Source organism: Xyrauchen texanus, chromosome 7 (genome assembly GCF_025860055.1).
Source record: "Xyrauchen texanus isolate HMW12.3.18 chromosome 7, RBS_HiC_50CHRs, whole genome shotgun sequence".
Lineage (NCBI taxonomy): Eukaryota > Metazoa > Chordata > Actinopteri > Cypriniformes > Catostomidae > Xyrauchen > Xyrauchen texanus.
This window is the reverse complement of record NC_068282.1, coordinates 6841630-6985808: the sequence shown is the minus strand read 5'-3', so window position 1 is coordinate 6985808 and position 144179 is coordinate 6841630. Positions and strand designations below refer to the sequence as shown.

The 144179-nt window shown below is 37.7% G+C and overlaps 2 protein-coding genes across 4 annotated transcripts; both read right to left on the bottom strand.

The window, feature by feature from the left end:
* Positions 1 to 41133: 41133 nt before the first annotated feature.
* mtss1 (MTSS I-BAR domain containing 1) lies at positions 41134 to 126615 on the bottom strand. 2 transcript variants are annotated; one of them, XM_052130583.1, is made up of 15 exons: positions 125946 to 126615; positions 105617 to 105678; positions 100133 to 100206; positions 68280 to 68364; positions 68069 to 68160; positions 66095 to 66169; positions 57013 to 57170; positions 56530 to 56637; positions 56343 to 56440; positions 56127 to 56217; positions 51007 to 51144; positions 50416 to 50572; positions 49062 to 49088; positions 48194 to 48465; positions 41134 to 46889 (listed from the first exon to the last, which is right to left on the bottom strand). In XM_052130583.1, exons 1-15 carry the CDS (start codon positions 126015 to 126017, stop codon positions 46164 to 46166), a joined length of 2235 nt encoding a protein of 744 aa, XP_051986543.1. In that variant the 5' UTR covers positions 126018 to 126615; the 3' UTR covers positions 41134 to 46163. The 2 variants fall into 2 exon arrangements, with proteins under 2 accessions (XP_051986543.1, XP_051986544.1); XM_052130584.1 differs by lacking the exon at positions 49062 to 49088 and having other exon boundaries at positions 41139 to 46889.
* Positions 126616 to 129491: 2876 nt separating this feature from the next.
* LOC127646734 (oxidative stress-induced growth inhibitor 1-like) lies at positions 129492 to 139269 on the bottom strand. 2 transcript variants are annotated; one of them, XM_052130587.1, is made up of 7 exons: positions 139126 to 139269; positions 137943 to 138056; positions 137301 to 137368; positions 136392 to 136528; positions 135809 to 136000; positions 134615 to 134706; positions 129492 to 132810 (listed from the first exon to the last, which is right to left on the bottom strand). In XM_052130587.1, the coding sequence occupies exons 3-7, from the start codon at positions 137356 to 137358 to the stop codon at positions 131775 to 131777; spliced, it is 1515 nt and encodes a 504-aa protein (XP_051986547.1). In that variant the 5' UTR covers positions 137359 to 137368; positions 137943 to 138056; positions 139126 to 139269; the 3' UTR covers positions 129492 to 131774. The 2 variants fall into 2 exon arrangements, with proteins under 2 accessions (XP_051986547.1, XP_051986546.1); XM_052130586.1 differs by lacking the exon at positions 137943 to 138056.
* Between the last annotated feature and the right edge of the window lie 4910 nt (positions 139270 to 144179).

Genomic DNA, 144179 nt, shown 5'->3' with positions numbered 1-144179 from the left:
TCTGCATATCGCAGCACCGTTTTGTGGTCCGGTTTGCATAACGCAGCGGCTCATTTTAGCTTAACGCCTCGTTTCTCCCGATGGCCAGTCCTCCCCTGATTGGAGACAAAGTACGTCGGCCCACCAGGAAAATGCCCGGTATGCCAGATTACCAGTCCAGACCTGATTACAAGCAACTAACCCTAACACGAAACCTATATTAAGTGCATGTTGTTAACTTCTGTAATTACAGAGTAACAAGGACAGTGTAAAATAAAGTGTAACCCCACTTTCCAAAAGAGCAAAAATATATATAATTATTTTAATTAATTCCAGAGTAATGTAGAAGAAAGTTTCATGTTGAATAATAAGCTGGAAATGTGTCATTACAAGCCAGAAAAGAGGTTCATTGTGACCAACAGCTTCGCCTGATCTCATAAAAATTACGTGGCTGTGGTGTCATTTTTGCTAAATGTTATTGCGCATCATATTCGAGGTGAAATGTTCACTGTGTGCCGCTAAAAGGGAGTTCAATTTTCTCCCAAACAGATTCGATTTTAAAGCAATATTCTGGGTTTATTACAAGTTAAGCAATATTGACAGAATTTGTGGCATAATGTTGATTACTACAAAAACTTATTTAGGCTTGTCCTCCTTTAAGAAACAAATGAGCAAAAATTTAGGTTACAGTGAAGCACTGACGACATTTTTAACATTATGCCACAAATGCTGTCGATTAAGCTAAACATGCATCGATCCTGTAATATTCCTTTAAGGTTAATTATTTATCAAGTTTTAAATCAATAAAAACTCACCTCCTTACCCTAAACCCAACCGATAGTGTCATAAAAAGCAAATGTGACATAAAAAACAACCACATCATTTTGTTGTGCTTCTATGACACTTTCGACACGCGTCGACTCGCCTGCTCTTCGGGACTCGTACCCCGGTCCTTGGCATCACAAGTGCTCTATCAGTTGAGAATACAGCACCATTTGGTCATGGTGAAACAAGCTTGTAAATGTAGTTGATTATGTAATGCAAATGTTACAATATATGCCTAGTAAAAGTGTTTATATATCATAAATAAGTGTTTATGAACTTAAAACGTACTATTGTACTCATGATTGAAGTGAAAGGGAATGCAAGTCATTGTTGTTTGAGTGCCTCTAGTGTTAATTTCACCAGGATGCAACGATGCATACAACAAGCCAGGTAAAAGTCACAAAAATGTATACATTTTTGGGACTTTAGGTATGGTAACATGGTTTTATGAGACCAGATTGGATCAAGCTATTGAAGTCCTATAGGAAAGGAGAATCCCAAATGGGATCGCTTTAATAATTAAATAATTTCTCCTAGACAGGAATAAGATTATATGGAATTGAGACATCTCCTGAACCATCCTGCTGTTCAGAAATGTCCTCCTTTGTAATTTTACATGTCTCCTCAGAGTTTCAGAAGAGATCTCAACTAATGTACAATGTGCACAGATTTTCCAAAACATTAAAGTCTGCAATTAAAAGACCAAGATTTCAATATGAATTCGAACAATTCTCATCAAATTATTCTAGGACCAAATGATCAGAGCTATGTCAGCCACATTAATTTAATAGTTTTATGCTCTTACTGCAAATCAACAATTGTCTCATTTGAGTCTGATTTAGTTTCTCTTAAGGAATTGTAGGAGATTTGAGATAAAGTTCTTGAGAACTCTCTTAAGTCTCATGAGTTATGAAAGAGCAAACCCTATGCAATAAAATGTTTCCTCAGGGTTTGCTCAATTAAGACATCTTGAAAGGAGGTCAATTCGTTCCGTCTACCAACACAACAGTCACTGTGTCCTTGCCGCTCCTTGTCTAAACAGAAAGGAGATTTTCAAAGTGCTTTGGTTTATCTATTATGTTTGCACATTGAGTCATACTAATCATGGTTCTTTATGAGTCAGTGGGGCAAAGGCATATGATTTCCATTCAAGCGTTCGATCAATAAAATTAGATCCTGTTCAAAACTTCCATAGGCCGGCTGTTCTGTATTGGGCTTCTCTCCTGGGGAATTCACTCTAACCGTACCAAAGATATCTGTGTTATTACTGAAATTGACTGCCTTGGGAATGGATATCTTTCTCCATTGTTTGTTACAGTGCTTTTGTTCAGGCTAATTTTCTAAGAAATTACTTTAATCACTTTTTACAGTTTTTTTGCTCACATCTTTAACTGTCAGTCTTTTTAAATAACATTTTACAAACTTGTGCTCTTGTTCTAAGAACAATGAGTCATCCACTTTACCTTCCATATGCTTGTTGTTTCTGTTGTCCTTATCTTGCTCTAAATTGTTGTTTATCCTGTATTGTAAACGAATACAACGGATGTCATATCACTGTCTCTATGTTCACCTGATAGTGTAACAGCTGCCTGTAGCTGTGGAAGTTTTAGATAACCAAAAACCTTTGTCCCTAACTGAATGCTTAAAGCTGAAGAGTGTAATATTTTCAGTGTTAAAATACTTACTCCTATTCCAGTTAAATATGCAGAGACAACTATAAGTAAGTGTAACAGGTAAAGGTGGGCAAGGAGGAGGCGGGAACCAGCTGAGCAGTCAAAATAACTTTTAATCTCAAACATAAACTTAAAACAAAACGTGCAGCGTAGCCGCATGTGTCTCTCTCTCCCGGACTGCCGTCTCTGGCTCCCCTTTATCTCTCTCTCCCACTGATCATCTGATTCAGTGTCAGCTGTGCACTCTCATGGCCTGGCCGCACCCTCCACCTCGTCACTCTCCTTCTCCGCCCGATTCAGGCTGGGGCACCACCGGACTGGCCATGAGACACTACCCTTCTGGCTGTTCCATCAGCCACCTGGGGGAGAGATGTGGAGAGGCGTGGGGAGAGGGAAAGGGCGAGCAGGAGACACACACACATGAGAGAGAGAGAGGCATTTCCCGCCGGTTCCCGGACACACTTTCGTCCGATCCTCAACTGTTCCTCCGCCTTATGGCAGATGGAACTGCTCCTCGCTTTCGCCGGATGGCAGCAGTTCCTCCAGCTCTCGGCAGCTGGCAGTGACCCCTCTGTCTCCAGATAGGCGGCCGCGGCTGCTCCCCTGGAAGTGTCACCACTGTAATAGGTAAAAATGGGCACAGCGGAGGTGTGAACCAGCTGAACAGTCAACATAACTTTTAATCTCAAACATAAACCTCGCTCTCCTGCTGATCTGATTCAGCGCCGGGCATGCACCGCACGGACCGGCCACACCCTCCTCCTCATCACTGTAAGCTAATAATAGGTTGATTCCCATGAAAAGTCTAAACACTGTGGCACTATCAAAACATTGATCTGTTTGAGCATCACAACCAGCCTGACACAGCAAAACCGATGCCACCAACAGATGCAACATTTGGGATGCGGAAGTAAAAATCCCATCAATTTTCTCCACAGACTAATTGATTTTTAATTATAGGTAATAAACATTCAAAGACAGGCTTACAGTTCAGACCTACATATTCTTTTTTTAATCCTGTTTAATAGCATAAATCCTAGTGAAGAATTACATTACCCATGATCCTGAAGAGAAATGCTGCACCAATCGGAGAATTGCGTCAAACAAAGCGTACAAAACAGCTCAGCAGCAACAACCCACTTCCAAGACACAAGCTACTTCTAAACTGATGAGCCAAAACATTATGCCTAATATGCTGTTGGTCCTCTGCATGCCACCAAAACAGTGCAGACTCACCGAGGAATGGACTCTACAAGACCCCTGAGGGTGTCCTGTGGTATCTGGCACCAAGACATTAGTAGCAGATCCTTCATGTCCTTTAAGTTGCGAGGTGGACAGCTGTGGATTGGACTTGTTGGTCCAGTCCATCCAACAGATGCTCAATCACACCTATCATATCACATCAGAAGACTTGGATTTAACCACTGGCGTCTTATGGACTACTTTTATGCTGCCTTTATATGATTTTTGGAGCTTCAAAGTTCTGGCCACTATTCACTTGCATTGTATGGATCTAGGAGCTGATATATTCTTCTAAATATCTTTGTTTGTGTTCAGCAGAAGAAGGCAAGTCATACGCATCTGCGATGGCATGAGGGTGAGTAAATGATGAGAGGTTTTACATTTTTGGGGGAACTATCCCTTTAAATTTTGGTTTGTTTGTCACAATAAGCTGTAGTATCACTATCCTTGTAGCTTTACAGCAGCTGGTCATTGGTCATTATATTTTTCAACATTTTTCCAAAATAGAAAAAATAAGTCCTACAGTTTTGGAATATGATGATGGAATTTGCATATTTGGGTGTCCCTTAACAATAAAGATATTTTTGAATCTGATCTAGAATATTTGCACGGCTCCTGCAGACAAAGGAGTGGATTATTAGAGCTCTATAGCTGCAGGTGGTTTCAAGTGAGGTTGACAGTGGAAAAACAGACACATGATGTGCTTGTAAACACCACAGCAAGTGTGACTAGGGACACGAGAGCATCATAGATGACTTTAACCACCTACCTGCGATTGTAAATGCGACAATAACGCATATTAAAAGGACCAAATGAGAGTCAATAGAGATAGGAAACTGCACCACACACAAACACTCACTCATTTGAGTGCCAGCAAACTAAAACTAAGGTGTGACCTGGCTGGCTTTGTAGTTTATTGACAGGAAACAGGTAAGAGATAGCACACTTATAATGAAAGTGTAAGTAGAGTTAGGGTTTGGGTTAGTATTTACTCATAATTAGCTTCATATAAAAACAATAGAAGTCTGTATTATGTCCCCATTCATACAGATAAGTGAATGTGTGTGTGTGTGTGTGTGTGTGTGTGTGTGTGTGTGTGTGTGTGTGTGTGTGTGTACTTAGCTATAGTTTGGGGACTAAATTGTTTAATAAGAGCAAATTAATTAAGTTATTTATTAAAAATAAAAAGCGAACCGGTTTTGGGGTAGGGTTAATCCACAGTAAATGTATTTAGCTATACATAAAAACAATAGAAGTCTAATGTTTGTCCTCGTTTATATACCTGAGTAAATGTGTTTTTGTGTGCAGCTGTGGCCTTATAGGTGGACAGGATGTGTGGGTGTGAATGAGAAAAGAATATTTTTCATTTAAATAAAACAGTAAACACCTGTCAAACAAACTCACACTAGTTTTATTCTGATTTTGCAATATTACATCTTGTTGTGTGACACTGAGTTCAGTTATTCAAATCGTGCATTTCACAACAGTTGTGGAACATTGAAAATTGTTGTCAACAAAAACATCCTGCAAGATAATCAGCAGTGATATTGAATCAAACATCCATTCCATCAAGAAATTAACTGTACAGTTTTTTCTAGCACCACAGTTCGAAAAAATAACGAAAGTGAAAAATAATTCAAATACAAATGTCTCTTTTAATATGTGCCGATCACTGCTGCTGTAATCCAAGTAACCAAAAAAGTATATTATATATATATATATGCCTCCTACAATCTACACGACTTTCAAAGACGTCAGATCGTGGTACCGTTCATATTACCAGAAGTCATAGCATTTTCAAATTACACGACAAATCAGCAACAGGGGTGAACACATTACAAAATATTTCACTATTGATGAATCTTCGACGACTCTGCCTAGACTCAATTACGTTTCACACACGAAAACAAATACATGATCATATGTTATGCATTTCAGAATATGATGTTTTTAATCGCCTAAAGGCATCAGATATTTTATTGGTTACAATGTGAAAAAGTACCTCCTACTGAAAAATCTAACTATTTGCTAACCTGAGAATTGGCAATTTCTCTCCAACTCTTCTCTTTCTCCACCCGGTTGTGGCACAGTTCAGATGAAACATCAAACCTGCCAATGTTCCACTAATTTTTCCTCCATTTCTTTGGCCCATTGAGACTTTCTTGATACCTCAGCCATGCTAGTTGATGTTCTGTTGCAGGTACATCAGGACTCCTCCCTTTTTCTTTCTCTCTCATTGGGCGTAGGTCAACGTAGCAGTTGTATTCAGTCAAAACTTATTTCACATTGCACGATTTGGAATCACAGACAGGTCCGTACATTTAAAATCCTAGATATCTCGCTCCATGTGGGACAACGACTTCCTTGTTGCACCGCATTTCATGCTTTTTCCACGGAGCTCCGCCGAGTTTTTGATTGCTCTGCTCAAGGTCGGTAGGTAGCGAGGGTCTTATCGAGATGCTATAAGACTGTGATCAAATTTTGCACAATGGCTGCTGCTTGTGAGTGGAATGACCACCCACTTGGGACCAGTTTCTGCATGGGCTTTCCGATGACATCCAGCATGAAATCTATCCATTGGATCTGCCCCCATGTTTCAACGATTTGGAGGATCTGGCTATCCGATTTGATCAACGCCTGGCCCTATGCTGTTGCCATCAGTGACGCCACTCTCCACCTCTTCAGGCAGCTGGCCATTACTTCCATCCCACTACTTCAGCCAGGTCACTCGACACTGATCCCATGCAAGTCGGGAGAACTCAGATTGCACATAAGGAGAAGCAGCGATGGCTCATTAATGGACTATGCTTTCATTGTGCCCAGTCTGGCCACCAATCTGCTTCCTGTTCGGCAAAAGACACCGCTCGTCAGTAGAAAGTAGGTTACTGGCGAGAGCAACACCTTTGGACAAAGCCCCCAGACTTTGTACACTTCTCCTGGCCTGGCTGCAGTATGGATCTACCTGTCATACAGTCTCAGCCCTGGTGGATTCCGGAGTCAAAGGGAACTTTTTGGATATCGAATTGGCTGCCAAATAACGGCTTCCCTTGGTCCAGTTGGATGAACCTATCACTGCCCGTCATTGCTGTCATCACCCCGTCCACCAAGCCAGCTACTTTTGTCTCATATGGAGTAGTTGTCCTTTTACCTTTCACCAAAAAAAAAAAAAGTCTCCATCCTTGGTTGGTAACACACAACCCACACATAAACTGGTCAAGCAACACTGTTCTTGCTTGGAGTCCATACTGTTTTTCTCAATTCTACTGTCTTCCCTGTTCAGTCTTGTGTTTTGTTGCAGGATGAACCGCCAGATTCATCTGGAGTACTGTTGACATACCATGACTTGGGGCAGTGTTCAGAGGGTCCTGTGCCACGACCCTTTCTCCTCATCGCCTGTACGACTGTGCTATTGAATTGCTTCCTGGCACCTCGCCTCCTCAGGGATGGCTGTATTCACTCTCAGCTCCCGAAAGGGAAGCCATGAACAGGTATATCAATGATTCTCTGGCAGCCGGTCTCATCCGCCCTACCTCGTCGCTGGCAGGGGGGAGGGGGAGGGGGTTCTTCTTCATCGAGAAGGATGGCTTGCTTAGACCCTGTATAGTTTATCGGGAACTGAATGACATCACAGTGATTAATTACTATCTTTTGCCGTTGATGTCCTCAGCTGTCGAACTCTTGCAGGGAGTGTCCGTCTTTACGAAGTTGGACCTATGTAATGCTTATCACCTTGTCCGAATTAGGAAGGGAGATGAGTGGAAGAGAGCTTTTAACACCCATAGGGGACACTTTGAATATTTGTTTATGCCTTTCACGTTGGTAACAGAGAATGTCTGGCTGGCTGTCTGGTTGGCCTTGGGCGAGTGGTATCATTGGATGGAGGGTTCGGGGGTACATTTCGTGATCTGCACTGATCATAAGAACCTAGAGTACATCCATAGGGCCAAACGCTTCAGCTGTTGACAGGCTCGCTCTGCTGACCTAATACTGACCTTAAGACATACCAGTCTATTGCATACTGTGGCAAGTCAAAAACAAACACAAAGACAAAGTTAAGCTTCATTTAACAAACCAAATAGCTTTAAACTGTGTTTGATGTAATGGCAAGGGATTTTCTAGTACCAAATTAGCAATTTTGCACGATTACTCAAGGATTAGGTGTTGGAGAGATGGCTGCTGAAAATGTGGCCTGTCTAGATTTGATCAAAAATGAATTTTTTCAAATAGTGATGGTGCTGTTTTTTACATCAGTAATGTCCTGACTATACTTTGTGATCAGTTGAATGCCACTTTGGTGAATTAAAGCATCAATTTCCAAATTATTCCAATCTTTTGGCTGCCAATGTTCTGTATGTGTAAGCATACTTGGCATTAAAGCTCATACTGATTCTAAACATAAACAATATAGTGTGAATAGTGAACTTTTAAATTAGAGTATAAAATGGTATATGTAATGTCCACGGAGAATGTTTAAGGAGAATTTTTCTGACAAAAAACATAATTTTGGCAATATTTTAATGTAAAACTATATGTACTGTCCCGTTAAAGATAGAAATTTTCACTGTAAACTATAAAGTAATTAATACTTTACAGTAAATTTATGTATTGCATTAACACACACACACACACACATATATATATATATATATATATATATATATATATATATGTTATCAGTTCATGCATCTAGGAATTGAAACCCTGACCTTGGCTTTGCAAGCATCATGATCCAACCCTTGGGCTACAAAACATGATCACACTGGAAGTCAACATTTTGTCACCGAATGTTTCTGTACTCTGACATCAACCACATTTTGCAGAGTTAAATAAGTGCCATCTTATTTCAGACATTTTTGTCTCAATTCAAAAAGTGTTTATTTTTTCCTGTGGTGCTTCTGAGAGCGTGAGCAGCCGCAGAGACACAGGGTCTGGTCCTGTGGACACCAGTAAGTAATCTTAATACCTAATGAGATCAGTCTGAGCTAAACACATTTTTTTAATAAATGTATATTTTAAGGTATATTACAACCTAAATTGTAAGATAAATCCAGCTAACCAATCCACATATTTTTACCATAGCATTTTGCCTTGTTTTTCTATAAAAACGAACTTACTAATTACTAACATTACTTTTTTGAGGTAGGCTGAATGAATTATAGCATGCAAGTTAGTACTGCTTGCACCAACAAAACACACTCCTACACAGCCCAGAATGCCTGGCAATGGATTCAGATTGGTGCAAAGCCAAAAAAATCATCAGCATTCTGTTTGTACATGTTTCCCCACAGATTTTAATGCCTACAAGTCCAATTTTCTTCATTTTTTTCATTCTCACACTTTCTTTTGTATGATTAGAGGGTCTGAATGATTCATAGTTTCGATGAGAACTTCCTGTGAACTATTCATGACGTTCATTCACATCACAAAAAAACATAAGATGGAAGTGTGCCATCTTATATTTTTCAGGGATATTTTTTAAAAAACAAGAATCTATGTTTAGGTGGAAGTTGTTTCAAATGACTGGCATTGAGGACTCTCTGTTTACAGAGTAGCCACTGTGTGATCAAATATATTTGCCCTGACTCTTGTTTCAAGTAATTTGACCTTAATGTACAACATATTATTTATCATCATGATTGGGCATTACAATGCAAATTATGCTTAATGTTCTGTTTATTAACATACTTTATGATATTTCATATTCAGGCTTTGTAAGTCTATGTTCAATTAGTGCAATGCAAATTTTGTCATCAGCACTGTACATGCAGACTGTTGTGCATAGACTGTGTAAAAAGAGTATCAAAAATAAGTCATAATGTCAATGTGTCAAACGCACCTGTGTGAGTTTATGGTCATCTATAAAAAGTAATCTTTAAAAGTCTGAGAGTTTGACCATGCATGAGATGTAACTGAGTGCTGAAAAATAACGTATATCCAGTCCTTAAGGAATTTTCCGGGTTCAATACAAGTTGCGGTCAATCAACAGCATTTGTGGCATAATTTTAATAACTACAATTTATTTCAACTTATGCCTCCTTTTCTTTAAAAAAAGAAAACAGTCTGGTTTACAGTGAGTCATTTACTATGTAAGTGAATGGGGCCAATCTGTAAATGTTAAAATACACATTGTTTCAAAAGTATAGCCACAAGACGTAAACAATATGCATGCTAACATGATTTTAGTGTGATAAAATCACCAACAAATCTTTTCTGTGTAAAGATAGATTCAATTTTACAACTTCGTTGCCATTATGACATAACATTGTAATCACTGTAATCCTGCAGAAATGATCATTTAAACATTGGGAATTACCCAGCTAATAAACATTCACATTTCTGCATTTTAACCCTCCTAAAAACTTAAGGTCAAAATAATAATTAAAATAATAGTTTGTTGTGGTAATCAACATTATGCTGTCTGTTGTGCTTAACTTGTATTGAACCTTGTACTGAACCTCTTAAGGGATTGATTTGAAGAACTCTACATACAAGTACGCATTGCATTCTCAGCATTCTCAGCACTTCCAAAGGTTGCTATTGCTGATTTTGCATGAACTGTCTACTTCTAGGCAACTCTATCGCCCCTTTCAGTACTGAGGTTTGTTACCTTCACATAGCAATGCAAGAATGCACTTTGGGTTCCGGCAAGATAGCGGACTGAGCAGACAAACTTTTATTTGCGCTTTTCAATGTGTCTCGAGTTTGTTTAATTTGATAGTTTACATTCCATCTTTACTGATTACACGGTCAGTTATATATACAGTACCCTGAGTTGGCAGACCTTGTCTAAAAAGGAAATACTGTATTGTGACGTGAATATGATACTAAACTAACTAAAAACTAAAGATAGTAAAACTTCGAAAAAGTCGAGTGCGACAATTCTCAATGCGATCATAATGCTCGGAGCTAAGGTTGATGAACAACACGAAGAGTTGAGTTCACAGATTAAACATCACAGCGCCAACAATGCAAGGAAAAGATCAAAATGATGGACAAGCAAGTGGAGACGCTGATTAAAGAAAATTAAGAACTGAAGGATCGTATCTTGGATCAGGAAAGATACAAAAGGAGATGGTGTCTTCGCATAAAAGGTTGGAAAGAGAAGCCAGACTAGAGTATCAGAAATGGAAGTGCAGCATAGTTCTAGCGGGAAGACTAGCAGCTGTTCATCATCGCACCATTAGCTGGGTAACTCCTAGCCAATCGCATGTAAGCCATTGCTTTATAAGTCTGCTCACAATCTATCACATTGCTGTTTCAGTGTGCTAACACGGCAACCTCCACCACCCCACCACCACCAGTTGAGCCCTGTCCCGCACAGGGGTAGGCTCCTCGCCCCTGCCTCCTATCTCCGGCAGGACATGACGGTTCCGTGTACAACTACCTCAGACCGCCGGACGGAGCCTACGCCAAAGAGAAACATTACTTTCTGTTTTACATTTATCAAATAAATGGCATCTTAAACTTCACTCAAGCCTGCGTGTCTTCCCGATAGAAAATACGATTCATCTTTTGACCAAGATAACTTCGGACTATTCTATTGTCATGGGTGATGATGTGGATGTCGAACACTGAGTGGGAAGAAGGGAAAGCAATTATCCCAGGGAAGCGATTATTCACTTCACGTGCTGAGAAGTGCGAGACGAGGTGTGGAAAAGAACCAAGCCATCAGTGATGTGCGAAGATGTTGGCATCAGATTCGCTAAAATTTTACAAGGGAGGACAAACCAGCAAGACGTGATTTATGGCCTGAAATCGAGCAAGCCAGGAAAGAGGGTAAAACAGCCAGCTTTCGTTGGCCATTTGGATATATAGATGGAAAATTTATCACATAAATGGGTATTAAACGTTTTCATTTGATGACTGGTGAGATGGAGGATTGATGGAATGGGAGTCGGGGCACTGCTATCTCGTTTTCTTTTCTTGTGCTACATATTGTGCTTTGGTTAAGTGAACTTTTTATGACCCCTTCCGAATATTTGGATTGGCACCCATCTAAACCATCTAAGTTAATGGTGTCAATCAGAACTGTTGTATTCCAAACTCCTTTGTGGATATTTGTAGAGATCTAAACCCCAGTGTCAGACAATTTTCATGGATCAAACCAAATGCCAATTCTAGATCAAGAATTGATTATTGGTTAGTAACTGATGTAACATTCTACAGTAAGTGCACCTATAACTGATCATTGTGTTATTAATTTAATTTAAAAACAACAGGAATACAATTTTAGAACCATAGTCTATTGAAAATGTAATGCAGATTTGTTAAGTCAGAAAGACTATTGTAAATATACTAAAAGAATGATAGCTGAGATTGGAAACAAGCATATGCCCAGTGGCAGTATATGTGAATATCTAAAACGTATGTTAAGAGGATTCTCTATAATGTTTAGTAAGAACTAGATCAAAAGGAGTAGAGAAAAAGAATGTAAACTAATTCATAATATTAACTTATGTTGTTGCAAGCCTTTTTAACAGACACAGATAAGGAAATAATTATTTTTTCCAGGGGGAATATCTGTAAAGCCACGGTTCCCTCTCATTATCTGTAGTCACCATTGTGCCTGTACCAAAGCAATTCAAAATCACTTCCTTAAATGACTGGCATCCTGTTGCTCTGACCCCCATATAATTACCCCCATGAGGATAATTAAAGATCACATCTGCTCTGTGCTGCCTCCCTCACTGGACTCACTGCAGTTTTCTTACCACAACAACCGCTCCACTGATGATGCCATTGCATCTACACTACACACTGATCTCTCCCTCCTGGAAAAAGGAACACATATGTGAGAATGCTGTTTGTAGACTACAGCTCAGCATTCAACACCATAGTGCCCTCCAAGCTTGATGAGAAACTCCAGGCTCTAGGCTTAAATGGCTCGCTGTGCAGCTGGATCCTGGACTTCCAGCCAAGCACACACCAGGTGGTTAGATTGGGCAGCAACATCTCCTCATCACTGACCCTCAACACTGGAACCCCGCAGGGCTGTGAATGCAACAAATAGCTCCAATGGCATCATTAAGATTGCTGATGATATGACGGTGGTAGGTCTGATCACTGACAATGATGAAACAGCCTACAGAGAGGAGGTGCAACTCTGACACGCTGGTGTCAGGAGCACAACCTCTCCCTCAACGTCAGTAAGACCAAGGAGCTTGTGGTGGACTTCAGGAGGAAAGACAGAGAACACAGCCCCATCACCATTAATGGAGCACCGGTGGAGAGAGTCAGCAGCTTCAAGTTTATACAAGTTTATACTTATATGTCTTCAATTATACAGTACATAGATATTAAAAAGGTCTTCATTCACAGAATGCGACATCCACAACGGGCAATTACGCAAAGAAATGTGTGATGCAGCAGATTACTTCAGGATCAAAGCATATGTTTCATTTTTTTAGGGTAACATGAAGAGGTGTAGCTCCAAACATTTCAGTGATAAACTCTTTGGCTTTTGGTTTCATGAACAAATTATTGGAAAGAAAATTAACCATTTATAAAACTTTTCATTAGCGATTTGTTTCTTACACAAACCTATTGATTTCCTTCAGAAGACATTTATTAATTGAGTCGATTTGGATTTGGATTACTTTTATGCTCCCTAATTATGCCTTTGGGACCGTCAAACAGCCAGCAGCCTGATGGCACCCATTCACTTTCATTGAATGGACAAACAGAGCTGAAATGTGCTTAAAAAAATCTTCATTTTAGTTCTGCTGAAGAAGGAAAGATATACACATCTGGGATGGCTTAAAGGTGAGTAAATCATGAGGGAATTGTCCCTTTTGGGTGAACTAATCATTTAAGTATATTCAAAGGAACCGTGTCTTTGCAATGCGCTGGCCAAGCATTCACGTCTACTTTCGCATATTTGTGTGAAGTATGTTTCCGGCCTAGATTATATTTCAGCTTCAAATATTTGTACTTAATACCATGTTACTATAAAGTAACATGATATTACAACAAAGGACAGGAGACGTTACAGACCAACAGTTGTTAAACAAGAGGGTGAGATGGAAACAGAAGAAACACAAATTAAACACACAATAGGTCTCCATTGTGCATTTGAAGCAAACCAGAAGAAAAAGAGAAAAACATTGTTTTCAGAGCTTCACATGGACTAACGGAGTGGTAACAGGATGTAACGGCAGTTGTCAAAAGACAATAATACAGGTACTTAAGACAGTAATTACGTCATCTCAAGAGTTGCACCTCCACAGAAAATTACACTCATTCTATTCACTTTCAGCTGTGATGTTGACTCAGTGTAACCAAAAACACTTATTTTGCATCACACCATCCCCTTCTGCCCACTCATACCCAAAACTTTACATTTACTTCTCCTGGGACTGTGTATCTGTCAAAACCACTTATGCACAAACCTTTTAGCTCACTTCAACTCTCATACCATGAGTCACGTAGATTATAAAATGCTCTCCTCATTGTAGCTTTAAATCATAATAGCTTCTCTAATAGACAGTAATATGTCTAAACATATTCTGTAAAGCTGCTTTGAAATATTATGGTCCATGAGAAGCACTATAAATATAATTGACTTAACCTCTCTGTGTGGGTAACTACTAATACTAAGAGTTCTGGTCCTGGATACAGTTTTTTCAAACCAGCGTTCCGACTGTGCTAAAGTACACAATATAGTAATATCTATTACGCAAAACACTTAATAAACTAGCTACCGTGTCACTGCAGCAGCCCCAAAAGAGGGACTATACTTTCCAGTGAAAGGATGGCACTTAATGATTTTGCTTAATGAAATACATTTGTAATGAATATATCCATCCTTAATAATGTATTATTTAGTAACTGTTTTAAAAGCAATTTGAGGTTGTGCTATATTATGAATAGTCACAGACTGGTGGGTTGTGCCTAATAATGGTCTTTACCAGTGACCAGAGGTGGGTAGAGTAGCCAAAAACTGTACTTAAGTAAAAGTACAATTACTTAAAAAACATAATTACTCAAGAAGAAGTAAAAGTAGTAATATAAATAATTACTCGAGTAAGAGTAAGAAAGTATCCAATTAAAAGAGTACTCAAGTAGTGAGTAACTCGTTACTTTCACAAATGACATAATAGACGTTTACTCCCCTATATTCCAGTATATAATACGCATTGAACATGTACTACATAATTATTATTATTCGTGTAAATTCTGCCATCATTCACCATCATGCTGTTCCAAACCCGTATGACTTTCTTTCTACCATGCAACACAATAAGGAGATATTAGACAGAATGTTGCCTGAGTCACTATTTACTTTCAGTGAATGTTTATATAAATATATGATGATGAAATTAAAATTCTCTCATGATTTACTCACCCTCATGCCATCCCAGTTGTGAATGACATTCTTTCTTCTGCAGAGTAGAATATCTCAGCTCTGTAGGTCTATAAAATGCAAGTGAATGGTAGCCAGAACTTTGAAGCTCAAAATGCACATAATGGCACCTATCAAATCACTTCTGAAGACGTGGATTTAACCACTGGAGTTGTATTCATTACTTTTATGCTGCTGCCTTTATGTGCTTTTTGAGCTTCAAAGTTTTGAACTCCTGTTGACTTGCATTAGAGGCCTGCAGAGCAGAGATATTCTTCTAAAAATCTTAATTCGTGTCCTGCAGAAGAAAGAAAGTTATACACATCTGGGATGCATGAGGGTGAGAGAATTTTACATTTTTGTTAAAATATCGATTAATGGATTAGGTATCAAGAATTAACTCTGAACATTTTTTTTTTACAGCATCTTGGTTAATGTTAATTTATGAAAATACAATTGTTCATTTTTGTTTCATGTTAGTATATAATGCAAATATTTACATATAAATTTTTCAATAATGTGAACTAACATTACAACAGCTATAAAAGTATTGTTTGTCGTTTGTTCATGTTAACTAGTGCAGTTACACAATGTTAACGAATACAACCTAATTGCAAAGTTTTACCAGTGCACCGATAAAGCAGAGAGAAAATAAAAAAAAGGAAAAATTGAAAGAAGTTTTAAAGAGGGATGGATTAAAGTAAACAATGACTCCTTAAACATGTTAACCACTCCTTGGGAAATACAAATACTGCCCACCTTTTCTTCAGGGACCATTTCTCTCTCTCGAGTTTGGAAATCTAACATATCATCACCTTTTCACGCCCTCTTGCTTGACTTTCTTGTGGGAAAGAATGTGTTCATTCAAGTTTCACTCAGTTTTTCATTTAATTCAATTGACTGGAACCCTATCCGATCATTGGAGCGTTACAATTATCCAATATGAAACCGAGAGGAGCATAAATGTATTTGTTTACAAAGGCCTAAGGGGTTAGTTTTTCCATAAATGTCTTGAAATTACACAATTTGCAGTATGTGTGTGTGTGTGTGTGTGTGTGTGTGTGTGTGTGTGTGTGTGTGTGTGTGTGTGTGTGTGTGTGTGTGTGAAGCAGTACATTAATGGGTATGGCATGTGCAGGATTCTGCTGGTAAAACAAGCCCACACAGCACTCAGCTCTGAATCACACATTCTTAATAGTTCTTTATCAGTGAGAATAAACTTCTCGATTCCTCTCACTGTCTCTTTCAAAGTTGCTGAACACCCTCTACCCAACCTCTCCCTATTTTTAAGGGGAGTCATCGGGATGACAACGGTTTCGTAATATTTAAACACAAACAGGATTTACGGGTGTCAGAATGTTTACCACCTTTGAGAAACAAGCAGATACCCAGGCAAAGTCAGCGTGTTAATATTAAATTAGTAAAACTGAATACTTCATGGCTTTATTCCATTTCACTTCATAGAAATATATCTAAATAAATCCATTAGTAGCTCTTTAAAAAATTCTTCAGTGGTACTATGGCATAGTCATGGTACCATGGTACGTTCAAAATCAAAACCCAGTAATAGCATGGTACTTTTATGTTGCTAAGTGCTTCGTCGTATGTAAAAGTGTGCTGGTCTTTTAGAGGGAGTCAAATGCCAGGGACAGTTTATTCACAGCTGCTCTGTTTGAACCAGTGAACCATTTATGGGTGTGTTTGTGCTTATGAGAAGCTATATAAACAACCTGTTTATATAGTTAACACCAACGGCCTTTACGTTCTGTCTGAGGAGTAAAGCTCCATCATCCACACCTTTATATATTCATGTTACACCCTTATAATGCTTCTTAAACAGCCAGAAGCAACTCCCTGCAGAAACAATCTTGGATCCAACTCTCAGATCCAGAATTTCCATACGGTAATTTCCATTTCACCCAAATAACTAGTAAAACGGCAAATTAACAGTTCGTAACATGTACTTTTCAGCCTGTTCCTCACACAACGCTATATTATGACATCACTTTTAGTAGTATGACTTGTAATGCATTACATTTGAATGTTTGCATTAAATAACCAACTGCATTTGCAAGTTTGTGCGATCAAATTGTGTAGTAGCGCAACTCTTTCACATGCAAGTATCACTCTCATTTTCTAAAGAATCTTGTAAATATCTAGTAATTATTATGGTGATTCAAATGAAGTTTAGATCACATTTCCAGAGCCATTCATCCTGAACTTTATAATTAACCAATTTACTAATGACTGACATAACGCCCTCATAAAGCGTTTCACTCCCCACTAACAGAGGTCTAAACTTTAAAGCAGCCGCCTGCCAATCAACCACACAGGCAGTTCAGATACATAATCTACCATATCTCTCAACACAACTCAGAATAGCACCACTATTGTGGGAAAATATGTACTCGTACACATATGCAGAGAGAGACTCCATGTTTCTTGTCTAGCTTGAGTATGAAACAACAGTGTGTTATATACACCCAACGACCCTCTCCCAGCACAGATATATCTTATCTGCCAAGTTAAATTACTCTGTAGTTCCAGGAATTTAAGACCATGCTCATTAACTAGCACTCAAGTCTGCCTTAGGCCAATAAAACATGTTTAAAGGGATATGGAAGTACATGATAAATAGCAGAAAATTGTTCACAAAATCAACACGTGATAAAACATTGTTCACAAACTGTAATGATGCTGTTGAGTACAAAGCAATAACACAAATGTCCCCATTACATGGGCAATGGTAAAAGCGACAGTAAGATTTTTACCAGCTGTCTGACTTGACAACAGATAATGAAGGACTAGAACAAGATTGTGAGTGGGATCATTAGCTTATGTTTGGCATCGGCTGACATGACCAAATTGATAAGGGCTACAGATGCATTTTCTCACACAAGTTGGGAACCGGCCTCTGCATTCGTAAAAATTGCATCCTTCTGATTTAACAACTTTTTAAAGGTGGTGTTTTGGGTTTTTTTATGTAAAAAAAAAATCATATCTAAACCTAGCCCCGGGGCACAGTCGGATAGCCTTCATTGCCCTCGCACATCAATAAGCTTTGGGCACCAACCCCCTGTCACCAGTTTGTGGTTTGTCCCTCTTTGGACCACTGTCGGTAGGTACTCACCACTGCTGACCCCACAAACCTTGCCATTTCAGAGATGCTGTGACCCAGTCGTCTGGCCATAACAATTCGGCCCTTGTCAAAGTCACTCAGGTCTTTACTCCTGCCCATTTCTCCTGCATTCAACACGTCGACTACGAGAAATGATTGTTTGTTTACCATCTAATCTACCCAGACCTTGACATGTAGCCATGTTAGGAGATGATCAATTTTATTCGCTTCATCTGTGAGTGATTACAATGATTTGGCTCATCGGTGTATATTGGTCCTCAATGTAGCCTCAACCTCTTCACCATGATGATAACCCTCAAAACTACAACATAACAGAAATTATTCAAAATTTCAACATAAAAAATTAAACACTTGTACAACGAAACATAAAATATTAACTTTAACATTTACTTTCCCTGTCGAGTCCAATGCAAAGCATGCTGAGAACTAGAAATCCTCTGCCCAGTTTCAGTTAACCCAAAAAATATATACATGTTGTCCCAACACACATGGATTAAGTAAAACTGACAAGACACTTTTTTAGTAGAATGAACTCAGTTAATTTAAGTTCCCTTTGTTTGATACATTTTATATTATGTAATATGTAATATGAACATGGAAACTCCAACCCTAGAGGTAGGAGCAATAGTTTATGGGCTTATGTCTCTGACAAGTGAACAAACACTTTCCATTCTATCTGTATATATCTTACATTTCTAGGCATATACAGTGGGTACGGAAAGTATTCAGACCCCCTTAAATTTTTCACTCTTTGTTATATTGCAGCCATTTGCTAAAATCAATTAAGTTCATTTTTTTTCCTCATTATTGTACACACAGCACCCCATATTGACAGAAAAACACAGAATTGTTGACATTTTTGCACATTTATTAAAAAAGAAAAACTGAAATATCACATGGTCCTAAGTATTCAGACCCTTTGCTGTGACACTCATATATTTAACTCAGGTGCTGTCCATTTCTTCTGATCATCCTTGAGATGGTTCTACACCTTCAATTGAGTCCAGCTGTGTTTGATTATACTGATTGGACTTGATTAGGAAAGCCACACACCTGTCTATATAAGACCTTACAGCTCACAGTGCATGTCAGAGCAAATGAGAATCATGAGGTCAAAGGAACTGCCTGAAGAGCTCAGAGACAGAATTGTGGCAAGGCACAGATCTGGCCAAGGTTACAAAAAATTTCTGCTGCCCTTAAGGTTCATAAGAGCACAGTGGCCTCCATAATCCTTAAATGGAAGATGTTTGGGATGACCAGAACCCTTCCTAGAGCTGGCCGTCCGGCCAAACAGAGCTATCGGGGGAGAAGAGCCTTGGTGAGAGAGGTAAAGAAGAACCCAAAGATCACTGTGGCTGAGCTCCAGAGATGCAGTCGGGAGATGGGAGAAAGTTGTAGTAAGTCAACCATCACTGCAGCCATCCACCAGTCGGGGCTTTATGGCAGAGTGGCCCGACGGAAGCCTCTCCTCAGTGCAAGACACATGAAAGCCCGCATGGAGTTTGCTAAAAAACACCTGAAGGACTCCAAGATGGTGATAAATAAGATTCTCTGGTCTGATGAGACCAAGATAGAACTTTTGGCCTTAATTCTAAGCGGTATGTGTGGAGAAAACCAGGCACTGCTCATCACCTGTCCAATACAGTCTCAACAGTGAAGCATGGTGGTGGCAGCATCATGCTGTGGGGGTGTTTTTCAGCTGCAGGGACAGGACGACTGGTTGCAATCGAGGGAAAGGTGAATGCGGCCAAGTACAGGGATATCCTGTACGAAAACCTTCTCCAGAGTGCTCTGGACCTCAGACTGGGCCTAAGGTTCACCTTCCAACAAGACAATGACCCTAAGCACACCGCTAAAATAACAAAGGAGTGGCTTCACAACAACTCCGTGACTGTTCTTGAATGGCCCAGCCAGAGCCCTGACTTAAACCCAATTGAGCATCTCTGGAGAGACCTGAAAATGGCTGTCCACCAACGTTTACCATCCAACCTGACAGAACTGGAGAGGATCTGCAAGGAGGAATGGCAGAGGATACCCAAATCCAGATGTGAAAAACTTGTTGCATCTTTCCCAAAAAGACTCATGGCTGTATTAGATCAAAAGGGTGCTTCTACTAAATACTGAACAAAGGGTCTGAATACTTAGGACCATGTGATATTTCAGTTTTTCTTTTTTAATAAATGTGCAAAAATGTCAACAATTCTGTGTTTTTCTGTCAATATGGGGTGCTGTGTGTACAATAATGAGGAAAAAAAATGAACTTAAATGATTTTAGCAAATGGCTGCAATATAACAAAGAGTGAACAATTTAAGGGGGTCTGAATACTTTCCGTACCCACTGTAGGTTGCGTTTTAACTCCAAGACCATTTGTCCCTACTGTGACCAACAGTGTCACTGCAACACTAGCAACCTTGAGTCCATCATCCAGGTGTACCGATCCAGGGCGGCATGACCATAAAACATTGACCTACTGCCCTAACTCTTACACAAATGTGTGCTTGTTTAAACAAATATTTCAGGTTCAATACAAGTTGAGCCAAATCCAGTTGGCTCAACTGACGGAATTTGTGGCATGCTGTTCATTACCAATTAAAATCATTTTGACCTGTTCCTCAGTTTGTAAAACTATGTATATATTGGGTTTTCAGTACCAATGAAAGTCTATGGGGCAAGACGGAGGGTTGAATTCCATAAAAAGGAATGTCCTTCCATCTGATCAAATCAATCGTGAAGTATCACCTCCATGTTTTTGCATTTCATAGTCGGCAGGGGACAGTCAGCACAGCCTCGAGAGTGTGATCAAGGTTAAAACTTCTTTTAACATCCTAAAAACGTGGCACTGAAAAGCTGTTATTCATGACACAACCATGCTTTAAAAGCATCCTTTGAGAGATTGACTAGTTGCAAAATTGTTTGATCTAGACTATAGTAAAATAATAGGTATGCGTTCAATGATATTGAAATTCAACAAAAATATATAGAATTTTAAGCCATTTTCTCAGCAAATATTGATATGCAATTCATTTTATAAATATTTAGGCACATCCATGCAATTTATTCGATTAAAAATGTAGCGAATGACAGCCCTAATTTTAACATTTATTTCTTCCATTGTGAATGCATTAATGTAAATGCAATTTTTGTTTATTGTTTACAAACTGCGGATCGAGTCCTTCTGCAGTAATCGTTAGCATGTCATAGATACTGTTGATCGAGCCAAACTTGTGTTGAAACTTTAACATTCCTTATAGTATTATGTGGGACAAATTGTATACATAAGTTTGATGGGGCATATACTAGACATATACTCTAAATGTTATTTGAGGATTTTTCTAAATAAGGAACTCTTTCCACATCTTCAGAGAGATGTAACTACGATTACGAAGAAGCCAAAATGTAACATCCTTCACTTTGAACCTTGTGAAGAAGAAAGCAACCTCACTTTTCATTGAGTGCTGACAGGAAGAGTGCTGTTGTGGTTTTTAAAAACATTAGAAAGAGAAAAAAGAAAGAAAATGTGAAACCATCATCTTTTTTATTGCATAATGCCTCTATTTCTTTTTAAGACTGAAAAGTAAACCTAAGCTCATGATTCAGAACAGAAACCGCTGTGTGTACGCTATGGTCAAATACGCAGAGGACAAGGGTGTACAAAGCCTTTTAACCGCCCATAAATTTTTCACTGCCTTTGCTTTAAATTCCTGTGTGTGAGCGGGTCTGTGTGTGGCATGCATGTTAGTGTGGGACTGCTGTGTGGCCTGCAGAGCGACAGCTTTTCCATTCTTTCACCGAGTCTGGGAGGAGTTTGTGTCAGTGTGATTACAGACTGCGCAGTATTCTTCCTCCACCTCGGTGACTGTGTTCCATCACCACCCTTCGAGCCAGGATTTTCACAAGCTTGCACAAACACATGACAAACACACACTCATACATATGGGTATACTGCTATAGAGAAACATAAAGCAACAAATTATGTTGTCAAATTCTTAAGTTTAACCCCTAACCCAAACTTGACCATGATTTTAGTAGGAAACAATTTCAGTGTTCCATGGAATAAAACAAAACATTGGGGTTTTATATGCATACATTTTTGTTACTTATGCATTAAATATGGAATGAGTTACCAAATTACTCACTGCCGTTTCCTTTCTTAAAGGAATAGTGCACGCCAAAATGAAAATTCTCTTATTTATGATTATTTATGATGTGTTTGACTTTCTTTCTTCTGCTACACACAAAGATTTATAGAAGAATATCTCAGTTCTGTAGGTCCATACAATTCAAGTGAATTGTAGCCAGAAATCTGAAGGTCCAAAAAGCACATAAAAGCAGCATAAGATTAATCCATAAGACTTATAGTCTGTCAAATGGTTAAATTCATATCTTCAGAAGTGATATGATTCATTTCAATTTCACATCTGAAAGGGAAAGTTAAATTGGAAATATATAGTTAAAAAGGACTTAAAGGTGTTATAAGGGATTTTTGACATTCTAGCTTCCACGAGACTGAGCTGTTGATTTAGCCACACCCCCTCTTTCCAAAACACTGCACCGATCCCATTGAAAATGACACAAAACACAAAATGTTTCTACTTTTGTCAAACACAACAGTAGCGAAATAGCACTCTCAACTGACACACTAAAAATCAGAATATGGCATTGAGACTCAATAATTCCCAACGACAACAGTATGAGAATGCACAAAATGATTGACAGGCAGAGAGCGTCATTGACCATGGTCCACGGTTTGCTGTTTACAGAGTCTAGAGCTGTCACAGAGACCAGTTAGATATCTCAGGACACTTTTTCAGTAACATCTTTTAGGGAGTAGGAACATTTTTTTGCATACTTTCCAATGGACCATCCAAGTGTTAACAGAAAGTTATTCATATCTGGGATGAAAAAAGGCGAGTAAACGATGAAAGAATTTTCATTTTTATGGTGACCTGTCCCTTTAAAATAAAGTAATGGATAGGAGACTAGCTAAAATATTATGTATATATTATATCTATCTGAAATTCATTTTGTTGATTGGTTGGTCTAAAATTTTAACCAACTATTATGAGTTGTCATGAGACTATGTTTTAATTTCCGCTATAATTACCGCTATCAAAACATTGCTCTGTTTGTCTGAGCATCTAGACATAGATGATTGGCAGGACTATCTATTTGGACAGGCACTCACCACTTACATTTTCTTTGGAAATCGAGTTGTTATTATGGTTTATATAGGATAATCACATAAAGCAATGTAATGCACACTACCTCAATTTCCGTCCACCAAGATGTTCTTCAGTTATCATCACGCCATCACCATTTGCAACTCACCACAAAGCCCTTATACGGTGCTACGTGTCTCTCTAGGCCCTGGTAATGACAACTGTTAGAAAGATCTAATGTCACAGCCACATTGCATTAAATTGCCAGAGAATGAGATAGAGAACAGTGAAGATGGACATAGATTGGGAAATGAATGGTAGTCAAAGGGATTGCTCACCCAAAAATGACATTTCCACAGAGGAAACCTATATGACTTACTTTCTTATGTGGAACACAAAAGGAGATGTTAATCACAATGTCCAAGCTGCTCTTTTCCCTACAATGAAAGTGGTTGAGGACTAGGGAACAGCCGTAGTCACCATTTAATTTCATTGTATGGAAAAGAGCAGCTTGGACATACAACTAGAAATCTCATGGGTCTGGAACGGCATGAGGGTTAGTAAATGCTGACAAGATTATCAGTTCAGATGAACTATCCCTTTTAGGGTACCATAAAAAAAAATCTTCTTTTTTTTAAAGAGCTAGTGATGTTACTTAAGGGAATGGGAGGTCCATGTTGCCATAGTCCTGAAGGCAGATGTTGAAGACACACCTGGCAGTTCACACATGCTCTGCGCACACATAGAGCATGGTGGAAGTATTGATGGACCTGACAGTTATAAGTGGCTTGGAAAGTGGGAGTAAATGCAGCTTTCTACTTGCATATGTAATGTGAGAAGGGGAGGTGGAATAGAGGACTTTTCTGGGGAAGTGTAAAGGCTTCTTGAGTTCTTCCGTGGAAATGTGACACGTTGACTGTTGACAACGGTACCTCAGTGTGCTTCTGTTTGCTAAAGCTGATTGGCTTCAGAGATACAGCCAATGTTGCAGCTCCCTGGATTTACTACAGAGCGAGAGGCCCCTTCTCCTGGTACTTGGAATCAGTACAGAACATTTTCTAATTCTCATCCACAGCTTCAGGCATAGCTCTGAAGTGATTCTTTACACTCAGCTTTAAAGGAACAGTTCACCAAAAAAAAATAATATTTACTCTAGGAATACTCTAGGTTCAATACAAGTTAAACTCAATCATCATCATGTGTGGCATAATATTGAACAGTTGCTTTTTAACAGTGTTTAAACTCTGCTAGTGTTTGTGTAGCCTTTGTTAGTTCACCCAAACATGTTATAATTGAATCCCCCTCATCTCGTTCCAAACCAACATGACTTACTTTCTTCTGTGGAACACAAAATGAGATGTTAGGCAGAATGTCAGCCTCAGTCACCATTCACTTTCACTGTACGCAAAAAAGAGCAGCAAAAGCATATTTCTCCTTGTGCTCCATGGAAGAAAGAAAGTTATATGGGGTTAGAACCAAATGAGGGTGATTAAATGATGACAGAAGTTTAATTGTAGGGTGAACTAACCCTTTATGTTTTAAAAGGTCTGTGACATAACCAACCGCACAATTTACGAAATAATTATTTTTGAAGGGACAATGTCTAGGCAATACATAAAAGTTTTGTTACAGCAAAGATAACATTGCAAATGCCTCGACCCCAACTAATGTTCTGAGTGGATGTGCGGTAAACCACTGCTGACGAAACACTGAAATGTCCAACGGAGTACTAAAACGGAAAGGGAGAAAAAGGAGGACCAGCACAATGCAGACAATCTCTCTCTCTCTCTCTCTCTCTCTCACTCTCACTCTCTCATGCGGTCCTTTGAAGGAGTCTCACTGTGAGGAATGTGTTTGGAAGAGTGCCAGTGCTTTTGCTAACTGCGGGAACAGGCCCTCCCTTTGTCCGAATTGTACGCCATTGTAGTATCCTCTGCCAGCTGCCGCTCTGCGTTGTGATTGGCTGCTGTTTCGCGCCCTTTTCCTTCTCTCGTGGCAGAGTATGAGAGAACAAAAGGTCAAAGAGTGCGCTGTGCTAAGGGGAGGGTCCTCATGCTATACTCCATTTCCCTCTTTCTCTCACTCAATAAAACTGCTTCCAGAAGCATCTATCAATGAGAACACTTTGGAAAATTCTTATTTATTTTCCACTTTCTGTCACACAAAAACAATTTATAGAGGCTACTGTTTATGAAGAATAAAATACCTTAACTTTATTTAGAGATGGTAAAGACAGACAGATATATAATAACAGATTGACAGATATAGAAAGATAGAACAACTAAGCTTTATAGTGACAGATATAGGAAGCTAGAATTATAGAGAAATAGATACAACTTTTCATTTAGACAGACAGACAGATAAATAGAACTACAGACAGACAGATAGATTCGTTAAATTATAGACAGATTAGATAGAACAATAGACAGATAGAACAACAAAACAGACAGAGAGCAAAAGACAGACAGACAGACAGACAGATTAGACAGACAGATAAAATAGAATGACAGACAGACAGATTAGACAGACAGATAAAATAGAATGACAGACAGATTAGACAGACAGATAAAATAGAATGACAGACAGATTAGACAGACAGATAAAATAGAATGACAGACAGACAGATTACATAGAATGCATGGCAGACTGACAGATTAGACAGATCGACAGGCAAACAGACAGATTAGATTAGATAAATGGACAGACAGACAGACAGACTAGACAGACAGACAGACAGACAGATAGACTGACAGATAGATAGACAGACAGACAGGCAAACAGACAGATTAGATTAGATAAATGGACAGACAGACAGACAGAGACAGACAGACAGATAGACAGACAGATAGACTGACAGATAGACAGATTAGATAGAATGACATACAGACAGATTGGATACAACCCCAATTCTGAAAAAGTTGGGTGAGAATTAAAAATTAAAATATAATAAGAGTGATTTGTAAATTACATTCACCCTTTGCTATATTGACAGCACTACAACTACACATTACATGATGTTTAACCTTGTGAATGTAATAGTTTTTTTTTGTTTGCTTTTTTTTAAATGTACAGTAATTTAAAATCAGAAAATTGCAATACGGTCCAAAAAAGTTGGGACAGTCGATTGTTTACCACTGTGAAACATCACTATTTCTTCTAATAACACTTAAGCATTTGGGCACTGAAGACACCAGTTTGTTAAGTTTAGAAAGTGGAATTTCCCTCATGCATTAAGCAGGTCTTCAGCTGCACAATTGTACAGGGTCTTTGTTGCTGTATGGTGTGCTTCATAATACGCCACATATTGTTAATTGGAGATGGTCAGGACTGCAGGCAGGCCAACCTAGCACCCACACTCTCTGTTTACATAGCAATGCACATGTAATCCTGGCAGTATGTGGTTTGTAGTTGTCCTGCATGGAAAATGCAGGGATGTCCCTGGAAAAGACGGTGCTGGATGGCAGTATATGTTACTCCAAATTATTTTGGGTTTGGGTCAACACCCCTGACCCATACAGACACTGGCCTTTGGACCTGACTCTGATAACAGCTTGGATGGTCCTTTTCCTATTTGGCCCATAGAACACGATGGCTGTGCTTTTCAAAAGCTATTTGAAATGTGGACTCGTCGGACCACAAAACACGGTTCCACCGTTCTACTTTTCATCGGAGATGAGACCGAGCCAAGAAAAGTCAGCAGCTCATCTGGACAGTGTTGATGTATGGCTTCTGCTTTGCATAGTAAAGTCATAACTTTCATCTGTGGCGATTGGTGTTGACTAACAAAGGTTTACTAAAGTTATCCCAAGCCCATGTTCATGATATCCATTACAGATGTATGATATATTTTAAGACAGTGACGTCTGAGGGATCAGAGGTCACATGCATTCAGAAGTGGTTTTTGGCTTGCCCTTTACGCACCGAGACTTGACCAGATTCCTTGAACCTTTTAACTCTATTGTGCACTGTAGAGGGTGAAATGCCCAAAATCCTTCCGATTTGTATTTGGGGAACATTGATCTCAAAGTGCTGGATTATTTGCTGAAGATTAGATAGATTGACAGACAGACATAGATAGAATTACAGGCAGACAGACAGATTAGATAGAATGACAGACAGATAGATTAGATAGCAAGACAGATAGAAAGATAGATAGAACAAAAGACAGACAGACAGACAGACAGAACAGATAGATCGACAGAAAGACAGATTAGATAGAATGACAGACAGACAGATTAGATAGAATGACAGGCAGACAGACAGATTACACAGAACGACAGACAGACAGATTAGATAGAATGACAGGCAGACAGACAGATTAGAACGACAGACAGATTAGATAGAATGACAGACAGACAGACAGAACAGATATATCGACAGAAAGACAGATTAGATAGAATGACAAACAGACAGACAGACAGAACAGATATATCCACAGAAAGACAGATTAGATAGAATGACAAACAGACAGACAGACAGAACAGATATATCCACAGAAAGACAGATTAGATAGAATGACAGGCAGACAGACAGAATACATAGAATGGCAGACAGACAGATTAGATAGAATGACAGGCAGACAGACAGATTAGATAGAATTACAGACAGACAGACAGACAGACAGACAGAACAGATATATCGACAGAAAGACAGATTAGATAGAATGACAGACAGACAGACAGACAGAACAGATATATCGACAGAAAGACAGATTAGATAGAATGACAGGCAGACAGATTAGAACGACAGACAGATTAGAAAGCATGACAGACAAATAAATTAGAATGACAGACATAAAGATTAGATAAGAAGACAGACAGATTAGAAAGGTAGACAGACAGACATACAGATCTTTTTAATTGGGAATAAAAATGTGAATCTTAATCTGTGTCAGATGAGAGGGTTAAAAGGGAAGCCTGCCTGTCTTATGAATGAGAACTCAGCAAGATCAAACCAAACTACAGTCAACACTGTTGGACTTTCTACCTGCGTGGGTGTCTCAGTTTTATTATATAGACAACACAACACGTTTCTGACTAAAATTACAGGGGCATCTAGTGGTTAAGCAGAGTCATAACGACGCATGGCTATTATTTTACAGTACACTCATTGAGTGCCACTATCTATGAAAGACCTTTACATTTCAGCCTGCATTGTGAAGATATTATTTGTGTGCTGCTTGAGTTACATGTTCCCTCTCAAACTTCAGAGGTAGCGAGGGCTCCTGGGGATATGCCAAACTTCATTACCTCAGCATGACACACACACACACACACACACACACACACACACACACACACACATACACACACACACACACACACACACACACACAATGTGATACGGCTTTAAGAACAAAAACATCAGAGTGTGTGGCACAGTAATTGAACATACGGAATGGCCTCCTCACTCACGTGGCTCAGGATTGCAAGAGACTCTGGTTACCATGGTTACGGAGGACACTGGATACAAGGCCAGCTGCATTTTGGCGGGAAAATTCCCTCTGAAAAAAAAAGGCAGCTTTTGTGTACTTTCATATTCTTTATAGGGCAGAGGCACAGATCTCATTTCATCTTGAGAAGACAACAACCTATAGGCTACATTGTCTGTTCTATTTCCCAATATTCTATATTATTGTTTGTAACATTGACATTTTGATGTTTTCCATAAAGTCGGTCATTGCAAAAAAAGGTACTGTGATGATATCCGATGCTAATACCATAGTATTGTGAAACAATATGTTCCAGATTGTCTACCATATTCAAATACCAAGGCATTTAGATGGAACTCCAAGTTACTTCAAAAAAATATTCTGGTATTACTATAGTAGGCCTACATATTCAAATAACAAGGTAATCCCAGGAAACCATGTCCCAGGTACTGAGAAATAGCAAATGTTTTAATTATAATACAATTACGTATGAATTTACTGTAAAACAATTTAATGGAGTCATACAGTATTTGTCAATCTGATAATTTAATCAAAAATAATTTATGGACACATTGTGACACAACGACAAACAATCTTGAAACTCGTTAATCATTCAGGAGTTATCGCAGATTGAGGAATTGTTATTGCAATTTTAGGAAGAGCGGAATAATATTGAAAACACCATTGACAAACCGACAAACCGACTTCTTCATCAAACTGGGATGAAGTCCAAAAGTTGTTAGTCATGCGACACTGCATGCCCACAATGCCTGAAAGACATTTAACTGAACACACATCAAACATAAGTATGGCTACATATTAACACATTTATTACACAGTCAGTATAATAGGATTGCCGTGACTGCAGTTTGTGCTGAATACATTGGCAAACAATATACAGTACATGTGGAAGCTCAAAGAGTTAGTTAATCTAACAGTCAGGGTCGTAAAAGCCTTTTCTCCTACTAGGTGTGGATTGCAACAGATGCTTCAGGGGGGTCGGGATAAATTCTCATTCATACAGAGATAATTGTCAGTTTATGACTAGGGCCACATAACTGAGCCTTAAAGGGATTATGCGCCCGTTCCAAACCCGTATAACTTTCTTTTTTCCTTGTTATTTTCTGAGAAGTTGAGAAGAAACCAGTTCACATAAAAGGTCTTAATTGTGATAAACAATTGTGACGTGAGTATATCCCTGGCAACAAAAGCAAGTGTGAAATAGAAAATTGACCCACAAATTAGATTCAGACAACTCATGATGCCCTTACACTTACACGTACAAACATGGAAATGTTCGCAAAATCTAGGCCAAACATCAGCACTACAGTGACTCAAGTAATGTCAAAGAGCCCAACAGAAATAAGTATGCATAACTAACATGATTATGCATGGCAAAATTTGCCAAAATTAAAGACTTTCTTTAAATGGCTAACAAACATAGCGAACAAAAACAGTACCATGGTATTTCTATGTTTTTTTTTTTTGTTTGTTTTTTGGACATGGTACCATCCTAATACCATGTTTGTGGGCATGCCTAACAAACATAGAGAATAAAAATAAAGTTGCATGGTATTTCTATGTTTGTTTGGACATGGTACAATGGTAATACCATATTTTGGGCATGGCTAACAAACATGGGAAACTAAAAAAGTACCATGGTATTTCTCTGTTTTTTGGACATGGTACCATCCTAATACCATGTTTTTTGGGCATAGCTAACAAACATGGCAAACTAAAAAGTTCCATGGTATTTCTATGCTTTTTGGACATGGTACCATCCTAATACCATGTTTTTTGGGCATGGCTAACAGACATGGCGAACTAAAAAAGTACCATGGTATTTCTACGCTTTTTGGACATGGTAGCATCCTAATACCATGTTTTTGGGCATGGCTAACAAACACAGTGAACACAAATGAAGTACAATGGCATTTCCATGTTTATTGAACATAATAATACCATGGTATTTCCTTTTTTATTATATATTTTTTTTATATGTAAGTGGTGGTGGCGTAGTGGCTAAAGCACAGGGCTGTTAATCAGAAAGATCGCTGGTTTGAACCCCACGGCCACCACCATTGTGCCCTTAAGCAAGGCACTTAACTCCAGGTTGCTCCGGGGGGATTGTCCCTGTAATAATTGCACTGTAAGTCGCTTTGGATAAAAGCATCAGCCAAATGCATTAAATGTAAATATGGTACCATGGTAATACCATGTCTTTGGATATGTACCATAACAATAACATGGTATTCTTCGCAACAAAAAGTAACATTGTACCTTTATGTTTGGACACATATCATGGTAATACTATGGTATTCTTTGAATTACTTTGGGGTTCCATGTAAATGTCATGGTATTGTAACATACATGGTGCAGAATGAAAATCATTCAGTACTATCATATTATCAAAGAATCATGGTATTACCATCTGTGTAAAGTGTTTTACCATTTATATTATTATTTATTTATTTATTTTGTGGAGGTATACCAGAGTATACTCTGAAGTACTTTGGAGTATCATGTAAACATCATGGTCAATGAATATGATATAATTTAGCACCATATATTGAAGTACCATGTTGGTACATTTTTGTAAGGGTTTGTTATTTGCCATGTGCTCATTTTGGGAGGAGTGGTTTGGTAACAGCAAAAAAAAAAAACTACAAAATATATAATCCGTTGACGACAAAACTATCAGAGCTGTATTTTATAAAAATACTATTAACGTGAACATTAAAAGAGGAGTGTAGTCAATTCTGGGCCTAAAAATGCTATTGTTTTGTCTCCTCATCTGTTATGGGAAAGTGTGCTATAGAGCAGAATATTAATGGGTTATTATGAGAAAGCCAGATGCTGGCATGATGCAGCTATCAGGAGGAGATGAGAGTAGCATCATGCAGTGCATCAGAAATAACAGCCATGACAGATCAGAGATGCTGGCACAACTACTAAAGCCACAACCAGACGTGAGTTGATTCAGACCATCTTGGGAGGTAATGAAAGAATTTTTTTCTTTTTATAGAAAAAAAAGAGAGAGGGGAAAAAAAATACTTTGGCACAACTTTAAGTGATAGTTCACCCAGAAACAAAAATTCTGTCATCATTTACTCACCCTCATTGCAAACCAAATAAACCATTATGACTGACTGATTGTTTTGAAGAATTTCCAACATGCTCTTATAAAAAAATATTATAAAAGGCTCATTAGGCAATACAATAACTTTGTGTGTGGAACACATGTAGAATAACGACTTCAGTTTCAGTCTGTTCTTATAAAGCTATGGCATGGCTTCAGAGGACTTGGAATATAGCACACAATCATATGGAAACTATTTATATTGCTTTTTTATCCTTTTTAAAGCTTGACAATCACTATATGCTTGTATGGGGGGGGAAGAAGAGAACATTCTTCAAAATATCTATTTTTGCATTCCGCGGAAGAGTTGGTGTGTTTGGAACAACATGAAGGTGAGTAAATGATGACAGACTTTTCATTTTTGGGTAAACTAATCACCCCCGGTAGTGAATACTAATGAATATTATAGTGTAGAGTAACAAAACACAAAAGATTGGTATGAATGTGTCATAGTTCGACACACGGCTAGACCACAACACAAACACACACACGCACACTCACTGACAAGGTCACAGACAATTAATAAAGTGTCGGTGGGGATGCCAAGGGAAGTAATGCAGGTGTTTTTGGTTTGGTGTAAAACATAATAAACATTCAAAAAGAGATAAGGAAGGGGGATAACTAGGGTGAAGTTCAAGTTCAGGGTAGTCGGGGAATCAGCATGTGTGTGTGTGTGTGTGTGTGTGTGTGTGTGTGTGTGTGTGTGTGTGTGTGTGTGTGTGTGTGTGTGTGTGTGTGTGTGTGTGTGTGTTCTGTGGTTAAAGAAACGGTTGCTGCTGGAGTGGATAATATAACGTTCTGGAAGTGACTCACTGCACAAGCCACAGTAATAGGATGAAAATTCACTGAGTCACTCTCTCTTTTAAACACACACATGCACACTCACACCACAAAATGTACCTATACGTTTATTTACTTATCCCAAATGGGCAGCAAATACAGGAATACACAAAGGATAAATGGAGGGAGCTAGAAAAATTAACAAGGGATCATAAAAATATTGACTTCAGTAAGTTTTATATTTTCTTGCTTGTGACTCACTTTTATGTAGGTCAATTAACCCTACCTGGCAAAATAAAGCATATAATTTGAAAGATCAAATGTAACCATAAAATAATAAATACAGTCACCCCAAAGAGTGAGAAACCAATCACACTTTAAGTCCTTTTTTACTATAAATTCTCCTCTCTGCCAGTAGGTGGCAATATGCACAAAGAATGTGAATCGGCAAAAACAAAAAAATAGACAAATGTGGAAGGGAAAGTGGAGATTTATAGTAAAAAAAATACTTAAATATTGATCTGTTTCTCACTAACCTATCATACTGCTTCAGAAAACATGGAGTCTTATGGATTACTTTTATGCTTCCTTTATGTGCTTTTTGCATCTTCAAAGTTCTGGCCACCATTCACTTCACTGTATTGACCTACAGAGCTGAGATATTCTTCTAAAAATCTTTGTTTGTTTTCTAGGAAGTCATGAGGGTGAGTAAATAATGAGAGAATTTTCATTTTTGGGCAAACTACCCCTTTAAGCTACAATTAACATTTGAATGTAATTCAATTAAATAACAAAATATAAAACTAAGTGGCATCTGCAAACAAATGAGGCTAGTTCTTTTTCTGAGCCATTTTGTAGTTACTTATCCAACTCGTCTCAAGGTGAATTTTAGTGGAGGTATGAAGTCGGACTCAGCAGATAACCACGTGTTGTTCATCACATTAACTACACTGCATACTCTAATATTTCATAGGACCGCCTTTAGCTTTGATTGCGGTGCGCATTCGTCGTGGCATTGTTTTGACAAATTTATGTCACAACATTTATTTCCGCCTGCGTTGCATTAATATTTGCCCGATATCTTGTATTGCTGACGTGAGAGTCGAAGCACTCCATAAAGTCTTCTCCAGCACATCCCAAAGACTTTCAGTGGGGTTAAAGACAGGACTTTGTGGTGGCCAATTCATGTGTGAAAATGCTTCATCATTCTCGCTGAACCACTCTTTCACAATTGAATCCCGATGAATCTTGGCATTGTCGTCCTGGAATATGCCTGTGCCATCAAGGAAGAAAAAAATCCATTAATGGGATAACCTGGTCATTCAGTACATTCAAGTAGTCAGCTGACTTCATTTTATTGCTGCATAACGTTGCTGATCCTAGACCTGACCAATTGAAGCAACCCCAGATCATAACACTGCCTCCAAAGGTTTGTTCAGTGGGCACTATTCATGATGGGTGCGTCGCTTCATGCGCTTCCCTTCTTACCCTGATGCGCCCATCGCTTTGGAATAGGGTAAATCTGGACTCATCAGACCACATGACCTTTTTCCATTGCTCCACAGTCCAATCTTTATGCTCCCTACCCAATTGAAGTTGTTTTTTCCAATTAGCTTCACTAACAAGTGGCTCTCTTGAGGCCACACAGCTGATTAGTCCCAATCTTGTAAATTCTCATCACATTGTGCATGTGGAAATGCCCTTACTTTCACAATTAAACATAGCCGTGAGTTGTACGGTAGATTTTTTACTATTGGACTTAAAGCGTTTTAGTGATCTCCGAATCACAATCAATCAAGATTTTTTTCTAACCACATTTCTTCCACGAATCTGGTGGTTCACGACTATCCTTCCAGGTTTAAATAATGCATTGGACATTTCTTAACCCAATTCCAGTGATTTCAGCAATCTCCTTAGATGTTTTCTTTACTTGATGCAGGCCAATAATTTGCCCCTTCTGAAACACAGTAACATCTTTTCCACGACAGCGGGATACGTCTTCTGAAATGGTTGTTTAAGAAATGAGAAGCTACACACTGCATCAGTTAAGGTTAAAAGAATGGGATATTAGCATATCTATTGTTCTATCTTTACAAATGTAAACAAACTCTTTTGGTGAAATGTTTGGCTTGATATGTGAGCTTGTGCCATCTTATCCAACAATGGCACCAGGCCCGGATTACCCAATGGGCATTATGGGCACGGGCCCAGGGGCCCATGCGCACTTGGGGCCCAAGTGAGGGGAAGATTTATTTATTTTTTTTAATTTTTTTTTTTCATTTACGAAAACGGAGCGTATATTTTAGCAAAAAGACGCTCGACACAAAATAACTACTGTAGCGTAAGGCGTGAGGTGCATGATGGTAGCTTTTGACGCGTTCGGCCAGAGTTCGAATCCGCCTTTTGCCGAACTCGCTCTTCTCCCTTTTCCCAACACATGCAGGTACTTACTGCTGGTGGTGACACGTACGCGTGCATTTGAGCAACACTGGCAACAAAACTAGCACTAGTGTAATTGCTAAATAAGTTAATTTCCATTATGCAACGTTTTAGAAAAGTATGAATTAGCAGAATATCCAGTGTTATGAAAACAGTAGGTCAACATACAATGCATTCTTTAATTCCTTTAATTAAAGTCTTATTCTGCCCTCTGGCATATCGAAATTAATACAAACCTTAAAGAGACAGACAGTGTTATTAACAGACAGTAAAAATCATACTAATAATACTATGTAAAAAAAATCTGATGAGCCCAGAATATAAACTCAACGTGTTTAATTACACGTTAAAAGCATTGCCGAATACACTCAAATGAGATCGACTCAGAAAATACGTCAATAAATGCACGCGTCACCTGCTACATCCTCTTTGTTGCATGCGCAAATTATGATCACTAATACAAAATACAACATTTTATTCACAAAAATGTCTCTATTTGTAGAAATTGCTGCACATTTGTTGAATTCTGAATTTTGCACACATAAGTTGAAAGCAATTTGTTTGTGGATAGTAGGCACAGGCTATCCTAGAAGAACATATCTGCAACATTTATCAAGTTCACGGATAATTGTGCGTGCATCTGATCTATTAAATTAGTATTATTAATCATTATGATACTAAAATCATAATAAAGTATGTATACTACAAAAAATCAGATGAGTCCAGAATATGAGCGTAGCGTTTAATTTCACGTTAAGTATTTTCCTTCCATATAAAACATTATAAGAAAGCTAAATGTGGCTTTATGCATATTAGAATGTCCCCTTATTATGTCGAAATAACGACTTATTATTATATTGAAATAACGAGATAAGTTATTTTTCTTCCTCTTTTTTCACCTTAAAAATGAACTTAGAACAACACAAACACAAAAGCGCCTCAGTGCACTGTCACTGATGGCCATTGAATCTCAGCTGGTCATGGACTTGGATTTTGATGACATTGTAACTGAGTTTGCTAACAGGAAAGCCAGGAAGAAGTCTTTTTAAGGGCAGCCGGAGAGAGGAGAGGAGGAGAGACAGACAGACAGACAAAAAAGTGAGGAGAGGAGGAGAAAGACAGACAGACAGACAAAAAAGTGAGGAGAGGAGGAGAAAGAAAGACAGACAGACAGACAGACAGACCCTGAGGAGAGGAGGAGAGGATGAGACAGACAGCCCCTGAGGAGAGGAGGAGAAAGACAGACAGACAGACAGACAGCCCCTGAGGAGAGAAGGAGAGCATGAGACAGACAGACAGACCCTGAGGAGAGGAGGAGAGGATGAGACAGACAGCCCCTGAGGAGAGGAGGAGACAGACAGACCCTGAGGAGAGGAGAGGAGGAGAAAGACAGACAGATAGACAGACAGATAGACAGACAGCCCCTGAGGAGAGGAGGAGAGCATGAGACAGACAGACAGACCCTGAGGAGAGGATGAGACAGACAGACCCTGAGGAGAGGAGGAGAGGATGAGACAGACAGCCCCTGAGGAGAGGAGGAGAAAGACAGACAGATAGACAGACAGATAGACAGACAGCCCCTGAGGAGAGGAGGAGAGCATGAGACAGACAGACAGACCCTGAGGAGAGGAGGAGGTATTGTGTGTGTGTGTGTGTGTGTGTGTGTGTGTGTGTGTGTGTGTGTGTGTGTGTGAGAGAGAGAGAGAGAGAGAGAGAGAGAGAGAGAGAGAGAGAGAGAGAGAGAGAGAGAGAGAGATAACAACTTACATGAAATATAGTATTATCAACAAAAAAAAAAAAAACAAGCTGCTTTATTTTACATTTGATTTACATTTACATTTAGGGCATTTGGCAGATGCTTTTATCCAAAGCGACTTACATGTAGTACATTTGTCAATATTTGGACAGGTCATACACCAGCAATTGTAATTTGTATTGTAAGTAACCAATATTATACCATAATACTTACAGCATCATGTAATGTGTCTACTACCATTTAACTATTATTCAATCATCAAACAAAGTGCCATTAGGGGCCATGAATAATAAAGTGCTAAATACATAAGTGCAGAATTTTTTTAGTATAAAGAAGAGAGAGTATAAAGAAGAATAAAAAAGTTGAGTTAAGATGACCTATACTGTTTGCATCCTTTTCATCACAGGAAGAGGAGAGGGGGAGAGAGACAAAGAGCGGCAGCCCCTGTAGAGCCGAGGAGTAGAGGACAGGAGAGGAAGAGAGAGACAGACAGGAAAGCTACATTAATGGGTGTGTGTACGTGTTTGTGTGTTAATTATGGAAGAATTTGATTCATATAACTGGATTGGTAAAGGTGAGGCACTATGTGCTTGCATATGCCAGCTAGTTGCTCCCTATAGGTGTTACCAGCAAATAGTATCCAAAAATTCAAAAGCTTGATTGTGTGGGTGGGGTGGGGGGCCCTACAAGACATTGTGCCCAGGGGCCTCTGAATTCTTAATCCAGGCCTGAATGGCACAAGTATCCAAATACGTTTTAGGGTCACTGTAGCTATCAAATATTAATAACAGTTAAACAACTAGCTAGTGTTCACCATTGAGCATCCAGATAACTCCCTCCTGTTATTCAACATTTAATTCACATCCCAGCAGCTGACAGGAAATGTTTGCGCATGACCACTAATCTGATTCATTCATTACATCCCGATGGTCAGTTTGCCTTATATCCCGGGAGAACCGATTTCCCAACTTCTATTTTGAGCAGGAAACGTGGTCTCTGTTCCTGGAAGTGATGAAGGACGATGGATTCCTTGGCGGCTCGCAGCGCCCTCTTGTGTTAGCTGGCGAAACCGACACGGTGAGTCAGCATGTTGCAATCACAAAGCAACACCGAGCGGCACAAAGGTCAGATTAGATCACGGGTTAATAGGAAAGTTATACAGCATTTTAAGAATTGCTGAATAATTTCCCTTAGTCACCGTGATACACAAACTTCTTTCATTTGAGATTCTGAATCATCAGATATAATTTACATCACACAGAAATAGCAATAATAAAATGCATTCAGTTTTATATTTATGAAAGTCAAGAAGTCAAGTTTGTACTTTTGGGGCTTTTATTTTAATGTCTGTTCAGTCTGAGGTCATCTAAATGGTAGTGTAAATGCTAAAATGTGTGTGTTTGACCTTTAGGGTCAAAAACCTTAGACCCGGCTATGACGACTAGCAATAGCAAGTAGCAAATAATGTTTATGTAAGCTAAACACAACTGACTATTAAAAAAAGTAAAAAAGAACAACAAATCTCTTAATATAGGTGTTTTTCCACAGCAGGAACTTTGCTTAGTTCACTACATTAGCTAGTTCCATGTTGAATTAAATCCTTAACCAAAAACAAATTAACCATTTCAGCACTGGAGTCAGTAGTCAATTAGCATTTCTCATTGGTCCAAAAAAGCTAATGAGCGCAGGACATTGTCGTCCATTGTTTTTGTTTTGCATAGAGTAAATATAGTTACTTTTACTTACAAATATGATATATGCTGATTCAGTTCTTCTCAGGAGTTATTGAGTATGTCCTCTACACTTCAATAACTGTTTGGTTTGGTTCAGCGATGAAATCGGACATCAGAAGACTACTAAGGATAGTTCAGACTGCTGAGAGGATTATTGGTTGCCCCCTGCCCTCCCTTCAAGAACTATACACTTCCAGAGTGAGGAAAAGGTCTGGAAAAACCACTCTGGACCCCACTCACCCAGACCACTACCTTTTGAACTGTTGCCTTCTGAAAGGTGCTACAGAGCACTGAACACCAGACCCGTCAGATACAGGAACAGTTTTTTCCCTCAGGCTATCCATCTCATGAACAGTTGAAACTGTCCCATTGAGCAATAACTATGTGCAATACACAGCTTAGTATGTAAGCCACATATGCACAATTATATTTATGTGCATAGAGAGAGGGAGACTTATTGTGTATTCTTATATATACTTACAGTACTGTGCAAAGGTTTTAGGCACATAAGCTGTTTCAAAAAAGCATTTGTCTTAAGATGGTTATTTATAGCTTCAGCTTTAGTGTGTCAACAGGAAATATAAGTGTTAGCCTCCCAAACATTACTTTTGCAAATAGAAGAACAGGGAGCCCTGCGACATTTGTCATGGCCCCCCACAGAACATCGTGTCAGTCTGAGATTACATATAGAGACAGAAGCATTTGAGATGGCCTAAATAGATAGAAGAACTGTGGTGAATTCTCCAAGAAGGTTGGAACATCCATTCTACCAACAACCAAGAAAAACTGTGTCCAGGAGTTCCTAGGAGAATTGGTGCTGTTTTAAAGGCAAAGGTGGTCACACAAAATATTGATTTAGCTTTTCTATGTTTACTTGACTTTGTATGACATTAAGTGATAAATGAAAACTATTTATGGCATTATTTTTAAGACATCCTCACTATGCATAATTTTCACAAGTGCCTAAAACTTTTGCACAGTACTGTATTATTTCCATTCACTTTTTATTTGCATTCAATTAGTCTTGTTGCTGTATCGTTTGTGTGCCGGAAGCTTCTGTCACCAAGATAAATTCCTTATATGTTTAAGCATACTTGGCGATGAAGCTCATTCAGATTCTGATAAACATGGTACCTTGTAATTACTTTAATACTTACTAGTAATTAGTTACTTAGTAAAATGTCATGTTTTGAACTTTTCTTACAAACAAGCTTATTGCTTGCTATGTAGTCTATGAGTCAACATCATCTTACATTACTGGCAATACAAATAAGATGCACATGCAGACCATAACAATTGAAGTTAGAAGTTCCTAGACGCAAACAAAATGAACAATAAAATGGTGTAAATAAAATTGCCAACAGTGAAACCATCCAAGGTCATTAATTATTCAAGCTCAGTGCATGCTGGGAACCCAAGATTCATAAAGTTAAGTAAAATGTCCTTATTTTATTTACTAATGAAATTGGCTGAAATTAGCAAATAAATATGACATGGATTTCTACATGACACGTTGTAAAGATAACAATCATAAATAATATAAACTTAAGCATCATTTTTTACATTTGAATGCAGAATTTATTAATATTTTCTAAGTTCATGCTTATTCAGTGTAAAAGTACTTGATCTTTTCTGCTACATTTACTTCACCACAAAATCATTTTTAAAGTTTATGTCAAAGCTCATTTAAATAAAGTACTTTCTTCCACGTCCTAAGTGTAAAAACATCGAATTTTATCGGATTGAGTAGTTCAACAAATTTACTATAGTTCAGGTACCAGTTGCACAACTGTATGGAAAAAATAGCTTAGGCCTATACTTCATATACCAACTTCCTGTTTCAATAAGAAAACAAATCAACACAGGAAATAACAATGTACTCGTCAAACAATTTAATGGAGTCTTTAACACTAGATTTGTATTTCCTAAAGGAAATGCTAGTGATTGCAAGGAAAAAAAAAAAAAAATGGTGTTCAAATTTGATGTACATTTAGGTTTTAGGCTTTGGTTGCGAGCCAATGAAATGATGCAACTTTGTTGTCAAAGCTCAGAACACTGCTGATGTCTGTCAGTTTGTGTATGAGAATACAAAACAATATCTTTGCAGTGTAACTGTAAACACTATAGATGGTTAAATAGATGTTAGAAAACTAATTGCAATTAAGTATGCACATTTTTTTATCACATCATTCTTAATGTAGGGACGGATTGGCAAACATTCAAGTCAAAGGACATTTTCAAAAATGTTAAATGTTCCAAAAAAATTACATTTTTACAAAAAACTATCAAAATTGCACAAATTTTAATGGAATTTGTATGTTAAATAGTTCAAGCTATATTAGTAGCAGAAAATTATGAAGAATACAAAGAAGAGGAATATCATGCACTATAATATAAATAGCAGATTTGAGACAACTCAACTACTGAATTAACTGTATGCATTAGCATGGATTAAAATGACTTGTTCAGTGAATAAAGTGAAGCAAATCAAAACAAGGACTCTGATCATTTCTTTTTGAACATTGGTATATTTTAAACCCACAGTCCATTTTGTTTGAGGCTTCAGCATTGAGTACAGACATGAGAAACATCATAGCACAGAGAAAGATATTTAACATCGAGAGATCAACTCTCTAACACACACCAGGGGTCAAACACACTCAGCTCAGTCATCAGAGTACGTACGCGCGTACGCACACACGTGATGTCTTGACTCTTAGCTCTGTAGCATAAATCTAAAACAAAAATCAAGACCTTCTCATCACACTTTATGAATTTAATTTACCGAAACAGAATTTAAATAAACTGTCCTGTGAACTGCAACTGTAGGAAATATATATTAAAAATAATATATATATATATATATTGTAGGTTTGTGTCATTAAAATGATAACAAACCTGGACTCAGACCAGCACTTACAAGGACAAATCCCAGTAACATAGCTGGAGCAACACTCACCAGGGTTAAGCCAGCCTTTATCTCAGAAAAACATGTGAAAGTCTCCTTTACACATATTCAAAACCACAGCTCTGGCCGCCACTATCAACAACAATGCACATTTAGAGTGGAATAACACCTTGATCATCTCACCTTTCAGGGTAAAATTATATTCTTTTACACTCGTATTTGTCGTACAGCAGCTGCAAGCTAATCTTACACTAAAAGCACTGAAGAGCTTTGTGTCAGAGCTGAACTTCTTTGGAAGAGTCTAAATCACTGCAGAGACAGAGGACAATACTGACAGAGAAGGGGTGAGAAATCCTATACACCCACCAGACAGGTGTGGGGCCCTAGATGAAGAGGAGGATGAAAAAGGATTTCAAAACAAAAAAAGAAGTGGCCAGCGGTAGAAGTAGAATGAGGTAAGATATGAAGGGTAAAAACACCTTTTGTAGCATGTGAAGTTGTGGAGTCTTTTAATAGCCACAGATAGGCTGAGAAAACATAAGAACACCTGCCAGCACGTGTGTGTGTGTGATGGAAATAATAAATGATAAGACACCAAAAAAAACTACATACGCCTACTGAGAAGAGATGTTGGACTGCAGAGGTGCATTTCACTCACAAACACACCAAACTTCAAGGGAGATTTCTGAACATCAAGTTCATCATTACATTCAGGATCATGGTGAGATCTGTATTGTCATATTCAATGTTGTATAACAAGTAGTTCCGGCGACCTATTGGTACGGAGCACCTTGAAGGATGGGGACAGGGAGGGATTTTATTTTCTGAGATCTGTTTTGCATTCCCTCACAATAACAATAAAATACAAATCACTCACTATCATGTTGTTCGAATCTCATAAGACTTTCTTTTCTTTGTTGGGATACAACACAAGATTTTGGGCAGAATTATAGTCTCAGTCACCATTTTACCAACAGTAATCTAAAAAATATCAAAAATAGTTGATTCAACTTAAGCTTAATTGTTTACTATTCTTACTAGTAACTTAATTCAGTTACAGTTACTCTCTAAACCCTAAAGTTGTCATTAATTAAAACATTTAAGTGGTCATAAGTAAACAGTACTTGAAATGTCACATTTTGTAATTTTAACTCCAATATATACAATGTACAAATTTAGCTCTTTTGGACAGAAATGGGAACTTTTATTCACCAGTGGCATTCAACTGATCACAATGTATAGTCAGAACATTAATTAGTAAAAATTACTATTACAATTTAAAAAGAAACATATAAACTACTTCAAAGAGTTCTCATCAAAAGCTCAATGGAGTTAAGATCCGTAACACTCTTTTCCAATTATCTGTTGTCCGATGTCTGTGTTTCTTTGCCCACTCTAACATTTTATTTTTCTTTTTAAAAGTGGCTTTTTCTTTCCAATTCTTCCCTTAAGGACTGCAGCCCTGAGTCTTCTCTTTACTGTTGTACATGAAACTGGTGTTGAGCAGGTAGAATTCAATGAAGCTGTCAGCTGAGGACCTGTGAGGTGTCTATTTCTCAAACTAGAGACTCTGATGTACTTATCCTCTTGTTTAGTTGTACATCTGGCCTTCCACATCTCTTTTTGTCCTTGTTAGAGCCAGTTGTCCTTGAAGACTGTAGTTACACCTTTGTTTGTTTTTGGCAATTTCATGCATTGTATAGCCTTCATTCCCCAAAACAATGATTGACTGATGAGTTTCTAGCGAAAGCCGTTTCTTTTTTTGTTGTTGCCATTTTTGACCAAATATTGACCTTAAGACATGCCAGTCTATTGCATACTGTGGCAACTCAAAAACAAACACAAAGACAATGTTAAGCTTCTTTTAAAAAAACAAATAGCTTTAAACTGTGTTTGATGTAATGGCAAGGGATTTTCTTGAACCAAATGAGCAATTTAGCATGATTACTCCAGGATAAAGTACTGGAGTGATGGAAATGGGACCCATCTAGATTTGATAAAAAATGACTTTTTTCAAATAGTGATGGTGCTGTTTTTTTACATCAGTAATGTCCTGACTATATTTTGTGATCAGTTGAATGCCACTTTGGTGAATTAAAGTATCAATTTCTTACTGAAACAGCAAAATCTGTACATTATTCCAAACTTTTGGCTGCTAGTTTACATTCTTAAACTGACTTTGAGTACTACAAACCCAACATTTGTGGACGTGTGGAATGCCCATAAGCCCTTGCATTTGAATAAATGATGTATGCTTGGTCAAAACAAGGAAGCTTATGTAATTATATATATATATATATATATATATATATATATATATTTTAATTGTTATGACTATTGTTGTAGCTGGTTGATAGTTGTGATTTGTGTAAAGTCACCATCACCATTAGGGTGATTAGTGTTACCTCTGTTGAACTTGGAGCCTGTTAAATTGAAGACATTCATCTCTACTCAATTGTACTTAACAAAAGAGTAGATTCATGTGCAATAAGAAGTACTGAGAAGAATCCAATGTGCCATATGGCTAACCGAGATACCTTCCATAATTTCCTGTACACTGGTTAAGACATGCTATAACTCAATTTAAATAATTTAATAATAATAATAATTGATACTTTAATCACAGATAAGTTTAGTTTACTTGTAACTAGTTTACTTTTTTTGAGCCGAATAAGTGTTTACTTAGATTTTTAAGGTAATATGCTTGCATGCTTTTTCTAAGTAAGGTCAACTAATTAGATTTTACAGTGTTGCATGAAAAAAAAAAAAGATGCAACAAAAGTGAGTGAATGGTGACTGAGACTAACATACCGAGTAACATCTCCATTTGTGTTCCACAGAAGACAAAAATCGCAGGCTGCAAACAACATGAGGGTGAGTAAATGATGGCAGAATTGATCATTTTGGGTGAACTATCCCTATCAGAATTCATATGTTGTGAACAATCTAATCATGAGAACAAAAATGATGCTTGATGTAATAAACTTGATAATAAATGTTTTTAAAATGCAATAAAAACTGTAGCATTGGTGATGCAATTTTAAGCTTGAAAGCAAATGTCCAGCATTGGCTTTCCTGTATGAAAACAAGAGGAGAGCATAGCAAAACTACAACAAGCACAACAAACCAATAAAATTTGTGGTAATCCACACACAGAGCAAACTCTAAAGGAAATGTATTTAGAAAAATCAGTCAAAAAAGGCTTAACCTAAAAATGGGGTACGCATCTGAACTAGGCTTACCGTTTGCTTTCACCTAACATATATCAAATGCCTGAAGATATTTCAGTAAAGGCCTAACTAGGCACAATCTTAAATGCAAAGGTAAAATAACACACTCACAAAAAAAATTAAAAATACACTGATAAAGAACAGAACTGCTCCTTCAATTCTGAACATACACTCCAAGTGTCCTCTTGAGATCTCTTTTTAAAATGCGGTTTAAATTTACCATGTGTGGATAATGTTAGCTTCACATTGGGGTTTAAGGTTAAAATGATTCATTGCTTTAAGTAGGTCAATATTCAATTGCTTTATATTTTCATTAAATAAGCTTTGTACTTGCAAACCTGAAGAACGGGACACTTTGATACAATATTCCTCTTTACCAAACATTGTGACCTGCAACAGAAAACCCAGTTAAGAATGAATGTTCTTATCTGGTTAAAAAAAAAGCTTTTAAGAAAGTCTAGGCCTGTATACTTCCACAACAAGTGACATTTTGCCATTTTTGCAAATGTTTTCAAATCAAAACTTTCCCTGGTGTGAAAAAAAAAAAAATGCAAATGTTCAAAACAAGTAAAAATGATATGCATCAAGTCTTTCTACTGAATCATCAAGGAGAGCAGGTTTATATGCATCTATGAGGCTACAGCATCAAAGCTTTGGTAAACAAACGATTTAAAATGATTCAGAATCAAACAGGTTGAATAAATAACCACAGTGATACCTCATAAGCTCTCACAGTCATTATAAGCAACACAAATATGATCCACTTTTCCAGTCCTTCATTAATCCACCCAATTACACCTCTTCTTCCTTCCCTTTCTCTCATTGGCTGCATTCATTGCAACTGCATGTCCAGTAATTGGGCGGATTAAAGGCAGTGGGGCAGTTTTCTGTTACCCTAAACTGTACAAAAATAGATGCCTAGAGCTGCTTTAACTACTTTAAAAAACAAACAGAAAAACTAAAATAATACAACAGTCTTTCAATAGTTTCGCTAATATATACAGAAGTATTTGATCTCTAACCACAATTATTAAAGGCTGAGTGCTGTTTTCTTCCGCAAATACAACATAAACAAATAACATCAATATATCTTAAGCTTTAATGCTCGATCTATATATCTAAATACATATAAATATATCTGTATATATAGCGTGAAGCACACAGCCAGCGGAATTCACTTTTAATTTATTGAGAGGCAACATTCGCTGCAACAATAACATTGCGGGGTTGAAAGAGTTTGTTCACGCACAGTGTAAAGTCAAAATTGTCGAACATTAGTCAATCTTTAAAGAAGAAGATGCGCAAACACCAACAATAAAAGGCTTGAAAAAAGTATTGTTAAATGAAATAATATTCGGAAAAGGGAAATAAAAAAAAACATTTAAAAATCAGTTGAGATGGTTCGGGGTGATGAAAGGTGCCGAACGGTCGTTGGTAAGAGTCTGACGTAGTTTGACTCCTCTACGGATCATGCTTAACATGTCACCTCCACTGCTAGAATCAGGAACGTCATTGGAATGATCCAAGCAAGGCTGATCGGAATTAGGCGATGCACTTGGAAGTGGCATGCTGGAATTGTGAGTTGCAGTATTCTGTATCTGCTGTTGATTCTGATGTTGTTGCTGTTGAAATTGATGCGTTACATGCGGTTGTTTGAATTTCTGCTGTCGGTCTTTTTGATGTACCAGTTGTTGGTATTGCTGCTCCTGCTGTTGATGAAACTGTTGTTGCTGGTTGTATTGTTGTGGATTATTTTGCTGATGTTGATTGTATTGTTGCGGCTGTAAATGATTCTGTTGTTGATTCTGTTGTTGACTATATTGGTGCTGCAGCTGATGCTGATATTGCCTCTGTTGCTGTTGGTGCAGTGCATACTGTTGTTGCTTGCTCATTTGATACAGCTGCTCTTTGCTGCCTGCCGGTGGCTGCCCAGGGAACATGGAATAATATGGAGGTGGCATGGAACTCAGACTCTGGGTGGACATGCAGAGATTATGTCTAGTGTGAGCCAGATCTGTACCAGGTACCCTGTTACTCTGTATTACCCCAGAGAGGCAAACGGTCTCCTCACTGCCGCACAGACCGGCAGTAGAAACGGACGCCTTCAGGGGCACCTAAGAGCAGGAATGACAAGTCATATAAACGTCTGGCACCTTTCTGTGTTTATGAAATGCATTATAAAGCAACAGAACAACTATGCAAACACCCAAAATGTGGCAAATGCCTTAAAGGAATATTCCAGTTCAATACAAGTTTAGCTCAGTCAACAGCATTTGTGGCATAATGTTGATTATCACAAAACTGTATTTGTGCTCATCACTCCTTTATATATATATATATAAAAAAAAAAAGAACAAATCCAGGTTACAGTGGGGTGCTTACAATGGAAGTGAATGGGGCCAAATTTTGGATGGTTACAGGCAGAAATGTGAAACTTCTGATTTTATAAAAGCACTTATTAATTCTTCTGTTAAAACTTGTGTGTTTTTTGAGCTGTAAAGTTTTTTTAGTTGTTTTAGGATTTTACGCTTTACTGTGTTATGTTGTCATGTAATGAAGTTGTAAAATTGACTATAACTTCACAGAAAAGGTTAGCTGGTAATTTTATCACACTAAAACTATTTTAACACACATATTATTTACGTCTTGTGGCTATACTTTTGAAACGGTGAGTATTTTAATGTTTACGGATTGGCCCTATTCACTTCCATTGTAAGTGCCTCACCGTAAACTCGTTTTTTTCTTTTTTGTGTGTGTGTGTGTGTGTGTGTGTGTGTGTGGTAATCAACATTATGCAACAAATGCTGTCAATTCTACTTATCTTGTATTGAACTCTGAATAGTTCTTCAAGTAATATGTGCATGATTGAAGGACTGAAAAAATCATGTTTACTGGGTTCTATAGGATTTTCTATATAGAACACTACATGTCTTGCAACTAGACAGTTCAATGAAATCACAGGAGGAACTTCAGAGTCTTAAAATAATTATTTAAAATTGATTTTGATTTAATTCTGGGGCATTTGTCCTATTGGAAACTATGTGTTGTAAAATATCTTGTTTTCGTTTCATGTTGGAATCCTATGTCCACGTCAACACCAATACACTTTTTTTTTTTTTTTTTTAAACATTGAGTTTATGCCTTTCATCCACACTAGATTTGGCATTTCCTCCACGGCCCACCGATGTGAAATCACTCTCCATGGTTGCATACTTTAAAGACACATATGACGTTAGGAAACTGAAACGGAGTTTCCAAACAAAAACGGATTAGTGTGGATGTGGTCAGTGAGTTACAAATAAATAAATTCCCATTAGCCTCCTTTTGGAATTTCTAAAATTATGTGGACAGAATCCTTTACATATCTTGTGCACATTTTGTTAGGATTTTTGACTATGGAATTCTGCAGATGAAATACCTGCGGTGTTGAGATGGGTATGGGCACTCCTCCACTTATGGTTCCACGACGGATGTTGGGTTTGCTTGAGGGTTTACGGCGAATAGTTGCTGTGTGGGGCCCTAGAGGCTCCGGATCCATCAACAGACTAACGGTGGATGCCGGACGCTTGCTTTGAAACATTTTGCGGTAATTGAGACTCAAGTCGCTGTTGCGCGGAATCGTGGAAGATTTATCAAAATCAGACTGACTGTGGCCGTCCTCTCCACCGTGCAAGGAGATGTAGTCATAATCTGAAAGAGAGAGAGAGAGACAAAGAGAAGCGGGACAAATAAAGTGTTAATGTTGTGAAAAATAAAAGCTTGACTTGCAGTCTTTGCCTATTAGAAACTGATTTGTACCTTTACATTCAAAGACCTCATGAAATGGCTTGATGAGCAAAATATATTTTTTAAAGCCACTAAACTACATATGATTTTTATGGGGTCTTTAAGAAAAATAAAATAAATGAAAATAAAGCTGATTTCAAATATGCAGAGTGACAAAACACACTTCATGTTGCTCATAGCATTTCTCAAAATGTGATTTCAACAACAACAACAAAAACAACGGCACAAAAGCTGTATGAAAACTGGATAACCTCCTAGAATAATAGATAGAACAACTCGTACACAAAAGCTCTGTTTGAGGATGTGTCTTTGTTACACATATGAGAACATGCATAACAGATTTGACAACCGACGAGATGCAGAGAACTGTTATGTTATGATTACAAGCTCAAATGCACACCTGCAATGTGAAATGGATTCCCTAAACAGGACATTTACTTGTGTTTATTATTTGTATGAGAACACAATGAGAGTCTATGCAACGACATTCAGAAACCTACCATATAGAGGAGGTTCTTTCTTTACCGCTGTAAAAGAACAATAAAGTACATTTAACATGTATACAAAGGCCCAAAAACACGCACTTTGGACAGCAATCAAAGCCTGTGATTGTAAACACATCAGATTTTAAAATTAGCCTCTAGTTATTACTGTTTAGTAATCATACAGATTACGCTTTTCTGTTGAGAAATTATGTAAAAGATGCAAAACATAAAAAGGTGACATGTTCAGAAAAACGCTACACAAAGAAATGGACAAATTAACACACACACACACACACACACACACACACACACACACACAAAAGGAAACTGGATAAAAAAAAAAATATTAAAGGGACATTTCACCCAAAAAGGAGAATTCTGTCATCATTCTGTTACTTTCTTTCATTCACGGAACACAAAAGGAGATGTTAGGCAATTTGTTATTCTCAGTCACCATTCACTTTCATTATGTGTGAAGAAAAAAAAAAAAAGATGTAATTTGAATGGTGACTGAGCATAACATACTTCCTAATACCTCCCTTTGTGTCCCATACAAGAAAGTCATACGTGTTTGGAACAACATGAAATGATGACAGAATTTAAAAAAAATGTTTTGGGTAAACCAATTTAAAAGGATAGCTCACCCAAAAATGTATATTCTCTCATTTACTCACCTTCACGTCATCCCAGATGTGTATGACTTTATTCTGCTGAAGACACACGAAGATTTTAAGAAAAATATCTCTGCTCAGTAGGTCCATACATTGCATGTGAACGGTGGCCAGAACCATTGAATGTCCAAAAAGCATATAAAGGCAGCATAAAGTAGTCCATGCGTCTCCAGTGGTTAAATTGATGTCTTCAGAAGTATTATGATAAGTGTGGGTAAGAACCAGATAAATATTGAAATCCTTTTTTACTTTAAATCACCACTTTCATATTAGTCTTCTTTTGTTTCTGGCGATTCACATTCTTCATGCATATTACTGGGCAGGGAGGAGAATTTTAGTAAAAAAAAAAAAAAAAAAGACATCAATACCGATCTCTTTCTCACCTACACCTATTAAATCATTTCAGAACACATGGATTTAACTACTGGAGTCATATGGATTACTTTTATGCTTCCTTTGTGCTTTTTGGACCTTCAAAGTTCTGGTCATCATTTACTTGCATTGTATGGACCTACAGAGCTGAGGTATTACTAAAAATCTTAGTTTGTGTTCAGCAGAAGAACTTAAGTCATAAACATATGAAATATCATGAGGGTGAGTAAATTATTAAATAAAGACGACAATGTCTTTAATGATTTTAATGAGTATGCTAAAGAAGAGAAAAAAGCATGCAGGTCTGCATTTGCATGCATACTGACCATGCTGTGAAGGTATGGTGTCTTCAGAGCAGGATGGTGTAGTCGTCTGTGTGCTGTATCCACTAGAGCAGTGGAGGGAATCTCGACTGGTTCGAGGTGCATCTGAATTAAGCCCGCCTCCAAGAGTAAGAGCCAGCTGCTCCCTGGCTGTCTGTAGCTATGAACAGGGGCAAGAGCCAATCAGAATTCAGTAATAGTAGTGTGGACTCAATCACAATAATTCCAGCAGAAACAAATTATTTAAGACAGATAGTTCTGGCTCTAAATTCAGATTAAATTAGCCACAATGGAGCGGTTTTAAAGTAGCCGATAGACATGAATTCAATTATATATTTCTCCAACTCTATATATCTTTGAAATCACCAACAGCTATTAATTATATTGCTTGGCAGAAGAAACACTGAGCTTGCAAGGCTGCTCTGTATTGAAATCAATGTTTTTTTCAAAATTATTTGCAATTAATTTAGCTCAAACTGCTGTAAATAACTTCAGTCTTAGGTGTGCTTTAAATTTTTGTTTTTTCTGTTTTTTGACACTTAAGAAATTTAGAAAATGAAAAACCCAACAAGCCACATTGAAATGAATGTGTACCTTGCCCGAGGTGGACAGGGTCCTGGCTCTCTCCTCAAACCCGTTGTAAGGTTTGTGTGGTGGGGGCATGGAGGTCCCATTTTCAGTGCCAGGAGTGATCTTACCTTGCCAAGGCTGACTGTTAACACTGCTTTTCTCCTATAACAAGGGTAAACACCTTTAGTACATCTAAACTTAGTACATGCAACAAAAACAAACCAAAAAACATGCCATCATCACAAGGGTATTTAAAAACAAAACAAAAACAAGATCAAATGGAGTTAATGATGATTTGGTGAATGTGGAATTATGACCCTGTGGGTGAGTTTGAAAGCAACATGCAGATATTTAGTTGCTTTAACAGTTAAGCCCAAAGTATACTTCCGTCAGGCGTGAACGCTAGGCATCTGCTTACAGGAAGCGTGACATCAATTTCGTTATCAGCAGAGTGCTTGAGCACTGAAACCATGCAACCCGATTTTTTGCATACTTTGAATTTGCTTAGAATTATTTGCACTAAATAATTTGTCCACAAGGTGGCAACACTCACAGTTGAGCCATTGCTTTCATGGAGAAGTGTTAGATGTAATCGCTAGTGGTTGTGCATGCCAATAACGATGTCTGAGGAGGTCAGGAGGTACCTGCATTTGTATAACTCAATATATAAACTCCTGAAGACAAATAGTCTAGTATCTCGTAGCTGTCATATTAGTCATGTGCAAACCACCGGTATGCAGATGCTAAGCATTCAAGTCAAAATTGAAGTATACTTTGAGCTTTAGGTGCAATGAATCATGTCTTCGTATCGACACATGGGAGAGGGTATGGCCAGCTGGTCATGATTGCAAAATAGACCCTGACAGGGTGATCAGGGTAGGGTTGCACCAGCTGTGCAGAAGTTCTCACGTAAGTTAGGATGTAAAGATCACACTAAGGGCTTAGTAACTACTAGTTATTTTGTAACCACGTCTGTGCTTAATTTGGTTGCACCACCTGTTCTTAAGGCAAGACCTAACAAGTTGTAAGCTCACCATGTCTCCTATAATATGACGTTTACCTGTATTTATCCAATAAGCAGCCTTCAAATTTGTACACAGAAGTGTTAAACAGCCGTGAACTTCAGTTTTATCTCATTACAGTTGATGTTTAAACCTTGTTTGCTCACATAACTGTCAGATGTAATAAATGATATCCCCATTAAAATAAGATCTACTTGCCAAGGCTAACTGTTAAGTAGATATATTTGATAAATAGTATATTTGCCCTGTGTAAATAAGAATACATTTGGAACTGTATCTAAAATAAATAAGTGGTGATAAATAAATACTAAAACAACAGGCTGGAAAAATAGCCATTTATTCATTTCAATATCCTATATATATATATTTTGAATGTGTTGAAAACGGCACCGTTATATCGGTTTCATGCTGAAGAGACGCGTCCGTATTTTTTTTCTCTCGTAAATGTAAACAAGTGTAAATGCCACCATCATCATATGTGTCTATATTATTGATGCCTGTTATGCAAAACATGAGCTCATTGATGTCATTAAATCAGTCAGATTTTTTATTCCATCCGTTACTCCTGGTCATACATAGGCTTACATTCTACCTAACTTTAATGGTGCAATGCTCAAATATTTAGTAGAGCGTAAATTGTGACTTAGTGCCCATTTATGCCACAACTAGGCTAAGTTGTAACATCCGTATAGCTGGTGGAACCGGCCCCAGGATGAATACAAAATAAAAACATTAAATAAATAAATGCACATATAGTGTAAAAAAGAAATCTGCAAAGTGATATGTGAGACTAGCAAAGCTATGTAGGGAATCCAGTAGGACAACGGTCAGTTATACCGTTAGCAGTCATTATACAAAAATAGTGCAGAATGCCAACATTGACCAACCAAAATAAAGTATTCCAGAAATTTGTTTAATAATATTCGATAACTGTCTTATATAATTTTTCCCTGCATATTATAATATTGCATTAAAGTATGTTATCTTTACACTTGTAATTTAAAAGTGCATACAAATGATGGGTCTTGAAGGTCACATATGGTCATGTAATGTTATTGGAAGATGTTCCTGAAAACTGGCCTGTAGAGGGAGCGCTCTGCTTACACCAACCAAAAATACAAACTCCACAAATGCACAATTACAAATAAACACAGAAACACATGGGTAAGTGTACAAAAGTACATGCAACAATAATTCAGCCATTTACAGTAACGCACAGCACTACACTGAGTGTATGCTCACAGTGCTCCTGTGGCGAGGGCGAGGGCCACGGTGGACAGTGCGAGGGATTGTGGGAGAATTCCCCTCACTGAGCGAGCGAATGCCCTCCTCCCCTCCTACTAGGAGGAGAGGACTGCGTGAGCGCTGGGAGATGGTAAAGGGATGGAACAAAAGAAAAATGTGAGACAGACAGCCGTGATTGCTTATCTGGACTGAGTTGGGGTTGATATTGGTGTTCTGAGTGGCATCCAAGCAGTGAGTGCAACAAACCGGCATACAAAAGTACAAAGTACAAAATATTTGCAAAACTTCACTGTACCTACACAAATCATACCGAGTGTATTGCTGAATGGTTATCACTGTCTGAAAAAAGTTTGAATTTGCAAAATTAAAATAAAATAAAAATCAATCTAGCCTTTGGAAATACTGATTATTGCAGTATTTTTGACTCCATTTGGAGGAGTAAAAGGAATACAGAAATGCACTGTTTTACTTTTAGAAAATTGTATTGTGAAAGTTCATTGTGTTGAAAATAGAGATGTGACCTTTGATTTGAAAGCGAATAGATTCAATTCACGATTCATAGGCGAGGGCGTGGTCGTGGGGGGAGATAAAGTGGTAAGAGTTTTCACCTGAGATGAATTGTTGGTAATTGCGGTTTCTTTGTTCACAGTGAGAGATGGGGGAAATAAAAGGGGCCAGGCCTCAGAGTGAGGGAGAGAGACCCAGCTGACAAGCTTTAGTTTTGAGTGTTTATATATGAAGCTACACCATTACGCAGGAGAGCGAACATGTTTGTGTGGGTAAATAAATGTACCTTTGAGTTGGATTCGCTGTCTCCCGCTTCCTCGAAACTTGTTACAATATTTTTTTTTTTTATTATTAATTTCAAAACCGTTTTTTTTGCAAAATCAAAACAATTCAATTCTCAATAAAATTTGATTCGATTAACGAATCGAATTCTGTATTTTTTCAATGCATTTATAGTATTTTTTAAATACTTCCTGAAGTGTCTTAAGCAATAAAAAGAAAGACAAACTATTTTAAGATAGTTTGTTGCACTAAAAGTAACTTGAAAGAAAGCACATTAAATACTTGTATATAGAGGCTACTTTGAAAACGAAAAAGAGTGCAATGTGCCAAGAAAATATTTTTGAGCCGAACAGAACTAGAAAAGTATTCCATATTTCACAATAAAAAGACCTTGATTTTTAAGAATGTATTAATTTGCATGACTTTTCCAGGCCTGGAAATCGCAATTTTTAAATTCCCCGATATTTTCAGGTTTTCCATGACCGTGGAGACACTGAATCAGTAAACTAATCCGAATATTACAACATTAATGGCGTGTTCACATACAATACGAAGAGAGCGTTTCACGTGGCGCGATTACATACGAATTCAAATGCAAAGATGCAAATTCGCATCGGGCGGCACGAATGAAACGAATGGCACGACTCGAACACGTGAAATCGTTTCATTCGCGCATTGGTGTGTGTGAAAAATCCGCACGACGTGTTATAGCGAAAGCGACACGTCAGCATTCAGATTGTCCGGATGTCACTGACGTAGTAGCAGAAGAAATCTGGAAACATTTATGAAAAAACTGTTGTAGTGGTGTGTGGGCACCCGGAATTGTATGACACAACGTCATACATGTACATAGACCGGACGAAAAAAAGACATCGCTTGGAGGAAAGTGAGCGAGGAAGTTGGACTACCTGGTAAGTTCTGAAAATATGCGCGTCTACTTGATTCCAGCTATTGATTGTACTTTACTATGAACCAAGCCCCTCCTCTTGTACTTTTCCGGAAAAGAAGGGGGAATACTCACGGGTTCGCATTATCGCGCAAACGAGTTTAAACACACATTTATAATCCAGCGTTCAAACTCGAGCAAGCAATGCGAGGTGAAAATTTTCTTCGAGTTGTATGCGAACGCACCATAAGAAACATCATCTGACAACATTCAGTTTTAAAGAAAAGAGAAGCAATCAACTAGATATCTTCAACTTAAATGTTTTCTGCACTGCAAGTCTCTAACTAAACAATGATACCAGTAAAATTGCACTATTACATCTTAAAAGAAAATAACAGCTAAGTTATCCTACAATTAAAAAAACATTTTCAGCAGTGGCAACGCAACAAGTTAGAGTGTTTGAGTCAAGACAAGAGTGCTATTGTGAGCTGTCATTTGCCCATGTGATAGTCAGTGGCCTCCAGAGGAGAGCTCAGACATAAGAGTCACGAAAGCCTCGGGAAAATGCTCAGAAAAAGTTTCAATTACATTTGGGTGATGGAGGAAACAGAGAGCGGGAGTGTCTGTAAAGTGGGCGCTGTGAGGGCGCACTCACCAAGAAGTGCAAGAGAACGACGCTCTGCATATCTCCTTTTAAATGCACATGCAACTTAGTTAATATTTACATTTTCCAATATATTGTACACTCTTCCTGAATCATGGAAATGTACACAATAGAGAGCTGTTTAAATCGATTATTGACCAAAAACAAACCAGTGCATATGAATCAGCATAATTAGTAATCGATGCATCGAGAAAACGAGTGAATCGTTACACCCCTAGTTGAAAATGGTGTGAATATGCATTCATTCTCAATTTAGATTACAACTTAAAGATGGGATAGCAGAATTGATAGAATTTATATACAAATGAGAATTTTCATCACTGACTGAAAAATGTTCAATTTACAACAACTAAAATCAATCAACTAAGCCTCTGGAAAAAGACATCACAGATCACTGCAATTTCTCATGGCAAAAATGCAGTTAATAGGCCTTCATTCTTCAAACTGTTTGGGTTTGGGAGAACTTGTATACCAAAACTGACATTGTAAGTAAAGAGGCACAAGGAATTACAATATTTTAGAGAATTGTGCATGATACCTGTGTTGCATCTGGTGCTCTGAGGTGAAGCCCATCCACTGCACTGGAGATGGAGTCCAGAGAAGGAACATGACGCACAGAGGTGTAGTTACTGGGAGAGAAAAAAGACCAAATAAACAATCAATCTAGAGTGAATATTGTCAATAATGCCCTACTAATATAAATTCATTATTGTTTTATTTGGTTGTAAATATTATTTTCTTACGCTGTACTCACCTGCTGATGCTGCTTTTACGTGACAGCGTATTGCTGGGAGACGCAGGTGGAGTCTGATACGAATAACTGTAGTCCGAGCCTTTAAGATCAAGAATAACCTGCAGAAGACAGCAAGACAGAGACTGTCTGAGAGTGCAAGGTTATGTACAACTCTCCAGTTCAGAAAGAATTAGGTCATTTGTTGTACCTGTTCACTAGCAGGAGGCAGTATGTTGGGATCAGTCGTCAGGTTGCCAAGATCTTCTAGAATCGTCTGTAAGTGGGTGACTTCCCCAAGCATGCCTATTTCTTCATCCTGAAAATACCAAAAACATAAAAATGTCCCCACATAAAAATGTCATAAAATTGATGACAAAATAAAAATTTTAATGGCCATTTTCTTAGCACAAAATATAACTTTATATTTGTTTTCTTTTGATTTTTGTGTCCAATATGACCCTGAAATTTTTAATCAAGTTTTGTGAGAATCGCCCACATACAGTACATTTCAATAAGCATATGTTCAATACAATAAAGAGAGGTTACTGTAACATAATTTAACAAATTGAAACTATTTATATTCCAAGGAACTTCTGTGGACAAACCTAATTACTAGAACAGCTGACATACTTCATAAAACAAACTGTTTTGTGTGTGTGGGTGTGTGTATAAAGAGTATTCAGACACTTACCAGGACAGGTTTGAGCATTGTGACAAAAGAACAGAATCTTCCTCTTTCCTCTACAAGTGCTCGACACACAGCTCTCTTCTCCGTTTCCTCTAACACGGCATAGCGCGTGTTAACATCATGAAGTGCACTGTCCAACTGCATCCGGACCTCGTCTTTACCTACACAAACACAGCAACGTTTCCCTGGTTAATGAAAAGGTTTTACCGGTAGACTGTTTTGTGTCTAGCAACAGTATGAACAAGAAGAATTCTGTCTTTGAAATACAGTTACATTTTTGTCAGATTTTCCCAAAGCACATGTTCAACTTCTATAAAGCCGACCTATGAAGAGCTTTGTTACATAAATTAGAATTCAAATTGAAAAAGTGATGCAAAAAGACAGAGATGCTGAAAATTTTAAAAAATGTAATCCTTTATCTTTAAATAAAGGATTAATTATTTGCCACTGCAGCTTTCTGTTGAAATGTTCATGTATTTTACAACCACTAGGTGGCATTACAGCCATTTCTTTGCAACAGTTAAATTCCATGCAAATTAATGCTGCAAAATCATTTGTCTTTGATGTTAGAAACTGTTCTAAACAGCCTCTCCATTGCTGATTCCTTTGGTCATTCATATTCACACAAGTGCAAAGGGAGAATGCAGCATCTACACATTTTGTCAAAAATGAGTTCTGACTGAAATAAGGTCTCTTAGACTTATCTGCACTGTGACATTGGTTTGGCTCCAATATGCTCAGAAAACAGAGGGTGTGTGTATGTATGACACGTATGGCTGGACAAACTGAGCCCTTTTCTCAGTTTCAGTGTTGGCCTAGATTCCATATTTCCTTTGTACAGCCATGGCCAAATGTATTGGAAGTGACATAAATGTTGTGTTTCGCAAAGTTCTCTGCTTCAGTTGTTGTGTTGATTCACATTGTTTCTAGATTATTGTGCAGAGTGATCAGATGCATTTTAAATAATTACAAAAAGCTTAATTGGCCAAAAGAAAAAATAACTTTTTCACCAAAACCCAAATTGTGTTCTTGTTCGCAATGGTTACCTCTAAAAGAAAGATGTGCAGCCATCATCGCTTTGCATCAAAATGGCCTCACATGCAAGGAAATTGCTGCAAAGAATATTGCACCTGAAAGAACCATTTACCAGATCATCAAGAACTTCAAGGAGAGAGGTTCAACTGCAGTGAAGAAGACTTCAGGATGTCCCAGAGTGTCCAGCAAGCACCAGGACCGTCTCCTCTTGAAGATTCAGCTACGGAATCGTGTCACCACCAGTGCAGAGCTTGCTCAATATTGGCAGCAGGATGGTGTGCACGCACATTGAGGTGAAGACTTTTGGACAATGACCTGGTGTCAAGAAGGGCAGCAAAGAAGCCACTTCTCTCCAAGAAAAACATCAAGGACAGACTGAAATTCGGCGGGAAGTACAAGGATTGGACATCTGAAACTGGTGTTGAATCCAGAGAAGAAAAGGTGAACGCTACCATGAGTCCTGTGTCATGCCAACAGTGAAGCATCCTGAGACCATCCATGTGTGGGGTTGCTTTTCATCCAAGGGAGTGGGCTCTCTCACAATTCTACCCAAAAGCACTGCCATGATTTTAGAATGGTACCAAAACGTCCTGCAAGATGTCACACCATGTCACAAGGCAAGAGTGATAATGAAGTGGCTCGGAGATCATTACATTGAAATTTTGCATAAGTGGCCAAGCAACTCCCCGGATCTTAATCCCATAGAGAACCTGTGGTCAATTCCCAAAAGGCGAGAGGACAAGCAGAAGCCCACAAATTGTGATCAACTCCCGAGCACTAATAAGGCAAGAATGGATTGCCATCAATCAGGATTTGGCCCAGAAGCTGAAATCCAGAGGTTATGAAGAACAAGGGTAAATATTGTAAATATTAACTCTGCATATATTGAATGTTTTTTCCAATAAAAGCCTTTAAATCTTATGAAATGCTCATAATTGTTTTCCAGTATACCATAGAAACATGTGAAAAATAATCTACAAATACTGAAGCAGCAAACTTTGCAAAACACAAAATGTATGTCAATGCCAATACTTTTGTCCATGGCTGTAGGTCTCTTAAGACACAATGGACCCAGTGTTTTGTTTGGAATAGATGTGGACTGGACATGTGGACTGTATGGTGGCGTGTGTCCTTGTGTTTCATTTAGTTCCCAGCTGTCACTTATGCAGCCCACACATTCCATAGTGCCAGAGAGTACTACTACACAGCAGTAGTGATGTCAAAATATTGTTAATTGCTTCCCATCTTTTATTTTTGTTAGAGGAATTTTTTTATATACCTGGATCCTGAAAGTGATTGTTTTCATATTTTTGTCAAATTTATTTTTAATATGAAAGCCATACAGTATTCTGTTTTCTGCATTGATCAGTTTCTCTCTGTGGGTTGTTATAATAAAAGCTTTAACTGCACTGATTAAGTGTAATGAGAGAAATGCAAGGTTAATCAGATTTGGGGGTTTGTTTACAGACTCCGAGAGCTCATTCCAGCACACCACGTGAGAAGCTTTAACATCTTTAGCTTCACTCTCCACCAGATCCTTCCTAATTTATCTCAAATAAACTAATATTGATTTATTGTGATAGCTCTCTTTCTCAGTCAGACTCTCTTATAATTTAGCTGTGTGCAAGAATTTGATTTGCAACTCTAAACATTGTAGAATTCTTCATGCTCAGTAAAAAATACACACAGCAACATTTTCAGCATTCCATCGACAGCAGAATAGCCCGACAGCTGTTTATAGGAAAGCACGCACACACACACACACTGCTCTCAGCATCCCTATTACTAACAATAACCTCAGTTGCCCTTTGTGACACCTGATCATCTGGACTTCTTATCAAGTTACAATATATATATATATATATGCCAGCAAAATAATAAATAATAATAATTACCGTGCACCTTTAAATGCCAAAAAGATCAGGACAAAAATAATCTTAGAAAATATTTTGGTAGTGACCATTTTTATTCCACAGTGGCGGTTTAATAACAATTAAATAATACATCATGGGTTCAGATTGTTTACTAATTGAATAATACAATCTATCAAATAATGGATAAACAACAGAAAAGCTTTCTAAATGGACATAATTAAAATGCATCATAGAAACTACTTTAAATTTCACAATATTCTATATCACTAAATCTAATTAACCTCATCCACATCCATTTAAGTTCCATACATGCATTTTTGGGATTTAAGCAATTCCGCTTTCTCGTTAGTGTTGCAAAATTCTATTAAATCCTTCAACCTTCCATGAAGAGATATGACCATTGGTCATTAGGTGCAATGACCTTGTGCTGGACTGAGTGTGTAAATGGGTTTGTGAGATAAAACTTTAAAAGGCCTGAAGTGAAGGTTTAAAGTTAACCCGAGTATGACAGCTTATTGGTAGGGTCAGTTTAAGTTTAAAGGGCAAAAGGTCAGTATGTCTGTGTATAAATTCCGCAGCTTGTCCAGGAGCCCTTTTGCTTCTATAAAACAGAACATGCGAAAAGTAATAATCTAAAATTACTTAAAACAAATTATTTGTGGCACATCACTATGGCAAGCAATACTATTATTATTATCTTACAACATATAATAACCCTATTTATGAACTGTGCACCATGATTCTTCCATAGCACCATGAAGAAAAAATGAACAAAAGGTTCCAGCTGCTTAGATGATCAAAAATAACCCATATATCCAAATGTAAAAAAATACAATAAATATATATATCATTAGAACGGAACATATAATAAACACACACAAGGAAACTATGAACAAATCTATAATAAACACACACAAGGAAACTATGAACAAATCTATAATTTACAGTACAGTACTTGCCCTTATGTTTAGCATACTTCCTCAATCTTTTAACAGTGGCATTTGTAATAATATATAAAAAATAACTACAGGTAAGACCATGGATGACTATGGTTTGGTCAATGCAGCTAGTCTTTATAAAACATAAACAAAAATACAAATAAACTAAATATAGTATTATTATAGTATGTGTATTTGAAAATTATACCCTAAACACATTAAGAAACACCAACGTTGTAATAAAATGAAGTCTAATAGATTCCTCCTGAGAAATTATTTTATATGAAACTGTTCAAAAGAAATTTGGGTATAGTTTATCGTGATACATTTTAGTAGACCACATGTGGTTACGTGTAGTTTAGAAAGACTTGCAATTAATGTCGGTGCATGGTAGGCTCCGGTGTTGTATCTCTTTCTCGTCAGTCCTGTTTAGCTGTTTGAGAGGTCTGATTACCTCTAAAGCGCTTTAAAGTAGGAAATTCTCAGTTGAATTCACAGGCCGCACAAGCTTTGTGGTGCTTCAGAGACTGGATAGCGCAGAAGAAATCACTTGCACGAGTGTTTATACGGTGGATTGTGCGACAAGCACGTGTAACTAGGCTTTAATAGTCACGCACAGAAGCGTCTTTCAGATGAGAAGCATATTTAGAACTTATAGGCTCTGTTTCCAGTCTCGGCTGACCTGATCACATGGTCAGGTGAAACATCGCATTCATATGAATATCTAGGAACTAGAATTACCATATGAGCATAGAAACTAGGGTATGGTATGTGATGAGTTTTATTATGAAGTAAAACCAAGAAGAACACCACAAGTAACAGCTACACAGTATATAAACATAAAAAAAAGCTAATTTGAACACGGTAATTGGAGACTAAAGGAAATTAACCCAGAGCCATTCAGACAAAGGTGTGTGAATGTGCCAGAGAGACATGCCCTAAGGTCTAAAAGAGGTTGGAAGCAATGATGTCATAACCAGACGCCTCTCCATAAAAACGTAGAGGAGACAGGTGTGCAGAAGAGGGGGAAGAAAAAAGAAAGACATTTCAACGTTTCGTCAGCTGTACGGTCAAAGAAGGGGGTCTGTTATCAAGATGCAATGGAATGTAGCTCTGGCCAGAATATGATATAGGCCTAGGTAGAAAAGGAGAATAGGAGAGTGGGGATACGGAAAAGATTTAGAGACCAAGTCACTCTTCTTCATTCCAAATCAAACAAAACAGGTATGGGGTTGGAATACTAATGTGCACCAGTTTTAATAATTCAGATCGAATGCTGTTTCAAATCTCAATGCTGACACTTCTAAATCACTTCTAAGCAAATCAACCCAGTAGTCTTTGAGTAGCACAATTGTATGATATAAAGATTAATGTGCTCTTTGAGAAGGATCATGGGTGTAGATGCTATATCTATTTTAATTCTCTCAATGTGAGAGTTATTGGAGTATAACAAACAGCACTGGGATGGGTTTATGAGTGTACTTTGGTGATATAAAAGCACGGGCCTCTGAATCACTTACAGTAACACTTGATTCTGCCCCTTGTCTCTAACACACTATGATTCAGACATTGTAAACTGACTCTTACAAGATAAGACTATGTTTGCCACAAACTGGCACACACGTAATGACTCAGTGTTAAAAACTCTGTTAGGGAGGTACTGGAAGTGAAGATTTCTGTTGGATTTCACCATTTTGTTCTGCATTATTTTGCAACCTAAACACATTTTCAGAAAACATAAAAAATATTAGCCAGTAATAATAATAGGTCTCATATCATCATTGAAAAATAAACAAAGCATATATTAGCATCTTTCAATAACCATTTTCATGAATCGATATTAAGGTAAATAAAGCAAATGCAATATATTGATTCATAAAAAAGTATGGACTAATTAAAAAAATTGCTTCTTAAATTATATTGCTAGTAATTGTTAAAAGGGATTCTCGAATATAATATTTATTTTAAATAAGTATTTTATTATAATAAGTGCAAGCAGAATGTTTATTTTCATGGACCAAATTTTGATAAAAGTGAAGGGGACATTTTTTAGCTTATTTACCTACCTTATAGTACCACCCGTAAACACCTATCAGCAATCATTTAACGATACTACTTTGGGGAATTTTTTAATATAGTTCAGAAATCATTGGTTTGGGGGCTTCTAGCATTTCACTGTCTAACTTTAGTGATAGAACAATTTTCAAAATGTACATTTAATTCAGTGATGGTCAAATCTAAAAGGTCATATCACTCCTAAATATCCTAAGTTAGATCTCCTAAGACAAGAACTGGTCGCACAGCAGTGCTATTTCTCTGGCAGCAAGTCCATATAAGAATGAGTATGACCACATGGTGTTTCCCAATGTTGGGAAAAAAAACGGGAGAAGGATGGGGGATCGCTTTCCTCTCTGATCGTTTGAGTATGTGAGTGGCTTTGAGCTCTAGCCTATTTTTTTTGACAATGGTAATGTCAAAAACAGCTAATTTTCTTCAAACGCTAGTCTTTTTCAAAGTATAATTACACGTACACACTCAGACTATCTTGATCTTTTAATTTCAAATCTCCTCCTTGCTTTACAGCATACTCCTCTGGTTTCAATCATGTGCATTTATGCTCATTTCGAGGACAACAACACCGCCCTCGTGGAGAGAGCACTCGCGGCCAACGCTACAGAGGTTGGTTCACTCTCAGTCTCTGTTGCGGATGTAACCCGATCCTTCCGAACATCAGTAAAGCCGTGGGTCCAGACGGCATTCCGGGCCGCGTCAGAGCATGTGCGAACCAACTGGCTGGTGTTTTTACAGACATTTTCAACCTGTCCCTCTCCCTGTCTGTAGTCCCCACATGCTTCAAAACGTCAACCATTTTGCATGTAACGAAGCAAGCCAAAATCACTTGCCTAAATGACTGGCGTCCTGTTGCCCTGACCCCCATCATCAGCAAATGCTTTGAGAGGCTAATCAGCGATCACATCTGCTCTGTGCTGCCCACCTCTCTGGACCTTTTACAGTTTGCCTACCACAACCACCGCTCCACTGATGATGCCATTGCATCTACAATACACACTGCTCTCTCCCATCTGGAAAAAAAGGAACACATATGTGAGAATGCTGTTTGTAGACTACAGCTCAGCATTCAACAACATAGCGCCCTCCAAGCTTGATGAGAAACTCCAGGCTTAAACAGCTCGCTGTGCAGCTGGATCCTGGACTTCCTGTCAGGCAGACGTCAGGTGGTTAGAATGGGCAGCAACATCTTATCACTGACCCTCAACACTAGAACCCTGCAGGGCTGTGTTCTCAGCCAACTCCTGTATTCCCTATATACACACACACATGACTGTGTGGCAACACATAGCTCCAATGGCATCATTAAGTTTGCTGACGATACGACGGTGGTAGGTCTGATCACTGACAATGATGAAACAGCCTACAGAGAGGAGGTGCACACGCTGACACACTGGTGTCAGGAGCACAACCTCTCCCTCAACGTCAGTAAGACCAAGGAGTTTGTAGTGGACTTCAGGAGGAAAGACAGAACACAGCCCCATCACCATTAATGGAGCACCGGTGGAGAGAGTCAGCAGCTTCATGTTCCTCGGTGTCCACATCACTGAGGAACTCACATGGTCCGTCCACACTGAGGCCGTTGTGAAGGCTCACCAGTGCCTCTTCCTGAGACGGCTGAGGAAGTTTGGAATGAACATCCTCACATGGTTCTACACCAGTACTGTAGAGAGCATCCTGACTGGCTGCATCACCGCCTGGTACGGCAATAACACTGCCCACAACCGCAAAGACCTGCAAAGGGTGGTGCGAACTGCCAGACACATCATCGGAGGTGAGCTTCCCTCTCTCTAGGACATATATAACAGGTGGTGTGTGAAAAAAGCTCGGAGGATCAGCAGAGACTCCAGCCAACTGAGACATGGTCTGCTCTCAGTGCTACCATCAGGCAGGCGGTATCGCAGCATCAGGACCCGCACCAGCTGATTACAAGACAGTTTCTTCCCCCAAGCAATCAGACTTTTGAACACTTGATCTCTCACGATCAATAATCAGCACTGCACTTTATAAATCTTATATCTCACACTGGACTGTCAAATATATTCTCCACAATACAACTACTGTATATATATTTTTTATATACTTTTATTGTATGTGCACTCTATATTGTGTGTATTGTTTACTGTACATTGTACATTATTATTGTGTTGTGTAAGTAGGTGTACATTTGATATGTAAATTGTGTTGTGTAAATATGTTGTTTATTGTAATCGGTATATGTCTCGTCACTGTCATGACTGCTATGTTGCTTGGAACTGCACAAAAGACTTTCACCTACTTTTGCACTTGTGTACACGGTAGTGTGACAATAGAGTGATTTGATTGTGATTTGATGTATATACACTGATCAGCCTCAACAAAACCACCTGCCTAATATTGTGTAGGTCCCCCTCATGCTGCCAAAACAGTCACAACCCACATCTTATAATAGCATTATGAGATGATATTCTCCTCACCACAATTGTACAGAGTGGTTATCTGAGTTACTGTAGACTGTCATTTCAAACCAGTCTGGCCATTCTCTGTAGACCTCTCTCATCAACAAGGCATTTCCATCTGCACAACTGCCCCTCACTGGATGGTTTTTGTTTATGGCACCATTCTGAGTAAATTCATGGACTGTTGTGTGTGAAAATCACAGGAGATCAGAAGTTACAGAAATACTCACACCAGCCCATCTGGCACCAACAATCAAAGTGGGAATGGAACCTCCCTATGTTCTTGACACATATTGTGACCATTTTCTTTTACACACAGAACGTTTACTGTAATTAGCTTAGCTATGTTTTGTTTGTTTTTATCAAGCTTATTTGAAATAAAAACCAAAAGATTATTTTAAACGAAAATATTCTATTCACAGTGCATTTTGACTGGGGCAAGGTTGGCAAGGATGTTGCCATGACAAAATAAGGCATGGAATGATGATAAAAGGGGTGTGGTATGATGACAACACAGGGCGTTGTGCCAACAGAAGACATGGGCATGCCCTATTGTGTTTAGACAAAGAGATGGAGTAATATGAGAAGATATGAGATGTGTGTGTGGGAGTGTGTGTGTGTCGTGCCTGTAACCAGACAGCAGGAATTCTATGGTGCAAATTACATAATAATATAATTTAATTATTTACTCTAGGTGTGCTCTATGAATTTCTCTCAATCAGGTTCTTACCTTTTTTAACTTTCTTTTGCAGTTTAATTGTGTCTGAAGATTTCTTTTTGATCTCAGAGCGTGCTTTTTTGAATTCTGAAAAAAGAATAATAAAAAAATAAATACAAGCAGGACAAGACAACAAACATTAGTGAGACCAAGTGAAAAACATTAAAGCTGAAGTGTGTGATTTCTGCATCACTAGTCTCACCAAACTGCGAAAATAGTAATTGTTTTCAAACAGGCTTCCAGAACACCCCCCAGTCTTCCATTTGTCTGATAACAGGCAGTCCTAGCCTAATTTTAATCCAGTACTAATACTTAGGGATTTTAACCCCAAACACTAGGTTGGGCAATTGTAATAGTGTTGCTTGTCTTAGCAAGCGCTGCTAATAAATTATTCACGCTGATGTCAAATGAAACGACCCAATAGTGACCTCAGACATGCTCGAGATTGTGTGGGTGTTTTTAATGGGAAGTTCCAAACGAAGTCTATGATGCAGGTTGTTATTGAACGACTAATCTTTTATATGACATATAACGGATTGCTCTTATGAATAAATGATATATTATGTGCTGTAATAAAACTGTGAGTGACTCCCGCAGAGTTTAGAGCCATTTAATAATTAACAGTTTTCACCATGTACAACTAACAAGTACGTGCTGGTCATAAAGGGGTCATATCATACCTTTTTATTATGTTATATTTTCCCCTGAGGTCCAATAAAGGTTTTATGACTAGGGATGGGCATTTTAGAGTCATTTTGTAGTCGAGTACTCTAACCCACAAAAGAAATGAGTACTCGATTACTTGTAAATTAAAATGGAAGTTAAAAATGCCAAGTATGATAAGCATGTGAAATATATATTTAGTTTAGGGTTTCAAAATGAGATAACTTCAAGCAACGGGTTGAAATTAATAATATGCAATAATAATAAAAAAATAATAATTAAAATCACTCACGTGCTGCCAACATAAAAGCTAATACTGACATCAAAAATGAAAATTAATGTGCAATATTTGAATAGCGTTGTTAATATTCAACTAGCTGGTGCAGAATCATTACTCAATTACTTGAGTACATCTCTATTTAAGACCATTTCTAACCCTCTCTCTAACCCTCTATGTAAATGAGAAATGATTTGCTCCATTTAGTTTTAAACTGCTCCATTTAGTTTATCCTTCAAAGAGACACTTTAAGAAGCCTGTGTTACATTGTGCAAGGTTCACAAAACAATTCATGCTAAAAATGGTCAGACTCTATCAGGGATCTTTAGCATTAGGATTATTCAAAAGGATATGCAAAGTTGTAGGTGCTACACAGCCATGGACAGCTTAAGGTTTGGCAACTTTCCCACATTTTTCTTATTAGTTCTTCTGGTGCAAGGGAATAATAGGATGTATCCTACATCCTATGTATTACATCATCATGACTAGGCAAATGTTTGGGTTTTAAGAGTTTCTTTAGAAAATTGTATGCATGTATTGTCAGCACATGAATTTTTAACATGCGCAAGCGAAAACGAGATTCGAGAGGTAAGACAAAAGGCAAGATTTTCAGTGAATAATGGCAAATGTTGGTCTGTTCCTCACACAATGCTACCATATGGCTTCAGAAAACATGGAATATAGTGCACAGGTTGCATGGACTACTCTTATGGTAAATTTAGAGCTTTTTGGAGCTTGACAGCCCCTTGTTGCCACATGTTCACTGCACAGAAAAGCCAGAAAACCAGCCTGAAAACTGTACCTCTTAAAACTTTGTGTTTCACAGAAAAATAAAAATCATACATGCTTGGATCGACATGACGCTGAGAAACTACTTTTTGAGAGAACTATACCTTTTGCCCTAGTTAGAATGAAACACTGCCATTAAAGGATTAAGATGATACTTCACCTTCTAGGTAACAGAATTAACTTTTTTTCTGCAGAGAATGACTGAATACTAGACCGGAGGAATTCCGATTATATCACGTAGGGAAAGAGGCCGATACCTTTGGCATGATCTTTATCCAGCTGATTGGTAACCTTTTTCCATTCTTCTATTTTCAGTTCCAGAGGAGTGATCAAGTTATCCATGAGAGCCCTGCCAAGCACACATACACACACAAACCAGTTAAACTCATCCTTATATGTAATGTGCTGCATAATAAATAATCCTCATTAATAATTAGCTAATAAAAAAACACAAGTAAATAGTCATACGTGGTAAACAGTTTGAGTTTGTTCTCAATGCTTCGGTGTCTCATACACATCCTGGTCAAGGCAGATCCAATCTCTTTCGTCGCTCCTATGAAAAAAAAAAAAAAGACAAAATGTTCAAAATGGTTTCATGTAAATTTCCTTGATCTCACAATCTTCCATTATGAGCTCAATCAGAACCTGAGAATGCCAAGATGAAAAACAAAAGTTGCATAACAGCATTTCTAAAAGAACGGTTTAATCACGTTATTCTTTCCTCTTCTCCTTGTTTTAAGAGTCATTAAACACTAAAAGAAAATTTTCTGAGAAACAGATATGTATTTAACGATATGTAAATGTTACACAAAATAGAATGCTATATTAGAATAGAAGCCTTTATTATGGTCACATATTTTACATATTATATTTTTTTTTTTGCATATATACAGTGAAATTCTTTTTTTCCCCACATATCCGAGTGCAGGGTCTGAAATTTTTGTGCCATTTTCTTCTTACAGTTTAAAGCCAATTTGACTAATAATATATAGATTTACTAAAACAGTGGATATTTTTTTTCAATGAAGTATCGATTATAATAATAATATTGAAGAACAAGTCAAAATTCTTCTCTTGTTTTCCATGGAAGAAAGAGTCATAGGAGTTTGGAACGACAACAGGTAATGGTAAATGGTCTGCACATATATAGGGCCTTTTTAACCTTAGCTTTACACTCTGCCACACACACACTCACACTCATTCACCAATGACAGCAGAGATGCCATGCAAGGCGCTAGCATGCCATTGGGAGCAACTTGGGGTTCAGTATCTTGCTCAAGGACACTTCGGCATGTGGAGTCATGTGGACCAGGAATCGATCGACCAAACCAGCGATTATGGCCGACATGCTCTACCTCCTGAGCCACAGCCACCCCACCTGGTGAGTAAATTCAGGGATCAACGCAAAGGATTGTTTCACAAGGTTTTGGTTTTTACTGGCCCTGCTAAAATTCTCACTGGTCCAAACACAAAAATGTAAAATAACTGTTTTTACCATCATGGCTTTAAAAAATGTGTCCGAAGCGAAGCGTTTTAAGACAATTTCCCCCAAAACTTTATAAAATGTATAATTTGCAAGATATGATTTATGCCTCATGTAACCCCTTATAAGCTCTTTACAGATATAAATATATAAATTCATCGTATTAACCTCAGAAGTTCTTCCATTTACATATTTGTTTTTAAGCGAAGAGTTCTGCTGAGCAAATTATGGGTTTTCAGTGACCCGTTTAGTCATTCTGTCAACCTTTTGGGCCATGTGTATTGTTTTCACAACCAATCAAAGATTTAGAGACTGAGTTAGAGATATGATTGTTTGCTTAATGGACCTTTTTCACAGACCTGTTATGAAGTGATTCTGCCTACTTTAACAACATAAATGTAGCAAACCTTTTTATATTTCCAATTTAAAAAAATATTAAGTGTAAATTTATAACATTGTATTATATTACCCTGGAATAAGTTTTCAAAAATCAGTTACCAAAGGGGCCTGGGTAGCTCAGCGAGTATTGACGCTAACTTGCACCCCTGGAGTCACAAGTTCAAATCCAGGGTGTGCCGAGTGACTCCAGCCAGGTCTCCTAAGCAACCAAATTGGCCCGGTTGCTAGAGAGGGTAGAGTCACATGGGGTAACCTCCTCATGGTCGCGATTAGTGGTTCTCGCTCTCAATGGGGCGTGTGGTAATTTGTGCGTGGATTGCGGAGAGTAGCATGAGCCTCCACATGCTGCGAGTCTCCGTGGTGTCATGCACAACGAGCCGCGTGATAAGATGCGTGGATTGATGGTCTCAGAAGCGGAGGCAACAGAGACTTGTCCTCCACCACCTGGATTGAGGTGAGTAACCAAGCCACCACGAGGACCTATTAAGTAGTGGGAATTGGGCATTCGAATTGATGAATTTAAAAAAATTATTCTAAAACAGCTGCTGAAAATTTGGCCTGTTTCTCTCTTCTTATTGCTGCTATCAAATGCTGTAAACATTATCTACTTTTGCAAAGCTGTGAAACTGTTTTTTTATTATGTTGGAGCAAATGGGTAAGCAAAAATGTTGCAGCGCTTCATCTCTAAAAGGCAAAATGAGAGAAATGCGCTTTTTTCTTTACTGTGGGAACAATACTTGCACTCTGTCCATTTACATGTGCAGTCCAAAAGAAATACACACCAGATTTATTGTGTGTATTATGTGTGCGGATTAGTAATTTTCACAAACACGTTAAAACAAGACATTTATTTTTATTTTATTTCTCACACTGTGAACATGGAATGTGCAGGGGTAATTAAAATGATGCGCAAGAAGTGAAATCATGCTCAAATTCATGGTGTTTTTTTTTTTGTCCCTGCAATTTTCTACACATTGGTAATTGATGGTGCTAAGACACTTGGTAAAGGCCGAGGAAAGTTCTAGGAGTGTGTGTTCTGTATCCGCACACTCTTGTGCGCTCACATGAATGTGCCTTGGAGCGTCCAGTATATTATGCACTTGCGCATCTTTGTGAGCTAAATATAAATCCTGCTCGATCATCTCTGAGTGCTCGGTTAGAAGGCTTTGTTAGCTTGGTGTAATTTTTGTGCTCTCTCACTTGTCTGCTTGCACAAACAAAAACTGCAGCACTGGCCCGATCGGACAAGTGACAGTTATCTCTCACACTGGCCCCAGGCCATCAGGCAGTCCTTATTGTCGAGCCCTGGTAAATGACAATTTTCATTTTTGGGTGAACTATATCTTTAAGTCCAGGTACTTCCTGGTACACACTTCCCAGTTATGTAGCCGGGGACAGTGAGCATGTGTGATTGTGTGTTAGGTTCTCTAAATTCTGACTCATATTCCACAAGAGTTCAACCAGACATGTCATATCATGTCCCTCACTGGTCTTTTTGTGTCTGTGTGCGTGATTGCATGATCCTCTGTGCACCGACTACTGCAGACTGCAATAAACTGTTCATCACTAATGTTTTGAAGTGAACCAATTTAACTGGGGAGGTGGGAGGGCCCCCGTCACACCCAGATGCCTGGGGCTGACGCTCAATGAACCGTATTACTGCTGCGACATTTTAAACACAACAATTCTCAACTGGGAGGGGGCGGGACATTAACATTTTTCAAATGTCTCTTGTATCAATCATTTGGTGTCAAACAAAGGAGATTAAACGAGGCAAACTGTAACAGAACTCTATAATTGCAGGTGTTTGATCATAAATCCCTTTTAGAGTCAGGCAGTATACTAATCAAACTGCAGCCAACTCAAAAACAGTGTGAAATTCATCCTTTTCTCTTTTAATTTCTTTAGAAGAGTAACAGATCAAGTTTATAGTGACATTCGGTATATTCTTGGGATAAAGATAACTCGTCTTGCCAATTTTACACCCACATTAAAAGGCAACTGTTGTGTTAGGCTGAACCACAACAGGGAGAGTTCAATTAATTTCTTAACAGCATGTTTATAGTCAACTACTATGTTTGGTTAAACCACAATGGGGAGAGTTCAATACGTTTCTTAATGCATTTATAGTCTTTATCAGATTAATCTACCGTTTATGGATATGTATTCAAAACATGAATTGCCATTAGCACAAGTGCTCATGCTGGTACAGCAAGTTTGAATCTTTTCTGTACTTTTTCCACCAGTACCTATAAAAAAAAAGTGCCTAAAAGCAAAAGACCTTAAATATACAATGAAATGCAATGCATGCAATTTGTAGCAATACCCAGCACTAGTTGTAACTGTAATCCAATGTTAAGAGGAATAAAAACGCAGAAAAGAAGAAAATAACAGTACAGTATTCCAGCAACCATGGATGGCATGTCCACGTTAGCAATCGCATTTACTCAAAAAATATAGAATTAAACCAATTGTACATCAAGTGCATAGTGAATAAGACATTTACTAATGGCACACATGAAGCGATTTTACCTTGAAGTTGCACCATAAGAATGTTACCATTAAAACATGAGAAATTAGAATGCTCAACTGCAGCCAACGGTCAACAGATGAGGATAGGAAGTCCCGCCTTAGAGGTAAAAGAGTCTTCACCTTTTAGATACAGACATCGCCTGTCAATCAACTCGAGAACGCGCATGCACAATAGCTATAAAATTATAATATGAGGTAAAAAAAGCACCATTTATGATACCAGTGTTTTCAGATTTTATAGCTGATTTGAATATATGTTCTTTGATCATAATCTTGACCAACCGTTTTGGAGATTTCGGTCTTTCCTCATTCAAATAGATTATAGATCAAGTAGGAAATAGCCTCCTGAGTGCATTCCAAACATGGCCGACAGTGGACTGACTTGCTAGAAAGACTTTGGTTACACTCACGTGTGGATCCAGCACGAGCAACAGCAATCTCCTGAGTTTAAACGGCCTGGATCGCCTGCTTGGATTGTCACGGAGTGACCGTCATTGATTTGAAGTTTTGATTCTGGCTGATAGAATACATGATTTAGAGGAAGATATTAGATTAGCGCTCGACGTGCAGACAATGCTATATTTTCATGAGGTTTGTGAATTACATCTGTTTATATTAGATATCTGCATGTTTGCAAATGGTATATAATATAAGTTTTATTCATATTTGCCTTTTATCATTAGAAAAGAAAGTTAAAGTGACAGCGAACTGCTGAGGAGAGGCTGATAGAATCTGTGCTGTTGACCCAAGTGAGCGCTCCACAGGATGCTGCATCTGCTCAAATTGTGTGAGGTTGGTTTATTACATATTTTTAAACGAGATGTGTCCATATTAGCAGAAGGTATATATGATATTAGTTGTATTGATATTTGCCATTTTATCTTTAGACAGTTAAAAGTTGCAGGGAGCTGTTGAGCAGAGAGTGGGAGAATAAACAGGCAAGCACTTTAACATTATGAGCACAAACACGTCACACCAATCTATTATTGTAGTATCAAAATGAACTGATACTGGTCGTTTACATGTCTCAGTTGCTTCACATGCAAGGTGGCGATTTTCGGCACCCTCAAGAAAAAAATAGTCCAAACAGGAAAATGTATTGGCCGAGTCCCATAGACTCTCTCAACAAAAAAGCAAGTGCTTGTCACAGCAACAGTTGCTAAGATTGGATTGGTCAGAAACGCTTTTAAGCTGGGGCTTAGCGAAGAGTTAATTGAGGCTCCAAAAAAGTGCCTAAAAAATATATATTTAAAAGAACATACCAAAACTCGCAAAAACTAGATTAAGGTCAAATCCACACTAATCCATTTTCCTCTCAAATATCCAAACGGAAACTTTTGTTTGAAACATTTTCATTTTCCTGCAAACTGTTTGCTGTAATGGAGAGCATTTTCTAAATCCATTTTTGGAGGAGGAAAACACCATTTCAGTGTGTATGAGAGGCAAAAACAAAGCAAAATCAATGCGTTGTATGTGGCTTAAAGCAAAACATCAATAAAGCGCACACAATGAGGGCCTGAGAATCTGATACAAAATAAGTCCGTTCAAACCCAGATTAAAACATTCGTGTGCACACTCACGTCTGTGTGTACAAAAAGGTTCACTGTTCTTGCCAATATGATGCATGATCCCCATTAAACCTCTTAATCACACAAAGACACTCTTTATCACTGATGGAGAAAGACTTTGCGTTTTAGAGTATTTCAATCAGCACTCAAATACTTTCCACTCTGTCGCACCATTAGACTTTTTAAAAAAAGAAAGGCACTGTGTAACACGCATTTCGCTGGAAGCCTCGTCACCTTTAATGGTCAAAATCCTGTTTGTTCAAGAGCAATAAACTTTTCCACATTTTCTTCAATGGGAAAAGCTTTTCCTTGGCCACAATTTAATATCCTTGTAAACTGGCTGTACAAAGAGAGCCAAAGGGGACAGAAAGCACATTAGAGTACCATTTACAGTGCAGATTTTCAATTGAGTTCTTCTGACCGCATGTCAGTTACAATAAATTAATTCAGAATGAGAGAGTGTGACTGGAGAATGAAACCTTAAGCAAAAGCACTCACTAGTGTCTGTGATATGATGCTTAGAAAGAGGCCATTCTGTGGACAAAGACAGCCATTCATACACACAGCAAGCCTTGATAAAATACACCCACATGTATGGTGACAAAATGACAGACAGCCCAACATACACTCACTCAGCACTTTATTAGGAAGACCAGTACACCTAGTTATTCCTGCGATCATCTAATCAACCAATCGTGTGGCAGCAGTGCAATGCATAAAATCATGCAGATATGGGTCAGGAGCTTCAGATAATGTTCACATCAACCATCAGAATGGGGAAAAACCTTATCTCCGTGATTTGGACCGTGGCATGATTGTTGGTGCCAGATGGGCTGGTTTGAGTATTTGTATATCTGTTCACACAGAACAGACTCCAGAGTGTACTCAGAATGGTGCCAAAAAAAAAATTAAAAAAAAATAAAATCCAGTGAGCGGCGGATCTGCCTTGTTGATAAGAGAGGTCAATAGAAAATGGCCAGAAAAAGTCTCCGGTAACTCAGATAACCACTCTGTACAATTGTGGTGTGAAGAATTTACATTTATGCATTTGGCACACACATTTATCCAAAGCGACTTACAGTGCACTTATTACAGGGACAATCCCCCCGGAGCAACCTGGAGTTAAGTGCCTTGCTCAAGGACACAATGGTGGTGGCTGTGGGGATCGAACCTACAACCTTTGGATTACCAGTTAAGTGCTTTAGCCCACTACGCCACCACCACTCCAACCTGAATTGCTTCTCAGAATGCCATTATTAGGTCCTAATAATGAACCAGACTTATTTCATGAGGTCTTGGCTGATTTCTTTTGATTTTCCTAAGATGTCAAGCATAGAGGCACTGAGTTTGAAGGTAGGCCTTAAAATACATCCACAGGTGCACCTCAAATTGACTCCAATATGCCTATCAGAAGCTTATTGGCTAATTGCCTAAAGGCTTGACATCATTTTCTGGAACATTCCAAGATGCTTAAAGGTACAGCTAACTTGGTGTATGAAAAATTCTGACCTACTGGAATTGTGATATACTCAATTAAATGTCAAACAATCTGTCTGTAAACAATTGTTGGAAAAATTACTTGTGTCATGCACAAAATAGATGTCCTAAACTATAGTTTGCTATTATTAAATCTGTGGAGAGGTTGAAATCATTAAAACTAATTTTTGAACCAAAGTGTATGTAAACTTCTCAATTGAACTCTATATAGGGTGGTACCTTGATCTGCTTGTCTAGAGCTGGGACAACATTTGTTCGTGGACACTATACACTGACTTTTAGCCCCTAATATATTTTCATTGTCCATTTCCTAACGTCATTGTTTTCCAAACTACGCAGTATTAGAGAGCTTTTTTCAAAACTATTTGTTTTTAGTGGAGAATAATGGCGTGAAAGTGTAGATGAAAGGTGAAGTAAATGTATATAAATATTTTAGATGCTGTTTTAAAGATGCCCATAGTGCACATAGACTGACTTCAGATGTGTGAAACAGGCCCTACTGCTGACTTGTCGAAAGCATTGCAGCACTGATTACACTGCAGTTCAACAGACTTCATTTGTTAATTTGGTTGAGAGACCAATACTTTTCAGTGACCATAGCATTCTAGCCCTCTCTCCCACAAACCCTCTCGGGTATTGTTAGAACGCAATAATGTTGCATTAGAATTTCAACCATTAAAACTAATAGTAAAATACAATTTCATTAATAAAACAAAATGCCTTACATTCTTCTCAGGTTTCACATAATGCAGTTTTCCCTTTTTAAAAATTATACTTGAAATAAACTTTTTCACTGTACTAACATCATTCTGTGAACACCAGAGGGCTAAAATCTAAAAAATTCTCCTTGAGAAACCACTCCCCAACATGAGGAAGTGAAATATTAAGAGAGTCTTAATGATGCTGCTTAAAGGAGACCTATTATGCCCCTTTTTACAAGATATAATATAAGTCTCAGGTGTCCCCAGAATGTGTTTCAGCTCAAAATACCCCACCGATCATTTATTATACAATGTTATAAATGCCTCTTTTTGATGGAATCAAAAACACGCTGATTTTATGTCTCTCTTTAAATGCAAATGAGCTGCTGCACCCGCCCCCTTTCCGGAAGAGGGCTGTGCCTTTACAGCTCGTGCTTTGGACACTACAGCAACAACAAATCAGAACCAAAATGACTGACAGCGTAAATACCGGAGTTCAGCCAGGGCTGGAATGGGAATAGAAATTTTACTAAATCGCTGTCCTTTTCTGCATACCGCGTCACCGTTTTGTGGTCCGTTCTGCATAAAGCAGCAGCTCATTTTAGCTCATCACAGCCTGCTCGGTTCTCCCGATGGTCAGTCCGCCCCTAATCGTTAATTCTGCTTTACATTGACACTCATTCACAAAGCAGTCTGGTGTAAAATGATTTGCACAAACAAATTTTTTTATGTTTTGGGGCACATTTCCTTCAAAAACAAAACTTGTCCACTGCATCTTGTGGCTCTGATTCCGGGAGTACATGAAGACTCTAATGTTCACTTTTACAGCCAACAACAGAACACTTATGACGCTTACAAAGCTGAGACCTTATTCTTCTCACTGTATTGGCTCCAGCTTGGAAAAAAATGGCGCACTGTGTGTAGATCACTCAGGGGAGGAGGGTGGAGTCCTGGGTGAGGGCTGCTCTAATGTGATATCACTTTAGAGCAAAAACGAAAACAGTTCATTTTGACACACTGTTTTTGTTTTCGAGCTGGCATACAGGGTACTGAAAGTTACACACATACAAGACGGTGACTCCGAAATCAACATAATTTAAGTCATACATTAAGTCATTGTTTTCCTCATTACAAATTTTTACTCAGTGAAATTAACAGTAATTTTGAAAATACGTGTATAAAATTGATCACTCACAGTCACATGAGCTAAAGACACCATTTTAGCAACCTTACAAAAACCGTTTTATTCTGCATGGACAGGGTCTGTCTGTTTTTCTTTCTGTCTGTCTGTCTGTCTGTCTGTCTTTTTGGAGGAGGTTTGGCACAGGGATTAAAAAGGAAAATTAAAAATGTCACTGCATGTCAAAAATGTTGCAGACCCCAGCTGTTTCTGCTGATAGGACCAGCTAAAACCAACCTAAGCTGTTTGGCTGCTTTTAGCTGGTCAGTTAGCTGGATTTAGAGGGGTTTGAACACTAATTAGTTGGTCAGGCTGGGAGACCAGCTAGCCTCCCAGCTTAAACCAGCTTGGCCAGACTGACCAGCCAAGACCTTCCATACCAGCTAAGACAACCCTGACCAACTAAGACCACCCTGACCAGCTAAGATCAGCATGACCAGCCTGACGAGCTAAGACCAGCCTGACCAGCTAAAAAAAAAAAAAAAAAGGGTTCAAAACCCCTTTAAAACCAGCCTGACCAGCTACAGTATAAAATATTCCTCTCTTTTTCAGGCAGAAGAAATCATAAACTGGAATATGATTAATTTTAACTACTTTTGCAGTCTTAAAATAAAAAAAATAAATAAATACAGAAAGTCAGAGCCGTGGCATAGTTGGTAGTGCTCGTGACGTATAAGAGCCACAGGCTCATAAGAAACCAGTTACAAGTCTACCCAGGTACACAGGCCTGGGTGAAAGTGTTTCACAGCACTGGGTTCAGAATTATGAGTATCAAATGAAGGTGCAATTCAAGGAAAATCTCTTGTCTAAATAAGGCAGCTTTGCAAATGAAGGCTGACCCATAGCAGAGCTACAACAGGCAACGTCAGCAGAATCTCCAGCCATCCAGCCACATGAAGTTTAGGGACTGGTGGATTAAAGGACTGCAAATTCAGCTTTATTCATGTCATGCATGACCTTCTGGAAGATAATAAATTGCAAATCACTTCAAGCAGGCATGTGCATGCTACAACCCTCACAGATGCACACACAGCTCTGTGGCAAAAACAGTGTCAGTGTGCACTATTATTACACCAAAAGTAGAGATAGACTGACCATTTGACTTTTTTTTTTTTTTTTTTTTACCAATATTAACACTTTTCTAATCACTTAAACAGTTAATCGGTTGTCGGTTCTTTAATATCAGGTCTACTGATAAGTGCAGCTATTTGGTGGGTTCCACCATGTCACCTTGCAACCACTGACTTTGACAGAAAAAAAAAAAAAACAGCATTCACAGGGGAAGAAATTTAATGCATGCATAATTACTCAACTATCTACAAAACAGCCATTAATTGTGAAATGAGAATCATGTAGGATTTTATGCTCAAAGATAAAAACTAATTTGTGAATGTTTTGATTGCAAAACTAATTGGCTTCAACATAATATCATACTGGATGGAGTGCGTACTCCAGGTAGGGAATGAGGTTTTGCCCCAAGTGAAGGAGTTCAAGTACCTCGGGGTCTTGTTCACGAGTGAGGGGACAATGGAGCGGGAGGTTGGCCGGAGAATCGGGGCAGCAGGGGCGGTATTGCACTCACTCTATCGCACCGTTGTCACGAAAAGAGAGCTGAGCCGAAAGGCAAAGCTCTTGATCTACCGGTCAATTTTTGTTCCTACCCTCACCTATGGTCATGAAGGTTGGGTCATGACCGAAAGAACTAGGAACTAGAGTACAAGCGGCCGAAATGGGCTTCCTCAGAAGGGTGGCGGGCTTCTCCCTTAGAGATAGGGTGAGGAGCTCAGTCATCCGTGAGGAGCTCGGAGTAGAGCCGCTGCTCCTTTGCGTTGAAAGGAGTCAGTTGAGGTGGTTTGGGCATCTGGTAAGGATGCCCCCTGGCTGCCTCCCTAGGGAGGTGTTTCAGGCACGTCCAGCTGGGAGGAGGCCTCGGGGAAGACCCAGGACTAGGTGGAGAGATTACATCTCCACACTGGCCTGGGAACGCCTCGGGGTCGCCCAGTCAGAGCTGGTTAATGTGGCTCGGGATAGGGAAGTTTGGGGCCCCCTGCTGGAGCAGCTGCCCCCGCGACCCGACTTCGGATAAGCGGTTGAAGATGGATGGATGGATGGATAATATCATACTTTTGCAAATCAGTAATATGATACGCTTTAACAAAAATACTAAATTACATTTCACAAATATAGCTGCAAGCAGCGATGATGGGCCTAAGCACCAAGGGTCCATTTCCACCCAGTGGCTTTTGGTAAACAAAGCATGGTCGACACATGCATTTGATCGAGTAAACCATGTCTTACCTGCTGCTCAGACATAACGGTTAACAAGTTTGATGTGTGTGGCGAATGTAATTAATGTGTAATAATGGTGAGTGTTAACCCTTGAAAAGTCCAAAAAAACTGTATTGTTATTTCACTGAAAATATAATGTAAGATATTAAGAATCCCCCTTCCCTTATTTAATGTGACAGGGGTGAAAATAAGATGGGATGATTTTTTATCAAAGTCTATTCGATGACTTTGATCCTATGATCATGACCCACCATATCCACATTCATGTCATAAGCACGATTAAACACATGGCAGAAGTGTGTCAAATAGACCCAAACAAACTAAAACAAGAGGTCATTTGATCTGTCGCTATGACAACACTATTTAAGATTATCAAGAATCCTTATACAACTTCACATCAGCAGTGTCTTTATATAATTCTAAAAGCTTAAGGGTATTGTATAAAAATAACAGGACTATTTCAAAGTCTGTTGTAAGTGCCACATTTCCTGCTGCCATTTGGTGGTGCTATGACCGTGACCCACAAAAGCCACGTCCATGTGATCAGCCCCCATTACCAAACAAAACAGCTAAATTTTGAGTCACACAATGCACGCAGAAGATATGAGACACTTCCTGTTTCTCATTTTTTGCCATTAATTTATTGCCTTGCCATGGCAACACCATTCAACTTATCACAAATCTGCTCGCAATTTAGCATCTTCAATGTCTTTGCATAATGTTGCATACATTTGGTGAGTCACATGAATTCCCAAGGAGTATTTAAAAGTTCAGGGTCAGCAATTTTCAAAAAACCCAAATTAAATCCAAAATGGCTGACTTTGTTAATATGCCAAAACCTTTTTTTTCTTCATTAAATTTTAGCACGAGTTAATGCAATATGGACTAACATAACCAATAGTATTAAGAGACATTACCATTCACCAAGACTAACATATGATGTAAATAATCATTGTTCATTGTCAGTTCATGATACCTACCACAGTACATTAACTGTAACCAAACAGAACCTTATTATCATAAAAATAAAATACTGTCTGATCTCTAGCCAAAGGACTAATATCTAAACTGGTCTACAGTATGAGCTGGCAATGTTTCTTCTCTCTAAAACAAGGCTTCAGTCAATTTTTTTACAAGTGACTTCATACCACATAAATAATTTCCACCTAAGTGTAATGGAACCTTCCAAGAGTGAATGCCATTTTCTGTGCCGGGGTTCAAATTCAAACCAAAAATAGTTAACGGCTGAAATGTAGTTGTTATAGGTCAAAGCACTGGGAGTGTAACTCATGTTTGCCTTTAAAAAGGAAACAGTCAATGTCTTGTCTTCCCCACTGAGGACAGGAAACTCTGGGGGACAAACTTCCTCTACAAACTGACTTTTGTCACAGCATACCAAGGCATCCCCAATGCTTCCTGATCTTAATGCATCATCTTCATCTGTATCTCAAAACATGCACAAACGCATACAACTAAACATGCAAACTCAACTTTGTTCTTGACATTTCTGATAACACAAGGCAGCATAAATAAGCCTCCTAACTTTTGGAACTGCCTTCATTTACATTTACATTTATGCATTTGGCAGACGCTTTTATCCAAAGCGACTTACAGTGCACTTATTACAGGGACAATCCCTCCCGGAGCAACCTGGAGTAAAGTGTCTTGCTCAAGGACACAATGGTGGTGGCTGTGGGGATCGAACGTGTTGAGCATGCAAATGATGACTTCAAATGCTATCTAGGTAGGCAGGTTTAGTGAGTGTGTGTACATATAGCTACATGTACATACTTTTCTATGGAATACTCTTTCTAGAGTGGTGTATGGCTGCGTCAAACATGATTTGTTCAGTAAACCTTGATCCCAGGCTACAAATCTCACACAAACCCACTAACACTTCAAACTCATCCCAAATGGACAATGCAGAACGTTGTAAGCACTAGTGGTATGGAACAGAATGTTATTTTTTTGCAAATTTGGTTTGGTTGACTCAGGTTGCCTGAAGGGTTTTAAACGCATACCAACATATCAGTAAATTGAGATCTGACTATTCCCTTAAACTGAGTGAAACGGTAAAAAGAAAGGCCTGCTTAAAAAGGTTGAGAGCAAAATGATAAACTCATTGAACTTCACAAAGTGTTTGTTTAGTGGAATACATTGTTTTTGGCATAGGGTTTTAGCATTTAAAACTGGCACATGGTAGATTTCATGGAAATGGGCTTAATTTCAGATTGTTAAATGCCATCATGGATGACAAAACGACAGTCTGAATTAAAGGAATAGTTCACCCAAAAATGTAAATGTGTTATTTACTCACCCCGATTTGACAATTCCTTTCCCACAGAATATCAAAGACGTATTCCGTGTGGATATTTTGAATATAAAAGCATGCAGTGACCTGGGGCTGTGAAGTTCCAAAAAGGAAAACAACAACAACAAAAAAAGCACAAAAAGGACACAAAAAAGCATTATAAAAGTAGTCCATTCAATATGTACACTATAGTGTCCTCTGAAGAAATGTCCATGTCCTCTGAAGAAATACTATAGCTCTGAAATCTCATTCGGAAGTTTGCATATTCAAACGTGGCTTGTTGCGACCGATCATAAAACACACAGAAACCAATGGTGTCTGGGGTCTTTGATGACAAACCTAAAATTGTAATATATGCAGAAACTAATTAGATTTTACTTATGAGATTGGACAAACGTAAATGTTGGTCTTTTCCTCATGCAAAACAAACGCACAAGTTCTATGGACTTTGTCCTTTTGGAAGACCATAGTCAACAAAACAAAAAAAATAGCATGAACATTCAGCCTAACATCTCCTTTTATGTTCAATGGAAGTGCAAAATAGGGGTCATATGGATGTGGAACAAAATGAGGGTAAGTAAAGAACATGAAAATTGTAATTTGTGGGTGAAATATCCCTTTAAATACCAGCTTGAATGAAAATATGTGCTACACTCTATTAAAGGGATAGTTCACCCAAAAATTGAAGTTCTCTCATCATTTACTCACGATTATGCCATCCCAGATGTGTATGACTGACTTTCTTCAGCAAAACAGAAATTAAGATTTTTAGAATATCACAGCTCTGTAGGTCCATACAATGCAAGTGAATGGGTGCCAACATTTTGATGCTCCAGAAGCACATAAAGGCAGTATGAAAGTAACCCATAAGACTCCAGTGGTTAAATCTATACCTTCAGAAGTGATATGATAGGTGTAGTTGTGACAGATCAATATTTAATTCTAAATTTTTGCTAGACATTCTCCACTTCTGAAGACATGATTTAACCACTGGTGTCATATGGATTACTTTAACGCTGACCTAAGTGATATTTGGAGCTTTAAAATGTTGGCACCCATTCACTTGTATAGACCAAAAGAGCTCATAAATTCTTCTAAAAATCTTAATTTGTGTTCGGCAGAAGAAAGAAATCCATACACATATGGCATATGGGTGAGAAAACAATATGTCCATTTCATTTTCAAAAGACCACTTAAAAATACCTGGATATACGGTTTAGTACAGCAAGAAGTTCCAAGGTGGTCACTGGGTTCTAAGATAGTCGATGTTAATTTAAGCCATTAGAGCTTGCTTTGAAATAGATTACATATTGACTTTGTGATTCTATTTTAAAAAATACAAAAAAGGCATTTATGAAAAGAGGATGTTGTTTGCTGGATCACAGGGTTGAATTTGTACCACTTGGTTCTTTCTCCATGTGAGTCATGGGGGCCCACTTAGCCACAGGTCTCAAAACAAGATAAAAGCTCCAGGCAGCTTGTGTTCCAGATGATCACTATGTCATGTGAGTTTAAAATGTCTGCAGCCCAAATGCCCATAAGCACAGATCAGAGCAGAAGCAAATTAATTTCTGGTGTAAACTTGTAGAGTTTAGCAAACGGCTTGTAAAAACTGCATAAAAAAAGCATGTCAAATTAGATATATTCCTTATGAAATTCCACTGTAAGCAAATCATCAGTGGGTCGGAGTTTGGTTTCAACATGTGTCTTTAAAAAACAAGAAGTGGTCCATTTGACAATAGATTTGACATGCTAGATGTGCCCAAATCTAAACGTTCTGGTGATTGGCTGTGTTTAGGCATCAAGGAAAAACACAAGTATCAGAAAATGGTTTGAGTTCCAGGGCTGAGAAAGAATGTTATTAGTAATATTGCTAACACTGTTCTACATTACAGAGAAATACAAAACCATAATAATGAGCCTTATATTATATTATATATACGAAGCGAGCCACAGCGACACAGGGAAAAGCAGTAATGATTCTGAATGTGTCGGAAAAACAGCAAGAGACTGTCTGAACATTTTGTTAGTTTATAAAGAGAAATGCACATTCAGGTTGAGAAAACAGCTGATGATCTCGGGATCAATGATGGTCAGAGTGATTGCGAATAGCTGATGCCTTTGACCATGTCATGACGATATTTGGCTTGTTTTCCCCATAATTATTATTATTATTACTTTATTATTATTGTTATCAAGTTAATATTACAAATACTTTGCCCGTAGACACAGACACACGTTTGAAGAAACACTCTTTAATATATTATTAAGTACAGATGACTGAAAAGCCGTATATGGGCATATATGACGCGCTGATACAGAGACGTGCAGTCTTGTGGAACGCGCATCTAAGGATCTCACACTTTTTCTACCTTCCGATTTGTATTTTTTTTTATGAGGGCTGCAAATGACCTCAGACATCTCAGTTCAGGAGGTGCTTTCACTTTTTTTCCACAGAGCAGTTTATTGTGAACGCACCTCTGCAGCCTGAAAAATATTAAACTATATAAAATACAAAAACACGTTCACCTCGAACCATGATTTATATTTCAGTGATTATTATCATCATTATAATTATTATTTTTACATTTAAAATTGTTATAATACATTTATAATAATTTAATTTATAATAACAAGTAATTTTCCGCCTGCATGTTTAGACAGATATTTGCCTGACGGTAAATGGAAAGGTGGTTACGTATAAATATTAGGGCTGTCGATTTCTTTCTTTCTTTTAACTTTTATTTGACAGGGACAGTGCACAATTTAAACAATTGCACCAGAGTTAGCTAACAGCTAATTTGCATCTGTTGTCCCTGGACAGGTAGACAAAACCATAACAAAAGACACAAAGCAACCACTAAACAACAAATACACTACATACATTTACAAAATACATATTATCCATCAATTCAAATTTTGTAAAAAACGGTTTGATGTATACACCAAATACATTATACAGAAATTACAATACAATCATTAATGGTGACACTCTTGCGCTGATTTTAGCCAAATTTTAAGGCTGGCTTTAAATACTGCGAAACCTGAGTTTCTAATGTTTGTGGGTATTGAATTCCACTTCCCCTCTACTTTAACAGAGAATGCGGAGTGACCAAAGGATGTCCTTCTAAAATGCGGTACCAAATCACCCCTAGTTGATGCTCTAGTTCTACTGGCACTGCCACTGCCAGAGAATACTATGCATCCTCTAAGAGGAGGAGGTGCAAGATCATGAATAACTTTAAACATTAGACATGCGTCCGAATAAATTAAGAAATTATCAAAATTTAGAAGATTATATTTTTTCAGGATGTTACAATGATGATAATCCTTAGGTTTTTTGTCTAGTACTTTTAAAATTTGTTTGTAAAGTGAATACATAGGCTTGAGCATAGTCACTCCTGCCTGTGACCAGGTTGTTATACAGTAAGAGAAATGGGGAAAAATCATTGCGTGTACAAAAAGTTTTGCAGCAGACAGTGACAAATTATGTCTAATACTCTTAAAAAATTTTAGATTAAATTTAACAGTCTTGATGACCTTACTAACTTGTTTTTTGAAGGTCAAATTTGTGTCAATTATGATGCCCAAATATTTAACATGTGTCACAGATGTAATTACTTCACCGTTAATTAAAATATCAGGATTAACTGAATTATTAGTCCTCGCTGTAAAATACATGCAAACTGTTTTACCTAGATTTAACTCGTTAATTCAGTACGATTAATTTTACAAAAAAATAATGCGTTAAAAAAAAATTAAGCAATTAAATCGCATGCCCATGGAAGTATAAGGATGATTCCTAAGAAATGCAAGCTTGTAGTACCACCTGTTTACTCCAGAGGGCAGTAAGTGAAATTTCAGCTGTATTAGCAACGCACAGTTTATACAGTGAAGAAAACACTTGGAGCGCAAATGCGATCTAAGGGATCTCAAGATGTGTTTAAAGATTGAGTATTAAACTATATTTAACTTGACACAGTGACCTAAACATTTTATGTTTATGACGCATCACACCCGAGACACTACACAAGCATGTCTGATGCAGGTGTCCTTAAGCAAGCCCTCATAATAAATCTCCAACTGATTGACAAATAAACGCGTGAAATGGATTGCTGTGAACTGTATGCCAATGATTGATTGATCAATAATATGGAAGTAAACTAAACATTGCATTCTAAAGCCGCATTTTGTATTGTCTTATCAATGATTAACTCTTCTGCTACAGGAATGTAAAGCATTTTAATTATCAGAATATATATACATATATATACACATACATATATATACATATATTAATTTTTTTCGACCAAAGTATCTTTAGGAACCGGTATCGAAGTCAAGATATCGGTATTGAAATTTTTTTAGCGATACCCAGCCCTACCTGCAACTTTAAAAAAAAAAATGCAGCTTTCAAATATCGCAGGTCAGACCTTATTAGTTTAGCTGGTGCCCACTCATGCCTGCCCTGCACAAAGTCATCCAGTGTGTCCGTGATACACAGTCCGTTACTGTTCACACCTACTTGCTTCACCCACTGTCCTCATCCTACTGTAGACTCGACATTCAATGCCTGCTCACAGTTCACATTCACTTTATTTTGAAAATCTGCTAGATAAAAGTGCTAGATAAGGCTAAGGACTATATATTTTAAGTTTTGCATTCCTGGTTTTCCTCCCATGATTCATCAAATAGAGCGGTCACCATTTTAGCTAGCTTCTTCTGCTTCTTGAATTTAATTTAGTAGTATAGCCATTAGATTATCAACATAAATGGGTTAGCGCAGTGGTTCTCAACCCTGTTCCTGGAGGCCCCCAAACACTAAACATTTTGGATATCTCCCTAATCAAACACACCTGATTCAACTCATCAGCTCGTTAGTGAAGACTCAAAGACCTCAACTGGGTGTGTCAGAAAAGGGAGATAAATGTGCAGTGTTGGGGGACCTCCAGGAACAGGGTTGAGAACCACTGGGTTAGCCCATGATGTAAACCTAAAACCTAATATTTACTCACTGAGCACTTTATTAGGAACAACTGTACACCACCTTATTCATGTGATGATCTAATCAGCCAATCCTGCAGCAGCAGTGCAATGCATAAAATCTTAAGGGTACATATGGGTAAGGAGGTTCAGTTAATGTTCAAATCAGCTATCAGAATGTGAAGGAAAAAAAAATTGTGATTTAGACTGTGGCATGATTGTTGGTGCCAGACAGGCTTGGTTTGAGCATTTCTGTAACCGCTGATATCCTGGGATTTAAGCACAGCAATCTCTGGAGTTTATTCAGAATGGTGACAAAAACATCCAGAATGGCATTTCTGCAGATGGAAACACCTTGTTGATGAGATCAAGGTTACAGTAAAGCACTTACAATAGAAGTGAATGGGGCCTAATATATGGAGGGTTTAAAGGCAGAAATGTTAATCTTATTTTATACCGTAATTTCCGGACTATTGAGCGCACCTGAATATAAGCCGCACCCACTGATTTTTAAATAAAATATTATTTTGAACATAAATAAGCCGCACCTGTCTATAAACCGCAGGTGCCTACCGGTACATTGAAACAAATGAACTTTACTCAGGCTTGTAACAAAAATAAATAGGCTTTAACGAAACACGGTGTGGCAGCGGGGGCGTGGTCAAGCGCCCGTCCGGGAGAGAAAAGCGGTAAGGGCGCTTACACCTGAGCTAAATTATGTCTAACACCGGTGTCTAATTTCAGTAAGCATGGGGAGAGCGGTATAAAAGGCAGCAGCCACAGAGCTGAGAGAGTGACACACGTCAGTCTAGTGTTGGCGCATAGAAGAATTGAGAAACTTTATAAAATTGATTGTAAACATTGCTGTGGCCATTAAAAGCCTTACCTGGAACGTCAAGTGCCCTGCTGAAAACTGTCACACTGGTGCCCGTGTGACAGTTTTCCCAAGGAGGACACGTGAAGCAGGGCACTTGAAATTAGACACCGGTGTTAGACATAATTTAAGCGCAGGTGTAAGCGCCCTTACAGCTTTTCTCTCCCGGATGGGCACTTGACCACGCCCCCGCTGCGACACGCGGCTTGTAATAAAACATTTGCAGTAAACAGTAGCCTACCAAGAAAGTCATTGGTCACTATCTTCCTCGTCCTGTGCACTGAAACCACTGAAGTCATCTCCTTCGGTGTCGGAGTTGAATAACCTCAGATTTAGTCTTTTTGCACTGAGTCAATTCCTCACGCTGCTGTTTCCAGCATCTTATCATCGACTCATTAAGACCAAGCTCCCGTGCAGCAGCTCTATTTCCTTTTCCAACAGCCAGATCACTCGCCTTCAACTTGAAAGCAGCATCATATGCGTTTCTCCATGTCTTTGCCATGGTGAGGGTGACAAAATTACTACCGTAATCAGAATGATGGGAAGTTTGAGCGCGCTCGATTTAATCTAAACAGTAAACAAAAAAAGTTGTTTTGACCTTAACCCGTTCGGCAATTTCATTGGTCTAATTAAAGCTTCACGCCACCAAAAAACTGAGCACGTCACAGAATGTTTTTTTTTTTTTTTTTTATAAAATTTGAAAGAGGGAAAAATCCATATATTAGCCGCGTCATTGTATAAGCCGCGAGGTTCAAAGCGTGGGAAAAAAGTTGCGGCTTATAGTCCGGAAATTACGGGTAAAACCACTTATATTAATTCTGCATTTAAAGCTTGTGTATTATTTGAACTGTAACTGTAAAGTTGTTTTAGATTTCTTTATGGCAAAAAAAATTTTTTTTTTTTGATAAACTTTTACACTAAAACCCTGGTATCACACATATTGTCTACAGGTTATGGCTATACTATTGAAACAGTGAGTTTTTTTAATGTTTACAGATTGCTCCATTCGCATTTCATTATAATTGATACTTTATCATCAGATTTGTGCTTTTTCAAGAAAACGAGGGACAAGGACCAGATAGGGTCAAGGGCCTTGTTCAAGGGTCAACAGTGGCATCTAGGCAGTACTGGGGCTTGAACCCCCGACCTTCTGGTGAGTAACCCAGAGCCTCAACCGCTGAGCCACCACTCACATTTAAAACTTTTGTGTCAATGTAACAGGTTTAAATGGCATAAACATTTAGTCTTTAAGTGGAATGGTCAGGGGACTAAACAGCTGTCAACCCAATGCTCAAGCTCACTCAGCTGAGGTGCGCGCACACGCACACACAGTCCAGACAACTGGCTTCTCATTAGGGTTAGTGTGGCCCTTGTTTGAAAGCATGACAGCTAAGAGGCAGGCGCAGCTTAAAACAGGTGTGAGACCAAAATGGCACACAAGCTAATGATGGTGTAACAGTACCTTTGGCGACGCCAAGCTTTGAGAACCTCCATATGTTCATTATAATGCTGCTCTTTACATTTCATTAAAGATTATTTAATTAAAGATTACATTAAAGATGAAAAAAAGGCTTCTTCTGATGCGGTAGCTATGCCACGCAACATCTTGTTAAAACTAAAGCAATTAGTCTGCATTTTATGATGACAAAATTATAGTGGGCAGTTCCATGTCAAGAAAGACTGTGTCAGCACTGGCCTTATTAAATCAGTTCCAGACCATCTTGGAAGAGCCTTGTATTAAAGACCAATATCAAAAAGTTATAACTGCCAGATATTTATTCAAAATAACATTATTGTCCCTATTTAAATTCAATTTAATTATAATTACATGAAATGTAATTAAATTCTATTATGAATAAATTATACACGTGCATCATTATTGCAAAATAATTTTATTAAGGATGTCATTTAAACATCATGCATACATAAACGTATATATTTTATCATTCCGACCAGGATTTCAGGAGCGATTTAATAAGTGAAAGAATCCTGAGCAGATGGGTTGGTGAGCTAAGCTTTTTTGGTGCTAATCAATAAATCAATTGATCAGGTTTAGGGGATGTGGGCAGGTCAGGAGCTGATATGCCTGTTAGCTAATCAATACTGAGACTGATGTTAGGGGCCTGAAGAAGATCAGACAATAAAGTGTGTCTCTGTAAGCATGTACTTTTTAAGAGGCATTCAGAAGACACTTACTGCGTGTCCCATTTAGACACCTTATATTGGTCACATTTACAATAATAAAAAAAATGATCTTGTTTCTCCATTTCTTAAAATATATATATATAAAACAATTTTTTTTACAGTGAGGCACTGAAATGGAAGTGAATGGGGTCAATTTTAGGAGGGTTTAACAGAAATGTAAAGCTTATAATTTTAAAAAAGCACTTTAATTATTCTGTTAAAACTCATGTATTGTTTGAGCTTTAAATTTGTTTAAGTCATAGTTTTAGGGTTTACAGCATTGTCAACATGATATCAAGTTGTAAAATTGGATATAACTTATACAGAAATACTGGCTATACTTTTGAAACAGTGAGAATTTTTATGTTTACAGATTGATCAATAGTTGGTAGAGATAAATCATTAAATATTTATAACTTTTTAATTACCGGCATCGGCTGTTTCTTTTGGCCAATTAGTTTCTCAAGCTCTCAGGGTGTCGAGAATCGCCAGCTTGCACGAGAATGAGCCATCTAAGACATGTAAACAACCAATCCTAGCCAATTTTGTACATATTAACAATCTTTAAGTACAAATAAATTACTTAAATTGGACAACGAAACAGAAACCAAAAGCAACAGCTATCTACCATTTAAAACACACAAAATCAATTTTTTCTTATTTTTACAGTCAAAGTGTGAAATTGAGCAAATATAGTGCTAATTAAAAAAACGTTAATTCATTTTTGTTTGTTTTTTGCAATTTTGAGTATGCTATTTACTATTTTATACTGTGCGATAATTTGGCATTATATAGCCCTATCAGCCACCCTGCACTCTGGATATCAGCATCGACATCTGCCATAAAACAACCAATTTAGGCCGACCCCTAATAGTAGTTGGTAAATCTATGGTGTGACACTATTGTAAGCTTTGAAACGCCAATTGTTTGATATTCTTTGTGCTGAAGGTCTTTATTGTACCAAAAAGAATAAAAATCCTTTCTAAAAGGATTGATGCCAGAAGGCCAAAAGCCTGTTTTTCATCAGAGCCGTGACAATAAATTGTGGTGTGGTTGGTACTAATGGTGGTAATGAGAGTTTGAGTCCAGTTCTAGTCACCTTCCCTGCCTACTAGTCTGTAATAATGGCAAAAAGGTCAAAAATGCATAAAAATGGTAAAAAGGTCAAAAATGCATAAATGTGGACGATTTTAGAGGTTCACTTTAATTGTCGATTTTTGGTCATACCCAGGCATTTCTTTCCAGTGTAGAGAAAACAATATACAGAAACAAATTTGATGCTGTTCTGAGGAATAAGTCAATGGATACAAATACATAGACCAATAATACAGGGCAGAAAATGCTGCCAAATATTGTCCTTGAATAACGTATAACATGCGAGTAAGGGCAGCGGGAGGACTTTCTGGTGCCCCACTAGGGAGTTGGTGCCCTACGCAGACCGCGTAGTCTGCTTATAGGGAGCGGCGTTACTGGGTTACGGTCTACAAAACAATCGTCCAATACAAATACACAAGTTCTCCGATTTCATTTTCAATACAATTGATAACTACAACAGAGACGCACGATGGCACCAGTTGTGTTTGTATGAAAGGAGAGAGAGCGAGACAAGAAAGAAGCTGGAGTTTCAGGATGAGCGACCAGAATCAAAATTTTCAGAGAGTGTATAGTTTAGTCACCCAACCAACATATTTTGATCATTTAAAATGTCTAAGTTAATAATAATAATAATAATAATAATAATAATAATGTAACCACACCAATAATATTATTATACTGCATTTGCTATTCCCTTGTTTACTAATTTTAATTGTTGATTTTCAAATATAAAACCCGTTTAAATTATTTCAGTGTATCAGTAATTTTTGTACATTTTCAGCACATTTTAACAATACTGTGACAATACTGATAACGGGACAGTTTTGGTCACAATAATAGTGGTATAAAATATTCATACGGTTACATCTCTAGCTAATAGGTTATCATCAATATGCTTGCACTGTTGCATTGTGGAAATTTAACTTTTCAGTAAACAGTACAGTGAAAGGGACCATGAAAAGAACAAGCCAGTATTCACAAAGCAGACAACATTCTGAAAAACCTTAAACACACAAGGAGCTCTCCAGAATGCGAAAGAGATGCAAAGTATGTTGACAACACTTATTTCCCAAATGTGTGTGTATGTATGTATATGTATGTATGTATATATATATATATATATATATATATATACATACATACATACATACATACATACATACATACATACACACACACACGATTCTTTAGTCTTTTGCAAAAAAGCCAACAAGAAAAATATTTTGCTCACATCACCCCTAGCCTATTAACACTTCCATTCCAAAAAAATAATTATAAAAGCAGCTGATTTTCATGTAATTGTTTTCCAGCTAATTTCATTAGAAGACATGACACTGCAGGTTTGAGCCATGACATTTCTCACATCGAGGTGTGGCTGCACCAATGGCAGGTATACCTTCAAACACTCTTCAGGTCCACTCCCTTTTTCTAGCTTATTAGACAAATATACCATTTGGGTAATTGCCACAGGGCATAAAAACATTTTGAAGGACACCTGTGCAACTGAAAAACAAACTGAACACTGAACATGTTAGTAGAGCATAAGTTGTAGAGTGTCAAAGATATTCGATACAAATAGTGGGTGATTTACTGAGATTTTCATGTTGCAAAGTCAATGTAAACATTTTCTGAACCTGAAAGCTCTCAAACCAACCCTTTCTTTCTCTCTTCACTAAACAAAACAATTTGCAACACAAAGCACCATTAAGTGGAGCAGGAGAATTGTGCACTGTTGACTGAAAGAGCCGGTTTATTGAGGACTGAGGAAGTCCGGCACACGTGACTTGAATGTTTGACCAGTGATTGGAAGCTGTTCTTCACACAGCTGCCTGCTGCATTACAACATAAGGCTTGGGTACTATTTGTTCAGTGGAGACTAGGGCTGCACTATTTGGGGAAAATGTCATATTGCGATTATTGAGGCTAATATTGCGATATAATAAACAAATGGTAACATGAGTCAACTTGCTTGGTTATCAAGGAAAATGCACAAATAGATAACTGATAATGCTGAAATGTGTATTTCTCAACTCAAACAAACAAACTAGTAACAACAACTATAAATGCAGTGTTTTCAAATTAAAATAATATTTTTACAAAATTAAAATAACATCTTTGCATTACTGCAAATTTTTTATTTTCTCAATATTACACCCAAATAAAATGGAACAATAAATAAGAACATACAAATTTTCATGAAAATAAGATTATCCAAACAAACAGGATGTAACATGTACTTTCTATAAACTCTTTTGAAAAGGAAACTGGATATAAAAGTGTGGTTCACACTAAAATGGTTGTTGTTGCATTTTTTTTTTTTTTTTTAAATGACCAAATGGTATTTCCAAATCTAGTACCTCTGGTACCTCTTTGTCCAGTGTGTGGATCATTTTCTGAAATCCCACTTTGCTAACGGTGCATCTTGTCTCTTTATATCTCTGTGAAGACTTGTCATATGGCGTGACACTCGCAAACACATCTGTAATTGTGCTTTGTTTGGCTTACGGGGCTTTTTAATGTAGTTTGTCAATGAAAACTGTTGACATTTTAGTCATATTTTAGTAACATTTAGTCATATTGATATTTTAGCGACTGAACACTGTAAACATTTTAGCCATGAGTATTATTGATAAGCATTTGTCAATCTTGTCAATCCAAAACACATATAAATAAATATATACACAAATATACATGTATATACACATACATATACACACATACACACACACACTTTATTGTTGTTGTCATTTTAGTGTTGTTTTTCACATAAGATTGATCTTATCAAGATGATCTCATCAATGATGTTACACGTTGCAAGATGCAGACAGCGGGGGTGAGAGACGAGCGTCTCAGTGTTAGTGCGCGCATCACCCGCCAGAACTTTAAATCTCTCCCGGTCTCGATTCCGTGACTGAATTAAGCGGCTCTGACCGCACCGAGAATGACAGTTTTGGAGTTTGTGTTTATTTACCTGGCACGCTCCCAAATAATATGAACTTGAATGAAGGATGAAATAAAGATATATCGCCAAGCTATGATCTGTGTTATTTTTTCTGTCCACCAGTTCAGTGTCAGTCTGCTCCGCATCCATCTCCACGCTGAACACCGGAAACTGACATGACATGACCACATGTGCCACTCCCTAAACGGAGACTGACTGGTCATCTTTATAAGCGGTGTAGAAATTTGGCAAACAGCTCTCAGAGAGAATGGGCTGTCACATCCACACATGCACTTATTTATTTAATATAAATCGCAGCATTTTGCCATCATATAATTGCACAGGCTGACATCGCGATTGCGATACGATTTATCGTGCAGCACTAGTGGAGACTATGGTACAGACCAGTATTTTGTATATAATTCTGTTTTTAAATTTACCCTGACCTCGGTATGGCTCCCCCATATTAATATTTACAAATAGGTCATAAGGTCTTTTCGCTCCAATTACATCGACGTTAGCATACGTTTGACACTCCTCGTGGTCAATCATTTTTACGTTTTCTTCCTGGAATCCTACGTGTGTCAGCTACACAACCCATATATAACATAATTACTGTAGCCTAAAAGTCATTACATCCACTGAAAGACTTTATTGCCCGTGTCAAGTAATTAGCGGGCGTGACTGCATGATGGACCATGACAAATTATTACAGTGGTGTTGATTTCAGAGAGGAGAGGGTTTATCAGCTGTTTGAAACTCTCTGGCTCTGTTTTTCACATGACTCTGACCCAACGGAGAAATTACATTTTTTTGGGAGTTTGTGTTTATTATACAACCCGCTTCCTTATTATTTGAATTTTAAAAAGGATGCATTAAACAATTCTGTACCGTTTCATTTTTAGACACTCAGATCTGAATGCCAGATCCGGCTTCGCTTTATTTCACACCAGGACGACACTTCTTCTGCATTTACTTATTTGGTATTTTTATAGTATAATTCCCCTCATACTTTGCGATCTACATCACCTTATGCTGTCTGGAAAGTTTGGAGTGCGTCTGAACTGCGAACTGTGTTTTCTTCCTCTCCTCAATCGGGCGCGAGCTGCAGTGCTGCTTTCGTGCGCCATCATTAGAGTTTCATATGATCTTGCGTTACGTTAATGAGATCAAACAAATATTCGACAACAAAAAATTCTGTTGACAATTTTTTTTTTTATTGTCGCCAATTTCGACTAAGCATTTCAGCATTAATTGTCAGTGCTGTCTTGTTCAGTACACCGGTACCATATTAGCCGGATAGCTAGCGAATACTTCCTAACTGGATGATTTCATGCATGTGATTTACTCAGCTAGTTGTGTCTATAACTTCACCGAACTGCTTACATTTTAGGGATATGCACCTGATTACCTATATGTAGAAAATAGGCAAATTATCGATAAATACTCAAATTTATCATCGATATCGAGGAGTTCTCCCACAATAAATCATGAGATCGGCCAGCCCTAGTGTCGAGACAAGTTCTTTTAACTTGACACAGTGAATTAAACGTGTGGTATGAGGTGCAGAAGTCAAAGACTGTCTAGTGCACATTTACATAGTAAAACAATAATAATAATAATAATAATAATAATAATAATAATTATAAAAACACATCAGACGGACAAAAACGTGTTACCTGTTAGGTGTGAATAACAAATTAGTAAAAAATAAGTTAAAAAAAAAAAATAAGTACACAAACAAAATAACTGTTCTCGGCTTATTCTGAATTGGATATGACCAAAAGTAATGAAGTGAGGTTCAGTGCGTGACTGACTTGTTAACTTAGCAATTACTCTGACCGAATCAGAGTTATAACTTATGATTTCAATTGAGATCATTTTGCAAATCACCTGCAAATTGGAAACTGATTTTATTTTAAAAGGAACTAGCTCAAAAGACAGATTTGTTGATTTGGATATCACTAACTGAACACTATTGCGCCGTGTATGTTCGTTATCGCGTGCAACCAACAAGGACTAGCAATAGAAAGTCATGTTGCCCATTTATTATTTCACAGTGCCTAGTCTCTTTTTTCACATTTAATTCTGACCACAAAAACTAGAATACAAAAATTATATTGTTTTGCCATGGGGCAGTACATTTATCAGCAGACCAGGTACAGGTACAGGTACAGGCACAGGCAAGTCGTAGGTACATGTACATTAGGTACAGGTATTATATTTCAGTTACAAACCAGACAACTCACCAAAAATGTACTATGGTTGCCATATTTCTTTGTGGTCCAATTAGAAAGGTAAAAGTACCGTAATTTCCGGACTATAAGCCGCAACTTTTTTCCCACGCTTTGAACCTCGCGGCTTATACAATGACGCGGCTAATATATGGATTTTTCCCGCTTTCAAATTTTATAAAAAAAAATAAATAAATATATATATATTCTGTGACGTGCTCAGTTTTTCGGCAGCGTGAAGCTTTCATTAGACCAATGAAATTGCCGAACGGGTTAAGGTCAAAACAACTTTGTTTGTTTACTGTTTAGATTAAATCGAGCGTGCTCAAACTTCCCATCATTCTGATTACGGTAGTAATTTTGTCACCCTCACCATGGCAAAGACATGGAAAAACGCATATGATGCTGCTTTCAAGTTGAAGGCGATTGATCTGGCTGTTGAAAAGGAAATAGATCTGTTGCACGGGAGCTTGGTCTTAATGAGTCGATGATAAGACGTTGGAAACAGCAGCTTGAGGAATTGACTCAAAATCTGCAAAAAGACAAAATCTGAGGCTATTCAACTCCGACACCGAAGGAGATGACTTCAGTGGTTTCAGTGCACAGGACGAGGAAGATAGTGACCAATTACTTTCTTGGTAGGCTACTATTTACTGCAAATGTTTTATTACAAGCCGTGTGTGGCAGCGGGGGCGTGGTCAAGCGCCCGTCCGGGAGAGAAAAGCTGTAAAGGCGCTTACACCTGCGCTAAATTATGTCTAACACCGGTGTCTAATTTCAAGTGCCCTGCTTCACGTGTCCTTGGGAAAACTGTCACACGGGCACCAGTGTGACAGTTTTCAGCAGGGCACTTGACGTTCCAGGTAAGGCTTTTAATGGCCACAGCAATGTTTACAATCAATTTTATAAAGTTTCTCAATTCTTCTATGCGCCAACACTAGACTGACGTGTGTCACTCTCTCAGCTCTGTGGCTGCTGCCTTTTTAAGCCGCTCTCCCCATGCTTACTGAAATTAGACACCGGTGTTAGACATAATTTAGCTAAGGTGTAAGCGCCCTTACCGCTTTTCTCTCCGGACGGGCGCTTGACCACGCCCCCGCTGCCACACCGTGTTTCGTTAAAGCCTATTTATTTTTGTTACAAGCCGTGTTTCGTTAAAGCCTGAGTAAAGTTCATTTGTTTCAATGTACCGGTAGGCACCTGCGGCTTATAGACAGGTGCGGCTTATTTATGTTTAAAATAATATTTTATTTAAAAATCAGTGGGTGCGGCTTATATTCAGGTGCGCTCAATAGTCCGGAAATTATGGTATGTCAACAACACTAAATTTACAAGTCAAATGTCTAAAATGAAGCTCAAACAAAGATCCAAATTCATTTTTCATATCCAGTGCAAATTAAATTTACTCTTCATTCTCCATACAAGCAAAAATAAAATAAATCTTATAAGCCAAACTCAAAACAGAATCAAAATGGCATGTGGACATAACGGTCTGTGTTTTTGTTATGCTACTCTCATTCAGAGTTAAGCGACACAAGATCAAGGTAAAATTATTGGACTATCAACAAGATAAACAGAGTCAGGGCTAAATCACAGCAGTGTTGTAAAGGACCAGAGGTGCAAACAGACAGCATTAAGGCTATAGAAAATGAGCAGACAACCTTGTATGGACATGCTGAAAAAAGAACCACCACTGGCTTGTATTTTTTTTTTTATTCCACAACCAGGGAAGGTTCATCTTCACACACAGTATTCATATATGACTTTGCACGCTACATAGTAGGTCAGTGTGTATTTTATTTCGCTTTTCATTGTTTGAATCAAATTTGAGCTTTTTAAAAATTAAAACATTTCACATTCTATCAATTTATATGATGTCATGAATATTATATATATATATATATATATATATATATATATATATGCAGGAGAAAATATGTCTTGTTTAGATTCTGAATTCATAATGCTAATGCACTAACATGCTCTACGTGGCCATAATATGCATCAATTACAATCTGTTTTTATCATTTATGCTGACTATTTATACTACTGCAAAGATAAGTTTAAAAAAAGAGTGTTAATATTCAGAATACAGACAAAAGAATGGTGAGAGTGGCATGTCTTACTTTGGGCAGATGTGTGAATGGCTTTCACTTCAGATGGCACATGAGTGTATTGGCACTTGAGAGTATTTAAAAGAGATTTGATTCCTTTTGTAGACTAATTAAACAAAAAAAATTTATAAATCGCATTTCATGGCCTTGCACACCGGTATGTTCACATTTAATACTGACTGAAAAATGTTAACAAAGTAGCGGAGCTTCAAGTCACACCTACCGATGATGTGGACCAATGGCAGCAAGAAGGTGTTTAGCAGCAGATTAGACGTTTTCCTAAAAGTTCACCCAGGCAAGCTGTTCTGAACCACCGAAACCAACTCAAAAACACCTTCTATTTGGTCAGATTTTGTTCTAAATGACAACATACCCATTTTGATAAGTATATCTGGGCCTGATTGCTCAGTTTCCCTCTTACATAAAACTCTGGGATTCCCCCAGTGTCCTTGACGCGGAGGTGAGGGACAGTATTCAATATTTTAAATTTGTGTATAAAGGGTATATTTTAAAGTGTATGTGCTTTCCCTTTTCCCTTTTCTATGAATCACGTAAAAAGCGGAAAACAGCACTCATATTTACATGTTTAAGAACGTTGCTTTCTGCAAAAACCCTGGAATAAACCATTTTCTTAAGTGCATGTAAATGTGGTTAAATCACTGGTGAATGTAATCCAAAAATTTACTAGCAGGGGCTTGTAACAGAAGTTTTTTATGCACATAGTGTGAAATTGTCACATATGTGAGTGATTTACTTTTAATGTAGAGGGCTGGCAGGTCACCTTTACTAGGAGTGGGGTTATGTAACCGAATCTGGGCCATTATGAGACAGACATGCCTTCCTTCGATTGTCTGAGCAGAAAACAATACCACCATGACCTTCTTTTCATTTGGTGCAAATAAAGGTTATACATTTATTGCCTATGGTGACTAGAGTTTTACACTGCTGATTTTAGGATGTTAACACGCTAACCTAATGGTGAGATGTCCTAGTGTTTGATTCAGTTGATGATGGGATAACAGATAAGAAAGCTTTTCACAGGCAACCCACAACAATAATTCGTAAAACTATTCGCTTTGTCTCTCTATGTAAACATCTTGGAAAAGCAGCACCAACATCCCTTAAACTAGTCTACAAAGTAAAAATGATAATTTAGAGCAGTATTAGATGCATGATATGCATTTTACAGTTGAGGAACTTAAACCGCAAGAAATTAAAAAGGTTTTTATGTGCATTTGAGTATTATCAACAGTCAATAATCACCAAGTAATTTGGCCTGCTAACTAATTCAAAAAGGAGAAATTAAGCTTTGATCAATTAAAAATGTGGTATGGAATCCACCATACATACAAGACCAAACAAAAAACAACTAACAAAAATCATAAGATTGGCATGGCTATTCAAGTGTGATTGTAGGAAAGCAATCGAGAGAAAGACTTTTCTTCAAGAAATTGGCGTAATAAGAGTAACATACACATTTTAAAAAGATGTAAAACTTAAAATATAAAGCATTCAGCATGCAAAAATACACTGTATTACATTACATTGGCTCCAGTACAGGTTTCACTATATTTGACTAGTAAAAATGTGCCGTACTATTCCAAATCTGCACCATGCAGATTAGTTAAGCTGTCAAATTCCTGAGTTTTCACATAGATTAATTTCTCAGTTTCAATGTCATGAGCATGAGTAGTATCATTCTATTTTTCTCAAATTAGCATCATATTGCTCACATCTGTCTTTAAAAAAGGAAAAGAAATTAGGGATGTAGTCTGGATGGGTCTAGAGGGTTCTGAGTTAATGCATGTTTTTGATGAATAACCTTTCCTGTGACGTACGACTTGCCTGTTTTCCTCATTACAATCTCCAGAGAGATAGTCTGTTGGTGTGGAGAGAGACAGGACAGAGAGAGACAAAGGTAAACATTTCGTGCTACCTCGCGTTCCAGTTGCGATGTCAGCGACTTTCTGGAAGGCGTCCAGGAATGAGCTTGTAACGATGATTGTTGTCCTAAACAACAGAAAGAGAAGGAAAAAACTTTGTTTATAAGAAAAGCCAACAAAGTCTTGAGGAAAGTCGATTGACTTAATTCTTGCCGCAGTTACTACATAAAAAAAAATATTTCCACTGACAGTTTTTGGAGCTTACATCAGGTGAGGTTGTATGAGCCAACATTAACAGTACCACAGACCATAATGCTTTGGCTGAATGTCACTCAAATACCTGATGATGATGATAACAAAAGTGCAAAACAGCTTCAATACAAAAACTAATCTGCACAATTTCTCACTTTTTCAGTAATAATTGTGGATGGGGGAACGGGTGGATTTCTGCAGAAACAATTTGACAAAATGAAGAGAGTACTACACTATTATTGCTTGCTGAAAGCATTAAACTAGCAGCTAAAAAACTTTAAGAAAGCAATTATTATAGTGAAAGTTGTGTAGGGATGTGAAGGGGCATAGAATTTTACAAATGACAATAAAACATTTTACGCATTAACATTCCATAGAGGCCTATTCATCACCGTACTTTCATAATCATCAGACTAGATTTTTACCAGTAAGTTTGTGCTTGCTTGTGCAAATGTTGTCAACACAATGCCAGTGTTTGATAAATTAGAAAACAATTTTTTTTAAATGATGCTCACCCAAAAATGAAAATTCTCTCATAATTTACTCCCCCTTATGCCATCCCAGATGTGTACGACTTTGTCTTCTGCTGAACACATATGAAGATTTTGGATGAATATCTCACCTCTGTAGGTCCTTACAATTCAACTGAATGGTGATCAGAAGTGTTTAAATCGGTATCCTTAGAAGCAAAATGATTGATGTAAAAAACATGTCAAAATGTAAGTCCTGTTTTACTCTAAATCTCCACTTTTACTTTTACATCTGAAAGCCACATATGGTGCTGTCACTTTCACACCTGAGAGATTTAGAGTACAAAAAAAGGACTTACATTTTAAACTTTCTCACCCACATCTATCATATCGCTTCTGACGATATGGAATTAACCACTTGAATCAGATGGATTACTTTTATGTTTCCTTTATGTGATTTTTGGGGCTACAAAAGTTCTGATCACCATTCACTTGCATTATATGGACCAACAGAGCTGAGATATTCTTTTAAAAATCTTTGTGTTCGGCTGAAGAAAAAGTCACACACACCTGGGATGGCATAAGGGTGAGTAAATAATGCAAATTTTCATTTTTGGATGAATTATCCCTTTAAGGTGACACACACACCTTAAGTGATGAATTTTATAATCTTCAGAATTGTGAATCAGATAATTAAATGATAAAAACTGAAATTATTTGTAGGAAAATTGACCCTGCGGTAAGCTCTGCTCCCCTTAATTACCATTGCACGCTCTAACATGCTTTGCAGAACTTCCCATAAGAATAAATGAATCGTGAACTATGTGGCTTTTGGCAAAATCTTCTCATAAACCGTATTGATATTGATAAACAGTATTACGTGGGCTGGAATGTAGTGACATTGTATGGCATATTTATCTGACATTTTTTGTAAAAGATATTGTTAAACACACTATTTGATTGAAAACTGTGGAGACAGTCAAACGATACCGGCAAACAATCATCAGTCACTTTAAAAAGAGAAAATTGTCAATTGATAGCATTATGCCTCAATATTTCATTGCGACTACAATAGTATGAGAACGTGCATAATGACCGACAGGCAGAAAGCTTCATTATCACTGTCTGGCAAAGCAGACACTTTTTTGTTTGCGGTTTACAGAGTCTAGAGCAGTCACAGATTCAAGTGAGATAAGTTTCAGTAATATCTTTCAGGGAGTAGTAAAAATATTTGCATACCCGTGACATAAAATCGCTGTTGTGAGCCTTGATTTACATTGGAGCAAATTTAGATGTCCTTCCTGGAGTTATACTGTAGATGTTCATTTAAGAATGATGACTGACACTGTTTAATTAAAAGCCTGCTCTTCTTGAGATTTATTTAAAGACTAAAAATAAAGAAACACTGCGATTATCCTCTCTAGGTAACTTGTGTTGCCAGTGACCCAGTAACAACGGTTTTATTTTTTTTTTGGATCATTTAGATAAAATTCTGCTTAAAACATTACTCCCGTAAGCTCTCACTGTAAAAAGGTAAACGCTTGTCAGAGAATGCTGGCGGGTCAACAGTTGCTCAGACCGGCTTGGTCAGAAACATTTTAAAGCTGGGCTTAGCGAAGTGTCAATTAATCGTCAGCCAAATTTCATAATCGTGACATCCCTAACCTTGATTAATTTGTTAGTGTTCATGTAGCTCAATGTAACGCAGTTCAATGGAAAAGAGGCAGCGAGAACTGGCTTGGCAATATAAATAATATTTTAATGACAAACACGGACATGCCCGTAAACGATCTCTCTCTCCCGCACCATCCTCCGCAGTCGGCCTTTATACCTCTCGGAAGCTTGATTAGCCTGATAAGGGACCGGGTGTGTAGAATCACGACCCGGCCCCACCCTCCACCCTGCCACACTCAACTAATTCTTAGAGAATGTATGGACTTATAAAATGTATACCTTAAATGTAGTCGCTTTGAAATTCTGCCATCAGTAACACGATGAAAAACAACATAGTCAGAGGAGCTGAATGGAAAGAGTTCAGTGTGTTCATCATGTGGGACACGGGCACATACTGACAGGGTCAATGGTGCTATTGTAGAGATCCATTGAGAGCCTTCATTCTGAAGAGAGAGATCTCAGTTTATCAGAGAGCTCTGTGGTATCAGGTGATATGAACTACAAAGTAAACCTTTCAGCAGCTCCCTCACCTCCCAACAGCGGCCCCCAAGACCTGCAAAAGCCTTTGTGCCTGATAGGTAGACTCTCAACAGACATCTCTGTTCTGGGTAGGGCTAGGAATAAGGGTTGGATCAATGTTAGAAAAAACCAGGAACACTAGTTTACTAGTGACCTTCCCATTCTGATTCCATGTTGACAAAAATTTGAGCAGCCATAAACACCAGAGGGTCTAGACTCTATAATCGCATGTCCTGTGATGTTGTTCAACAAGACATAGTGCTATATTGCAATGGGTAAACTTTCCTCAATACGGTTTATAAAAACACCAACAATGCCCAAAGTCTTGAGGAACTGTTAAAACGGGTCCCCAATCAGCTCTTGGCAGTCCTGACATAGCAGTTGGGAGCAGTAATGGTGTGTGTGAGTGGAGCATGTTTGAAGTTTATCTAGAGGAATGAAGTGGACCTTTGGGAGGGTCATTATCTTGTTTACTCTCCAGGGACAGACAACATAGAGGTCAAGCAGAGTGGACGCCCGTTTAAAAATAAAACCACCAGTTAAACTAAAAGATATTTTTCTCCCTTGCTTTGGCTCTTATTTAGAACAGGGATTTTCTTTCTAAACTGCCTTATTTCAGGCTTATTGTTTCTTCATCTCTACCTCTAAAATCTGACATTTACTCTCTCACTCCAAACCCATATGACTTACATTTTTCAGAAAATACAAAAGGAGAAATTCTGAAAATAATAATAGTTGGTCGTTCATTTCCATGCAATTACAATGAATGGGTACTGAATGTTTGAGCTTAAAAAAAGACAGTATAATAAAAGTGGTCAGTAGGACTATTTAAAGTCATCTGAAGCATATAATAGCATTGTATGAGAAACAGACAGAAGTTTAGTTGATATTCACCAATTAATTTCCTTCCATTGAGCTGTAAACCGCTGCAAGTCAGTCCAGTTCATAAACAAATCATTTAAACCTGTTTTGTAGGCTTGGGATTGATGACTTCTCTCACATATTGATAATCGGAAGATTTTCCACATGATTATCTATATATACACAGGGCCCTACAGTGAGAGTATTTCACTCAAATTTGCCGAATATGTACGATATGTACGAACCGGAAAAATTATTTACGAGCACAGTGTGCGATTAAAGACTACAAATGCAAATTATTATCAAAGGACAAAGATTATTTATTCTATCCATCGGTGGATGATATATTGTGTATATGCAACTTTCATGTAGCCTATACAATGCATTTTCGGTTAAAAGTATGTCTTTTTGTGGTTGACAGCTTGAATGAAACCTCTTAAAAGACACAGAGAAATTGCATAATAATTCTAATCATTCATTTTGCGCAGTTACGCAATATTCATACACTAACCTGCAAACTCAAAGTCACTTTCATTCTTGTAGTACAAAAACCTTCGTAACTTTTGTGTTTGTGTCCTGTGCAAGGAGCTATAAAATACATGTCAGTATTTCCTCTATATGCATTCAGGAGCAGTGCTGCGCCACTAAATGGGAGTCAGCCGTGTGTACACAACCACCCTACAATGTTAAAAGTCCGCCCACTCCTCTGTCTTATATTTCTATTAATCAAAAAAAGTGTGTGTCAAAATGAATGTTTTTTTGTTTCTGCTTTAAAGTGACGTCACATTAGAGCAGGCCTCGCCCATGACTGGTGAAAGGACTCCACCCACCTCCCAAAGCATACAAAAATTTGCGAATGTTAAGTTTGTGCAAATCATTTTACACCTGAAAATGCTTACTGTCAGTTATCATTGTCTCAGATTTTATTCGCGGAGACCAGAAATGCGCATATATATGTATGTATGTATGTATGTACGTACGTACGTACGTACGCACGCACGCACGCACGCACGCACGCACGCACTGGTAATCTGGCATACCGGGCATTTTCCCAGTGGGCCGATGAACTTTGGGGCCGATCAGGGGCGGACTGGCCATTGGTAGAACCGAGCGGGCCGGTGGGTCAGCAGTGTAATGGACCGAATGGGCTAAAATGAGTCACCGCGTTATACAGAACGGACCACAAAACAGCATTGTGATATACAGAAAAGGACAGCGAACACCCACCCGCTCAACTTTTGGGCCAGATGCCATCCCGGGCTGATTTCACATTCCAGACCAGCCCTGAACTCCAGTATTTACGCTGTCAGTCATTTTGGTTCTGATTTGTTGTTGCTGTAGTATCCGAAGCACGAGCAGTAAAAGGCAAAGCCCTCTTCCGGAAAAGGAAGCAGCAGCACATTTGCATTTAAAGTGACACACAAAATCAGCGTGTTTTTGATTCCACCCAAAAAGAGGCATTTATAACATGGCATAATAAATTATCCGAGGGGTATTTTGAGCTGAAACTTCAGAGACACATTCTGGGGACACCTGATACTTATATTACATCTTGTAAAAAGTGGCATAATAGGTCTCCTTTAATATTCACTATAATTACTCAATTCATATTGCCTACTGGATGACAAATCCTTCCTGACCGATGCAATAATCAAATCCATTTCTTGCTTTCAAAACAAGATTACTATAATCATTCTCTATTCAAATGAGTGCGGAGCATGATGGTCATGTCTGTGTGTCATGCAGAAGGCCTGTTCTTACCTCAGCTGTGATTGCAGCTTAGAGCCTTTGGTGACAAAGTCCTCCCAGGCAGGATAACTCGCCTACAGAGCAAACAGAGAAAGAGAGGGTTTAGTCAGGGTAACGATTACATTTTACCCAAAGGTCATCTGGTCTTCATCATCAATATTTTCTGTTTAAAAAACAATTTGTAATTATTGACAAGTCACATAAATCTATACAGTCACCCAGACATAAACTAGTATGAAGCAGTTTACCTGCAGAATTTGCTTAAATAAATATACAGAACTAAAGACCGATTAGTCGACTATTTGTTCAGGCAACCCACAAACTAGTAAGTCTATTTTATATTTTTGGCATATATGATATAGTATATATATTCTTAATTTAGTGAACGGTTGGCCAATGTTTTCACTTGACCAAAACTGTGAGCCAATATGCAAGCCACAAGTCTGACACCAAAAATATTGCCTATTGCACTTCGGTCAGACAAGGATGCTCAGGACGAGTGACACAAAATCAGCAGAGAGCTCAAAGACTGATTCTTATTTTTCGCATATCTTTGAAGGTGCAGAATGCACATAGCATTATTTGCACTAATTAGTGGGTTCACGAGGTAGCAACACTCGCATTCGAGCAGTTGCTGTCAAGAAGCAGCGCTAGATGAAGATGTAATCACCGGTAAACAACAGGAGATGAATGTGGAAACAACAACAGTGGATGTACAAGTCAAGAATGCATGTATGCCGAGGTCAGGAGATTCCTGAGTTTGTATAACTTGAATCTGAAGGAATATAAAAAGACATCTTAATGTGTCTCAACACCTGAGAAACAGTCCAGTATCTCATAGCAGTTGTAGCACGCATGCGCCAATTGAAGTATACTTTGGCCTTTAGGCAGCTGACTTGGTGCCTTGCTGCCTAATCATTTAATGGCTTAACCAACAGCATTTTTGAATAAATGGATCTCTTAAGGAAACTGGTTTAAGAACAGTTTGATTTACCTTATTTTCATCCTACCGCTGTATTCAGTCTCCAAAGATAGCATTTTCCAGCTTTTGGATGTAGCTATTGGCTATGGCCTATCCTTATTGTTGAGCCCTACTACCACTAACATGCAAACAAAAACAGTATGCAACAAGCGTGTCTATGGTATCTTACTGTATGCTCAATAGCATAAGCATGAAAATTGGGATGTTTTTCTAAGTACAATTTCACAGCATAACTTAAACAATTCAGTAATTTTACTTGACAAAACAAGAAGTTACCAAAGGTAACAACAAAATCAACAATGCAAATTGTGTAAATAAACTTGCAAACAGTGAAACCATGCAAGCACCTTAACTATTCAAACCAGGTGCAGGCTGGGAATAACAGCTTTGAAAAGTTTTTTTTTTTTATTTAACCCAAGGGTTGCAACGGTGACTGAGTTACCGGTTTTACTCAGTATAAGGGACAGCACCAGTGTGAAATTTGATACCAGGTAAAAGGGGGAAACATTATGAATGTAACTTACAGTATCAATACAATAACCTAATGATAGAATAGCCTTAAATAAAGAATAGTTGCCTGATGAAGAGTTTGCTAACCTTGATAAATGAACCTAAATAATGCACTGAAAGTCAGATGTTCTTTACCAAAGTAATCAACTTACACAGGCAGCAAAGTATGCACACTGACAGAAGATGTTTCATTGTAGGTAGTGAATATAATGTGCATGGTGGGAAACTTTAAGAGGTCTCGGATTCGGAATGACAAAATAAACGTTGTTAGACACACAAGACACATGCTTGAAGAAACACACTTTATTATATTTTAAGGAACAGATGACAGAAAAGCCGTCCACACACGACACGCTGTTTGTTCGGAGGCATGCGTTCTCGTGGAGCACACGTATGTAAAAGGTTCTCACTCTTTCTTTGTTTTAGTCTTCTGAAATTTTTTGCAAGAATAGTATCGTCTATGAGAATGCTCCAAATGACCTCAGACATCTCAGCTCAGGAGGGGCTCTGAGTTCAGTTCGATTTATTTCCACAGAACAGATCATTGTGTGCGCAACTCTCCAGGGTCACTTTATATCTAGCCTATACATCTGTGATTAAATAATAAAACACAAAAACAAGTTCACCTTGAACCATGATTTATATTTCAGTGATTATTAGCATCATTATAATTATTGTTTACATTTTAGATCTTAATTTTTATTACTAATTTTCCACTTGTTGTCATAGATGATGGTAAATTGTTAAGTTTGTTTTCTACCACTTCATTATTTGAATTGCTTTTTTGTTATGTTTGAAGTGCAATTTGACTTTAGAAATGTCTTTGGTTTAAGTTTATCATTTTCTAAATAAATTAATAAAATTTTCAAATGCAAAATCACTAAAGCAAGAATATTCAATATAATTGGATATTGTGATATTTTTTATAAAAATATTGTGAAAATACTTCTTGCATATCGCCCATACAAAATAAATATATTCACACACATTCAAAGTCATTACTCTTCCAAAGCAGCTAAACTGGGTCCTGGGATGAAAGGTAATAAAACACCAACATTAAACCCGCAACAACCCAAAATAAGCAATGTATTTGCCCGGAAAATTAAATACCTGACCAGTAGCCCATGAAGGAGAGAATGCACGGATGAAGTAGTTTCATTGCCAAAGAGATGTTGCCCTTCTCAACACACATTTCAATTGCACTTATTTTTTTCAATTTCATTTGAATTTTTTGTTAAAATAAAAAATAAAGTTCAAAGTTTGAAATCAAACTGCCTTGCGTTATTGTGTAATGTGTATGATGTAGGCTATCGCTTAACAAAAACTACCCCATAATACCACTTAAAGACTCAAATCAGTGGTTAGTCGGATTGTACGTGAACACTGCACTGGTGTGAAATTTGTGATATCCTGTTAAGTCCATTTACCACTGAATTTTACTCAAATTAGCAAATAAATATGACAAGGTTTTCTAATTTAGAATTGATAAATGATGATGCATTGAAAAACAACAAATAATCATAAATAATATTTACTTATAAAATAGAGTATTGTTTGAATTAAAAACAAATGTAGTATTTACATAATATTTTAAAGTTCATGCTTAAACTAACTTATTCAAAGTAGACAGTACTTAATATTTTCTGCTAAATTTACTTCAACACAAAACAAATGTCACTGTTCATTTTATAGATCAGCTCTTTCTGGTAACCCATGATTACAAACACAAGGGTGTCCCAAAGCAGGTTTTATCTCTTATGAATCTAGTGAACATGATTTGTAAAGATCCCTTCAGGGTTTTCCTGAGTCACTTAAAAGAACAATCCACCCACAATAACCCTCCTTCCAAATCTCTCCCTCAAACCATTTCCCTTTCAAATTCTCAGTTCCTTGTCTCTCAGGAGAAGACCTCTCTTGTGAAGTAACCTCCCAGTGATTTGCATTCAACCACATGAAAGAATTATATTATCAGTTGCTGTCTTCAAACTTTCTCATCTTTGCCTGTTCATTTGGTAAAGAGCTGGTGAGAAAGAGCTGGAGACGAAGAGAAGATAGAAAACCTGTCAGTCCACCGTATCAAGTGACAAAACAGACACATGTATGTTACCGTAGGCAGAGGTTTCAAACAGGATCACAGCCGCTGAATTTCAAACGTAAAAAAATGGCCTCAGTCGCAGACAGATTCTTTGATTAATAATACATTTAAAAAATAAAAATACATGCTTCCTTCCCTGTCTTGGGATCACGTTTCTTCAATAGCAGTTAACAATGGCCCAAGGGAGGCACAGCATGCAGCTCAGCATACAAACAGAGCACACAGCAAGGAATACCGTATCCCAATGCACTGCGCTCGACTATCCATTTCCAGCGAGCTGAATGAACTAGCATAATCCGCTCTATTTGACATATAATTGCCCATTTTAAATCCAACTCCATATTGAGCCCGTAGACTGACAGAATCTGCGAAATTTTAGGCAGAATGTCACAGACTCTGTGTGGGCATCCACATGTTCTGTACTATGCATACTATAGATCAAAATGCAATTAATTGCTGTACTGATGGGGGCGAGTGAAGTCTGTAGAGGGCGAGGCCGGGTGAGGAAGAACGATAAGGATTGACACCAGTGGGAAATTATCTCTAACAGCTGTTCTGTGTTGCAGTGAGAGCTGGAGGGGGATAAGAGTCAGTCCAGAATGCCGAGAGAGAAATGCACAAAGTCGTGTGTGTGACTGAGCACATTTGTTGCTGAAAAGCAAAACCATGTGTTAATAGTGTGTGAAAATAAAGTCTCATGCTGTATTGTTTATCCGGCTCCCACTTCTTCCTTCCCAGGTTTCGGCACCACTGTGACAGATCTTTTGCTCACTTTGTGAAGGAGGGTGCGCTCTACAGACTTCGCTCGGCCACACCCCATCACCAAAACTGCATATTGTGTAAGTTTTCCTTTTCAACTTAATATTAAAAACTTCTGAGTTAGATTGCCTCTCATTAGCATAAATGTACATGTCTGAAATAAGCACATGTGGGTGTGTATGAAGGTCAGTCTTGGGAGTGTGTCGCAGGTGTCCTTCAACATGAGTGCCCTGCGACACAGTCTTGTTTTTTGTCAAGCTGGTACAATACAATTTGCAATTCCTTATGAATAATGTCCGGAATATCATTCCATAGCTGTCTTTAGCATCGTTCAGTTGCAAATGGATCACCCAAAGCGCATATTAAAATAAAGATAACGCAATTCAGTCACAAATGTGCACAGTTTATTCGTGATAACATGTCAACAAACATGAAAATTGCTCATGCCCGTTTTTGCTCTGATTTGCACAAACGGGGGAATAAAGAAAAAAGTTTGAAAATAACAGAGACAATGTCCTCTTGTGCTCTCTTTATACTGTATTTCATTGGCTGCTGATCATTGCCGGTCTCTTGCTCATCGGGACAGTGCACACACCTGACAACAAGTCTAGATATCATGCTGGTTTGAATTCTGTCATAGCATCTGTGACTAGTTCGGATGTGTCAAAGAAATGTGCACACTACAAAGCCATTGGTCGTTAGACTTCTTGACGCAGACCAGTCTTCGACTTAAAACATCGCCTGAGATAAGACTGAGTCATGCAGTGTGCGCTAGGCTTTACAGGTTGGTCTAGAGATGCGATTCTCAGGCAGGTCTGTGCAAGGCAGCATCAGTATTATTAACACATGACAGCTGGGGGATTGTAGGATGGGGGAAGGGGGTGTCCTGAAGCAGGAATGTGCATGCAGACAGCTCCTCAGCTGTAGACTGCCGTCATCACAAACAGAAGACAGAAATCATTAGCTTCTCCAATACACTACTCCAATGAGCCGGTTCTTTTGAATCTACAGCACGAAACATCCGGCACTTCCAGTGTAATCCGATTCCTGAACTACGAACCAAATCAATAATTTGGCATTTGAATATTTAAGCTAATAAAAAACGAATACTTGAATATTCTATTATTTAAATGAAAGTAATGAATGAGAAAGAGACGTTGAAAATGTATTTATTTTTGTCATAAAGTTTGCATCACCATTTAAAAAAAAAAAAAACAAGCTTCTAATTATATCCAAAACAAGCTCATATCATGTCCTGTGTTTTTTTGTTGAAAACATTTAAACAAGCAATGCGTGAAAACCAAAAAAAGAACAGAATGAAAGCATTTAAGCTCATGCAAAGCGAAGAAATGTAGACTGACGCAATTAACTTACAGGACGACTATAAACACTCAACAAATAATAGTTATGTTTAAATTGTATGTCATGTTTTTGTTGAGAAAAACAAGCATACCCACATGCTCTGTAAACTATTATCATTTATACACACCAGTTGAAATGATGGAATGGCCCTCCGCTAGCAAAGCCTTTCTCGGATGCCATGTTTGTTGTTAACAGAAGCGTCGCGGGGGATTGCGTTGCAATGGGGACGCTGCTTTCAGATGAGTTTCACATATATGGGAGTAGAGGACACTGCTTATACACAACATTTAAACAGGAACCCAGTTTTCTCACAGTAAGCCACAATCTGGCAATAACCCGCTTTTTGTTGTCCATCTGAACGTACTGACAGAACGGTTTACTCATCAAATGTGATCAACTTGTGTCCACACTCAACAGCGCCACCCAGTGCATTCTGTTATAACTCCAAGTTTCAGTTTGTTTGTTCAGGATTTAACAAGCATCTCACTGTGTTTATGGCCAGCAAATCAAAATGTAGCAAAATTAGAATTTTTACTTTTCGAATACTTATTACAAAACGAATACTCTAGTATGCAACTATTCGTGCACTTCCCTATCCTGAACCAATGACTCTTATTAGCTGTTCTATGTTTTTTTTTTTTTCATTGTGAATAAAACATTTGCATCACTCAAAGTGGTTACTGAACTGATCTTATAATGTCGTGCAAGTCAAAAATGTCCCAATCGAAATGAAATAATTTTGTCTCACAAACATGAATTACTACATTAGGCTACAGAACACAGTCCAAACCAGGAGTATTCAATTAAAGTTTAAAGACGTCCTGTCTCTACATTTCCTTCCCAGCAAAGGTCCGGACAATAACTTGCATGGTGTCAGTAGTCAGTATATTGTAGCTGTATATATACATTTTATTAAATAGTTATTATAAATGTACAAGTTGGCAGCAATGTTACTTTGTAAAAGAAAAAAAGAAATCAAAACAGTCTCTTCAAAATTGAGAAAGGATTATGACACTGGGGCCCCAGAGACAAAGTCAAATTAGTGGAGTTTGGGGGATCTCCAACCAAAAGACTAAAATAGTTCATCAACCGGGTGCACTTTGATTTGGATATTAAAAGATAAATCAGCTGTTTGTTTTGAAGCTGAATGACAGCAGTCCAGTATTTGTGTTTGAATATTTTTATATACCTAAGTGGTATAGGAGGCCTTGTGACTAAAGAAAGATACATTATGGGGAAAATATGGAAAATGTAAAAGTCTGAATATCTACCAACAACAATGTACATCATTCATTTTCACAAAAATAATCTGTTTGTGAAAGACTTTAAACATGCTAAACATAATAAAGGCAATCTTAGAGGAAAATAAAAATAATAAAATAATCTGTTTGTGAAAGACTTTAAACATGCTGAACATAATAAAGGCAATCTTAGAGGAAAATAAACATTATTGTTTAAAGGCGCTCTGGAACCACAATGTCCTGTCACAAACCTGGTTTAGCTGAACGGTCCGATTCCTTTCAGACACATGTAGTTCACTTTAGTTCATTCTTGTTTTCTGCAGTGTGTTTTAGCTGAAGATGCCAGTATTTATATTGCTGATCACTGTATTTTTCTGCTACTGTCATTAAAATACAAACTTGAAGCGCTGAAACGGTGAGACGGGTCGGCCAATGTAATGATATTTCACGGTCCGGATGGAACCAAGCTGAGGTCTGGACCCAGACCACATCCTGCTAATTGGTGACCCTTGGTGTAAATTGTCACTGGAACTGATACTGTGTTTATTTAATTTTGTACTTCAGATCTGTGAGACTTCAATCAGGCAGCACAGTTACTAACTGGTTGTTCATATGACAACGTTCAGTTAAAGATACACATGGGTCTTCTTGTGATCAGTGAAATAATATAGGCTAATAATAAAATAATGCTAATAATTATAACAACAAATGTTTTCACATTTCCTGTTTGTTCAGAGTTTTTATGTAATATAAGGTTAGGATCAATTATTGGATTGCATTTATGCCCCTAAAATTATGTAAACATGGATAATTATATTAAATGTATTTTTATTTGTTATATCGGCTCTGTAGAAATTTGGCAACAGGCTGCTGAGGGCAGTAATTGCAATAAGAATTGTATTTCTTATTTCCAAACATTCTTCCTCAAAGGTACTGAAAGAATCGGTATCGTATTTGTGAAGTGTAATCAAAATACATTCCCATCCTTACCTTTATAGGCCAATTCATACAACCCCAACAAATGGCATCATCCAACACTTATTTGGTTTTGTTGAATCAGTGCGCTCATCCTTTTGGTTTTTGTTGGCGCTCGTTGGTGTCTGTTTTCACCGATTCAACATGTTCAATCGGCGTTTGGGTCCTTATCTGACTTCATTGCAAACCGTTGCCATGACAATGTGTTAAGCGCCACAGTCAACTCATAGAAAACGAGTGTGCGTGGCCTCACCTGCATTAATAGAGCAGGAGAAGTGCGTTCAATCACAATTAATCACCTTTTTGTAGCGATCTTGTTAAAGCATTCTGTCCCTTTATAAAGAAAGCAAGTTATATGTTAGTGTTATACTCTGTCTACACTTCAGGCCATATACACTGGACACGTCCACATGAACGTTCTAAACCATTTATTTGTGTTGTTGCCAGTAGTAGTGCCAGTGCACACAGCGCAAAATGGAAGGGGGCACTCATTTACAGTCGACACGAAAACAGAAGATTTCAGTGTAGACAGCATCATTAATTATAATAATTGGGTTCCATTGCTTTTGATGTGATGCGCCGCTCACGTCCGTTGAAGACAGGGTGATAAGATTCAGCAGTTTGTTTGGATGAAACACGTGAGGGAATATGTACAAACAGGCAAGACACTGACAGAGATTAAAGTTGCGTACACACTGCCAGCGACACCATCCCATTCATTTTCAATGAGAGCACAGCGACTTCCGGCGACACAAGCTGTCGCAACCATTGGCGACCAGATATGGGCGTGTCCAGCGACGCAACAAAGTTGAGACAAGTTTAACTTTATTCAAATTAAGAGCGACTTACGGGAGCGATATCCAATACGAGAGAAGATGGTAGAGCTCACGTGATCCTTCTCTCTCTCAGCTCCTGCAGTAATGGAAAGATCAGGGGACCCACCCTCTGCAGCAGCTCATCAAACTGGGTCCTGTCAAGCCTGAAGTACTGCTGGAACCAGACTTCATCCTGCCACTGCTCTTGCACCAGCTGGTGGTACTCACTGTGCTGACTCAGAGATTTAATGGTTATGTGGACCCAGACAGACCAGCGTTTGCGTTTTCGCCACTTATAAACAGCCACTATGGCAAAGAGCACGCCTTGTTTCTTGTTCATCTTTGATATAAAGCATTTTATATAATGATTCCATTTATATTTAGTATTTTCCCTCCAAAATTTTTGTTTTTAGTGGCAAGAAAACTGATTCGCTGACAACAGCAATGGAATGGCATCCGTGAATGTCATTTATAAATGTTACTAGGCAACCAGTAGTGGCAACGCCCACTAGTGACCGAACCGCCAGCCACTGGCGACCTGCAGCGAAAAAGTTGCCGGCAGTGTGTACGCAGCTTAATGTGTGCTGAAGCGCTCTTTTCACTTGTATGAAAAACAGATTCTTTATTTCTCAAAGGGCATCAAATCACACAGAAAATGCAAACACTGAACTAAATCCAGATCTGCAATAATTAAAAATATTAAATGTTCCAACATTTTATGGACAAACTCATGTATAAAATGTTTTTTTTTTTTTTACACTGGATTGCTGTCCTCAAAATGAACTACCAGAACAAATAAGTTCCCAGCAAGCACAAAACATTTGAAAACGTAGTTGTGTTTAATAGGTTAAAGCCTAATATCTCTACATGCTAAACATGATTAATAAATCGTACATAAATTATATATTAAATTACATATGTTTGGCTTAATTCGCAATCTCTTCCGTCTAAAAAAACGACATGCAAAGATGCAAGTTTGTTGTGTTTGTTGGATCAGTGTGAACAACATTCCATGTATGTTTCTCAACATTCTAAATACAACAGCCAACAAGGCAACAGAGGTAAAAACTCTTGGGTTATCTGTTGTCCTCCCGTAACCCCTGTAGTTTATCGAGACCTTCTGAATCCTTTAAAGAACTCTCTCCACCCAAGTCTGTATATTATGATAGAAAACAATCTTCCACAGTATTTTTACAGGTGGGAATGGAATTCTGATAGAGCACTCTAATAAAGAGTTGTGCTTCATTTTTGGAGGTGTCCTGATACACCACCCCCATTTTCATTGTTAAAGGTGAAGTTTGTAATTTCTGTGCTACTAGTGGCACCAAACGGAATTACAAAATTAAAGTACGTTTGCCAGCACCCCTTGGGCACATCACACCCTTTTGCACTCTCTGATTCCCTAGGAACAAATCGGTCATAATAAATAAAAGGTGATACATGTTTAACGTTGTAATAAACAAGACCAATAGGGCTGAAACGATTAGTCAATGTTATACATTTTCATTGTCGAATAGTCTTTTGATCTCATTTAAATTAACATGAGATCACATTAAACTTAATAATGATGTGTGAGAGCAGCACTGCAGCTCGCGCCTGACTGATGAGAACCACGCTCAATGTGGAATAAGTGGAGCCGGAGATCTTAAAGGAAACGCCCCGGCAATACATCTTAAATGTAGTTATATTTAATGCGTTATATCTTTATTAAAGATCAAACAATACAGAAGCAGATCATGTAAATAACAACAAACTCCAAAACTGGCATTTCTCTGTGCAGTCAGCGCCTCTTCTATGAGTTGTGTGAATGTCCCGATCTAAGGAGGAGAGAAGCCTGCCTCGAGCCCGAATGCTTAATGCAGCTAGATTATAACGTGATGGCTCGTGAATTATTGAATCATAATATATGTGTCACTGCGTTTCTAATCGTAAAGGCAATATGCAGCTTTATTATTAAGAGAGTTTTTTTTGTGAGTTAAAGATGGATTGAAGTGAACAAGAAGGTGAGAGAGGGTAATCATTACCCCATTATACACTGCAACACAATATGTTTTGGATTTGTTTTGGCTTGTTTTCCAATATAAATATCTAAAACTCCTTTTAAAAAACTTATATTTTCTTTAGCAGCTATACTGCAGAATAATGTTTTTTATCTGAGAATGTTGAATATAATTTGAAAAAATATATATTTTTTAAATGTTAAATCCTTTATAAAAGATGCATTCACCTGAGAAGCAGCATATAAGATATTTATACTTGCTTTTAGAGAATAGATCTTGAATAGAAGTATATTTTGTCTTTACTGCACTCATTATAGCCAAGTGAAAAAATACACTTATATACAAAATACACTTACTGTATATTTAAGATACATACTCTTCAAGCAAGTCTAAATATCGTTCATGTTGCTTCTCAAGTAAATGTATCTTGTTTTAAGGATTTTAAATCTTTTAAATTAGGGATGCATCCGATACCACTTTTTCCTTTTACGATCTGATTCCGATATCTAAAATCCCAAGCAGATACCAGAGTTGTTGTTTTTTTGCATAATCAGTTTATATTATATTTACATTATTACATTTACTAATTGGGAGTACTCTTTAATATGTAAAGCAACACAAACCTCTAATTACATATTATTTCAATAGAAATGTAACACTTTATTAGTAACTAGTATGCTGGATAATGTAGCAGCAAAATTAACAGTAATTCCAGTCAAGTTTTCAGTAGAAAAGAAACCAGTGTTCTTTTTTTTTTTTTTTTGATTTTTCCAAAAATGTTTCAACTTGCATCTGGACATTAAAGGATTCTGATCTCTTTTTTGTTCAATTTAGTTGTAAGACATCAGTACACTTTTCATTCACACAGTTATTTTTTGGAACCCATTCAACTTAAATATTGTTATATATTGTAAACATAATAATGATAATAAAAATGATTATTATTATTATTATTGCCTTTTAGAATTTGAATACAACAGTAATACATTTAAATCATGCACTTTTTAAACCCTCGTGCTTTTATTTTGACATTCTAAACTCTCTAGGAAGTCCTGTGTGTGTCTGTTTGTAAGCAAGTTCACAGCAGTTTAGTTCGCTTCTTTTTCAAATTGTGGTAAAATGCACCTCCGGTGCCGTTCTGAATGCATATTAAGTGAACCGATCAATTGAGCATCTATATCTGAGATGCTGTATATTGCGCACCGTGTGAAGGCAAAAATAGCCGCAAGTGCATCACCAGCCTGTGCAAGTTTGTGTCAACATAGCAGCACCTTTCACTAATGCACTGGCGCTGCGCATACTATATATTTACTTATTAAACACAACCGTTTGTGATTCACAGAGCTAATTGCACGTCTTCAAGTGGCTTTGATTAAAATGCATGAGTCATATGAACTGCTTTATTGGTGTTTTTATGGTTCTTTTATGTCATTTTTGGAGCTTGACAGAAAAGAAAATGACTAACACGAATTTGGATTGGGCTCGTCGGACCGATACCCGATCAGTTTAAAAACGCCAGTATCAAAGCAGTTACCATATCAGTGCATCCCTATTGGAAAACAAGACCACAACACTTGATAACAATAGGATTTTTGCAGTGAATTTCATTACTGAATTAAACTTAAAAGTATTTATTTTCCCTTTAATTCAGTGAATGTCATTTAGAGGTATTTTTAAAAGATGATTTGTCCTCTTTATTGTTAGCAAGCATGTTTAATACAACCTTTTAAGTCAGGGCACAAGCTGAATAATTGGTTAAGAGCTAATGATTAATTGGTGCAATAATCACCGCATAGTCAATAATCGTTCAATTAATCATTAATCGATTATTAAAATAATTGTTAGTTGCAGCCCCAAAGACCGCTATCACAAATACACAGGCCAGAAAGCATGGCAAAAATTTTACGACAATCACCGGATTAAACGCAACAAAAGCGCCATTTCTAACCATTTTGTTGCCCTAGGCTGTTGTTGACAGGGGGAGGCAGCAGTGTATTAGCGACTTGAGCGGCGATGTCATTACCGCTGCTCCCGTTTGCCAGTGATCTTATCAGTGGTGGTGTGTGTCATTGTAAATGTGATGACAATGTTTAACTCTTCTCTGTGTCTTTTAGCAAGTCTTCGAATTTTGGCTTTAACATTTTTATGCGTAGCAAAATTTATTTTTCTCATTTCACCCCGGCTGAACAGCTAGTTCAAGTAGCCTCATTTCACCCCGGCTGAACAGCTAGTTCAAGTAGCCTCATTTCACCCCGGCTGAACAGCTAGTTCAAGTAGCCTCATTTCACCCCGGCTGAACAGCTAGTTCAAGTAGCCTCATTTCACCCCGGCTGAACAGCTAGTTCAAGTAGCCTCATTCCAAACTCACGCTATAGGTTAAGCCAGAAAGGGAAGGGTGGAGCTGGGCAGGCCGCTCAAAATATAAAAATCAATGTTTTGATAGTGCCTGGGAGGCTCAATGTTTATACTTTTGGGGAAGGTAAGGGTAGCTCTTTTCAACTGTAAGTGCTATATATACCAAGAAATGTGTTCCTCGTGCTTAAATGGTGCTTGTTTAACAAAACCAGAGTAGATTTTCGCAGTTGTTGTTCTTAAATCATATATTCGGGTCATGGGTCAATACCCATATCCCTGGATGAAGTATGTTCCAAATATATTCATACTACTCACATAAGAACATACTGTTTAACTGGCAAATATAGTGTGTCCTTCACCAAATACAGTACATACTGTGACTGTGCATGGTTTAGGACACAGGGTTGTATTTAATTTTACTAATTTCTCAAGGTGGTAGAACATAGGAGCATCAGATTCTTCAACTAAATGGCAGACTTTACACACCCCATCAGCCATGCTTCACTTACAATAGCCTCAGAGTGCAATTTATCTTTGCACTTCTGAAATTCACAGCCTACGCTTACCCTTACACAAAGAGCCGTCTCTCTGCTGTTTGACATTTCTAAGAAGTAAGCTGCAGCAAGTGAGGTACTTTAAGTGCATTATTGTTGAACTTGTGGAAATTAGGTGCATCGTTGCACATAATGTATTATGTCAGGGTGCATATGTTAGTTATATCCAAAATAAATGTACAACATTGCTAATATAGAAAGAATTGGAAAGTTTAAAACGTCTAATCCACCCTATACTAAAGCTGCTCGAATATGGCAAAAATCATAATCATGATTATTTGGTCAATATTGAGATCACGATTAACTCATTTACATAAAAAAAACATGTCTTTTTAACAGTGGATTTCCTTGAACTTGAAATGTGAGCTGCACTGGGTAGGGAAGGAGGCTATTGTCATTTAAGATAATTATTTTATATCAAGTATGGTAGTCAAATAAAGAAAAGCCTCCATCGCCATCATTTACAGCAGGGGTGCTCACACTTCTATGGAACGAGATCACATTTTTCACCCAGTTATTGCAACAAGATCTACCATGTACAATAAGGGCTATACAGCCGTGGCCAAAAGTATTGGCAGTGACATACATTTTGTGTTTCGCAAAGTTTTCTGCATCAGTTGTTGATTCACATTTTTTCTAGATTATTGTGCTGAGTGATCAGATGCATTTTAAATAAAACCGTTAATGTCAAGTCCTGATTAAACATTGTATTCAACATTCTCAGATAACAATTGTTTTCTTCTGCTGTATAGTTCCTAAAGTAAATGTACATTGTTTAAAAGGAGTTTTAGATATTATTTTGACCGACTAATCAAAAATATATTTTGCTTCTGTGTATAATGGGCACTCTCTCACCTTTGTTCACTTCGATCCAACCTTAACTCGCATAAAACAAATGTTCTTCTCTTAAAAGAGCTGCGTATTGCTGATTTTCATCATGATAAGATACACACAGTGAACGTGACACATATATTATGCTTCACTATGTTGCATGCCATCACGTTATAATCTAGCTGCAGGAAACGTGCGCGAGTGACGAGTGTCCCCGCACCAGAGCGTGCATCAGCCGGGAGAAGATTCAATCTCTTCCCCGGTCACTTCCCGCAACTCATAGACAGCGCTGACCACACAGAGAAATGCCAGTGATCATTGCAATGATTAATCATTAGCTCTTAACCCATTATTCAGCTTGTGCCCTGACTTAAAAATGCTTACTAACAATAAAGATGACAAAATCATATTTTAAAAATGCCTCTAAATGTCATTCAATGAATTAAAGGGAAAACAATACTTTTTATTAAGTTTAATTCAGTAAAGAAATTCACTGCAAAAAATCCTATTGTTATTAAGTGTTTTTGTCTTGTTTTCCATTTAAAATGGTCTATAAATTCTTAAAACAAGATGCATTTACTTGAGAAGCAACATAAGATATTTAGACTTGCTTCAAGAGAATGTATCTTAAATATAAGTGTATTCTGTATACAAGTGTAATTTTTCAATTGGCTATATTTCTGTGAGTGCAGTAGTCCAAATATACTTACATTCTTTTTTTAAAGGATTTTTAGATTTTTTTAAATATTTGTATTTTTAATATTATATTCAACATTCTCAGATAACAATTTTATCTTCTTCTAAAGAAATTGTACTTTGTTTTAAATTAGTTTTAGATATTTATATTGGAAAACAAGCAAAAACAAAAACAAATCCAAACCGTATTTTGTTGCAGTGTATAATGGGGTAATGATTACCCTCTCTCAACTTCTTGTTCACTTCAATCCATCTTTAACTCACATAAAACAAATGTTCTCTACTTAATAGAGCTGCATATTGGCAGGGGCATAGGCTATAACATTAATGTGAAGAGGAAAAAAAAAACAAAAAAGCTAAACTGTTAATTCAGCCAACCCTAAGGATAAGTCTGGTTTAACAAGATAACTAGTTTAATGGGAGTTAAACTTGATCGGTTACTGTCAAACTTAGCTATCTATAACCATACATCCAAACAATATCTAACGTAACGTAGGTCCCAGTTTATAGGACTATGTCACCGTGCACAGAAATGTAAATTTAACAAGAACACAAGCATGTACCACTACATTTTAGCCGATTTTGTTTGTTGGTTTGTTTGCTAAACGTTAACCTTAACTGTCGGGGTCCCAGTCATTGCGCGGCTGCATTCATCAGTAGTTTTGAAGGAAGCTGAGAGGATGACTGCACCGGCTCTGTCTTCTTGCAGTCGGAGACGGAGCAACTTTCTGCTCTTAAGTTTATTCCGTGCACTGTCAAGTGCTTCATTATATTTGTCATGTTGCCGGTCTTGGCAGCAATTATCTTGTCGCAAATACTGCGTTGCGAGCTGTTGGCATTGAGCCTTGTGAAACGCAGCCACACTTTTTATCTTTTCCACATCTTTTACATCTATGGGGTTGGAACACATACACACTACAGCCTCACATGTGAGCCATGTCTCTGGGCATTACCGGCATAAACTTGTGTTTTTCCTTGATGCTTAAACACTGCCAATCACCGGCACTTTTAGATTTGGGCACATCTAGCATGCTACATGCTTATCACTGACGTTGACGAGATTAACCCCTTAGGTATCGAAATTTGGTACCGAACAACAAGACATTTTTCGATACTCGATTGTTTAGAGGCAATTCAGTCGGTGCCAAAAATGTATCAAACTCGACACCCAGCCCTACGTGTTGACCGCACAGAAAAATGCTAGTTTTGGATTTTGTAGTTATTGACATTTTATTTTAACTTTAATAAAGCTATAACGCATTAAATATAACTGTATTTAAGATGTTACGCCAGGGTGTTTCCTTTAAAGACGCTCAAAACGCAAGATTTGCTCCAGCTCCAGTTATTCCACAATGAGCGTGCTTCTGCATTTACATTTGTATATTTGCATTATAATTCCCTAATACTTTGCAATCTACATCACCTGAAGCTGTTTGGAATGTTTAGAGTGCATCTGGACTGTGAGCTGTGTAATTCTTCCTCTCCTCAGTCAGGCGCAAACTGCAGTGTTGCTCTCACGCGTCATTATTAGAGTTTAATGTGAACTCATGTTAAGTTAAATGAGAAAACAACTATTTGACTACAAAAATGTTGTATATCTTGTCGATAGCGTCGACTAATCGTTTCAGCCCTACTTTACATGCATGCAATTTCATGCACACACACACTCATAGGGATATCCTGCATGCTTCCCCCTTCCTGTGAATCAAGTGGTCTATTTCCAAATTAACAGCATGCATACAAATGGATGGCTACTATGACCTTGCCAAAAAAAAAACTGCTGGTCCATTCATTAGTTTCTTCCATTCAAAGACAGAAGCCTCAAATTTTCAATTAAAACCTAATTATTCAAGGAGAGAAATGTTAGGACTGATAAACAACCGTTATGAAATATAAAGATGCAAACCAATAAGTAACTACGTTAACATGCACTAAAGAAAGTTTAAGAAATCTGCATGCTGAAATGTCATGTAAACGAGAACGTGATTTCATTATGCTGCTCAAGGGATTAAGAGAAAGCGGTATACCCCACCTGGGTTTTCTCCCGGAGAACGTGATGTATGTGGCCATATAAACGCAAAAGGGCCGCTCTTATAGGTTTTATAAGAATGTACATACATACCGGATAAACAAGCATCATAGGATGAAGCCTAACAACTAGTCAACACAGTGGAATTACATTTCTCTTTAGTACAGTGGGAAAAGGAGAAGAAAAAAAAAACACTTTAAATGATAACCATTTCTATACACCAATGTAAAATATTGACTGTCCCTCATGTTTTCATATATGCTTGTACACTGGGGGAATCCCAGACTTTTACATAAGAGGGAATGTGAACTTCCCTTAATACTTGTTTACTTTATTCTGATTGGATATAGGTTAGTTAAAATAAGCTATTAGATCAACATTATGATATATAGTTACTAAAAAAGAAATTATAATGAAAATTCCAGTCATCATTATCTGCATATTCCATTACAAACCAACAATGTTAGGTTTGCATTTTCAGTTCCCCTTTAAATATTCCACTTGCACTGACCATTCTTTTGCTACCCTTCTCAGCTACTTTTCATATTTAGCCCAAAAATTGCTATCACAATAGCGAAGCAACAGAGAATAAAATAGTGAAGTCTTCCTCGGATGGCATGTTTGTTATTTGTACAAGCGTCGCAGGGGAATTACGCTGCTGTGGTGAAAGCAGCTTACTGACCGAGCCGCATGTAAATGGGAGTAAAGAGTATGCCGCTTATATGGTGCATGTAAACCAGAATGCTGCTTTATTGCAATAAGCTGCTTTCCCCATGTAAACTTATATAAAAAATCAAGTTCTTAATATACAGCATAGAGGTAAACTGATATATCGGTGCCAAAAGATGCTATAAGGAACAAAAGTCAGGCCGATAGATTTAATTTTTTTTATTCCTCTGTGGCCGGTTAAGGATGATTCTACAGTTATATCAAGTGACTGACAATATTCATTCATATTTTTATCCTCACAAAATAGAAATGTGGTTATTTTTATTAGGGATGCAGTGATTCCACTTTTTCTCTCACTAAACTCACTGTATCTGCGATTCCGATCCGATACCAGGATGGTTTATTTACATTTTTACCAGTTTGGAATACTGATAGCTCACTGAGTGGAATTGAGAATACACTTTTATATGAACAGAAACATACACCTCTAACTACACATTATTTCAATATAAAGACATTAAGAAAAACTTTGTACATTTCTTTTTTCAACTTGTACCTTGACTTATAAGGAATCAGATCTCATTTTTGGTTATGGTCATGACAGTAAACTAATATGTTTTTTTTTAATGTTGATCATGTGAAAAACAGGATTGATGTGTTTTTTTTTGTTCTACGGCATTATACCTCTCTGAAAAAAAGTGTATACTTGAGTGCATAAATGTTAACTGAGCTTTTATGTGAGTTATAGTCTAGGTATTTTAATTCAAGAACCAAAGCCTAACTCATACACTGTGCAATGCTTACAACAGGACATAACATGTGCTCAATAACTTCCTGCTCACCTGTGCGCACATGCACGCACGCACGCACACACACACACGCGAGTGCATTATAGTACATTTTCTCCAAATCACATGATTAGTATATCATTTTCAGAGATATATGATGAAAATATATATATTATATATATAATTCTAAAATACCCTCAAAATTGCACTAAAAGGCATTGTCCAGCTCTTGTTCCTGTGGTCTTCATAAAGGGTGCCTAAAAGATGGTGACTTCCCATTCAGACAGAGTCATACATTTCTATCAGTGTCACTGCTGCTAATGCTGGTTAGAGATAAGGGTATAATGTTGCACAGCATGTACCACTGAGACTGTTAACTAATCTCCTGATACATGCAATTAAAATGCCACATTTCATATTGACTGTGTTGTCAAGAAATTATTGTGGTGCTTTGATATGTATAATTGTGCTGAACGATTACCATATTCTTGTACCATTTTATTTTACATTGGCAATAAGATCTTTGTCCTCATGTGCACTTGTAAACTGTTGTCTGGCTTTTTTATGGCGGTTTTGGAGCAGTGGCTTCTTCCTTGCTGAGCAGCCTTTCTGAATATTTCGATATAGGACTAAATTTACTGTGGATATAGATACCTGTCTACCTGTTTCCTCCAGCATCTTCACAAGGTTCTTTGTTGTTGTTATGGGATTGATTTGCACTTTTCGCACCAAACTACGTTCATCTATAGGAGACAGAATAAGTCTCCTTCCTTAGTGGTATGATGGCTGTGTGGTTCCATGGTGTTTAAACTTGCGTACTATTATTGACACAGATGAATTTGATAACTTTATGCGTTTGGAAATGACTCCCAAGGATGAACCAGACTTGAGGAGGTCCACATTTGTTTTTCTGAGGTCTTGGCCCATTTATTTAGATTTTCCCATAATGCCAAGCAAAGAGGAACTGAGTTTAAATGTAGGCCTTAAAATACATCCACTACACCTCCAATCAGCAGCTAATTGGCTAACTGTCTAAAGGCTTGACATTATTTTCTGGAATTTTCCAAGGTACAATTAACTTCGTGTATGTAAGCTTCTACCCACTGTAATTGTGATATAGTCAGTTAAAAGTGAAACAATCTATCTGTAAACAATTATTGGAAAAATTACTCAATTTGATGTCTTAAACGACTTGCCAAAACTATAGTTTGCTAATATTAAATCTTAGGAGTGGTTAAAACTACTTGTTTTAATGATTTCAACCTAAGTATATGTAAACTTCTGACTTCAACTGTATATGCCATGTTTACATGATACGCCAAGGTACTTCAAATAGTACAATTATAACATGTCCAAAAATCAATCATTGTAAGCTTGAATAATGTATTATTTCCCAATACTTTACATACATTATGGCTTTTAAACTTGTACATGCACACGTATCTAAGATCATCAGAGCCTACACTGATGTTAATAGTGATTTGAAGAGGACACACATCACAGGGCGGCTGGATACACATCTATCAGACGCCGGCCAACCACAGAACTGTTGCCAACCCTCCACAACAGCTGGAGAATAACTTATCCTGAACATTTTAACAGACAGGCACCGAAGCCACACATGATGTTTGGGGGAAATAAAAGCATATAATGTCTTATTTTAATTAAACAGGGGCTCACCTTCATATCGTTCATGATGATTTGGAAGAGCCCTCCCAAAGCGCTGCACTCCTTCTCCATTCCCGCATCCATTTTACCAACCAAAAAAAACACACACAGCCTTGACACTTCTCCTTATGAAACCTCGTCTGGAAACCTGCTGTCAATATCTAAATGGTGCGGTACGAATCGGTTTTGTAGGTTATCGTGCGAATAAATCAAAAGAGGATTAATTAAAGCAGAAATAGTGAGTGTTACTACGATTTCGAGCGGTTAGCGCGCGCTGATTGGCTGCCCGGCGCAAGTAAACTAGTCCCAGCCACGCAATTTACTAAACTTCGGAAAATGGTCCACATTGACACAATAAAAAAAACGTGGATAAAATACCTAAAAAAAACGCTAATTTTAAGTTGGTCTCCAGATAAAGAAAAATAAGTGCCACGTATGCACAGGTACACCTGCAAAACAAATCGACGGTTGAAAGTCTGCGCCGAAATACCTGGCTCGGCGTCTTCAAAAGCTCGGAACGATAGTCACGTTAGTTACTTTCGCAACAATCTTCGTGTTTTTTATTCCTCATGGTTTCATTAAGTCCATCCAGCCGATGTGATGATTTCGAGCGCTTGCGGTGTGAATGGAGCTTTTCCGTGTCGAATTAATACGGCAATGCCTGACTAAACTTCCGACTCCTCATAGATTCCACAGCGTGAGTGGTAAACATTATTCACTCTCTCCCTATCGCGCCTTCCAACTCGCTCGTGTGGAAAGGCTGGCACACGAACTCAACTGGGGGGGCGGGGCTTGAAGATTTCGGTGATCTTCGTGTGTTTCCGTCAACGTTCCTATAAATGCGCGTTTTATCTTGCCCAATTTTCTCTTGTACTGTGGTAAAAGTTTGTTTATTTTAGGTATTATCCAATTAAGGGGCCAGATAAAAGTCGTTAAATTATTGCTGTGTAGTCTTTTACATATGACTGCATTCCCTGTAGCTTTCTAAACATTTTACTGTAAATAAATTAAATTGTACTTTATTATATTTTTTTTAAAGAGAGAGTACACAGAATTAGCCCCCCTATTCTATTAAATGAGTCTATACACCAATAATTAAATAGTATTTAAAAGAATAAAACCTATGAGTCAGCTTCATTGTTATCTTGCCCAACCCTGTGCTATTACCTGACATTACAAAATTAGTTCACCTCTCAGCGGTCTCATAGCAACACAGACACGATAAATTCAGCATCACGTCCTCTAGTGGCCACCTGTCTATTCAGAGAGAAGGGAGGTCACCTTGTTCGACAGTCTACAGTGGGCATCTCACACATTATCTGTCCATACATATCACACACTTTATATACTCTTAAAATGGCCCATAAAACACTATCATCCATCAATATAGTGTTGTTATGGTTTTAGTTGTTTTAAGGATAAGTGATAAATCGATTAATTCACATGTACATATATTTTGCATATTTTAGAAATTACACATCAGAATCGCTATACTATGTAAATGATAATTAGCATATACTGATGGACCAGTATTTTAAATTTGCATTACAACTAATGTAGGACATTTTATCACTACTGCACTACTAGCACAGCCATACTTCAGCTGAATCAAGAGATTGCTACCATCTAATGGTAAAACAAGAGAACTGCATAAGAGTTTGCGTTGAAGATATGAGCTGTGTTTCAAATGACACACTATACACTATGCCAGGGGTGTCAAACTCGGTTCCTGGAATCAAGGTCTTCAGGAGTGCTTGAAGATTACAAGGAGGCATTTTGGAGTAGGGCTGTAACTAATCTCTGCATGGCAGTTTGACACCCCTGCACTATGCACTTACAATATAAACTATGCATTTAGCATGCAGTGAAAGTAGTTAGTTAGTTAGTTAGTTAGTTAGTTAGTTAGTTAGTTAGTTAGTTAGTCGAACCATGATAGATAGATAGATAGATAGATAGATAGATAGATAGATAGATAGATAGATAGATAGACAGACAGACAGACAGACAGACAGACAGACAGACAGACAGCTAGTTAGTTATGAAGTATTTTGGATCAGATTAAAACAGTGAACCATGATAGATAGACAGACAGATATTTAGCTAGTTGGCTTGTAAGTATTTTTTGATCAGATGAAAACACTGAACCATGATATAGGCAGATAGACAGACATTTAGCTAGTTAGTATTTTTGATCAGATGAGAACACAGAACCATAATAGATTGACAGACAGACATTTAGTTACGTTAGTTAGTATATTTGATCTGATTTGAACACTGAACCATGATATCTATACATAGACAGACGTTTAGTTAGTTATTTAGATAGTTTGTATTTTTTATCAGATGAGAACACTTAACCATGATAGATAGACTGACAGACATTTAGTTACGCTAGTTAGCTACAATTTTTTGATCAGATAAGAACACTGAACCAGAATAGATTAGACAGAATAGACAGACAGACATTTAGTTAGTTAGTATTTTTGGTCAGATGAGAACACTTAACCATGATAGACTGACAGACAGACAGATAGACAGATAGACAGACAGACATTTAGTTAATTAGTATTTTTGATGAGATGAGAACACTTAACCATGATATATACAGTGGGTACGGAAAGTATTCAGACCCCCTTACATTTTTCACTCTTTGTTATATTGCAGCCATTTGCTAAAATCATTTAAGTTCATTTTTTTTCCTCATTATTGTACACACAGCACCCCACATTGACAGAAAAACACAGAATTGTTGACATTTTTGCACATTTATTAAAAAAGAAAAACTGAAATATCACATGGTCCTAAGTATTCAGACCCTTTGCTGTGACAGTCATATACAGGTGAAACTCGAAAAATTTGAATATCGTGCAAAAGTTTTTTCTTTTGAAAAAGGGTTTTCATAAGCTGTAAGCCATAATCATCAAAATTATATCAAATAAAGGCTTGAAATATCTTACTTTGCTTGTAATGAGTCTATATAATATATTAGTTTCACCTTTTAAGTTGAATTACTGAAATTAATGAACTTTTGCAAGATATTCTAATTTTTCGAGTTTCACCTGTATTTAACTCAGGTGCTGTCCATTTCTTCTGATCATCCTTGAGATGGTTCTACACCTTCAATTGAGTCCAGCTGTGTTTGATTATACTGATTGGACTTGATTAGGAAAGCCACACACCTGTCTATATAAGACCTTACAGCTCACAGTGCATGTCAAGAGCAAATGAGAATCATGAGGCCAAAGGAAGTGCCTTTGTGGCAAAGCACAGATCTGGCCAAGGTTACAAAAACAATTCTGGTGCCCTTAAGGTTCATAAGAGCACAGTGGCCTCCATAATCCTTAAATGGAAGATGTTTGGGACAACCAGAACCCTTCCTAGAGCTGGCCGTCCGGCCAAACTGAGCTATGGCTGTATTAGATCAAAAGGGTGCTTCTACTAAATACTGAACAAAGGGTCTGAATACTTAGGACCATGTGATATTTCAGTTTTTCTTTTTAATAAATGTGCAAAAATGTCAACAATTCTGTGTTTTTTTGTCAATGTGGGGTGCTGTGTGTACAATAATGAGGGAAAAAAATGAACTTAAATGATTTTAGCAAATGGCTGCAATATAACAAAGAGTGAAAAATGTAAGGGGGTCTGAATACTTTCCGTACCCACTGTATACATAAGCAGACAGACATTTAATTAGTATTTTTGATCTGATGAGAACACTTAACCAGAATAGATAGATAGACAGACAGACAGACAGACAGACATTTAGTTAGTATTTTTGATTTGATGAGAACACTGAACCAGGATAGATAGACAGACAGAGAATTGCCATACTGAACACAGTGTGCAAAATAAATACTGCAGACATGGCAAGAGTATTATGGTAGTATGCTATTTCAAACATAGCCATGGACAGACAAATGACACTGTATTCCTTTTTCAGACTCCTTTTTTTTAATTTATAAATAGTGTTCGACAACAGTCGATGCAGATAAATTAAACATGTTTTGCAATGGGGGTTTTCTGTTCTTCAGAAACGTTTTATATACATGTCTAATCTGAGCTGCCAGGAATCATAAATTATAGACAAATAATACAGTAGAAATAGTTTTTAGATTAAAAAAAAGAGAATATCTCCATGTCTAAATAGTCTAAAACCACTCTCTTAAAGGAACAAGATATTATATCATGCAACATTAAAAAAAAAATTACAGTTAAATGGATTACTTATGAACATACTTATTGCATCAAAAGGTCCTAAGGTCCTTAAGGCAGTCTCATAGGCAGGGTCAAATATGACCCATCAGTTAATACATACATAGCTTTAATAAGCACGTCATGTAGGCCGTCATCATTCATTCATTCATTCATTCAAATAACGTTCAGGGATGCAAACTCATGAGAGTAAGAAAGTCATAGCAAGTATTCTAGATAAATATATTTTTGTTGATTTGTTTGTTATATTTAAAGCATTTCTGTTGCTTTTAAATTGTTTAAGCTATAAGTAACTCTTTCAAGTGATTTTAATAAGGAAAATGTACTAAAACAATTTGGCAATTTAGCTTAGAAAAGTGTGACTTTAGCTGAAAGGTGAGTACATTGCATCCCTGAATGTTATAATTGCAGTTGTTACACATGGATAATTGTGTCTGATGCAAAGTCGCTGGCTTTACAGTCGCTGTTTGCAAAGGTCCTCTTATGGTAATTTTTGTAAGTGCAGCCTGACCTTACTGAGGTTTTGGCTAGCAGTATGAAACAAGGACATCCCAAAGTTTCCTTAGCTTCAAGTCAAGTTTGCTAGTATAACAAGTTTACTCAGTACAGTGATACATTTTACTGACATGCAAAGGCAAAAAGCAGTAAGTACACATTTAGTCAAAACTGACATGACTATGACAGACTATGATCTGTCCAGTCACAGATGTTTTTGACCAAACTATGCTCAGTTTCTGAGAAATTTGATAATCCACATTTGGATGGACTGAAAAAAACTTTTGAAGCCATTTTGCTCAGTTTCAGTGTTGTCATAGTTACTGTGTTTTGGCTTTGTTGGTCAGTGTACTTGGGAAGGCAATGTACGGAAGAAAAAAAATTATTAAAATAAAGATAATACATTAATTAATTAATTTAAAAGAAGTTCATTAACTCAAATGGACACTGTTGAAAGAGAACTATGTATATATAAAAAGTTCATCATAATCTCACAAATCGCACAGTTTATCTTCTAATGGAAGTTTCGCAACAACAATGTTGTGCTTGGATTTCAGTGATTTGTTAAAAATAGGTCCACTATGCTTAATACATTCATCTACAAAGACGAAAACAGGCATGTTGGAACATACATCGATACAACAACAGCATTTGCAAGGCAAAGTTTAGCTTTGAGTTTTCCTCACATGAAGAAATCTGAAAACACGACCAGAACAAATGTTAATTGGCACGACAGAGCATGATTGCTGAGAGAACATGTGTAGTGTTTCGAATGAGCAGCCATGTACAAGAAACTCCCTGAAGTCTTAAAAGCAGCTACCTTCTGTCCATAGATGCAGATTAATGTTTAGAGTTGCTGCTACATTAGTTAGTCATTGACAATAAAAATCTGTGTTAGTGCATTTGCAGACTGAATTGCATGTCAGAATGGCAATCTGGTTCTTATGCCGTTCTCCTTTATTTCCGTAACTCGGGGCAGTATCACTGGAACTTCTATATTGATGGGAGGAAGTTGAGCAGATACCTACAGTACTTAGAACATCATCCACTCCTTTACTCCTTAAAAGTCTTTCCATCTTATGCACTTTCAATGTTTTTTTTATGCTTTTAAGATGCAGTTGGTCAGTTCATTGTTTAATGAGTTGGTGGTGAACTCTCTGTTGCACTTTGTCGTTTCGTCTTCTGTTTGCGGGCTATGTCACATGCAATGGCTAAAGCACCGCCTTTTAGGAATCGCACAAAGTTCTCACCCACCAGTGGTCCTATTGCATATAGTCCTGGCTCCTTGATGCTCTCGTACGTGTACGGATCAATATCTAAAGGATTCCGTCTACAGCTGATTGGCTCTTCTGGGTTTAGCCCCAGCAGGCGACCATGTTCTGAGAGAAACGATAGGTTGGGATGTGCACCAATCAAAATGAGTGCCATTGACACTTGCAATACTGTTTGTAGCCCTCCTTCACCCTCTAGCACACACTTGCCATCAGATTTGAAGGCAACTACGTGGTGCTTAGGGAAACTGAGGTAACCAGGGTAACTGTTGTAAGGGCTTGTGCCATCGGCAGGTGAGGTTAGAGGTTGGTTGGACAGATTTTCCAACGCCTCACCCAGTTTATGTTGCTGCTGGCTCATCATTTGGTGCACTTTGTGGTACTCAGGGTAGAGGAGTTTGGGAAGCTGGTTGAATATGAGTGCTGGATCATTCACCGGTCGCCGAATGGCATGATATACGGGCGTGTTCAAGTGGTGAGCCGCAAGAATGGCATCTGCCGCTGTCAGCCCAGCACCAACTACAAGAACTGGCTCCGAAGCACGGTCCAAACGCCCTGAGGAAATGGCGGCCTCCAGCTCCCAGAAGCTGTGGCACACAAAGGGTAGATTCTCACCCTCCACGCCAAGACGTGCTGGGATGTCATGTGTTCCTGTGGCAAGCACCACGTTCTCTGCATAAACAGAGAATGGAACTTCCATCTCTTCCTTTCCTTCAACTTTAGCTGTCTGCTGGAGGCCTTGGATCTTCCAGACGGAGTGAGTGGATTCCAGGGAAACCCGTTGGACTGAGGTTACAGTTGTCCCGCAAGCAAAGCTTTTCTCCAGTCCCATTTCGCTTACATAGTGCTGGTAGTAGGATGCGATCTCAGCTGGCGTGGCTCGGTCGTTACGTACATTTCTAACAAACACAAATGTAAAAACATACAAATATTAGATGATCTGTTTAGGTCATTCTGGTAATCTGGATTTTGAAGAAATATGCATAGAATATTCTTTATGCCTCATTAACTCATAAAACCCAGTAATTAGGGTGTTTAGGTAAAGCTGCGGTGTAATTTCTGCACCATAAGCAGCACCAAACAGAATTGCAAAAATAATGACTTTTCAAACATAAAATTAACTAAATCAACCTTAGAATGATTAAGGGAAATTTTCAGATCTGTAGCTCGAATTATTTGTTCAAAAACTGGGGCTAAAATTATTACAAATGTTGCATTTTCTTCTTGGTTCAATTTACTTTCATAAGGCAACATTTCAAAATCTTATCGACCGCTACAAATTGTTGAGTGTTTTTTTGTCGCGCTTATGCAAAAGGTCACTGCATGGTACAAAATTGTCAGTCGTTACAAATTTTCGAAAGTTGTTTGTCATGCTTATGCAAAACATCACCGCATGGTACAGAATGCAAGTTCCTGTCAGAGGTTGCATGGCAAATTCACTTTATCCAACGCACGAAGACCTGACTCATGGTTATTTTTATCTGTCATTAATTGCATTTTATTTCTGCATTGAAAAGTGGGAATTATAAAACAGCTCCTATTTTAAACTTACATTAGATAAAGTTGCACATGGCTATATAAGCATTTTGATGATGAATTACAGTGTAGGATCTTCTCCAAAGATCCATCAGGTATGTTCATGGTTTATATAGGGATATTGTTTGGCTCATTGGTCTGCTGGGTCGAACTGCATTCTCACCACAAGCAAACCGCTCCTGGGTTAGTTTGCAATAAGTTAGACAAAGATGAGGCGGTCTCTGACCAATTGTTTTGATGCGAATCAGTGCGATTGCGGTGTTCATATTTGCCTAAACTAACTGAACTAAGAGAGAAAACGCACCAGGTTCTTAAATAAATGCTCCAAACAAGTCAGGTGTGAAAATGCCCTTAAAGTTGTCTGCATAAATTAAGTTGGAATAGGAGAAAGTATTGTAATATAAAAATATTACACACAGCAGCTTTAAGTAGTCTAAATGCTTTCACTTGCCTTATAGACTTAGTTCTCCAACTAACACAAGTTAAGGAATTTACATTTTTATTAAATACTATAAAAAAAGTTTAGATTTATAAGATTGAAAACATCTAGTCAGATGCCAACAAATTAAACATTATTTTCCCTTAAAAGGTGCACTCAGTTAAGAGAACTGATTAGTGATTTTTAAATGTATATTAAAAAAAAATAATGACAACTCCATTTATGTTAGTAACCGTATAAAAGCGGTTTTATTCTACATGGAGGGTCTCTTATGGAAGTGGTCATGTTAGGATCACATGGCCAGCTGAATACTTCTCGCTTAATCTCACTAACCACCCTCCTGTTGGACACTTAGTGGATTAAATTAATCATGATGTCTGAATTTTCTGAACGGCAGAGGCAACTGAAAACTATTGAGTTTCAACGATGTTGCATCCACGCCCCTAGGTATCAGTGTAAATCCAAAATGACATTTACACAAAATTTACTGAGTGCACCTTTAAAGTTCAGTGTTTACAGTTGCAACTGTTGCTTGGAAGAGACCTTGTCCTTGCCAAGAACAGATACGGAAAGAAATCACTTACTAAGGTCAAAAGAATCAGCCTAGGAATGCTGCACTGGAATTGAACCCTTATCTGTACTGCTTTTATTGACATTCACTGGCTGCAAATCTACAGTCTCTCTCTCTAGATACTTGAGTGATAATTATTTACATTTTCTTTTCATACCTTCGTTTATCTTGCATCCAGTCTTTCAGTTTTAAACCAGGAAGTTCCATCCAGTTAGCCAAGCTGAGAGTCAACATTGAGCCCTCCATTGCCTGAAGGTTTCAAACACAATAAATAACAAAATCACATAATAGCATGATGTAGGCAAATCACAAGGATAACATCTGATCGAACTTTTGAAAGCACACAATAGAAGACAGTGTTACAGTGGTTTTCTGAAATGCAAATATAAAATCCCATGAGTACCACTTCCCATCAGTCCTTTTTTTATGCTGGGTCTAAATTTCCATAATTCCCTACTATATAGTATGCCAAAAACAGTATGCCAATGGAGTAGTATGTACGAATAATAAGTATTCATAAAACAGTAAGCAATGACCTACTTTTTTTGGCAAGATTCTGAAGTGCGGACTGATTGGACACTACTATCCCACAAGGCATCGGGAGCGGAGAAGAAGTTCTGCGGTGAACTGTACATTGGATGGCTCTTTTTAAATGTAAATGATTTAAATACACAAAGAAAGTTGTTCCTTGTGCTTATATTGGGCTTGTTTCACAAAACCAGAGTAGATTATTTTCACGGTTGTTGTTAGTCTGCCACATATTCGGGTCATGGGTCAATACCCACATCCCCAGATGAAGTATGTCCGGAATATATTCATACTACTCTCATGCATACCTAAAGAAAATACTGTTTTACCGGCCGAGAAGTGCGTCCATCTTCAAATGCAGTACGTACTCTGACAGCATGCGATTTCGAAAGCAGAAATAGTTTATCTGTGTTTTACCACAAGGCTGTTTTTCTGAAAATTAACCCTATTTTTTTAAGACTGTTATGAAGCACATAAAATCTCATTCTCTTTATTGTAACTTTAATATATCATAAAAATTATGATATATTATTTACATTGTAAAGTATTTATAAATCATGGTGGTATCTGTTTAACTGCCTTCATTTATGCTAATTTAAATAAAATAATCATTGCATTAGTTTTTTACTGTATTATGGGGGAAAATACTGAACCTAATGATCCAGAATAATATAAATTAATTAAAGTAATCTGGAAATGTTTTTGTAATATTCATCAATTCAAATAATACAGTGTCATGTTTTATATTGAAGTTACAGAAACAGAATATGCATGTTGGGGCCTCATATCAGAAGCCAAAAGTATTTTAGGTGTGGTTACTTACATGCCAGGACCCACCAGGTGGCCCTTTCCCCAGTACAAGATGGGGTGTGGCCCTTTGAGGCTCGTAACGCCATATCAGTGGTGAGGCACAGTCCACTCCAAAGTCACCATCAGGGAGAAGGAGGGCATCGAAAAGCACAGCCACAGGGTTGGATGAACGACCCTCTACACCTTCACAAAGATATTCTAGATCCTGAAAGCACAAATTAATACAAAGCTTTTACTTACTTGAACAGAAGAATGGACTAAGGAGCCATTCAAACAGGACATGTTCAAAACAGCAAGACGAATCGGCGCATAATGGAATCCAATGCAGGTGTATAAAAGACACAATGTATGTGTACTCAGACCAACAGTTAAAAAAAAAAAAACATAGCACAAACGTGTGAACAGCCCATAAGCCAACTCATACATGCAGCCACCACTGACAATTATAATTCTTTGAACAATCATTGTAGTTTCTATAGAGACTTTTGTGGTATCCAGTCAAAAGCTGACCATAAAACTGTACTATTAATCACCATTTGTTGTGCAAGTAGGTGTGGTAATCGTGTGTTGAAGTCTTATGTATGTGTGTGCATTACCTGATCAAACAGAGACAGATGGTGGTTCTCTGCAAGTTTGTTACGCAAAATGGGGTTGGGATGGAAGCCGTCGGGGGAACAGTAAGGTGTGTATCCCGACAGCAAGTAAGACAGACAAATGCCTGATGGTCCATTACCTGGAAGAACCAAAGTCATCCAAATAAAAGAAAATTGGAAATGGTCTACGCTATGCCCTTTTTCAATAACAACTTTTAAACACATTGAAAAAAAAATTGTTTCTCAGAAGGCTAATTTTTGTGAGAAAAAAAATATTGTATATTCATGACAAAAAGTGCAACTGAACAGAAAATGAAAATAACTGTGAAAGAATAGTTCTTTAAAAAACAGTTGTGCATGTTTGCAAACCGCTAAACCACACACAGTTATAGATAACCAGTGTTGAGTGTAATGCATTTCTAAGTAATTACTTACTGTAATTAAATTACTTTTACATTAAAAAGGGATTAATCTTAATTGTTTCAGTAAATTACAGTTATTTCTGATGTAATTGCCGTAAATACCGTACAGACTCTAGATCAATTCTATAAATAACAACAGTGAATTTAAAATCGAATTTACCCTCTAATGTTAAAATATATGTTTTCTAATTTAATGCTGCCCCCTTCAATTCTATTGCCAGTCAGTTAATAATTTGTTTGATTTTTTTATAATTTATTTGAAAGAATTCAGTTTCATGTCTATTATAGTATTTATCATCTGGTTGAGGTTGATCAGGGTTTTAGAAAGTAATTAGTAATAAGTAATGCAATTACCTTTCAGTAAGAGTAATTAGTATAGTAATCTAATTACACTGGAGAACATGTAATTAGTAGTTAGTAATTAATTAGTTTTTTTTTAGAGTAACTTACCCAACACTGTAAATAACAAATATAAATAAATGACTCTTACCAACAATGACAACAGGCAGGACATCATCGGAAAAAGTATTTTCTTTGAAAATCTCCATAGTGTCTCACCTGTAACAGGAAAAAGGAGAACAAATGATGAGTTGCAAAAGCCAACATTGCAACCATAGAAGTTACAACCCAACCCAAAAAACATGAGGCCAAACCACTTCATCCCCTCCCTTTCATTATGGTCATAACTTTTGAATGGGTTGACTAATACTGTCCCTGGAATCCAAGAGAGAGTGAGACAGATCAGAGTAATCATGCTAAATTGCCAATTTGGTACTAAAAATTCACTTGCCATTATATCAAACAATGCTGTAAGCTATTTGGTTTGTTAAATTAAGCTTAACGTTGTCTTTGTGTTTGTTTATGAGTTGCCAGAGTATGCAATAGACTGGCATGTCTTAAGGTTAAGTCAAAAATGGTAAAAAAAGAAACCGCTTTCTCTAGAAACTCATCAGTCAATCATTGTTTTGAGGAATGCTATACAAGATTTCATACAAAGGTGTACACTACAGTCTTCAAAGACAAAGGACAACTGGCTCTAACGAGGACAGAAAGAGATGTGGAAGGCCAGATGTACAACTAAACAAGAGGATAAGTACATCAGAGTCTCTAGTTTGAGAAATAGATGCCTCACATGTCCTCAGCTGACAGCTTCATTGAATTCTACCCGCTCAACACCAGTTTCATATACAACAGTAGAAGATTCAGGGGTGCAGGACTTATGGGAAGAATTGCAAAGAAAAAGCCACTTTTGAAACAGAAACAGAAAAACAAAAAGAAAAGGTTAGAGTGGGCAAAGAAACACAGACATTGGAAAACAGATAATTGGAAGAGTGTTACGGATCTTAAACCCATTGAGATTTTGTTGGATCAGCTAGACTGTAAGGTGCGTGAGAAGTGCCCGACAAGACAGCGCCATATATGGCAAGTGCTACCGGAAGTGTGGGGTGAAATGTATCTGGACAAACTGACAGCTAGAATGCAAAGGATCTGAAAAACTGCCATTGCTGCACGTGGAGGATTTTTTTTAGAAGAACTCTTTGAATTAGTTTAAGAAGTTCTGAACATTTTTGTTTTTTTATTTCAAAATGTAATAGTAATTTTTCACGTTAATAATGTCCTGACTATACATCGTGATCAGTTGAATGCCACTTTGGTGAATAAAAGTACCAATTTCTTTCCATAAGAACAAAATCTGTACATTATTGCAAACTTTTGGCCGCCAGTGTAAGTGTCGAGTGTCTAAAGACCCGAGTATGTTTGGTGAAATTCTCATGCATTTAAGGGTTAACTAATCCTATATAATCTGCATCAGCTGCAAGTGTAGTTTCATAATATCATCTGACGTTAATCGTGACTCTGCAGAAAGTTTTAAAGCGTTTCGCGCCAGTCAAATGCGCTGAGTCACTATGACTAGTGGCAAGTGAAGTGAAGGCAACCACTTCTACATGTTAAAATTAGCACCAATTAAATGTAAGCCTATGTAGACTTGCATGGGGTCCAGAAATGGGCGTAAGAGTCCCCTTTAAATAGGCTATACGTTTCATGCGGTAGGGTTTATGAGCCTGCGGTGGATGAGAGGAAATGTTCATGTCTGACTTGTAAAAAACGTACAATCAGGACATTGAAGTTCAATTTGTAGAATGCGTGAATAGCTAATGGCTCGTAGAATTTTAAAAAACAGTTGTAACGGTAATTCTACCACTATTTGGTCCATTGAAAATTGCCAACAATCCAACAATGACAAGTTACCACATGTAAATTACAGTAGCGTGATGAAAGCAAATCATCAATACCAATGTGAAAATCCACCTTACCTATCACGTGATGCCGATGTAAATGTCCAGAATTCTGTATTAAATAAATCTAATGTTTATGTAGAGCAAGGATGTTTTAAATCGATATTTAAAATGCACTTGTAGCTTCCTCTCTTTCTTGTGTTTAGCCGCACCGAACCGTTACAGCCCACGATACTCTTGAAGTGAGTCGTGCTTGTAAGGCGTGTATAATTCTTCACTGTACGGCCCATACCAACCAATCATTGTCTTTCGATGTGATGCTTAGAATTATGATTGGTGCGGCTGTGCGGTGACGTAAGTGTATCTTGTAGCTTGCAGTTTCACTCTTGGAAACGATCGTTTCCAAGAGTGAAACTGATTGGCTATAATTTGGCCGTCCCTGCTCATCAGCCAATTAGCGAACGCTGTGACTTGCAGTTCAGCTGCCATAACATTACCATCGCAACGACCTCTCGTTGAAAGGAATGGTTGTTGTGTTATTCATCCAAAAGCAGCGTATTTTCATGTCCCCACCTGCCTACAGATATTCGATTATACCCTTAAACTGCATTTTAAACTGCCACTCGAATGGTCGTTTCATACAATAGTAAAAAGTTAAATAGTTTCACAAATTGCCCTTTCACAAGACTTTAAGCCAATGTTTACAAACTGCAATGTCATGCTCCCTTCAAGAGCTACTTCGTAATAAGTAGGGCATAGGGATGATAACTTTCGATTGGGTTTCGTCCAATATATGAAACTAAGTTTTCTTGTATGACACAATTAAGTGAATTAAGGGGTGAATTTCAGACAATTTCACTCCTTGAGCTGGTGTTCCCATTTTTGATATATATATATATATATATATATATATATATATATATATATATATATATATATATATATATATATATATCAAGACATATTGCAGGTATTTCAAACAAAACGTTTTTTACGTGTCAATATTACTTTCCACCTGCTAGCCTTTTGTAATGTCCTTTCACTTCCTTGGTGTCTTTCTCTAGAAATTAATATGACATAATTTTTGGAAGGAAAACAACAGCACACATATAAGTAACTACAGTATTATACTATATAGCCACAAGACATAAACAATATGCACGTTAACATGATTTTAGTGTGATAAAATATATGACCTTTTCTGTGTGAAGTTATAGCCAATTTTAGAACTTCATTACCATTATGATGTAATGTGGAACTTTATTGAATTGTTATATTTAAACAAAACCAAAAAAATTATCAGCATGTTTTCTGATAAACGACGGCATCATTTTCTCTCGCGCTAAACCACGCCCTCAGTACGTGACCGTTGCGCATTCTTGCTGCGCGTCAACGTCAAATAATGCGGGAGAAACAACTGAAAGTGTTCAGCTAAATGCTGAAGAAGAATATTTATGAAAGAAGAGTCAGCACGTGGGCGATTATCCAGAGGAATCTTTATGTTGAGTACATTTATTTGGTTTTTGATGATCATTGTTCAATTCTTTTTGGATTTTGCTGCGCAATTAAATTGCGTTTGGAAGTCGTGCATATGATTCTGTAGACTCATTTGCCAGATTACCTGGCTTTCCATCGGTTAATACTGTACTAAGGACAATTGCCCTAACAGTTGAAGATTGCTTTATATAATATTCTGAGGAGATAATGATTATTGATAATATAGGGGAGCAGTTGCCATACTTTAGAAAAAAGTAGAAGAAAAAAATGCATTGTTTATGTCATTGTTCATTCATTAATTTGCCTTTTATGAACCTGATCATTCACATTTGTGTATTTTCTTTTACAGATCTACATTGAGAGCACACTTCATGCAGTGTAGGTACTGTAAATACACCTGTGACAGTCAAAATCTGCTGCTGAGACACTGCAGGCTCAAGCACTGGCACCCAGGCCGACAAGTACCATTGTTGTGCCTGTACTCTCAGTGTCAGTGTGTCTGCGCATTCAATACACCAGGTGCATTGAAAACTCATCTACATAGGGTCCACATAAATTCTGATAAAAGTACAGTGCAAGCTACATTTAACTGATGACCTTTGTGATTATCAGAATGTCCGTACTGAAAAAATCTTTATCAGACATTTGGGTACACATCTGAAAAGGCATGAAACAGTGCAATGCCCATTTTTGCACTGTAATTTTAAAACTAGCCTAATGTCTATGTAACATTTCATAGCCCCAAATACAAGCATCACCAAAAACACACAATAAATGATTATAGGTCATTGGTTGTAACTGTCAATTGCACAGACTCTGATAATTAGTCAGATTCTGCTTCAGAATGCTTTGAGGATACATCAGATATAGATACATGCAGAAGCTAATGATGTTGACAAAATTCTTGAGAAGAAGTTGGCGTCTTTGTTCCTTTGTATGCAGACAGAACTATGTGTATCTAGAAGTGCTACACAGCAGATTTTTCAAAGTCTTAATGAAATACTATTCTTGTCTAAACCATCCACAGAAAAGGTGATTAGAGATATTTTATGCCACCACAACTGTGAAGTTGACCAGTCTTTAATCACTGAAGCTGTTCATAGGACAAATCCTCTTTACACTACCACTGATAAAGGAACCTTATCTACTGATCATAAACGCAAAGTATATTACAAACATTATTAACATTATTGATGTTGTTGAGCCAGTTGAGTTTGTATACAGTAGACAAAAAACCACAACATTTGTTTATGTTCCTATTGTAGTTTTGGCTATGACATGCTTTTTGAGCCATTAATGAAGGATGCACAGACACTTGAGAGAGGGGTTTGTATGTAGATCAGTTTGGAGAGAATATCAAAGGAACTGTTGTTACCGTCTCTGCAGATAATCTAGGGGCACTTGGCCTAGCTGGATTCCAGGAAAGTTTTCATGTTGAGAAGTTCTGTAGGTTTTGTCTCGCTTCTATCAAGACATACAGACCACTGATGTGAGCAAGGGAGTTTTTCCCTTAAGAAATATAGAACGGCACAATCAATTTATTGAGGATCTAAAAGCAAACCCAACTCTGACAAATGTGCAGGGTGTAAAACGAGAATGTGTCTTACAAACACATCTTGCTTGCTTTCACCCAGTAACCGGATTTCCGCCAGATGAGTTGCATGACTTGTTTGAAGGAATTGTGCCGTTCGAGTTGTCTTTGTGTCTCCAGAAGCTAATAGCTGATAAGTTCTTTACCCTTGACCAATTGAACGGTGCAATTCATTCTTTCCCTTACTGCTCTCTGACAAGGTGAACCGCCCTCAAAAAATCCCTAAAACATTCTTCTCCAAAAAAAACCATTGGTGGAAATGGCCACGAAAATTGGACTCTAATTAGGCTTATACCGCTCATGATTGGTCGCATTATTCCAGAAACTGAGAGAGCATGGCAACTGTTGATGGATCTTAAAGCTATAGTGGAGCTTGTTGTTTCACCCAAGTTTTCAGATGACAGCCTTTGCTATCTGGAGGCTAAAATATCTGACCATCGCAACATTTTTATAGAAGTGTTTCCAAATGAAAAATTGAAACCAAAACACTACCCAAGCCTCATGTGCCGTTTTGGTCCCTGTGTGGAGTTGTGGACAATGCGCTTCGAGGCAAAGCACAGTTTCTTCAAACGGGTTTTGCATAACATGCACAATTTCAAAAACATATTGCTGACGTTGTCTACCCAGCACCAACTTATGGTTGCACATATCTTGCAGTCTCCCAGCTTTTTTTCAAACAATCAGTTCATGTTGACAAATTAAAAGTTGTGAAGTTGTCCTCTCTAGAAAGAAGGGTGAAAACGGCTGTTGAGAAAAAATATGCTCACCTTAACACTGTATCTCTTGCATCAAATGCTGTATTGCATGGGACCTCATACTCCAAAGGTATGATGGTGTCTGTTGGACACTGTGGTGGCTTGCCAGAATTTGCAAAGATCCGCTGCATTCTGTTAGTTGACAATGAGGCTTCATTTGTACTGAGAGATTTTCTTGTTTGTATCTTGAACATCTTAGGGCCTTTAAGGTTGAAGACCTTTCATATGAAGATCTGATTGTTACTGAGCTGAAGGATTTAAATGACTTCTACCCATTTACAGCATTGGTAGATACCTCATGGTGTCACCATAAAAATATTTGTTACATTAAAGTGTATTTTCTCCATTTAATTGCTAGCAGCATTTACATGAGTACACAGGTTAGCAAGATCATTTTTGAACTTAATCACTAAATGGTATATTTTGTTTCAGAAAACCACAATGTTGCTGTGAGTAATCGTGACTCCAGAGTGCATAAAAAAGCTGACACTCCCCAATGTGCCATCATCAGTAGATGAGCTCAAAGAAATCATTTGTGACAAACTGAAAATTTATCAAAACTTTATCCAGTATGAGGACCCTGATTTTGGTGGGCAGCTTTGCAATTTGAGTAACATAGAAGAACTTCCATCTGATAAGGTCACACTGAAGATTGTCTGGGAACTGTTCAAAACTGCATCAGAAGCAGAACCACCAAGAAATAAAAGCACAGGGTCTGACATTGATTTTACCCAAGACACAACAAGCATCTCATCCAATCTCTCCAGTCCATCTTCCACAGTCAGGGAAGAGCATTGGCCACATGTTTTCCTAATACCAAATTTCTCCTATGATGTAGAGTTCAGACTGAGAAAAGCTAATGAAGTCTATGAAAAACAGAAAACTACCATGGATGTTACACAAGATGTCAAGACCGAAATACTGGAGAGGATGGCAGAAACAATGTACTCCTTTAAAGCTTGCCCAAGTGATTCTGAAATTGAGCAAGTGGCAGTTGCATTAGTTTCCAGACATGCATGTCTTAGGGAACTTGGCTGTGACACAGGATGCAAGGGCTGGAAGATGAGCTTAACATTTTTAATGGGAAATTACAGACAAAAATTACGCAATACTGGATGTAGTGAGCTTGACAATAGAAGAGATGATGGTTCAAGAGTTCCCCAGAAGAAACCAAGAAGATCAGAAATCAACTTTCTCCCAGACAATCCTGTTGGTTTGGATGATGCTGCATTGGAACATGAAAGTGAACAGCTTGAGCTTGAAGTCAAGAAAAGGAACATGGACATTAC

What these genes read in the sequence shown, in the direction of transcription:
- mtss1 (XM_052130583.1), bottom strand. Translation starts at nt 126,017, where the DNA reads ATGGATGCGGGAATGGAGAAGGAGTGCAGCGCTTTGGGAGGGCTCTTC. An exon ending in AAACTCAAACTGTTTACCAC is followed by an intron (nt 68,161 to 68,279) that starts GTATGACTATTT and finishes TGTGCTTGGCAG; the next exon opens with GGCTCTCATGGATAACTTGA. An exon ending in CAATGCTCAAACCTGTCCTG is followed by an intron (nt 56,638 to 57,012) that starts GTAAGTGTCTGA and finishes TGGTATTTTCAG; the next exon opens with GATGAAGAAATAGGCATGCT.
- LOC127646734 (XM_052130587.1), bottom strand. Translation starts at nt 137,358, where the DNA reads ATGGAGATTTTCAAAGAAAATACTTTTTCCGATGATGTCCTGCCTGTT. An exon ending in ATCTGTCTCTGTTTGATCAG is followed by an intron (nt 136,001 to 136,391) that starts GTAATGCACACA and finishes TTGTGCTTTCAG; the next exon opens with GATCTAGAATATCTTTGTGA. An exon ending in CACCTGGTGGGTCCTGGCAT is followed by an intron (nt 134,707 to 135,808) that starts GTAAGTAACCAC and finishes TGAAACCTTCAG; the next exon opens with GCAATGGAGGGCTCAATGTT.